A 104710-nucleotide genomic window follows, 5' to 3' on the forward strand; every position below is an offset into this window, starting at 1 on the left:
ATAAAGTTTCCTCAGACATTCACAATTTTAAAAGATTCTAAAATGACATTCCTTTCTTTTTTTTAAAATTGGGTATAATTGTTCTACAATGTTGTGTTAATTTCTGTTGTATAACAAAATGAATCAGCTGTATGTATACATATGTCCCCTCTTTCTTGAGCCTCCTTACTGCCCCCCCCAACCAATCCCACCCCTCTAGGTTAAAATGACATTTCTTAACGTTCACATTTTCTTTTTATTTTCCATTTCCTTTCTTTTTTTCATCCTTTGCAAAGTATTTTGAAGATATGTTCTCCTTCCTTTCTTGAATATATAGTGATTATAATACACAGCCTTGGTGGTCTCTGTGACCCTCTCCTCTCCTGCTTTCCTTGTCACAGAGCAATGGCATCAGGGTTAACTCAAGAGGAGAAAATAGACTTCTTTTTTTTTCTTTTTTATTTATTTTAATTGGAGGCTAATTACTTTACAATATTGTGTGGTTTTTGCCATACATTCACATGAATCAGCCATGGGTGTACATGTGTTCCCCATCCTGACCCTCCCTCCCACCTCCCTCCCCATCCCATCCTTCAGGGTCGCCCCAGTGCACCAGCCCCGAGCACCCTGTCTCATGCATCAAACCTGGACTGGCGATCTATTTCACATATGATAATATACATGTTTCAATGCTATCCTCTCAAATCACCCCACCATCGCCTTCTCCCACTTCATTTCGTACTTTCAAATGAATGAGCAGGCTGTCCTTGGTGGCTCAGACAGTAACGAATCTTCCTGCAATGCAGGACACTCAAGTTCGATCCCTGGGTCAGAATGATCTCCTGGAGGAGGATATGGCAAGCCACTCCAGTATTCTTCTGGGAAATTACATGGACAGTGGATCCTGGTGGGCTACAGTCTCTGGGGTCTCAAAGAGTCAGACACGACTGAGCGACTAAACACTTTCCCTTTCCTTTCCCTACATGATGGCAACAGGGCTATTTTGATGAATTGCTTATTAAAACGCAACATTTGAAATACAGATAAAAGAAAATCGTTTGATGGCAAATTCGCTTTCCTCACTGTGGTTAAGAACATACAATAGCTCAGGCCTGGAGTTAGTGGAAAAATATCCAGTAAGTCTTTCTGATGTCTCAGAGCATCAGCAAACCTTGTAGAATAATCCCTTGAGGAGGTCCCCTTGGTATTTTAGGAGCCATCTCTAGGAGCCAGCCAGCCTCAATAGAATTGTTCTGGGGAATGTTCTTAGACCTTCCAGAGAGATCCTTGTCAGGCTTCTGTTGACAAGCTATTGACCTGAAGGACAGAGGGCAATCTGTTTTCTTGTCCACCACTGGAAATTCCAATATTTTCATAGATTAGGAAGAACGGGTAGTGCCTTCTTTATTCCTTTTGTGATCATATTTATTACTAGGACCTTGAACTTGATGCAAAGTAAGTGAAAACTGCTCTTCTACACCTCTCTACACAGGTAGGTTACTCTGCAGATTTCACTAGAGCCAAACTGCTTTCATCCCCCTTACATATTTTCCATTTTTTAATCTAAACTTACAAATGCAGTCATTGAAAAAAAAAAAAAAAAAACAACAACTAGCCTTTGGGGCTAATGTATTTTTTTTTAATAATGATTTTTTTTTAATGGAACCTACATTGGCCTGACTTCCTTTTGTCTGAATAAAAGCTCTAGCACAGTATAAAAGGGTTGCATGTGCTGAAATGTTGCCCAAGGATATGTGTTATTATTCCTCCCCCCTTGACCAGCAGGGTCTCAGTTCTCTTTCCCTTTCAGCCTTTTGTTTGAACAGATGGGATTGGGGAAGCAAGGGAAAGAAAGCCATTCTGTTCTCATTAACTCTCCCCATACACAAACACAAACCTGGGCTTCTGGGACCTAGAAACAGGATGGCTCCCACTCCATTGCCATTGAGACCTGGTGCGCCGAAATACAAAGAAAGCCTGCCTAAGGACCCACATCACCATTTCAATTGAGATGGCTCACCAGCGAGATTACATTTATATATGTTTTCACAAACACGTTCACAAAAATATGTGCCTACACAACACAGGCAAATTTTACATGTATGGAATAAATCTGTCTTCTGTGTACGCTATCTAGAATATATCTTTTCATGAATTCCTTTATCATATGTAATGACATCCTAAGAATACAAATAACATATTTGTGATGAAAGATACAGATATTCTGTGAACTATAAAATTCTTTTCCCTTTTATCTTCTTTCTATATGATGGAGTTAAAATATATTAAGAATAGTGGGGTTCTTACTATTTCATGCTCTTTTGTTCAGTTGTAACATAAAAAATATTATTAAGGTTTCCAGTTTGGAAGGTCTTATTTATTAAAGCACTTCTGGCCAAGAAAAATGTCACAAGAAATTTTAAAATATGGTCCAAATATTGAAGGCTCTCCCTTTAGAAGTCTTTATAAAAGTATAAAACAATATATATGTTACATTTATACATACACATTTTACATATATGTATATACATGTATGGGCTTCCCTCACAGCTTAGTTGGTAAATCATCTGCCTATAATGCAGGAGACCTGGGTTAGATTCTTGGGTTGGGAAGATCCCTTGGAGAAGGAAATGGCAACCCATTCCAGTACTCTAGCCTGGAGAATCCCATGGACAGAGGAGCCTGGCAGGCTACAGTCCACAGGATCAAGGGTTGGACACAACATGGCAACTAAATCACCACCATATACATGCATATATATATATACACAGGTAGAGTGTGTGTATATATATATATGGTCTGTAATACCTTTCACTTTCCCTCAATATGTATATATATATAGTATATATATGTGCGTATGCATATATACATATGCATATATTTATATATACATACATACATATTGAGGGAAAGAGAAAGGCATTAAAGAACTAGGTAAGGGTGTTTCCCCCTGACGAGCAAATTCTGAGAAGTGCTATCTCTTGTTCTGGATGCTGGATGAGGAATTGGTCTGGCCAAATTGTTAGACGATATTTGCTTTTAAATCTCCGTCTATCCTCATTGCTATGACGAGGGTACTGAGGCAAAGATAAACAGAGCCTGAAAAGATGTCTTCTCATGGTCAGATGCTACCACCTGAGCTTTTGACTCCATGAGCTTCACGTCTCGGGAGGGCAAGGGGAAAAAAACTGTCCAGGAACAGATGTATTCAAATTTCACAGCACAGTCATGCACTCATAATGCAGTCCCAGAGGAATGAGATGCTACATTTATTCTTCTAGGACTTCTAAACGTGTGGTATATGCAAGATAAAAATGCAATGGATAAAACTATAGTGACTGTTAAAAGACAAGTGGGTGTTGGGTGGTTAGGGGGAAGGGGAGATGAATAGGCAGAGAACAGAGGAGTTTTAAGGCAGTTTTTCAGGGCAGAAACTATTCTGTATGACATCATAATGTATGATGTCAAATACATTTGTCAAAACCCATAGAACATACACCACCAAGAGTTAATCCTAATGTAAACTATGGACTTCGGATGATAATGATGTGTCGATGTAGGTTCATGGATTGTAATAAAAGTACCTCTCTGGTAGGGGATGTTGATGGTGGGGAGGTTATGTGTGGGAGGGGGCAGAGGGTACATGGGAAATCTCTGGACCTTCTGCTCTATTTTGCTGTGAACTTCAAACTGCTCTAAAAAATAAAGTCTATTTTTAAAAGAATTTTAAAAGTCTATTTAAAAAAAAAGACCAAAAAAAAAAACAAAAAAACAAAAAAAAAAAACCCAGACCACTATGGCATCTCTCTAGGTAGGATCTCCAAGCACGGGGGAATATTTGTGTCAAAAGACAAAAGTATTTCTAGGTTGTAAACAATCTTTTGTAGGTCTATCAAATGTTTCCTTGGAGTTTGTTATAAACACAAATTTGTCAGGTTTCCTTTTTTTTTTTAACACCTTAGAGAAACTGAAGTGCAAAATGCTCTATGGCTGTGTTTGTGAACAAAAAGAGAAACAGTGAAACCTTTACTCTTTATTAGCAATTGTCAACTCATGAACACAGGATTTCAAAGAGCCTGTCGAAAATAAAACATTTCATCAACTCTCCAGATCACTCAAAATATGCTGACATTTAATATCTTGTTAGGAAGAAAAACACTCATATGTCATAATTATTTCCTGCTATATAGGGGGAAAAAACACAGATTTGGACCTTAACTAGAAAATCTTGGGATATCTTTCAACATTTTTATTTTCAAAATCAGTTTAGATTGACTAGGCTGAGGACAGAGGGAGAGGACTATAAATTGGCCAAACAACAGCAGGGAAAAAAGGGCAGTGATAAAAGGCGGCCAATCCCAAGGGGAGTTGTCTGGCAGGGCCCTGCAGGGGTCAGCTAAGGGTTTAGTCCTGTTTAATATTTTTATTACCAATCTGAAGGGGGAGGGGAGACTGCATAAAAATGAAATCTGCAGATGGTTACTCATTACAGAGGATTTGCAGACCCCAGGAAGAGCAGGGATGAAATTCAGAGGTTCATTGGGAAAGGTGGTTGGAAAAGGACAAAGAAGGCTGGAAAGCAGTGAAACGATGAATCTGAGGGCAGGAACTCTGGTGTGGTGGGTTGAAAGGCATCTCAGGCTGCAGGAATTCTGAAAGTGTCCTGGCGACAGTCGTTAACACAAGCAACCCTTGCTTGTTGGGGAACACACACATCGTTTTAGGAGTTTGGCCTGGCAAAGTAAAAGGCAATGAGATTGTCTTCAGATGACTGCATTTAAACCTAAGAGGACAAAGGGAATTTAAGATCTCTGTCTTCATCATTGCAGGTTCTCCTGCTGAGGGGTGATTTAAGGCGTATGGACGATTGAAAAGATCTGTACGCCATCAAGTCTGTACCATGCTTTGACATGCACAGGCAGCCCCCTGTCCTCAGAGCCTGTCACCATGCATCTTGGCTCTTTAAAGGCACAGTTAGCACAGAACTTTTTCTAGGAAGAGCCCTACTCACCTGTCTGGGCTCCTCTTCCCAATGGCCCACTCATAGCTTGAACGACTGTCCCTGAAACTTCTGCAAGTATTTATTCTGCAACTTCTTCACTCAACAGAGAAGCCATCATCCACTGATCAGACCTTGCTTTTGCTCCGAATCCTCTGGCTTATCACTGCCTCGAGAAAACTGGCCTAGGATTCTGGTTATCTCCCAAACAGCCCATAAGTTACTACCCAATCCCTAGAATCAGACCAACTGGCTTCAAACTGCATAACTCAGAAGTGCCCATTGTTTTAGGCACTTTCAACTATCAAATGGGGATGGTACTAATACCTGCCTTGTAGTGTTGTTCTGAGGGTTAAATGAGATGAACACATATCAAGTGCATACATTGTACCTGGTGCATCCTAAGTGTTCAGCGATATCAGCCCCAACTTTCACTTGACAATTATTCTCAATCCAGCCATAAACTCATTTTATTAAAGGATCTTTTAAAAGTTATCTTCTTTCGATAAACAAGATGGAATATTACTCAGTCATAAAAAGAAGGAAATGATGCCATTGGCAGCAACATGAAAGGATCTAGAGATGAACATACTAAGTGAATTATCAGAGACAGACAAATACCATACAAATACCACATATGTGGAATCTAAAATATGACATGAATGAACATATTTATAAAACAAAAACAGACTCACAGATATAGAGAACAGATTTGTGGTTGCCAAGGTAGCGAGGGAGGGAAGGATTGGGAGTTTGGGATTAGCAGGTGCCAACTATTGTATATAGGATGGATTAAACAACAAGATCCTACTGTATAGCATAGGGAATTACATTCAGTGTCCTGTGATAAACCATAATGGAAAAGAATATGAAAAAGAATATATATATAACTGAGTCACTCTGCTGCAGCAGAAATTAAACACAACTGTAACTCAACTGTATTTTAATGATTGTTTTTCTTTAAATTACCTTCCTTGGTTTATCTATGATGTGTTTTATCTATCAATAATTGATGTATCTATGAGAAATATTTGGTCTATCATATTAAAATGGTATTTCTTACAGACGCTTGATGACCTGCTTTATGTTCAAGCAGGTGGTGATGTTGGTGATCCTGCCTCCCTCACAGCAGATGAGCTTGTCATATAACAAGATCCGTTGATCTCAGACCAATTTCCCAGCCATATTTTCACCCCTCTCCTTCCGCAGGCCCCATCTAGTGTGTCTTCCAAGCACGTGTGATCATTCCCCTTTCTCCACTCATCCCAGACGGGTTACCTACCCATGCTGTTTCTCCACCTCACACCTCACAATTGCATGCCTCTGTGTGTTACAATGTTCTGCCTGTCCTTCCATCAATTCTTTATTTGGGAAAAAAACTCAGCTATTCTCTTTAAGGCCCAATCAAGGTGGCATGTCTTCCATGAAGGCTTCCCCGATCTACTCAGTTCTGTCATTCCCTGAAAAAAGGAATGTCTTCTCCTGGGTCCCCACAATTATAACTTCCCACACTGCATATCTTCATCTCCACCGTGAGAGTTCTTGAGGTCAGAACTGTGTCTTACTTACTCAGCCTACATTACCGGTTCCTCGCACAGAAGTCCTCAATCATCTTTGTGCGTGTTGTGGTCAAGCTTGTAGAATTCATGAATGGGAGGTTGCTCTCGCGAGAAGACACACCACACACACACACACACACACACACACACACACACACACACGCACGCACGCACGCACGCACATACACACACGCACGCACGCACATACACACACCCCAACAGAAAACCAAGGAGTGACTAGGAAAGCAGCAGATCTGCAGCCTGCAGAGAGAGGAGAGTATGGTCTAAACCATTAGGACCTCCTGCCGGAGGGAGAAAGGGAGTGCAAGCAGCTCTGAAATTAACTGTGGAACCGGGAGCCCTTTGCCTCCTGGAATGGGGTCTGGGTCAGCCCCAGAGAAGTGCTGGAAGTAAGACTTCAAAATGCAATTTCACAGTTGGAGCTGCCTCCATCCTCCAGAGCAGCAGCCGGCCGTCTGTCCTGGGACAGGCACACAGACTGTGTAATCAGGCTCAGCTGGTAATCAGGGAGCTGCCAAACAGACGCGAGACGAAATTACCTCCCTATCCCAGACAAAGTGGCCTTCTCGATGAGGGTTAAAACCAGCAATGGTGGAAAAAGACAAAGGAAGGTATGCGGCAGCTGCTACCAAACACTTGGCCAGTGGACAGCTCCCAATCCGTCCCATTACCCATGGACCCTCTAGAGCCAGGGCTGCTTAACGTGGATTGGGCGTTTCAGACCAAAGGTATTCAGTGCCAAAGTTATCATGAGACGACAAAAACCTTGTATGCCCAGTGACAACAAAAGGGGCAGAACCAATTTCCTGTCAACAGTTCTGACATCTGCCAAGGCTGGCCAGGTAAACTCGGTGGGACCACGCGCCTCAGTTTCCCTCTTTATTGACTGAGAGGCAGGAATCCTCACATCCATGCAGACGACAAGAACTTTTTGTGAAAGAAGACTCCATTCTGTTCCTGCATATGTGACCTTGAGGGGCTAGAAGGAACCTTGTAAATTATGGTCAGACCCATACAAGTTCATGAGCTGTGGGATTAAAAAAGTGCTAGAGAAAGGAACGAAAGTCTAGGAAATCAAATAATTTCCCAGGACACAGGCACTTGCGAGGGTCGGGAGAGACAAAAGCCTTCTCCAGTCAATTGATATTTACTAAGACTCTGGGTGCCAGATACATGCTGGGCATGGAGTGTGCAGTGCTGAAAGGAAAAAACAACCAGAAGGTTACCCTTGGCTTCATGAAGTTTACCGTCTGAGGGATAAATAGACATTAAACAAATCAAATGTGAAATTATATCTCTAAGAGCTCTGAAGAAGCAGAGCTATGGGAGTGGCTAGTGGGGGTTTTGTCAGTGAAGGTCACTGAGGAAGCGGCAACTGAACTGACAAGCGGCATTAATTCTCTGAGGGGGGGAAGGATGAAAATTCCTGCTAGAGCAGCATGAGGCGAAAAAAGTCTTCTGCAGTCCCAGGCATTCACTGCCTCAGTTATTGCCTGGTTCACACATTTTATGCTCTAGGTCTACAGTATACCAAGGCCAGGCCACTTTCCACTGACAAGTGAGGTGATGAGGCAGGTGTTCTTTCTGAGTTGGATGATAAACTGCCCCCTCTGCTGGGGGTAGAAGTCAGGTCCAGAGTGTCACTCAGCTGTCTGTCTATCAGGAACCATGTTAAGATGTCGTGATGCAGCTCATGGGTAGCAGACCGTAAGATGGGCAGGACTTGCTCCAGGGGAGGGGTTTCAACAACACAGCGTAGGACTCTGCATCATCCGTATCAGTCAGCTATTCTCACGATAATGCTGAAAAACAAGTCAGCCCAGCGCCCCGTGAGCTGCCACATTGGATTAAAGCTTGTGCTTTAATCTGCAGTTTTTCAGCAGTTCATCTGATCTAGAATGGGCTGCCTGGGAGGCTCTGCTGCGTCAACTCGATGGGGCTCCTGGCTTCAGGTGGGGTTCAGGTCTGTACCGTGTGTCATCCTAGGGTCCAGGCTGCAGAGACAGTGCTACCCAAGGCAGCTTCTTCTCGTGGCTGATCACTGGATGCAGAAGTCACCCATGCAAGCACATTTAAGGACCCTGTTCATGCTGCATCCATTAACATTCCAGTGGTCAAAAAAAAGCCACACGGCCAAGGTCAGTACCAATGGGACAGGGTGTATATTCCATCCACAGTGAAGGGGTAGGGAATGAATATTTGCTGAACAATAATCCAAATTGTTACCCTATCCTTAAGACCAGCGTTTGGTTATCTTAGGATTAGAAACTCAAGCTCTGGAAGCTCACTATTTGTATTGTCTGCTATTATTTCCTTTTTGTTCTCCCTTAGTATTTAGTTAAATTCTTTTTGAAAATGTCAGATTGTCTCAGCTGTGCTGTAAAGAACCAAGGGAAACAATTTTGTTCCCCCTCGAGCCTGACTTTAAATGGAAACTGATGTCCCCTGCGGTGAAAATCCCAAGCGAGAGATGAAGCTCCGGGGAGCGGTTTCTGAGAATTCTTGTTCATAGCCACCCCGCCCCCACCGCACCCCCCAGCCTTTGTCTCTGCTCACTCCTTGGAGGGTTCTGTGGTTTGATATTATAAGGAAACAGATCCTGGCAGCACTCTTGATGTGTCAGACTCCAGTGTGCTGGATGCAGTGTGTGTCATCCTGGACCAAGATGCTTCCAGCTGACTTGCTATCAGCAAGTCTAGCCTCTTTAAGTATCACTGATCATGCTGACAGGGCTCGACACACTAGCTTTCAGGCATGTCTTCATGCCCAGGCAGGCAAGTGAAGTTTACCAGTGCACCCTGGGACCCATCCCTGTGGACAGAAGAGAGCAGCATGCACTGTGGTGGGCAGAATCCACTGTAGCCATATGGCTGTGTCCAGTGGAAGGCTGTTATGGGAAGAAGGGAGAAAGAGGAAGGGGCAGGAAAAACAGCAGACGTCCACTGCACCTGACGTTCACAGCTTTGCTCAGTCTGAGGCCCATGGATGTTCACAGCATTACTGCCCATGATGGCTGCACACAGTCTTCACTCCAGCCAGACTGTACCTTGAAATAACCTAGCGAAAAGTAGGGAGCCTGAAATATACAGATATGGATCATCTAGCTTATTATGTCACTTCGGGAAAGTCACTTAGCTTCTCTGAGTTCAGGGATTCTTATCTATAAAATTGAAGTGAGTGATAGTAATATTAACTGAATGTGTCGGAATTTGTTGGAGCAGCAAACAGGTGGAGATATTTTGGCCGTGAGGCCACTCCCTCAAGCTGTACAATCTCACCAGTTTGGAAGCTGGTTTTAGTCATGAGTCAGAGGAAGGATTAGCCATCCCTTTGCCCTCAGAAGGAGGGGCAAAGGAATGTCTCTGGATGTCACAAACCCAGACCACCCACTGCTAGATACAGTGGCTATTCCTGGAACATTGCTGAGATGATGGCTTAGAGGGGATCGTCCCTGCTGCAAAGCCCCCATGCCTCAGGGTGTCACTGAACAGCTCCAAAAGGACTGGCCCCTGCCCCTGCTCCACTTGGTCACGTGTCCATGCCTCCTTAGGGCTGAGAACTCTGTTGCAGGACACCATCCCACAGGAGCCTGAGCATCTCCACTCCATCGGGCTGGTCACGTGAAAGATGGATGATCAGGGCATCTCAGGCAGTGGGCAGCTCCCACCACAGGACTCAGCAAACACGGCAGGCGGAAAGAGTAATCAGAGGGCCACGTTAAAGCATAACTCTGAGAAAAGCAGAAGAACCACGCAGGCTGTGATAACTCATCCTGGAACAACTAAGGACAGAGTGTCCTTCCCAATTGAAACCCATCCTGTGGCCCACCAGGCAAAGAGACAGAATTGTGAAGAGCAACCAGCTCCACAACCAGGGCTAGTGAAAGTTGCTCAGTCGTGTCCAACTCTTTGTGACCCCATGGACTATATAGTCCATGGAATTCTCCAGGCCAGAATACTGGAGTGAGTAGCTTTTCCCTTCTCCAGGGGATCTTTCCGACCCAGGGATTGAACCCAGGTCTCCTGCATTGCAGGCGGATTCTTTACCAATTGAGCTACCAGGGCTAGAAAGCCAGGCAAAGCCAGTGCTCTTGCACATACAAGGAACAAGTGGGTCACATCCTCTTTGGGTCCTGGGCTCAGGGTTAAGATCACTGCTACTCAAATCACAAATCACAAATCCTAGGGAAGGTCCAGAGAAGGGACCCTCAACCAGTCCATCACGAATTCTGTGTCAGTTTCCACTCAACACTAGAGGCATTTGGGGATCAGACAATTCCTTGCTGCTGAGAGCTGACTTGTGCTTTGAAAGTTTAGTGCATCACTGGCTTCTATCCACTGGGACCAGTAACACCCCAACTCTCTCCCTCGGAGGAGTGACAATTGAAAATGTTTTCTGACATTCTCAAATGTCTCCTGGGTTTTCAAGTCATCTTCTGCTGAGAATCACTGATCTGGACGTCTGGACATAAGCCTCAGAATAACTGCTGTTGTTGTTGTTGTTTGGTCTCTTCAGCGTCCAACTCTTTGTGACCCCATGGGCTGTAGCCCACCAGGCTCTTCTGTTCACGGGATTCTCCAGGCAAGAATACTGGAGTGGGTTGCCATTTCCTTCTTGAGGGAATCTTCCCAATCCAGGGATTGAACCTGTGTCTCCTGCATCGCAGGCAGGTTCTTTACCACTGAACCACAAGGGAAGACCTAGAAGAACAGCTAGCACTTGCAGTAACATTTCTTGAGAGTAAAGCTTGGTGTGAAGTGCAGGGATATCGTACGTGGGTTTACTCACAGCTCTGAAGCCAAAAGCCTTTATTTATATAAAAAAATTGCCCCAAGCACTTCGCAGAGGCTTCCAGTGTAGTGGTTAATTATACATACTTGCAGTGAGAATCCCAGTGCTCCAATCCCAGCTTTATCACTTATGGTTGGGTGACAATGGGCAAGGGACTTCCATCACTTTGTGCCTTGATATCTTTACTTGTAAACTGTGGATAACCACAGGGACAACTTCACAGGGTATCTAAGGATATACATTTGCCGTTGCCAACAAAGTGTTCACAAAGCACTTGGCATGTGGTGTGCCCTAGAGATGACCTACGCTAGCATTTCTCCGCTCAGGGGCTATGATACTGTGCCAACTGTTCAAGGCATGATGGCATTAAGACTCCCTTTTCAATTGTTTTTGTTTTTTATAAGTACCTAAAATAAATACTAATTTAAAATCTTGGCACTTGAAATAAAACTTCTTGGGAGCTTCCAGTTAAATATCAGTATATGCACCCCATAGTGGGGTCAGATAGGTCAGCTCCTGACTCAGACCCTTAGAGTATCCCTCAGCTGCCAGCAGGTGTTGGTGACTGCATGGCTTTCCAGAATCTTTATTCTTAGTCATCATGTCTTCTAATTTGTGCCCATAACACACTACTGTACACAGATAAGAAATACATGGGACACTGGTGCTGAAATACACATTAAGAGGAAGCATGTACATACTAATTAATTCTACGGATGCATCTGGAGGTGATCTCTCTAACTTCCCAAGTATAATTAATCTGATCCAAAATCTTAATTTACATATCCAGACATATCCAAAATTTCTAAACTTGGAATCCAAAAAATATTATTGTAATTATAGTGAATTTGTGTTTTTATTTATTAGGAATAAAGAGACTACTACACCTATGCTGTATTTGTCCCAAAGTACTTATAAAGACCACCCTTATGGCAGAAAGTGAAGAAGAACTAAAGAGCCTCTTGATGAAGGTGAAAGAGGAGAGTGAAAAAGTTGGCTTAAAGCTCAACATTCAGAAAACTAAGATCATGGCATCCGGTCCCATCACTTCATGGCAAATAGATGGGGAAACAGTGGAAACAGTGGCAGACTTTATTTTGGGGGGCTCCAAAATCACCGCAGATGGTGACTGCAGCCATGAAATTAAAAGACGCTTACTCCTTGGAAAGAGTTATGATCAACCTAGACAGCATATTAAAAAGCAAAGACATTATTTTGCCAACAAAGGTCCATCTAGTCAAGGCTATGGTTTTTCCAGTAGTCATGTATGGATGTGAGAACTGGACTATACAGAAAGCTGAGCACTGAAGAATTGATGCTTTTGAACTGTGGTGTTGGAGAGACTCTTGAGAGTCCCTTGGACTGCAAGGAGATCCAACCAGTCCATCCTAAAGGAAATCAACTCTGAATATTCACTGGAAGGACTGATGTTGAAGCTGAAACTCCAATACTTTGGCCACCTGATGCGAAGAGTTGACTCATTTGAAAAGACTCTGATGCTGGGAAAGATTGAGGGAAGGAGGAGAAGGGGACGATAGAGGATGAGATGGTTGGATGGCATCACTGACTCAACAGGCATGAGTTTGAGTAGACTCCGGGAGTTGGTGATGGACAGGCAGGCCTGGTGTGCTGCAGTCCATGGGGTCGCAAAGAGTCGGCCATGACTGAGTGACTGAAATGAACTGAACTGAATTTATAAGGAGCCTACTGCCCACCCAGATGGACACTGTGATTGTTTCCCGCATTCCTCTGACTTTTGACAATGAACCTGAATGTTGTTTGGGTATCCCACCCCTTCCTGACAGCCCATGGCTTTGGGGGAAGCTGATCCCACCAAAGTCACAATGATTCACTATAAGTGAATCCTCTGGACTCCAGTTTTCAGAGGTAGGCATATGACCTAATTTCGTTGTTTTTCTTTAGTTGCTCAGCTACATCCAACTCTTTGTGAGACCCCAAGAACTGCAGTAAACCAGGCTTCCCTGTCTTTCACCATCTCCCAGAGCTTGCTCAAACTCATGTCATTGAGTCAGTGATGCCATCCAACTATCCCATCTTCTGTTGCCCCCTTCTCCTCCTGCCTTCAATCTTTCCCAGCATCAGGGTCTTTCCCAATGAGTTGGATCTTCCCATCAGGTGACCAAAGTATTGGAGTTTCAGCGTCAGCATCAGTCCTTCCAGTGAATATTCAGAGTTGATTTCCTTTAGGATGGACTGGTTGGACCTCCTTGCAGTCTAAGGGACTCTCAAGAGTCTTCTCCAACAGCACAGTTCAAAAGCATCTATACTTCGGTGCTCAGCCTTCTTTATGGTCCAACTCTCATATCCATACACGACTACTGGAAAAACCATAGCTTTGACTAGATGGACCTTGTAGGCAAAGTAATGTCTCTGCTTTTTTAATATGCTATCTAGGTTTGTCATAGCTTTTCTTCCAAGGAGCAAGTGTCTTTTAATTTTATGGCTGCAGTCACCATCCGCAGTGATTTTGGAGCCCCCCAAAATAAAGTCTCTTGCTGTTTCCATTGTTTCTCCATCTATTTGCCATGAAGTTACAGGACCAGATTCCATGATCTTAGTTTTTTGAATCTTGAGTTTTAAGCCAGTTTTTTCACTCTCCTCTTTCACACTCATCAAGAGGCTCTTTAGTTCCTCTTCACTTTCTGTCATAAGGGTGGTGTCATCTGTACATCTGAGGTTATGGATATTTCTCCTGCAATCTTGATTCCAGGTTGTGCTTCATCCAGCCTGGCATTTCGCATGATGTGCTCTGCATAGAAGTTAAATAAGCAGAAGTTAAATAAGAAGTTATATCAACATATAGCCTTGATGTATTCCTTTCCCAATTTGGAACCAGTCTGTTGTTTCATGTCTGGTTCTGACTACTGCTTCTTGACCGACATACAGGTTTCTCAGGTGGCAGGTAAGGTGGTCTGGTATTCTTATCTCTGTAAGAAATTTTCCACAGTTTGTTGTGATCCACATAGTAAAAGGCTTTAGCGTAATCAATGAAGCAAAAGGAGATGTTTTTTCTGGATTTCTCTTGCTTTTTCTATGATTAACAGATGTTGGCAATTTGATCTCTGGTTCCTCTGCCTTTTCTAAATCCAGCTTGAACATTTGGAAGTTCTCGGTTCACGTACTGTTGAAGCCTGCCTTGGAGAATTTTGAGCATTACTTTGCTAGCGTGTGAAATGAGTGCAATTGTGCAGTAATTTGAGCATTCTTTGATTGCCTTTCTTTGGGATTGGAATGAAAACTGACCTTTTCCAGTCCTGTGGCCACTGCTGAGTTTTCCAAGTTTGCTGGCACATTGAGTGCAGCACTTTAACAGCATCATCATCTTTCAGGATTTGAAATAGCTCAATTCCATCACCTCCACTAGCTTTGTTCGTAGTGATGCTTCCTAAGGCCCATTTTCACTTCACATTCTAAGATGTTTGGCTCTAGCTGAGCAATCACACCATCATGATTATCTGGATCATTAAGATCTTTTTTTTAACAGTTTTTCTGTATATTCTTGCCACCTCTTCTTAATATCTTCTGCTTTGCATTTCAGGCAGATTCTTTACCGTCTGAGCCACCAAGGAATTCCCTACCTAATGTTAGCTTAGGAGATTAGAAAAGATGGTGTCTGGTGGTTCTGGGGGCAAAAATACCCACACTCTCTTCCTGGAAGTGGAGGACAAAGCATGACCCCAAGAGTTGTTTTCAGTCATCAATCATCAACAAGGTATAGTCAATAATATGATGAGGATTTAAGACAAGAGAAGATAGAGCAGAGAGAGGAAAACAGAAAAGATCTTGATGACATTGTTACGCAAATGAATTATACCAACCTGACAGCCCTCCCTCCTCCAGTAATACAAGCTAAGCCAGCTTGCCTGGGGCTTTCATTACTTGGATCCTAACAATCTCACTGCTATACGTTTAGCTTTCATAATTATTTAGAAATAAACTAAAAAATAATAAAAACTAAATTTGTTGAGATAAATGCAATCTACAAGAATGACCCACATCATATCATAAAAGAAGTTCTTGTTTAATTTTGCTTATATGATCTATAACTAAATTTCAAATTTCCCAAGGCTTCTGCTTCTGGCCAAAATGGAGTAACAGGGACCAATTTACTCGCCCAACGGAAACAACCAAAAAAAAAAGAAAAAACACCCTAGAAAAACATTTGAAATAACAGTTTTTTAAGACACTGTACTTTGGGCAGCAGAAGAGTGTGATCCCTGAGAGAGAAGAAACGAATCAAGCCCTACAACTGCCCCAGCATACTTCCTGGAGGAGGACTTCCCTGATAGCTCAGTTGGTAAAGAATCCGCCTGCCAAGAATATACAATGGAGAAAAGACAACCTCTTTAACAAGTGGTGCTGGGAAAACTGGTCAACCACTTGTAAAAGAATGAAACTAGAACACTTTCTAACACCATACACAAAAATAAACTCAAAATGGATTAGAGATCTAAATGTAAGACCAGAAACTATAAAACTCCTAGAGGAGAACATAGGCAAAACACTCTCCGACATAAATCACAGCAGGATCCTCTGTGACCCACCTCCCAGAATATTGGAAATAAAAGCAAAAATAAACAAATGGGACCTAATGAAACTTAAAAGCTTTTGCACAACAAAGGAAACTATAAGCAAGGTGAAAAGACAGCCTTCAGAATGAGAGAAAATAATAGCAAATGAAGAAACAGACAAAGGATTAATCTCAAAAATATACAAGCAACTCCTGAAGCTCAATTCCAGAAAAATAAATGACCCAATCAAAAAATGGGCCAAAGAACTAAACAGACATTTCTCCAAAGAAGACATACAGATGGCTAACAAACATGAAAAGATGCTCAACATCACTCATTATCAGAGAAATGCAAATCAAAACCACAATGAGGTACCATTTCACTCCAGTCAGAATGGCTGCTATCCAAAAGTCTACAAGCAATAAATGCTGGAGAGGGTGTGGAGAAAAGGGAACCCTCTTACACTGTTGGTGGGAATGCAAACTAGTACAGCCACTATGGAGAACAGTGTGGAGATTTCTTAAAAAACTGGAAATAGAACTGCCATATGACCCAGCAATCCCACTCCTGGGCATACACACCGAGGAAACCAGATCTGAAAGAGACACGTGCACCCCAATGTTCATCGCAGCACTGTTTACAATAGCCAGGACATGAAAGCAACCTAGATGCCCATCAGCAGACGAATGGATAAGAAAGCTGTGGTACATATACACAATGGAATATTACTCAGCCATTAAAAAGAATATATTTGAATCAGTTCTAATGAGGTGGATGAAACTGGAGCCCATTATACAGAGTGAAGTAGCCAGAAAGAAAAACACCAATACAGTATACTAACACATATATATGGGATTTAGAAAGATGGTAATGATAACCCTATATGCAAAACAGAAAAAGAGACACAGATGTATAGAACAGACTTTTGGACTCTGTGGGAGAAGGCGAGCGGGGGGATGATCTGAGAGAATAGCATTGAAACATGTGTATTATCAATTGTGAAACAGATCGCCAGCCCAGGTTGGATGCATGAGACAGCGTGCTCGGGGCTGGTGCACTGGGATGACCCAGAGGGATGGGATGGGGAGGGAGGTGGGAGGGGGATCAGGATGGGGAACACATGTAAGTCCATGGCTGATTCATGTCAATGTATGGCCAAAACCACTACAGTATTGGAAAGTAATTAGCCTCCAACTAATATAAATAAATGAAAGAAAAAAAAAAAAGAATCTGCCTGCAATGCAGGAGACCTCTGTTTGATTCCTGGGTCAGGCAGATCCCCTGGAGAAGGGATATGCTACTCACTCCAGTATTCTTGGACTTCCCTTGTGGCTCTGCTGGTAGAGAATCTGCCTGCAATGCAGGAGACCTGGGTTTGATCCTTGGGTTGGGAAGATCCTCTGGAGAAGGGAAAGGCTACCCACTCCAGTATTCTGGCCTGGAGAATTCCACGGACTGTGTAGTCCATGGGGTTGCAAAGAATCGGACAAGACTGAGAGACTCTCACTTTCAATTTCCCTGCCTGGAGAGAGCCTCTAAGGGTGGAGCAGAAAGGGGGAAACAAGACAGAGTCCCTGTGTTGAGGGGAAGGAGCTGAGGGTTTAAGGAGACCAAAAAGCTAAAGTTCACAGGTCATAGAACCTGAGTAGAGAGCTGTACAGACAACCATGAAGATGACAGAGGCCCCCGTTCAGTATTGAACAGAATAATGATGAGTGCATGTTATAAGGAATCTACATGAGACTGGGAAAAGAATAATCCAAAAGGGTTAGACTAGATGGAACAGTATCCTCTGTCTTATAGAGTCACTGAGAGGGCCTGTTTTCCCCAGCCAGACTGAAAAACCTCATAATTCATGAGACACTAGGTAGACTGCTCAGAACGGTCTTGTCTCAGCAGTGGAGATAAGTCTTATGCTAATTGCTGTTCTGTTCCTGTAGAGGTGTGGGGCAGGGGAATCTTAAAACTAAAACCAGAATGGATGAAACTTTCTAAACAATTAACTTCCTCACAGAACAGAGTTTAAGAAGATTTACAAAAATTTTTAAATAAAGCACTCAGTGAGGTATTAATTCACAAAGTCTGGCATCCAATCAAATACTATCAGACATTCAAAAAAGCAAGAAAATACGACTCCATACTGATAAGAATAATTGAAACTGACCCAGAACCAAAGCAGTTGTTAGAATTAGCAGACAAGGACATTAGGATAGTTAATACAATTATACCCCACATCTTCACAAATTTAATTCAAGGAAGATAGAAGAAGATCTAAGTCAGATTATTAGAGATAGAAACTATAATGTTTGAGATGAAAAATACACTGGCTGGAATTAACAAAAGATTGTATGTTGAAGAAGAAAAGACTAGTGAACCTGAAGACTTAGCAATAGAAACTATCTAAAATGAAACACAGAGAGGAAAAGAGAATTTTAGAAGATGAAAAGGGCATCCTTGAGCTGTGAGGTAACTCCAAGTGACTCATATGTGTAGGTGGAGTCTTAAGAGGGAGAGGAGACAGAAAAAATACTTGAAAACATAATGGTCAAACATTTAACAAATGTAATGAAAACCATGAACCTGTAGTTCCAAGGAGCCCCAAGCACAGAAACATGAAGAAAACCAAACCACTAAAGACATAGCAGAATCGAATTGCTAAAAATCTATGAAAAAAAAGAAAGTCTTAAAAACAACCATAGGGGAAAAATTCATTTACAAAGGAAAAAAGATAAAGATGACAACAATTGCTTGTAGGGAACAATGCAAGCAAGAAAACAGCAGAACAGGGACTTCCCTGGTGGTATAGTGGAGAGGAATCCTCCCACCCATCCAGGAGACCCGGATTTGATCCCTGGTCCAGAAAGATCCCACATGTTGCAAAGCAACTAAGCCCACACACAACTACTGAAGCCTGTGTGCCTAGAGCCTGTGCTCTGAAACCAGAAAAACCGCCACCATGAGAAGCCCGGGCACCACAACCAGAGAGCAGCCCCTATTCGCTGCAACTAGAGACAAGCCCTCTCAGCAACCAAGACCCACCACAGTCAAAAATAGATAAATAAATGTGTGTACCTGTGCATGCTAAGTTGCTTCAGTCCTGTCTGACTCTTTGCGACCCTACGGACTGTAGCTGGCCAGGCTCAGCTGTCCATGGGACTCGCCAGGTCAGAATACTGGAACGGGTTGCCATGCCCTCCTCCAGAGGATCTTCCAAACCCAGGAATCAATCTGCATCTTTTATGTCTCCTGCACTGGCAGGCAGGTACTTTACCACTAGCACCACCTGGGAAGCCCAAATAAATAAATAAATAAACTTTTTTTTTAAGTGGAAAAAAATTTTTATGTGTCATTTTAATACCATCAAAAATACGAAATAGTACCAGATAAACCTGACAAAAGACACTATGAGACCTGTACACTGCAAACTACAAAAAACTGCCAAAAGAAATCAAAGAAGACCCAAATCTATGGAAAGATATACATCGTTCATGTTTGAGAAAGCTCAATATTGTAAAGATGTAAATCCTCCCCAAACAGGTTTATATAGTAAATACGATCAAAATCTCAACAGACTTTTTTTCTTTTTCTTTAAACTTTATGACCAGATTTTGAACTTCACAAGAAGATGATTAGGGCCTGGACATGTTGGGGAGTGGATGCTGGCACTATTCTACCTATCACATTCTCCACTTGGATATTCTGACATAATCTCTATATCCAGGTGATTTTTGGTTTTGTTTTCCTGTTCTTTTATTGCTTTCCTTGAGAAGTCTATATTTCCCTCCAGTTCCAGGACAAATAAATCTTAACTTTTCCCTTTATTTGCTCTCGTGTACATTTCTTTCTGAACTAAACTTCTCATTTTCTTTCTTCTCTTTTTTTTCCAATTGTTCCTCTTTTCCCTATTGTTAAAAAAAAAAAAGCTGGTTTATTTTTATTTTTGTGTCCTCTAAATTTTCTGTAACCTAAGTTTTTCTATTTTTGTTTTTCCCCCATGGACACAGAGAAGGTTCCCCTCCTTATGCAGAACAGCCTGGCGTCGTGACAAGTCAGAAAGAACAGGGTCCAGATCCGGTCTCTGCTACTTACAAGCTGTACTAATTGGGTAGACTACTTGATCTTGAATCTCAGTTTCCTCAACTGTTAAATGGAAGGAAGAGCACTCAGCTTGATAGAATTTTAAATGAGATGATGTATAAAGTGTAAGGAGCCCAGTGACTCGCTCATGGCAAGCACCGAGACATTAGTTCCCCTCTTGCTTTTCCTCCTATGCACACAGCACAGGAGGTGCCTCGGAGCAGGGCCAAAACTCAGAACCTATCCCCAGGTCACGTTGTGGAGAGTTAGCTCTTGTTTCTGAAGTGATTCCTGGCTCGTCCAAGTGACTTCATGAGCCCCCTGTAAGAGGCATCTAGCTGTGGTTCCAAGTGGTAGAGAAAACAGAGCAAAGAACAAAATCCACCTTTTGGGTTCAACTCCCAGCTCTGCCATCACTAGTGACCTAACCCTGTGCACAAAGAATCCACACACTGCAACAAAGATCCAGCACAGCCCAACTATGAAAAAAAAAGTTAAATTGTGTAAAGTACTTAAAATAAGACCTGGTACAAAGTAAGTGCTTCACATTTATTTAACAAATATTTAATGAGAACTACTATTGGCAAGGCAGGTTTCAAGGAATACCTTGAACAGATGCTGTCCTGGCTCCTAGGAGGTTCAGTCTCTCTGCAGAGAAACAATCCCCAGTGGAAGGGGTGTTTCCAAGGAGAAGTATGGTACAAGGGAAGTGAATGTCAGCCCCTGGTCTACACTCAGGGGTCTCCCTGAGGAAGTGACATTTGTTAAAACGTGGACTGTTATACAGCCTAGCTCTTTTTCAACCAAGCATTGATCTTTTTTCTGTTCGGTTCTATTTAGAAGTTTTCTGGTGCTGGGGAGCCTGATATTCAGAGTCAAGAGGGAAAGGAGGGTCTTGGGGTTGCTGACAGGACTGTTCTGATTTGACCAGAGGAAGCCTGAGGCCATGGAGCACAGGGCTGTAGACTCAGGCGTTTCTGGGATTTTGCCTTCCAGGCCAGCAGGCTGACTCCCCCGCCAGTGGCCCAGCCAAAGGGGAGGGAGGAACGGGCTCAAAGAAAGAAACATGCCATACTCGGCTTTGCCCACTAGGTGGAGTATTTTAGCCAAAGAAGGGGCCTTTGGAGGCAGTGAAGTCCTAGATCTCTCTGCCTTAGGGGAGAGGCAAGCTCGGGCTTGTAAGAGACACGCCCATCAAGCCCTTCTCCGCAGCTTAACAGTCAACAAGCTTCCTCAAACCTATGGCCTGTGCCAAAGTCTCTTCTGGGAAAAGAAGGTACTCCACGGCCGGAACAAATCCTAGATTTTTAGAGCCAGAAAGGGGCCATGGGAGACCAGTGGGTCTGACCATCTTTCCCGCAAATGAGAAATGCGAGGATCGAGAGGTGAGGAGACTCACCAAGGTCGCACAGCCGGGCTGGGCCCTTCCAGACCAAGGTCTCCTGACTTCCGAGCCTCAGCTCTCTCTGAGCTGCCTCCCAGTCATTCAGATAGCTTCCCTGTCCTGTGCACCCTCCCATGTAGGTGTGAGCCCATATAATGACAAAAGAAGTCCAGAGTGAAATCTGATGCTTTCATAGGAGGCAGGCTGTGGATGCAGCGCCCCCTAGTGGTTGAATGCCCGTAGGTCTCAGCGTGGAAGCGTTTGCCACTTCTCCCGGGAAGAAGCTTGCTCTCTGCTTCTCCCCTCCCTGCTGCTCCTAGGTTCCCTCCTTGAAGATGCCTTCCAGAGGGATGGGATGGGGAGGGAGGTGGGAGGGGGGATTGGGATGGCGAACACAGGTAAATCCATGGCTGATTCATGTCAATGTATGGCAAAAACCACTACAATATTGTAAAGTAATTAGCTTCCAACTAATTAAAAAAAAAAAAAAAAGAAGAAGATGCCTTCCTTCACCCTCAGTCCAAACAGGCCACCTCCTACACACTGTTACAGTCTCTCCCTTGTCCTCAGCTGATCTTTAGAGCACATGTCTCTGTTTGAAGTCCAATTTTACGCAGGTACACACACATACACACACACACCCCATACATATGCTGATTATGTATTGTTTGTCTCCCCTCTGGGATGTAAACTCAGTGAGTTCAGATGAACACTGTGTCCCACTCCACTACCCAGTAGAGTGTCTGGTACATAAGAGATGCCCCATAAAATTTTATTAACGTTTACTTAATACATGAGAGATCGTGGCTTCAAATCCTGATTCATCTGTAAAGTGAGCTACGGTGAAGACCCAGTTAAATAATACATGCAAAACTGTCCTGCCACCTGTCAAGGGTAAACAAATGAAAGGGGTGAGGTTAGAGTAAGGGACTCTAGGGAGAGGCCACTCAGAGGGAGGGACTGGAAACTGCCAGCAAAAACAAGGGGCCTACCTCATATATTGTGACAATAATTAGCATATGTTTATATTGACTTGTTTACTTTGCTTTATCCTTTCTTGTTTAAAAACAAAGGCCAAAAATACCTGCTAACAGCACATAAAGACACTCGCACACTTCAGCATAGTCACATAAACTGGGCACTTGTAGGTGACACTCTGACTTGGGTAGCCGTGAAAACTGGAATGAAAAGTTAACCTGCCAGATGCCAGCAGCATGTCAGAAGCACCCCTTGTTTACAAAATAAATACATTAGAGTTGGTGAGCAAGAAGGCAAAGGAAAAATGAAAACAACAAAAGACATCAAGAAAAGATGGCTGGGACATAGAAAGGGTTCAACCAGGCAAACCTAACCCACCAAGAGTGGGACACACATTGAGGCCTCCGCGTCTAGGTGTGGGTGGACAGTGGGAAACCTGATCCCGACAACAGGTGTCAGTGGCCGAGCCATCCTCAGGCTGGGCTTGGAGGCCCCAAACAGAGCCGGGATTTAGGGACAGGAACTCGCCACACTGGGGCTTTTTTTTCTGTTGATACACAGCTGGTCATAAGCCAGACTTGAGGGCTAAGCTGAATTTTTTAAACTTATCCCTTTGCCTTCGTACTTCTCATCAGTTGTAAGTCAGTGCAAAATTCAAAGACTCTGACTTTAAACATCTCCCAGTTTTTTGGTAACATTAAAAATATATATATATTAAGAAAAGTGGAGCAAACTCTAAATAAAGATAAGTCGATGAGATTGAGACAACTGGGAACAGTTTTGGGAAGCTGACCTCGAAAAGACAAGACATACACTGTTTCACACCACAATCTTTTTCCCCCTAAATTTTTTAAAGAAAGCAGAGATCTCATGTGCTTGCCAATGACCTGAAAAGCTAACCACATCTTAGAATGGCTATTCTTGACTCTGTCTTTGAAAGCCTAGCAAAGTGACCATCAGAAAGAACTGAATGCTGTCATGGGTTTCAGTGATGGGTTCCCCAAGGTCCTGGGTTCCCCAAGGTCCTGGCTTCCTGGATGTGAAAGTGTTCTGAAGAAACTCCCATTGGCCTGCCCCTTAGCATCAGGCCCTCTGGCTGCAGTAGAGAAGACTGCTTCCAGTCATGTAGGCCACTGACTTTCTTTTTACCTTCTGACCCCTGCAAAGTTTGTATGGGACAGAGTCCTTGCTATTTCCAAAGCTGATTCTCCAACCAAAAGAAGACAAAAACTCGGCCTAAATCATGAGAGCCATAGACCACTCTGCAGAGTGGAAAGACAAGAGTGGACTGTTGTTTGACAAGAAAAGATGGAGTCTTTTAAGAAAAGAGGTGTCTATGTTGCGATTCATGGGGTCGCAAAGAGTCGGACACGACTGAGTGACTGAACTGAATGAACTGAATGGGGGAATTACCCCATCAGAGTGAAAGCACCCAAGAATACTGGGCTCCGGGGCAGAACTGAACTCTCTGTCTACCCTCTACCAGCAGGCAGTGAGTAACACGATCTCTGACTAGGTGCTGAGCTCCCCAAAACTCAGTTAGCTCCTCTGTGCAAAGACCTTTTAATCACATCTGCCCCAAACACCTGATGGATTCAAGAAGAAGGTAGACAGAAAAGGGTTCACAAACAATTACTATTAGAAACTGACAATAATTATTATAATAACCTACGTTCCACCATCTCCAAGAAAAATGGAGTAATATAACACTGCTGTGTTTGAGCAACTGCTTTGCACCATGTTTTTCCATCTCTGTGTTCCAAGTCTTACAATATAGTTCTAATTATTCCCATTTTACAAGGAGCGGGGGTGGAGGTGATGGATGGAGAACCAGAGAGGGTAAGTGACCCTTCAAAGTCCATTCAGCCATTAAGAAGCAGAGCATGAATTTGAACTCAGACCTGTCTGGCTTCTGGACTCTCTACAGCAGTCTGTCTCTAATGAAGAGGAAAGGGGCAAAAATGATACTTGGGTGTTAATGTTAAAAAAGAAGATGACAGGGATGATAGCGAAAAGCCTAAGAAGGTTTCTGAGGAAGATACTTGAACTTTTACTATATTTAATTTTACAATGGGGCAGGATCTCCTGGTGTCAGCAACGTTAAGCTGTGAGCAGGGGCAGGAGAAGGACTGTGACCCTGGTGGACTGGGGTCTCTGGAGCTCTTTCCATGGAGAAAGGGTGACCCTCGATCTCTTGCTCAGTGACTGGCAGAGCCACAGGGGACACAGAGCAGCAGCCAGCCAGGGGAAGGCAGGTGCAGAACGTCAAGTCCACCTGGGGGTCGGGCTGGTCTCCAGGTCAGTGGTGAGTAGGCGCGGGGACAGGCTGACACCATTCCCTGGGATAATAGACTGATTCAATAGCATCTAAGTGACCCCCTGCACATCCACACATCACAATCCCATGCCTCCCTCCTCTCCTTCTGCCCTCCTCCCTCCAAGTGAATTTCTCTCCTCTGACCTTCCTGGCCTCCTCATTTCATGTGCGCATGTTCCCCTGTCTCCCTCCTGCCTCCTCCCTCCCCACCAGCCTGGCAAACTGTATCAGCGAATCCCTCAACGGGTCCTATCTAACTTTTTTATTCATCGCATGATTTATTTTTAGCCTGAAACAACTGCATCCTAAAAATGGAGTTCCAGATGAGACACGGGCTGGGCAGAGCTATGCAAGCTATCTGGGGCTGGGCGGCCCAGCCTGGCTCCGGTTCCACGCACGCATGGGTGTGAGCCTCTGCTTGCTTTGTCTGAGCCCACGGCTATAGTCAGCAGCCTGCAGAGGTGAAGACAGGGTTCTCGGGCCCAGGGAGGGCCAAGGAGAGAGACCAGATCAGCCTCTCTGCTCCACATGACTCCCACCAAGTCCTCTGAGGCTCCATTCACTTGCCTACCATCAGCGTTTCTGGGAAAGAAAAATTTTGCCCAGATGAAGAGAGCCCACCTGTTTGTGGTGGGGGTCTACCTGCTCTCCTCGTGCAGGGCGGAGGAGGGACTGAACTTCCCCACTTATGATGGCAAGGACCGCGTGGTCAGTCTCACCGAGAAGAACTTCAAGCAGGTTTTGAAGAAATATGACTTGCTCTGTCTCTACTACCACGAGCCCCTATCTTCAGATAAAGTCGTGCAGAAACAGTTCCAGCTGAAAGAAATCGTGCTGGAGGTGAGTGGGAGGGGGCCCTCGGACCACGTTGTCCAAGGAGGCGGGAACTGGCCTGTGATCGGGATGCGGGGACCCCAGGGTGCTGAGAATATATCCTGAAGTCTTGCCCCATTTCAATCTCTTGCAAAACTGGAAATCTTGCAAAGGTGGGATGTGTGAAAAGCAGAGGTGTGTTCAGACTCTTCAGACAGGACAAGTGAGCGGGCTGCACACTGCATTGCTTGTCGTTGTTGTTTAGTTGCTCAGTCCTATCCGACTCCTTTGCGACCCCACGGACTGTAGCCTGCCAGCCTCCTCTGTCCATGGGATTCTCCAGGCAAGATTACTGGAGTGGGTTGCCATTTCCTTCTCCAGGGGATCTTCCTGACCTAGGGATCGAACCCACGTCTTCTGTATTGGCAGGAGGATTCTTTACACTGAGCCACCAGGGAAGTCTGCCCAATGCGTTATAGTCTGTAAAGATGCAAAGTCTATCAGCTGACGGCCCTCTTGATTTCTCAAGGGCAGTGGTTCCAGCCACTGTTTTCCTCAGAGAATGTTAGAGCTATTGTTAAAAGGCCTGAATGACATGAAATTCAGGGTTATGTGCAGGCTTCATTCGGTGTATGAATTTCCTACTCTTTGTTCTTGTAAGTCTGCCCACGATCTTGGGGCAGCAGAAGTCATTTGACCTTGCCTCTGCTCGTGGGTCAGATGGGGAGCACCACTAAGCAATGCTCCTCTCTTGGGACTCGGTATCAGTCGACATCACACACTGGAGATGTGGGAAGATCTTGGCTGCGTGTTCATTACGGGAGCATTTCTTTTTCTCATAAAGTTCTTGGTGTGAGTTCAGGGAAGATGCTGAAGTCAATTCTTATTCTGTCTGCATTACGTGACCTCTTTGTGAAACTGGCACTGGGGCTGGTTCTCTAATCCCATGTGAGTGACCCAGGAACTCCTCCCGTAGCTCCTCCTGGACAGTTTCAGATCAGTTACACTCAGGAGCACCTGGGAGTGCCAAGAATTCTAGTAAGTACCGAGATCGCTTATCAGTCCCCAGGCTTGGCTCAGCCCATGCACCTATTTGCAAAAAGGACTATTGGAGAACTATAGCAGTTTATTAACCAGCCCTATGTGAAAGCTCAGCTCAATCAGGTGCCTTTTTGTTCTTTCTTTTTCTTTCAGTTTTATTGAGACATAACTGACATACATTATAATCAAATACTTTGATGAACAGAATTATCATACAAAACCCATGTGGATTTTAGTTTTCAAAGAAAAAATTGACTATAAGAAAATCCAGGCTTCCCAGGCAGCTCAGTGGTAAAGAATCTGCCTGCCAATGCAGGAGACTTGGGTTTGATCCCTGGGTCAGGAAGATCCCCTGGAGAAGGAAATAGCAACCCACTCCAGTATTCTTGCCTGGGAAACCCCATGGGCAGAGGAACCTGGTGGGCTACAGTCTATGGGGTCACAAAGAGTAGGACATTACTGAGCACATAATAAAATCCAGGAAAAACATCTCAAACACATCAAAATATCTTTGATAATTTAAAAAGTATTGCAGAATCCTGTATCTCTCGATCATCATACATAAATCTATTTTCAGAGGCTCTATATATGGCAGCATGGTCATTACAGAGAGCTCTGGTGGATGAAAAACTAAGCATTTAAAAAATATCACCATGCCCATTATCTTTTTCCTCAGGCTCTATTCTGGGGCCTGAACATGGAAGTTCAGTTCCCTCTGTGAGTTATAAGCAAGGAAAAAGCAGAGACAGTTATTAGGTCTTTGTACTATATATACAGGAAAATCGCAGGCTGGAAAAAGACCAGGACATACAGCACGGCTGCTGCTCAGCCCAAGAAATCCTCACTCACATTGCCGTCTCCATCTCAAACTGCCCTACTCAATTATAGTGAGAATTCTATGGAAAGGTAACTGAAGGTCCCAGGACTCTACCATATATGCTCACCACTGTCAGGTTAGCCTAGAACTCAAAAAGAGTGCCGGTGCAAGCAATGACCCCAATTTCTGATTCCCTGTCACACACACACACACATTCTCCCTCAAAGACAAATTCTGTGTTCCCAAGCAAAATCCTGAGAAGGGACTTTGCCCTGGACTCACCATCCTTCCAGCCACCTTTGATCCAGAAATGCCCAGCAGAGACTGACAAGGTGGAAGTTCAGCACAGGAGGCGGTTTGATGCCCACAGGCTCCTAAATCCTTAGGGAAAGAGATCACAGAACTTGGAGACAGAGATCTGGATTTATATCCTGGCTTTGCCTCTACTGGACACACAACATGGAGCAGGTTATTTAACTTCTCTGCACCCCATTCTCTCATCTATAAACCTGGAAAAATAATAACTGTTGAACAGGCTTATGGGATGATTAATATTAAACAACATTTATTGAATGCTTACTGTGCGCAGGGATTGTTCTAAGCACCTTGTATGTATAGCTGGTTTGAGCCTTATAGTATTTCTCTGATGTAGGTACAGTGGCCATCCCCATCTTCAGATGGGGAAACTGAGGCACAGAGAGGCTAAGTTGCCCAAGGCCATTCAACTAGCGTAGGTGAAGGCAGTTTTAGTCCCTATACTGCCTTACTGCTAGAATCAAATGAGACGATGTACAGGTTGCTGATGGATACCCTCTTCAGGATTGTTTCAAGAGTCTTCCTTAAATAGAGTGCTCAGCCTGTGGGCCTGGGCCTGATGATGCCAGCCATATCAGCAACAGGGTTGAGAAGCACAGAGTCCCAGAGCAGGCACTGCTCACACAAATAGCCAAACCCTGGAGGAGGCTGGGCTGCCTCTGTGAGCCTTGGGGAGGGAAGGGGGGCCTTTGCTGAGATACCAGTCAGGTGCAGGCTGTTCCTCAGAATCCAGGATGAGACTAGTTCCAGGAATCCCAGGAATGGTAAGAGAGGGTGGGTGTGAACCTCTAAATTTTCTTCCTGGTCAAAAAAGTCCACTTTTGTCTTCTTAATTCCCTGGACTCTGAACATACACTAAGGAAAATATCCTGCCAGTTCCAGGGCTGTGTATGTGCAAAATAGGAGGGGAGGAGGCAGTTCCCAGGGTGCATCCACAAGGCAGTGAAATCTCAGCCCGGGGCAGACAGCACAGGAACGGTGGGGTTCCTTTCTTCCGAACAGTTTAGGAAGGTGGGTTCCCATGCTTTCTATCATAGCTCACTGTGACTTGGTGTGTACAGAACATACCTACACAAATGAAACAACAGTTTCACAAGACAACGCATTATTATTTGGGGAGCAGTTGGATCAAAAATTCTTTTGTCTTCTTTCTTATTATTCTTCTCTATACTTCTGTTGTATTTCATTTAAAAAACATATTGATCTCAATCTATTAAATTGATCTCCCTCTCCAATGATGTTGCCACCCCCAAGTTGATAAACCTGGAGAATTTCTAAAGGTTAGAAGGGGAGAAATTAGAAGTTCATAACTCATCGCATAATGGCCATCCCTGACCTAAATGGGTAAAACATCCAAAGAAGAGGGGATATATGTAAACATATAGCTGGTTCTGGAGAAGGAAATGGCAACCCACTCCAGTGTTCTTGCCTGGAGAATCCCAGGGACGGGGGAGCCTGGTGGGCTGCCATCTGTGGGGTCACACAGAGTCGGACAGGACTGAAGCGACTTAGCAGCAGCAGCAGCAGCAGCCTAGCTGATTCACTTTGCTCTACGGAAGAAGCTAACACCATATTGTAAAGCAACTATCCTTGTTGCTGTTACGTCGTTAAGTCAGGGTCTGATTCTTTTGTGACCCCATGGACTGTAGCTTGCCAGGCTCCTCTGTTCAACTATACTCTAATAAAAATTAATTTTAAAAAAAGGCCATCCATTCTGATAAAAACCCAAAGATAATATGGTCAGTGTTTGGTCTGTTCGTTTAAGGACTGACATTGAAATACCTAGAAATAGCCCCATCCACAGGATGAGGAGGTCACTGCCTGACTCGGGGCCTCGAAATGCCCATCAATTAGTCTTACATCTGCCACTTACTTTAGGTTGGGCCTGGGGGTGCACGCTGTGGATGCAGGGAACATGAAACACTCAGGCGGCTCACAGCCTAATGTGGAAATTACAAAGAAATACTAATGGAAAGCCACAGTGCAAGGGAGTCACTATAATAGTAGGGCAACATAAGCTCCTCCGGGAGTACAGAGGAAAGAGGAAGTGCCCTGCTCTCTGGGAGACATGTGGAAGGCATGACAAAGAAGAATTGGTTTGTGAAAATAAATAGAATTTACTAGGCAAAAAAGCAAGGCTGGGGAAGGGAAATCCAGGAGCTAAGATTCTGACAGCCCTGAAATCTTTTCCAACTTGATACCTTTTCCCTAAAATTTGGCCACAAGGGCCTCATTCCTTTAGGTAAAATTTTTATCCCTATTTAGTCAAGCCCTTCTGCAAGAGATACTCTTTTAAGATATTGCCATTCACTTACACCTCCATCTGATCAAGGTTGAGTTCTATGTGAAAGCAGAGTTTGATAAGAGGAAGAGAAGACAGGGACGCATATGAGGCCATTAGAAGCTTAGGGAGAGGGACGTCCCTGGTGTTCCAGTGGCTAAGACTCTACACTGCCAATACAGGTGGCCCAATTTCAATCCCACTATATCCTACATGTCTCAACCGAGAGTCTGCATACTGCAACTAAGATCCATCACAGCCAAATTTAAAAAATTATGAATTTTTTAAAAACCTTAGTCATAGAAAGGGCAAGTAATATGGCACCGGGAGGCCACACTCAAACTCTGGTTTGCATTTGACTGGAATCTACCTCTGGAAGACCCCAGGGTTGGTACAGTGTACATAGCTCTATATAGATGCTCTGTAAATGTTTGTTGAATGAATGTCTGATATGTTAGAGCTCAAAAGAACTTCGAGAACCATCTAGACTGTCCTGAACCCCTCATGTCATAGATGTGGCCTTGCAGTGATGTGATTTACAGATTTGGCAATCCTGACTCTTGGTGGAGCACCTCATCCAAAAAGTAACACACTCTCATGCAGGAGTGTGAGATGACGTGGACAAAGAAAACGCACCCCAAAATAAACATGGCTAGTGTTCTGATAGAGTTCTTTCCAGTATTTTTTTTTCTATGCATAAAAACACACTTTCAAATTAGATGTATACCATTTTTATAGTTTTTTCCTGCTTTTTTCATTTCAGTATATTGTGAGTGCCCTTATGTCACTAAATAGTTTTAAATTCTTGGCAAACATGATGTTAACGTCGGCATATGATTCTACTATATGATCATGCATATTTTTAAAATAATTTTTCTCTTTTTTCCTTTTAATTAAAAAAAAATTATTGGAGTATAGCTGATTTGCAATGTTGTGTTAGTTTAAGGTGCCCTGTGCAAAGTGAATCATTTATACATAAATGTATATCCACTGTTTTTCAGATTCTTTTCCCATATAGGCCATTACAGGATTTCTCTATTTTGGGATACCGGCACAATTTTCAGGGTTTTGAAAATCTTTGCTTATTTATATTTTTATTGTTTTAATGGACATTCTTTGATTTCTAGCTGGATTGAATTCTTCGTGAAATTATTTGACACTTACATTTTTCTCTTATTTTTCTATGCCTTTTCCCCATTTTTTTCTATTGAGATATCAACTCAGATTATAAAGGGGGTTGCAATTTTGTGTGCTAATTCCTTCCTTCAGCTTCAGCAAAGTCAGCAAATGTAGTCATGCCTCACTGGCCAAGCCCTATTAGTACTGCAGGATTCAGAGACTCAAGAGGAGGACACGGGCAATGAATTTGATTCCTCCTTGCTGCTTTGCTGCTGGCTTCTAATTTTGCCTTGAAACAAGTGCTGCTCCTATCATGTTCTATAAATACTGCAGAGAGAGTCCTCCAACATCCGACATCACTGACCTCTCTCGGGTTGAAATGCTTGAGAGGTGGTGTGCTCTAAAATGGGCTTCCAAATCAGAGAGGCCTGGGTCCAATTCCCGAGGAAGAAGTCTGTCTGCATTCAGGTTCCTCACTTGTGATGCATCTGTGTGAGTCCTGTGGGAGCAATTAAACACACCAACCTGTGACCAATATACACATTTACTGGAACTTTCCTCAGGCAAGTGAGTGAGTGTTCCAGAACATGAAAATTCCTACTGTGAATCCATGAATAGAAATATTCATTCATCAGTATTCATTCATCCTTGTTGCTAAGGCAGGCTCGCAGTAACCGTAGCATGAGTGAGTGGATGAATCAGTCACTGAATGGATGGTGAACGAGTGATGCTTTCCACATGGTAAAGAGTAAAAATTCATTTATTTGTTTAGGGTGATGAACTGGCAGCTACTGGCAGGCAACCTGGGGTCCTGAAGCAGAAACAGTTAAATCAGACTGGTAGTTGTCTGCTGGGTTGACCAGATGCCCCTGTCGTTTCTTGGGAGGCCCAGGGCTGCTCTATAGAATTCTTCCTGTTGGGGTTTTCCACTCTTCCTGCTTGAGGAGGTCCCCACTTTAAAGGGGCTGCCATCCCCATACATGACCTGCCCAGGGACTCTCTCCCAGGCCCTCCTGGATATCAAATGCCAGGATCACTACCTCAAAATTATTGGAAATGGCCTGTCTGCCAGCAGTAAGGGTTACTGCTATGACTGATTTTCCACTGCTGGTCAACAGGCTGTGTGTGTGTTCACTTGCTTCAGTCCTGTCCGACTCTGCGATCCCATGGGCTGTAGCCCGCCAGGCTCCTCTGTCTGTGGAATTCTCTAGGCAAGAATACTGGAGTGGGCTGCCATGCCCTCCTCCAGGGGATCTGCCTGACCCAGGGGTCAAAACCACATCTCCTGCATCTCCTACATGCAGACAGATTCTTTACCATTAAGCCACCCAGGACACCCTTGGTGAACAGGCTATTTCCCAGTAATTTTCTTTTTATCTTTTTAAACAAACTTTTTACTGGAGTACAGTTGTTTTACAAGGTTGTGTTATTTTCTGGTGTACAGCAAAGTGAATCAGCTACACATATTCATATACCCCTCTTTCTTAAGGATTTCCTTCCCATTTAGGTCACTACAGAGCACTGAGTGGAGTTCCTTGTGCCATACGGCAGGTTCTCATTAGCTCTATATTTTATACATGGCGTGTGTGTGTGTGTGTGTGTGTGTGTATATATATATATATACATGTCAATCCCAATCTCCCAATTCATCTCATCACTGTTTCCCCTGCTTGGTGTCCACACATTTGTTCTCTACCTCTGTCTTTATTTCTGCTTTGCAATTAGGTTTATCTGTATCATTTTTCTAGATTCCACACGTAAGTGTTAATAAACAACATTTGTTTTTCTCTTTCTGACATTCTTCACTGTGTAAGACTGGCTGTAGGTCCACCCACATCTCTACAAATGGCACATTTTGTTCCTTGGTATGGCTGAGTAATATTCTATTGTATATATACACCATTATCTTCTGTATCCATTCCTCTGTTGATGGACTTTAGGTTGCTTCCATGTCTTGGCTATTGTAAACAGTGCTGTAATAAACACTGGAGTGCATGTGTCTCTTGGAATTATGGTTTTCTCCAAGTATATGCCCAGGACTGGGATTGCTGGAACATATGGTAGTTCTATTTTGAAGGAACCTTCATACTGTTCCCCATAGTGGCTGTATCAATTTACATTCCCAGCAACAGTGTGAGAGGGTTCCCTTTTCTCCACACCCACTCTAGCATTTATTGTTTGTAGATTTTTTTGATGATGGCCATTCTGACCAATGGGAGGTGATAACCTCATTGTAGCTTTGATTCGCATTTCTCTAATAATTAGTAATGTTGAGAATCTTTTTCTGTGCCTCTTGGCCAGTTGTGTCTGTCTTCTTTAGAGAAATGTCTATTTAGGTCTTCTGCCCATTTTTTGATTAGGTTGTCTTTTTTCTTAATTGAGCTGCATGACCTGTTTGTATATTCTGGAGATTAATCCCTTCTCAGTTGCAGATAATTTGTATTTTGTATTTTTTTAATATAGTTTTATTTATTCATTTATTTTTGGCTGTCCTGGGTCTTCGTTGCCTCCAGGGCTATCCTTCGTTGAGGTGTGTGGGCTTCTCATTGTGGTGGCTTCTCTTGTTGCAGAGCACAAGCTCAAGGCAAGCAGGCTTCAGCAGTTGTAGTGTGTGGGCTCAGTCGTTGTGGCTGGCGGGCTCTAGAGCACAGGCTCAGTGGCTGCGGCACACAGGCTTAGCTGTTCTGTGGCATGTGGGATCTTCCCAGGCCAGGGATTGAACTCATGTCTCCTGCATTGGCAGGCGGATTCTTTACCACAGAGCCATCAGGTTGCTGCTGCTAAGTCGCTTCAGTCGTGTCCGACTCTGTGTGACCCCGTAGACGGCAACCAGGCTCTGCTGTCCCTGGGATTCTCCAGGCAAGGACACTGGAGTGGGTTGCCATTGCCTTCTCCGGAGCCATCAGGGAAGCTCCGCAAATTATTTTTAGAGGTGGTTCTAGCACAGATCATCCATTAGGCTCTATGGGAAGGAGAAGACTGGCTCCATAATCTGTGGCAGAACTAAGTGAATCCTGTGCAATGCAGGCCTCTGGGTTCTGCTAAGTGTCTTAATGCCTTGCTCTCAGATTGTCAAGGTCCTCAACAGACTGAGCTCTCTTTTCTATTCAGGTCTCAGTCTCCTAATCAATCTGTGTATCAGTGAGAATATCTTTGGTGAGATGACTGCAGCCTCTTTAGATTCTGTCATGTGTCCAGTGTTGCTGACATGACTCCTGTGCACGACCATCCTCGTGTATCCAACTTCAGATGAGGTCGAAGTACTTAAGCAAAGCAGACAGCGATGTGTCAGGGTAACTGAACTTCTCTTCCATTTACTATTGGATCTGGGCAGGTCACGAATATACATTGCATTTTACTCATCTGAAAAAATCGACTGTGTCCTTTCTACCTTAGTGAATTAAGAGAAGTAAATGAATAAAAATTCCCCGTAAAATTATAAGAAGCTGTACAAGTGTCAGGTGTTATTACTTTGTTATGTTGATTACTACTAGGAAATTGATCTATGTAGAATGCTGAGTGCCTGAAATACAGCTGGTGCTTATCCAATGTTAATTCCCTTCACCTGTCACTTGAAATGCAGCCCATGTTCTTGGCCAGTTGTAGTAGTTCTCAACCTTGGCTGCACGTAGGACTCAACCTAAGGAGTTTTAAAAAATACCTATTTTGTTATTGTTTAGTCGGTCCGTCGTGTCTGACTCTTTGCTACCCCATGGACTGCAGCATGCCAGGCTTCCCTGTCCTTCACCGTTTCCCAGAGCTTGCTCAAACTCATGTCCATTGAGTTGATGATGCCATCCAACCATCTCATCTTCTGTTGCCCCCTTCTCCTCCTGCCCTCAATCTTTCCCAGCATCAGGATCTTTTCCAGTGAGTCAGCTCTTCCCATCAGGTAGCCAAAGTACTGGAGCTTCAGATTCAGCATCAGTCCTTCCAGTGAAAATCCAGGGTTGATTTCCTTTAGGACTGACTGGTTTGATCTCCTTGCAGTCCAAGGGATTCTCAAGAGTCTTCTCCAGTACCACAGGTCAAAAGCATCAATTCTTTGGCTCTCAGCCTTCTTTATGGTCCAACTCTTGCATCTGTATATGACTAGTGGAAAAACCAGAGCTTTGACTGTATGGACTTTTGTCAGCAAAGTAATATCTCTGCTTTGTTTTACACTGTCTAGGTTGTCATAGCTTTTCTTCCAAGGAGCAAGCATCTTTTAATTTCATGGCTGCAGTCACTGTCTGCAGTGATTTTGGAGCCCAAGAAAATAGTCTTTCACTGTTTTCATTTTTTCCCCATCTATTTACTATGAAGTGATGGGATCAGATGCCATGATCTTAGTTTTTTGAATGTTGAGTTTTAAGCTAGCTTTTTCACTTTCCTCTTTCAACTTCATCACAAGGCTCTTTAGTTCCTCTTTGCTTTTTGCCATTAGGGTGGTGTGATCTTTGTATTTGAGGTTATTGAGATTTCTCCCGGAAATCTTGATTCCAGCTTGTGCTTCATCCAGCCTGGCATTTTGCATGATGTACTCTGCATATAATTTAAATAAGTAGGGTGACAATATACAGCCTTGACATATTCCTTCCCCAATTTTGAACCAGTCCATTGTTCCATGCCCAGTTCTAACTGTTGCTTTTTGAACAGCATACAGGTTTCTCAGGAGGAAGATCAGGTGGTCTGGTATTCCGATCTCTTTAGGAATTTTCCACAGTTTGTTGTGATCTGCACAGTCAAAGACTTTAGTGTAGTCTATGAAGCAGAAGTACATGTTTTTCTGGAATTCCCTTGCCTTTCCTATGATCCAACAGCTGTTGGCAGTTTGATCTCTGGTTCCCTGCCTTTTCTAAATCCAGCTTGTACATCTGGAAGTTCTCCATTCACGTACTGTTGAAGCCTGGCTTGAAGGATATTGAAAATTATAGCATGTGAAATGAGTGAAATTATGCACTAGTCTGAACATTCTTTGGGATTGGAATGAAAACTGACCTTCTTCAGTCCTGTGGCCACTGCTGAGTTTTCCCAGTTTGCTGGCATACTGAGTGCAGCTTGTTAACAGCATCATCTTTTAGGATTTAAATAGCTCAGCTGAAATCCTGTCATCTCCACTAGCTTTGTTCATAGTAATGCTTCTGCGTTTTATTCCCCTGCTGCTACTGCTGCTAAGTCTCTTCAGTCGTGTCCAACTCTGTGTGACCCCATAGACGGAGCCCACCAGGCTCCCCTGTCCCTGGGATTCTCCAGGCAAGAACACTGGAGTGGGTTGCCATTTCCTTCTCCAGTGCAAGAAAGTGAAAAGTGAAAGTGAAGTCGCTCAGTCGTGTCCGACTCTTAGTGACCCTATGGACTGCAGCCTACCAGGCTCCTCCATCCATGGGATTTTCCAGGCAAGAGTACTGGAATGGGGTGCCATTGTCTTCTCCGACTTATTCCCCTAGACACTGATTTAATTGGTCATGGGGGAAGGGTTGATATCCAGGTGCTAGCTTCTAAAAGCTCCCTGGGTGATTCTAGTGTGCAGCCAAGTTTGTGGACCACTTGAGGCCTGATGCTCAAAATTTGGTCGGCAGACCACACCAGCAGCAATGGTATCACCTGAATACTTGTTACATTTCAACAGGATCCTTTGGTGATTCATAGGTATGTGAAAGTTTTCAAAGCACCGTACTGGTCTGTTGGATTGTAGAAATTTTCCAGATGCCCAGAATCATATTGCACCTGCTTGACCTTTGGCCTGCTGACTCTCCTAAATGGCAATGGACCTGTCAGCATTCCTCTGATTTGGAGAACTGCTGAGATACTAACTTGGTCTGGGGCTGCGGGGATTCAGGTCTGCTCTGGGACTCAGCCAGATCTCCCAGTCTTCTCCCATGGTCCCCTCACTCACACCATCAGTGATTAATACTTGGACCTCCTTAGAAGGAGAGAATCTGGGCTTGTGTGATGCTTCCCCCTCCTTGAGAGGTTTCCAGAAGAGTTACAGGGGTTTCTAAGGCCAGATCAGAAGGTGCCTTTCTAAGGAATCTTAGGTCAAGGTCCAGGATTTACCCTCAGAAAGAGAGGAAAAGCCTTTATTTGGTTGCCATGTCACATTGCTCTTTTCTCCAAAAGAGATGACAAATTTGAGTACCCTGGAGATATATGAATACGGGACACTAAGATGTTAGCATATTTAACAGGAAAGTACAGGAAAGCTGCTCAGAGCAAACTGATGAGTGTTCTATAATGTAGAACTAAGTTCTGGGCTTGCTTGGTGGATCAGTGGTAAAGAATTTGCCTGACAACGCAGAAGAGTTGGGTTCGATCCCTGGGTTGGGAAGATCCCTGGAGGAGGAAATGGCAACCCACTCCAGTATTCTTGTCTGAAAAATCCCAGGCCACAGTCCATGGGGTCACAAAGAGTCAGACACAAGTGAGTGCACATGTACGCACTCAAGTGTTGTGAACACCCCTATAGAAATATTCATTCTTTCATTTATTTGTCAAATACTCATGCACTGCTTACTTAGAAAGTGCAGATGACATGGTTCCTGATAACTCAGGGGTTGGTCTTTTGTTGATGATAAGAACTCACTTCCTTTAAGTCTATGTTTAAGTGTCACCTTATGAAAGAAGTTATCTTCATGACCACCTCTATTAAATCACACACTCCAAGCACCCCCTTATCCCTTCAACCTTACTTTATTCTTCTCCATAGCTCTTGGCAGACATAGTGCATATTGTTTGAGATGGTTATAGCATGTGGCACTCATAGAGGCAAATACTTTGTTCTTGTCATTGCTGTACCCCAGCACCTAGACCAGAGTCTGACTCAGTGTGGCCTCTCAACAGTGTTTGTTGAAGGAATGTTAAATAAACAGAAGAGGAAGAAGGAGTAGGGAAATCACACTTATTACTACTATGAACTTACTGTAAAACATGTCCAATATGGGTGCTTTACAAACGTCATCCTGTTAAATTCTTAGAACATATTCTCACATTATGTACAAAGAAATGATTCCTCAGAGTTGAGTAGAAATTGCCCAAAGTCACAAAGCTAGAAAATGGCACAGCATGAAACAGGATTTGAATTCACATCTATTTGCTTCCAAACATCGTGTTCCTTTCACGACACCAAGAAATAGCATAAAGGGGTTGCTTGTTTGTAAGCAGTGCCAACTTACAAAAAGACAAGCGTCTCTAATTTGAATTTGGGATTTTTCATTCACATTTGAGCAGTGTTTAATTTCATAGCTGGACTATGTGTTGAACTGAAGTGTGAGTAAAGGGACTAATGTTTAGCACCTACTTGGTATTTAATAAATGTTGGGTAGGTGGGTGGAAGGGTGGGTGGAGAGAAAAGAAAAAGGCAAGGAATTATGGATATATTGCTCATATTAGAAATATATTTCTCTTTGATATCTTTTAAAAATTAAATCAATTTTAAAAAAGAGATTCAGTAGGAAGATGAAAAATTAAACTGAATCTCTCAGATTCAGGGAACTGTTTGTCATACTTGCTTAATCCTGCTGAAATATGGGTAAAACAGATTTTTTTTAAAACCAAGGGACTCTCAGTCCAAAACACATACATGGCATGGACATAAACCTCAGGGCTCTCTAAGGCTGTCATTGCCTTCAAACCTATTTAGCACTGGCGAATGTCCCAGTGGTTGCATTTCTAAACCTCAAGAGAGGAAGGCAAAATGAAATTTCTGGAGGCAAGTGCATCCACAGATGGGTTGATGTGGGAACACTGGGCAGAGAATAGCAACACACACAGGATTCAGGTATTTCTTCCAACTGTTCACTGCCCAAAGATGGCATTCTCCAAACTTGCACCTGCTGCACTCCGAAAACTCAGATGAGGTCAGGTTTATTTTGGTTTGGCTTTGAGAATAAGTCCTCATGTAGAGCCAGAGCTCTCAGAAGATGGATGCCCAGGCTCACTCTTAAATTGCACTTCTCCTAAGAGATGTGTGTTTGCTGTGTACTTCTCAGCAATAAAACCAGAGCCTGGGGTGACATGTGAGAAGACAAGAAATGCTCAAAGTGTGGACTGAGTTGATTACCGTTCAATTCTTTCTTCCATACAGAATTAACAGGGAGATAGAGATTTTACAAAATGGCAAATACACTGTTGATTCAGAAGGTTTTAGACCATTGGAACCTTCTTCTCTCACTCTTCCCACTCCCAACAGCCCTCAATAATATTCAAGCCCAAACAGGATAGCTAGTCATTGTATTCTTGAGGTAGACCTCCTCACAAAGTTGTACATTTTTAAATGGAGACATGCGAGACCATGAAAGTTACTGCATTGAAAGTATTATAAGGACTACTGTAGTGTAAAGCAGTAAAATACAAACAAACAAAATCTGTTTCAGAATCACAACATTTTTCTTTAAAAGCAGCTGCCCTATTTTCTTGCAGTTTTAACTTCACTGCTTGGAGTGGAGTATTTTTGCATAATTATCAGCTCAGCCTTAGAATCTAAGATGATTTGTTCCAAAGAATCTGAAAAAGAATATGTGTGTGTGTGTGTGTGTGTGTGTGTGTGTGTGTATTATATGGGCCTTCCCCAGGGGCTCAGCAGGTAAAGATCCCGACTGCCAATGCAGGAGACATGAGATGTGGGTTTGATCCCTGGTTGAGGAAGATCCCCTGGAGGAAGATATGGCAAGCCACTCCAGTATGCTTGCCTGGAGAATCCCATGGACAGAGGACCCTGGTGGGCTACGGTCCATAGGGTCACAAAGAGTCAGACATGATTGAAGTGACTTAGCACGCATGTGTGTTATATATATATGTGTGTGTGTGTGTGTGTGTGTGTGTGTGTTATATATTATACATCATATACCTGTATAACTGAATCACTTTGCTGCATACCTGAAACTAACACAACACTGTACATCAACTCTACTTCAATTTTAAAAGATAAAAATAAGATATACTGCCAAAAAAAAAAGGTTTTATCAAAAAAGCCAGTCCCCACAAAGTCTGCATCTGTACAACAACACTTCTGAGGTTCCCTCTTCTGTAGACTGGATGTGGTTTGATTCAGATAAGCCATTTCTCTTTGGACAGACACACAGGAACATGGCCAGCGCACCGTCTTGCAGAGTGATGGGCTGGGCAGGCCGCAGCCGCTCCTCGGTGCCCAGAGAGCCTGTTCCAGGAACGTCTGCCTGCTGCCCGGCGCCCCAAGCCAGGCAGGCCTCTCCTCACCATCTGCCGTGTGCTGGGCAGAAAGACGGGCCAGCAGATACTCCTTCACCCGCCTCTACCTTACACAGCCCTGGCTCAGCACCCCAAGACCTTCCTTAGCCTGGCCACACACACCTGACTTCCCTATGAAGGGTCTGAGAGCATTTCCCAAACCCGAAAGAAAAAGTGGATACAACCCATAAACAGCAGCCCACACTACGCCCTGGCAACATGAGATGCACACACTTAGGACAGAAACCCTGTGGGTCTGAGTCTTTGCAGTGTCCAGACCACGGACTGAGTTCTTGAAGGCCGAGCCTCTCCCGTTGTAGAATAAAGACCACTATCCCCTCATCCCAGGGCTCCTCTGAAGAGAAAAGAGGGGTGTGTGTAAAGTGAACAGCCCATGTCTGGTGCTCAGGAAAGAACTATTCTAGAATTTATTATGTGAAAGTACATTGAAAATGAACTCTCAGGTTAGCTGTCTGTGGTATTTGTTGTCATTAGTAGAGTTCATCAAAATAAACACTAGTCAGACATTTTGCAAAGTTTAGCCAAGCAGCAACAGGCTTCTCTTCTGCTTTTTAATGTTCACTACTGGGGAGATGAGGCATAGAGGCCTGTCTGCCATCATTTTACATTTAGAAGGTCTCTCCATTGACTGCAGCCTCCCGCCTTCCCTCCGCTTTTATTTCTCCCTTTTTTCATTAGGAACCTATGGAAGGTATAGTTAGAAAACGGACACTGTCTCCCTGGCTGCAGGAACATGATGGATACTTGGTGGGACTTGTCCAAAGGAGGGGGCTACCAGAGAGTGTGGGCATTTGAGCTCCCAGACTGCTTTCTCACAGGCCCTTGGGAATAGAACTCTGCTGAGAAAAATTGGAAAAGTGCATGGCCTGGCCGCTAGGTCAGTCAAATTCATTTTTTAATGAGAAATCCCACTGCAATAATATTTTTAGTATGAAAAAAACAGAAACCTGGCTCAGGAATAGCCTCCCTTAATCAGTCGTTTTGGACATCACAAATGCTACCCAGGGAGATTGTACTTGTGTGTTAGAGACTGCAGTAAAGCAGTGGTTCTCAGTATGTGAACTTGGGACCCACAGCATGGGTGTCTCCTGGACCCCGTCAGATGTGCAAATTCATGGGGCCCCTCCAAGGCCTCCTGAGTGGGGAATTCCAGGGTGGACACAGCAATCTGTGTTCTTACAAGCCTTCCCCCCAGGTAATACTGATACAGGCTCAGGTTCAAGAACTACTAGCTTAGTGTAATGGGGTTGCCCTGCAGTGAATTTCTAGGGAACAAACATTCATAAGCACTTAAATACATAGTACTCCTACAAGAATTAGATCTCATCCTTTCAGATTAGAAAATTGAGATCAGAGAAGTTGTGACCAGCCCAGAGTCTCACAGCTGATAAGCGGCAGAGCCAGGATTGGGGCCCAGGTCCCTCTGAGGCCCACGTGAAGGGAGTAGAATGTAATCAATGCAAGCTTGGGCCCTGGAGCCAGAGTGTCATGGCTGGAATCCCAGATCACTTGAGCGCTGTGTGGCTCTGGGCAAGTTGGTTAGCCTTTCTGTGCCTCTGTTTCCTCATCTTGAACTTATACTTCATGTGAGTTTTGTGAAGATGATCTCAATGAGATCACTCATATGAGGTGTTGGAGCAGTATCTGGCGTACGGTGAACACTTGATAGATGTTATTTTTATTGTTGTTAAATACTGCTTCTCAATGTGGTGGAGTGGAATGAACACACAGCAGTGACCTTTGGGTCTTTTCCTTGGCTCTGACAAAGGTGATAGTTCAAAAGTGCCAATAAAAACAATCAACACCCCCCCCCCCCCCACCGCCACTTTCCCTCAAGGCTCTTTTAGAAGCCACCAGGTCCAGCCCCAAAAGGCCCCAGTGTTCATCTCATAAAATAGTGGTCCTCCTCCCTCGCCTGCCTCCTGCATGGACACATCACATGCCAAGCCCCCAGCTATACATAGCCCAGGCCTCACCCGAGGGTGGTGGAAAGTGACAGGAGATTACTAGAGATAAACATCAGCTCTCCAGTTTCAGGGGAGGACGCACAGTAGTGGAGTTGCTTGACATGTGGCCAGATGGTATCAGGGATGGTGGGTGAGAAGAGCCACTTGGCTCTTGGCTTACATGGAGAGAGCAGGGTTGCCGCCAGGGTACTTTTAATGGCTGGCCTGAGGGACACTCACTTGGAGCGAAGATCTGTGACATTTCTCCCCATACTTCTCAGACCTTGATTTTTTTTCAGATTCTTGACCATGCAGAAAGTGAGTCCCTTCAGCTCCCTTCAGTAGGTAAGCAGCCCCTTGTCTCTGCTACCTCACCTTCTTCTGACAATGAAGCAAATTAGTCTTTCTCCTCCAGGAGGACAATTCTTGAGAAACGGAACTTTGTTCCTGTTGGTCCCTGGATCAGGGCTGAGATGTCCTACAAAGGGACTGGACTCGGAGGGACACACATCTCACATGCCTGTCGTCTGAGGCCAAAGGGAGCGTGTTCCTTTGCTCAAGCAAACTTCTTGAGCAAGTGATCTACACCTGCTCTACTGCGACCCTGCCACCCACTCATCAGCCTCGCTCTCAGCGCTTTGGCTTCTGGCCCAGCTCCTCTCTAAAGGTCACCCGTGACTTACCATCCTGAAAAGAGAGATCTCAATGGTGGGCCCATCTCCGGGACTCTCTGTAACACTTGATCTGACCACCTGCTTGTTCTCAAGCTTCTTATGACTATGGAGTCCTGGCACTGCATTCCTTGTCCTCCTGCTTCTCCCACACACCTCTCTGCCTCCAAGCAGCCTCCTTTTCTCACCTCCTTCAAGGCAGCCAGTCCGTGACCCTGTGGTTTTCTCATATACTCTCCTTATACCTTCACCTCTCACTTGCAGAGGTCCTTTGAAACCTCTCCCCCACACTCCAGGTTGGCACCTCCAACTACGCCTGGATTTCCATGGCCATGAACTCATTGCACCTAAAGCCAAGCTGAGAAGCTCGTTTGTGATTCTGGTGTGCCCTCCTGACATCTCTGTCCTCCACTCTGTTCCCTGGCTGGAGACCTTGGAATCGTCTGGCCTCCTCCTCTCCTTGGTTCCCCCCACCTTCCCCAATTCTCCAAAACCATAAAATGGTTACCAGTCTGACTGATTCTCAGCCTCTAACTTCATTTCACAGGCTGGTTCATCTGCTGCCTTCGCTGGAGAACTGACATCTCCCACTGAGACTTTAGCAGCAGCCTCCCGACTGGTCGCCTTCCCTTCCACTTTCCTATCTGTCTGGTCTATGCCTTCAGATCAACCCTCCCCAAATTCAAATTAACCATACTGTTCTTCTACTCAAGCGTCTTCCACATCAGAACTGCCGGTCCTAATGTTCAAAGTCCTTCACGCTCTTTCTCTAACATGCCTTGAGCATGCTACTCCTTCCAGCTCCCCTGAGAAGCCCTCTATCTGAGAACAGAGGCCTCTTCCCTTTCACTCACCCTGTGCATTTGCCCCTCCAAACCTTCAAAAACACTTGTGCCATGTTTTTCTTCCTCAGATGTCCATGCAGCTCTCCTCTGCCTATTCAGACACACCTCCCCTCTCAAGGTCTAGCTAGCCTCCCTTCTTTCTTCCATTTATTTATTTAACAAACTAATGTTTTTGTTTTGTTTTTAGCTCTCCTCTCCTCAGGTTCTATACTGGGTGCTGGAGATAGTACACAGAGAAAAACAGGCAGGGACATGGAGCTCACAGGCTCACACACAGATGGTTGACAGACAAATGATCATACATTAAACGTGTACTTATTGATACAAACTGAGAAAGGAGTGTGAATGAAAAGCCTGATGGACAAGGGTAGAAAGAGCAGCCAGTTCAGACCCAGTTCAGAAAGAGCACCAGGGAGTCAGGAAATGCCCTTTGAGCTACTGACATTAATATGTAGACTTCAAGGAGAAATAGGAGTTGAGGGAAGGATCTTCTAGAAAGAGGAAAGAGCACACACAGTAGAGGAGCATGTTGAGTGTCTTTATGTAAATAGATCAAAGCATCCCCACAGGCAGCTGTAGTCCATGCCTGACCCTGGGACTTGGGAGCATAGCTGAACGAGGTATCCCGGGCAAAGACTTCTTGATCCGGGAAAGAATTTGCTGTTTTGAGGAACTGAAAATGATGTGTTAGTAAGAGGCAGAATGGTCCCAAATGAGGCTGGAGAGGCAGCTGGGCCAAACTGTGTAGGGCCTTCGTGGTCATGTTAGGGATTTTTGGAGATTAAATCCATATTCCTCTGCATCACTTTCAAATCTCTGTATGATTGACCTCCCTGCCCATGAACTCTCTTGCTCTGGCTCCATAGCCCTTATTTTCTGTCTTAGTTCTTCAACATCTATCAGCTAATTTTTTTTTTTGTTTTAATTTTTATTTTTAAAACTTATGAAAGTACAATAACATATTTATAGGAGACTTGGAAAATACAGAACAAGGTTACATATAGCTCTGCTATATATTACAATTATTTCTATCAGCTAGTTTTTCATTAGCTTCCTCCCTAATATCATCACAAACTCCTTGACTTGAATGTGTCTTGCACTTTTGTTTCGCATGGAACCTTGATCATAGTAGGTCCTCAATTAATAATTATTGTCTTCTTGCCATCACCATACATTAGGCTTTGGTATTTCTTAATTGGCACATGTTTCAGCTGACCCTTTCAAGCTGTCATCATAGTAAGAAGAAAATATAACATTTATTAAGCACTTCAGTAGAGTTCAGTCGCTCAGTTGTGTCCGACTCTCTGCCACCCCATGAATCGCAGCACGCCAGGCCTCCCTGTCCATCACCAGCTCCCAGAGTCTACCCAAACCCGTGTCCATCGAGTCGGTGATGCCATCCAGCCATCTCATCCTCTGTCATCCCCTTCTCCTCCTGCCCACAATCCCTCCCAGCATCAGGGTCTTTTCCAATGAGTCAACTCTTCGCATGAGGTGGCCAAAGTATTGGAGTTTCAGCTTCAGCATCAGTCCTTCCAATGAACACCCAAGACTGATCTCCTTTAGGATGGACTGGTTGGATCTCCTTGCAGTCCAAGGGACTCTCAAGAGTCTTCTCCAACACCATAGTTCAAAAGCATCAATTTTTCGGCGCTCAGCTTTCCTCACAGTCCAACTCTCACATCCATACATGACCACTGGAAAAACCATAGTCTTGACTAGATGGACTTTTGTTGGCAAGGTAATGTCTCTGCTTTTTAATATGCTATCTAGGTTGGTCATAACTTTTCTTCCAAGGAGTAAGTGTCTTTTAATTTCATGACTGCAATTACCATCTGCAGTGATTTTGGAGCCCCCCAAAAATAAAGTCTGACACTGTTTCCACTGTTTTCCCATCTATTTCCCATGAAGTGATCAGACCAGATGCCATGATCTTAGTTTTCTGAATGTTGAGCTTTAAGCCAACTTTTTCACTCTCCTCTTTCACTTTCATCAAGAGGCTTTTTAGTTCTTCTTCACTTTCTGCCATAAGGGTCGTGTCATCTGCATATCTGAGGTTATTGATATTTCTCCCGGCAATCTTGATTCCAGCTTGTGCTTCTTCCAGCCAGCATTTCTCATGATGTACTCTGCATATAAGTTAAATAAGCGTGGTGACAATATACAGCCTTGACATTCTCCTTTTCCTATTTGGAACCAGTCTGTTGTTCCATGTCCAGTTCTAACCATTGCTTCTTGACCTGCATATAGGTTTCTCAAGAGGCAGGTCAGGTGGTCTGGTATTCCCATCTCTTTCAGAATTTTCCACAGTTTATTGCGATCCACACAGTTGAAGGCTTTGGCATAGTCAATGAAGCAGAAATAGATGTATTTCTGGAGCTCTCTTGCTTTTTCGATGATCCAGCAGATGTTGGCAATTTGATCTCTGGTTCCTCTGCCTTTTCTAAAACCAGCTTGAACATCTGGAAGTTCACGGTTCACATATTGCTGAAGCCTGGCTTGGAGAATTTTGAGCATTACTTGCTAGCGTGTGAGATGAGTGCAATTGTGCGGTAGTTTAAGCATTCTTTGGAATTGCCTTTCTTTGGGATTGGAATGAAAACTGACCTTTTCCAGTCCTGTGACCACTGCTGAGTTTTCCAAATTTGCTGGCATATTGAGTGCAGCACTTTAACAGCATCATCTTTCAGGATTTGGAATAGCTCAACTGGAATTCCATCACCTCCACTAGCTTTGTTTGTAGTGATGCTTTCTAAGGCCCACTTGACTTCACATTCCAGGATGTCTGACTCTAGGTGAGTGATCACACCATCGTGATTATCTGGGTCGTGAAGATCTATTTTGTACAGTTCTTCTGTGTATTCTTGCCACCTCTTCTTAATATATTTGGCTTCTGTTAGGTCCATACCATTTCTGTCCTTTATCAAACCCATCTTTGCATGAAATGTTCCCTTGGTATCTCTAATTTTCTTGAAGAGATCTCTGCTCTTTCCCATTCTGTTATTTTCCTCTATTTCTTTGCACTGATCGCTGAGGAAGGCTTTCTTATCTCTCCTTGCTATTCTTTGGAACTCTGCATTCAAATGGAAATATCTTTCCTTTTCTGCTTTGCTTTCCATTTCTCTTCTTTTCACAGCTATTTGTAAGGCCTCTTCAGACAACCATTTTGCCTTTTTGCATTACTTTTCCACGGGGATGGTCTTGATCCCTGTCTCCTGTACAATGTCACGAAGCTCCGTCCAAAGTTCATCAGGCACTCTATCAGATCTAGTCCCTTAAATCTATTTCTTACTTCCACTGTACAGTCATAAGGGATTTGATTTAGGTCATACCTGAATGGTCTAGTGGTTTTCCCTACTTTCTTCAATTTAAGTCTGAATTTGGCAATAAGGAGTTCATGATCTGAGCCATAGTCAGCTCCTGGTCTTGTTTTTGCTGACTGTATAGAGCTTCTCCTTCTTTGGCTGCAAAGAATATAATCAATCTGATTTCAGCGTTGACCATCTGGTGATGTCCATGTGTAGAGTCTTCTCTTGTGTTGTTGGAAGAGGGTGTTTGCTATGACCAGTGCATTCTCTTGGCAAAACTCTATTAGCCTTTGCCCTGCTGCATTCCGTATTCCAAGGCCAAATTTGCCTGTTACTCCAGGTGTTTCTTGACTTCCTACTTTTGCATTCCAGTCCCCTATAATGAAAAGGACATCTTTTGGGGGTGTTAGTTCTAAAAGGTCTTGTAGGTCTTCATAGAACCATTCAACTTCAGCTTCTTCAGCATTACTGGTTGGGGCATAGACTTGGATTACCGTGATATTGAATGGCTTGCCTTGGAAACGAACAGAGATCATTCTGTCATTTTTGATTTGCATCCAAATACTGCATTTCAGACTCTTTTGTTGACCATGATGGCTGCTCCATTTCTTCTAAGGGATTCCTGCCCACAGTAGTAGATATAATGGTCACCTGAGTTAAATTCACCCATTCCAGTCCATTTTAGTTCGCTGATTCCTAAAATGTCAACATTCACTCTTGGCATCTCCTGTTTGTCCACTTCCAATTTGCCTTGATTCATGGACCTAACATTCCAGGTTCCTATGCAATATTGCTCTTTATAGCATCAGACCTTGCTTCTATCACCAGTCACATCCACAGTTGGGTATGTTTTTGCTTTGGTGCCATCCCTTTATACTTTCTGGAGATATTTCTCCATTGATCTCCAGTAGCATATTGGGCACCTACCGACCTGGGAAGTTCTTCTTTCAATATCCTATCATTTTGCCTTTTCATACTGTTCATGGGGTTCTCAAGGCAAGAATACTGAAGTGGTTTGCCATTCCCTTCTCCAGTGGACCACATTCTGTCAGACCTCTGCACCATGACCCGACCATCTTGGGTGGCCCCACACGGCATGGCTTAGTTTCACTGAGTTAGACAAGACTGTGGTCCTGTGATCAGATTGGCTAGTTTTCTGTGATTATGGTTTTAGTGTGTCTGCCCTCTGATGCCCTCTCGTAACACCTACTGTCTTACTTGGGTTCTCTTGCCTTGGACATAGGGTATCTCTTCACAGCTGCTCCAGCAAGGCGCAGCCGCTGCTCCTTACCTTGGACGAGGGGTATCTATCTCCTCAGGGCTGCCCCTCCTGACCTTGAACGTGTAGTAGCTCCTCTCGGCCCTCCTGCGCCCACGCAGCAGCCGCTCCTTGGAGGTGGGGTAGCTCCTCTCAGCCGCCGCCCCTGACCTGGGACGTGGATTAAGCACTTACTGATGCCAAAAACTGTGTCAAGACATTTACATGCATCATCTCATTTACTCTTCTTCAGAACAGCCTTACGAAACACATATTGGTACTCCCTATACTTTACAGCAAAATCATAGCAAGGACCAAGTCAGGAGTCCAGGTCTCTGATGCCAAGCTGTATACTCTTAACCACAAGGATATATTATCTCTGGGTCATTATTCATTTAAAGATGAGATCTACTTCAACCACATCATTACAGAGGTAACAATAGTATAATAAATACCTATATGATGCAAAATTTAAAAAAGACATACTATAAATATCCACAATTTTCCTGCAGACATGCATATTATTTAATATGATTTTTTTATATAAATTTGTTTCTGTACTCAAAAGAATCAGCAATGGTCAAACAAATCAATGTTTCTAGAACTGCACCCATGCCCAGCGGCTACACATACCAACTGATAAGAGACAACTTCATCCTCTAGGATGGACAGGTGGCAAGACCATTTGAGAAGTAACCAACCAACCAATCAACAAAACAGACAGAGCCAGAAGTCAACACAAGAAAACTGGAGTCTAATCTGCAAACAGCATTCTGGTTTTTTGGAAATTTGGGAGACACATTGACTCTATCTTTTCTCCTCCTGGTGGTTGTAAATTTAATCACTGTGAAGTGAAGTGAAGTGAAAGTGAAAGTCACTCAGTCGTGTCCAACTCTTTGTGACCCCATGGACTATACAGTCCATGGAATTCTCCAGGCCAGAATATTGGAGTGGGTAGCCTTTCCCTTCTCCAGGGGATCTTCTCAAGCCAGGGATCAAACCCAGGTCTCCCGCATTGCAGGCAGATTCTTTACCAGCTGAGCTATGAGGGAAGCATCCCTGTAATTGGTGACAATTTCCTCTTCTCCTTTTGGCTCAAAAATCTCTTAAACTCATGAAGTACCTGGGCCAGTCCATTCATCCAAAGTATGCTGAGTGTCTCTAGGGAGCTTTATGAGATACAAAAGAAGCACAGAATCAGCGTTTTCTTCCTTAGGGAGGAAAGATGCACAATTTAGAACTCTAAGAGAAGACTCTTGAGAGTCCCTTGGACTGCAAGGAGATCCAACCAGTCCATCCTAAAGGAGATCAGTCCTGGGTGTTCATTGGAAGGACTGATGCTGAAGCTGAAACTCCAATACTTTGGCCACCTCATGCGAAGAGTTGACTCATTGGAAAAGACCCTGATGCTGGGAGGGATTGGGGGCAGGAGGAGAAGGGGATGACAGAGGATGAGATGGCTGGATGGCATCACCGACTCAATGGGCATGAGTTTGAGTAAACCCCAGGAGCTGGTGATGGACAGGGAGGCCTGGCGTGCTGCGATTCATGGGGTTGCAGAGAGTCGGACACGACTGAGCCACTGAACTGAACTAAACTGAACTGAATGACTGCAAAATAAATGCCAGAGTGCTGTGTCCCTATAATGGGCTATTGGAATTCACAGAAAGGAGACTGGAGTCAAAGATGAGTCTGGAGCTGGGCTTTGCAGCCAAGGCCAGGCTGGCAGCAACCTGAGAGAGCTCAGTGAGACTGGGCTATGGAAGAATGGAGAATGGAAAATATGAGCTGGAGATATAAGACCAGAGCAATGGTGGAGATTAAGCTAAGTGGGAGAGGCGGACAATGTCTGGCCTGCCCCATCAGCTCAGCAGGGGCTCTTGATCCTGGGCAGAATGGTCGTGTCAGGAGTCAGCCCAGAAGGCCCCAGTTTTTCACCGCACCCTTTCTCCCCCAGCCCAGTCTCATGGCTCTCTCTTGGGTGGCTGCCACCCTTGGCCACCCCTGGCTCAGGCCCAAGAAGGGTGCTTGCTAGGGCTGATGGAGGTGATGACAGAGCTCAAGTGGGCAGGCTTTGGGCCTAATCCGGGTAGGAGGCGAGAGTGACAGGACACCTCGTGGATTGTGCAAAGGGTGCCAAGGAGAAGGTGGACAGGTCTTGGCCAGCACGGGTTCCTGACCCATCTGTGACTGCCAGCGTCTGTCTCTCCATCTGTGCCTAGAACAGTAATGGCTGTGGCTTAAACAGAAAACCATAAAAAAACAGAACTGAGTTTATCTGCGATAGCACCTTCCACTCACATATCTTCAGTTGTCATATATCAATATCTATAAGGTAATGAGAATGTCATGCTTTACAAGCCTAGGCAAGGCACACTTGGCATATACTTAAAAACCAATAAAATGTGGTGGTGTATGCCTAGGAGAGGTTGGAATTAAATTCTCTGTAATTCTCAGAGTTAATCCTGAAACCTCTTACTATTAATAATATTTCTCTCCTACACTTAAGATGAAGCAACCAACAGGGCTGAGCATGGCCCGTGGGTCACAGTTGGAAAACACCACGCCACATCACTTTTGGATGAACTGACAACCATTTATAGCAGTGTTTTCGAGAATGCGGTACAGGATCTGCTGTGTCAGAATCATGGGGTGTGGTGGTGTGGTTTATGAAAATATTTTTTCCTGAGCTCCACCCCAGCTCTATTCTCTACTTTCTGGAGGGAAGGCCAGGAAGCCCCATTTCACCCAGTGCTCTAGGTTTAAGAACCACTGTTAGAGGCTCACACTTTAGGAATAGGGAAACTGTCTAATATCACAAAGCTATCAGGTCTCATCATCATTAATTTTTAATCATAGAAAGGGAGAATTTTAGTTAACGTATTGACAGCACTAAACAGGACAAAGTAGCTTGCACTGAACACCAGAAAACTCAAAAATGATCTTGTCTAATAAACTGAACGCAATAGATTAAAGCCAAGTGACTTCGCAGAAAGACAGGCCTGTTTAAGCATTACAGGGACGCTCAAGATGAGTCATAAGATAAACACTGATGATATCTTTCATCCTAAGCCTTCCCTAGTCTCAGCCAAAATTCAAGAAAGAAGAGAAATCTGTCTGTGGGGTGGAGGCATCATTTGTTACCTGCCCCTCCACCTCCAGTCACCAGAGGGACTGCACAGAGCAGCTCTCTGTGCTTCTGCCCAGTATCCTTGGCCTTAGATGAAAGGAGTGATTAGGAGCTAGAGAGGAAGAAAGAGAACAGAGAGCACAGGAGGTCAAGAAGGGAAGAATGAACAGTCAAATAGAGAAGTTACAGCAGGAGATAGCCCTTTCAACAAATGGTGCTGGAACAGCTGGACACCATTGGTTAAAAATACACACACACACACACAGACACACACACACACACACACACAAAACCCTTAAAACAGATCATGGACTTACACGTAAAATTAAAATTCCAAAACTTCTAGGGAGATCCCTGGCAGTCTAGTGGTCAGGTCTCAGTGCTTTCACTGCCATGGTCCAGGTTCAATCCCTGTCTAGGGAACTAAGATCCCTCAAGCCACGGGAAACAACAACAAAAGAAAATAATAAAACTTTTAGGAAAAAATTAGAAAAAAATTTCAAGATACAGGATTAGGCAAACAGTTCTTAGACTTAACACCAAAAGTATAATCCATAAATGGGAAAACTGATAAATATGACTTCATTAAAATCAAGAACTTTTATTGTTAGAAAGACCTATTAGGAGGATGAAAAGATAAGCTTCAGGGTGGAAAAAATATTTGTACACCACGCATCCAATAAAAGTGAGTGAAGTCACTCAGTCGTGTCCAATTCTTTGCGACCTCATGGACTATAGCCTGCCAGGCTCCTTCGTCCATGGAACTTTCCAGGCAAGGATACTGAAGTGGGTTGCCATTTCCCTCTCCGGGGGACTAATATTTAAAAAGCTCTCAAAACTCAGCTATCAAAAATAATCTATTTGGAAAATAGACAAAAGACATGAACAGGTATTTCATAGAAGAGAGCATACTGATTGTAAGTACATCTAAAAGTATTCATCATCATTAGCCATTAAGGAAATGCATTAAAACCATAATGAGATATCACTACACATCTTATTTTAGATGTCACTTTTTTATTTTAAAAAGTGACAACACCAAATGTTGGCAAAGATGCAGAAGAACTAGATTCCTCATCCCTATGTTGCTATTGGGAGAAGGCAATGGCAACACATTCCAGTACTCTTGCCTGGAAAAGCACATGGAAGGAGGAGCCTGGTGGGCTGTAGTCCAAGGGGTCACTAAGAGTCAGACACAACTAAGCGGCTTCACTTTCACTTTTCACTTTCATGCACTGGAGAAGGCAATGGCAACCCACTCCAGTGTTCTTGCCTTGAGAATCCCAGGGACGGGGGAGCCTGGTGGGCTACCATCTATGGGGTCACACAGAGTCGGACACGACTGAAGCGACTTAGCAGCAGCCCGAATAGCCACTCAAACAGCAGTTTCTTTAAAAATTAAACATGCAATTATGATACAACCCAGCAATTGCACTCCTGAGTATTTTTTCCTAAAGACATTAAGACTAACCTTCACACAAAAACCTGTATATAAATGTTTCCAGCGGCTTTACTCCTAATAGCCCCAAACTTGAAATAGCCCAGATGTTCTCCAGTTGATGGATAATTGAAGAAACTGTGGTACCTCAATAATATGGAAATACTGCCCAGTTATACAAAAGAATGATTTATTAATACACCCAAGAATCTGGATGAATCTCCAGAGAAATATGAGTAAAAAAAAAAACCTCAAATGTTGCATATTTTATGATTCAACTTATATAACATTCTTGAAAAGATTACAGAAAATGGGAACATGTTGTTCAGTCACTAAGTCACGTCCGACTCTTTGTGACCCAGGCTTCCCCATCCTTCACTATCTCCTAGAGTTTGCTCAAACTCATGTCCATTGACTTGGTGATGCCAAGGTTGTGGTTAGGGAGCCAAGCGGTTGCCAAAGTTAGGGAGGGAATGACGGTGGAACCAAGTAGATGTGACTATAAAAGGACAACATGAAGGCTGCTCATTGTTATGGAAGTCTTCTGTATCTTTACTATATAAATACCAATATCCAGTTTTGATATTGTATTATAATTTTGCAAGATGTTACTTTGGGGGCAAATTGGGTAAAATGTATGAGTGATCTCTCTGTACTATTTCTTACAACTGCATATTAATCTGCAATTATCTTTTTTTTAAATTTTAAATAAAGAAATGTAATATTAATATTTCATGATCTTTCTGGGAGCTTCCCCACTCTATTCTATTTTAAGCCTCCATTCAGCCAGATGGCAGGAATTAGATCTCAGTCAATTGAGGGTCTCTCTAATTCCTTATCTCTGGAGGAGGAAATGGCAACCCACTCCAGTATTCTTGCCTGGAGAATCCTATGGACAGAGGAGCCTGGTGGGCTATAGTCAGTCCACAGAGTTGCAAAGAGTCGGATACGACTGAGCGACTGAGCGCTGCTTCCTCATATCTAAGTTTCAGGGAGCTTAACATGATGCCAGGCTCATGCGTGGTGTCGGCAGGTAGCTGGTGTCCACCCAGTCCACCCATCTGTCCAGCTGACACTGTTGCCTCCTCTTCCCCTTTGAGGCTATGAATCCACCCAGGTACTCTGCTAGTTCTTCCTCTCAGCTGGAAGCAGGAAAACTTCAGGGGTCATCTCAGGTCGTTTTACCAGATACCCTCAACGGACATTCCTACTCCTCAAGTCCATGGGGTAGAGGGATTTGAAGACCATCTTGGGTATTGGGGACACAGGTCTCCTTTATTCTAAGGTCCCTCAGCCTATCTGGCATCTCTTGTGACCCTGCCAAGCTCCAGACACCTTAGTAGGAATCTGTTGGTACCGAGTTCTTTCTGTTTCCTTTCTGATTCTGCTCTCTCCCAATTCAAATTTTATCTACCCTGAGGGCAAAAAAGCATATGCAACAATGGATATGGTCTTCCAAATCTGAGATCTGGTCCTCACATTTTTCTCTCCTTGGTTCTCAGAATTCTGCTGAATCATCCTTCTCCTGAGGGTGTAAATATAGAATCTCTACATTGCTTCTTTAATTGGTTACAGAGTAACAGGAAGTATGGAGAGAAATCTTCTTGTCAACATATCAAAATAGTGTCCCATGGTATTTTCTACAGTCTTGCTGCCCTTACTGTCCTTCTCTTTCCCTTCAGCTTGTGGCCCAGGTCCTGGAACATAAAGATATAGGCTTTGTGATGGTGGATGCCAAGAAAGAAGCCAAGCTTGCCAAGAAATTAGGTAAGTGTGATTTTTTTTTTTTAGATATATCATGAAGAAAAAAATGTGTCTTGCGAAAAAAAAAAAGGTACAGTCATTTTTTTTCTTGCGTGATAACTAGACTGTTTTTAAATAAATATAAAATGATCCTGTGCAGCTTAGTCTTAGCTTAGAAGAGTCTCACAAAAAGTAAATACAGGTCTGAATTCAATGATTTCACATTAGACATTTAATATATCTTTGGATCAGTACAAGAAAGAGGGTCTCTTCATGGAAAAATGGACACTAATGGTTCAAACCTTTATTTCCAGCTCTTAGAAAAGGTTAAAAGGCTAGCTTCTTGGCAGAGGATGGGGGAACATAAATTAGGAATTCATGAGTAACATGTATACACTACATAAACAACAAGGACCTACTTATAGCACAGGAAACTATACTCAATGTTTTGTAATAACCTGTATGCGAAAAGAATCTGAAAAATACATGTATGTATAACTGAATCACTTTGCTGTACATCTGAAACTCACACAACATTGTACATCAACTATACATTAATTTTAAAAAAGGGGAGGGGGGCTAACCTCACTGACACAGTGATCTCTTTGAGGGAGATGAAATCTCCTCTTCCATCACCTATTATTTCCTGACCTCTTAGCTGAAGCAGCCAATAAAGGATATCATTAATAGTAGTGACTCTAGGGTCCCAGTTGTTTCTATATTGAAGGCCAAACCCCAGCTGGGCACTGTCACCAAGGATGAAAGGGAGGATTTGGAGGAGGTATGGTTAAATGACTACACAGTGCAAGTTGTAATCTCTTGTGTCAATATGTCATGGTTAAGTGCGAGTGGACTTTAAGATTCTTACACTTCTAATACCAAGGAGAGAGAATACAGGTTACTCCTTGGTTTGCAAACACCCCGCACCTGTACTGACCATTTCACTTTTTCTGCATCACCAGTGAAGGATGGCTAGTATAAGAGAGCAGAAGGTTATAAAACAGGACCTTTAAAGAAAGGTTAATTGGATTGGGAGTAGTAATCACAGAATAAAGAAAAAGATTAGCGGTGGTTCAGTAAACACCTTTAGATATATATGAAAGTTCATTATCTTAGAGAATTTCAAACAACTGCTTCCTATTTTGTTTTCAAGACCAGTTTTTTAAAAAAAGATTTAAATTGTAGGAGACAACATTTAGGTTAGATACAAGGCAGACTCATGACTATAAGTGATAATGCATTATTAAGAATGCCTGGAGTATCTCCTTCCCTGGAGACAAGTTAAGAATTTTTTCCCCTTGTGCAGGGGAGCAAAGCATATTCAACTCTTTACCTCGTCAAAAGTGAGTTGATGAATTCAGTCCAGTGCCTCTTGATTCCCTAGTCTTCCCTCTTCCCACTCTTTCAATGAGAATTTGGGAGAATCTCTAGTAAATATAGTTAGAGGAAAACACTAGTGTTCTAGCAATCTAGAAATTTAGGGAGCACAAGCTCGGCAAGCATTCATAAGAATGAACTGATGGATATTCTCCCAGTGGAGGATGTGATGGGGTTTCAAATGTCTAAATGAACTTGTAAATGACACGGGGCAGGTTCTTTCTGATCATTCAATCCTTGGAGTTTACAGGACAGTTGTATCTTGTAAACCTGCTCCTTGAACTCCATCCCCATTTCCGTTTGCCAGAGTTTGGTCTCTGAACTAATGCAACAATCTCCTAACTGGTGTCAGGCTCAGAGAAAAGTCCAACAGCAGGACACTGCCTGAGGTTCGCCATGCACCCTCTGTGATCAGTCACTGCCCGCCTCAGGGATACCTGGCACGCTCCTCCTTTAGATTTACACATGGAGCTCCGCAGCATGCTAGGGCTTCTTCAGAAGTGCCCTGGGACATGGTGGGCAGTGGGCCAGCCTCCCTTCCCCTAGAGATTCTGCAGAAGAGTTCATCTGGAGAGAGCATCCTCCAGTTAATTGAGAGTTTGAAAACAATTAATCTAAGGAATTAAGGATGCCATGCAGTTGGACCAAGTGCCAGCCTCAGCTATTTAGCATTCCTGGGGGGGAAACGCAGTTCTCGAGTGAGCATTTGTGAAAGTACACAGCTAAGAGCGAGGAGGGCAGGAGACATCACACGCAGAGCGAGGAGGGCGGGAAAGAAGATACAGAACCTGCTCCTGCAGCCTTATCAGCAGACTGGGAAAAGATGTGCACAATTCAGCTACAATAGGCAAGCAAGGCGTTTGCTCTGACTGCAGACTTTTATGGGATGCCCAAGGGGTCCAGACTCCAAGCAAGGTGCTGGGGTCCCAAGAGGACAACAGCCCTACCCTTCTAGAGGGATGGCTGTTGTAGTGAGTACCTGTACATGGGGCTGGGAGCAGATTCATAATGGCAAGGGAGATTGGAGAAGCTCTCCCTTGAAAAATGGGTCGTAAGCTAAGACCCAGAGGAGATGACCAGGATGAGTGACAGTGGTGTTGGTGTAGTGGGAAAGGTCACTCCAGGCCCAAGGAGGACAACTGTACAGAGAATCATGCACTATGGCTTTTCCTTTCTGTCCCCTTCACCTCAGCTCTTGGACAAAAAGCCCGGGGAGATGCACAGGGCTGAAAAGTGAAGTTCTCAAGGGAGCACAGGCCACCCAAGGGCGAATGCAGAGGACAGGGCTGGCACTGGGCTGTGGAAGGGCTTCATGCCAGGCTACAGAGCCAGATGGGCAGTCGGTGTGAAAACTTTCTGATAAGAAGGATGGAGTCAGCAACAGTTTTTGGAAAATTAAAGCAGTGGCAGAGTGGTGATGAGGTTTTTCTTTTAAGCTAAAGTCCAGGTGGAATTGTTGGTTCTTGACTATTTCATTTTGAGCTTCCACTTTGGGAACCCTTCTGAGGTGTGGTTGCAAGGGAACCAATCTTAGGGTTAATGCTAGTTCCATGGAGCCTGACCCCATGTCACCCAGGAAACCTGAGCCAGATCCTGGCCAACAGGATGACTCTTCGTTCATCAGGATGATTTTATTTTGGGAACTCTTTGTTTCTTTTAGGTTTTGTTGAAGAAGGAAGCCTGTATATTCTTAAGGGTGATCGCACAATTGAGTTTGATGGCGAGTTTGCGGCTGACGTCTTGGTGGAGTTTCTCTTGGACGTAAGCTTCTGTGCCCAGTGACCTTGCATGGTGCTGTTTGGGTTCAAATACAGGGGGACGTAAGACCCCAAAGTAACAACAGAAAAGGTAGATAACCTGACCTGGTCTAAGAAAGATTTCTCAAGCCTCACGAAAAAACTAAAGCATGCCTACATCATGACAATATTTATGTCTACTCAGCAGCTGGCCAATAAATCACTTCAGAAACTGTTTTATTAGTGACCACAGGGTCACAAATCAGGACTTTGTAGCAGTAGGATGTTACCTCTCTGAGCAAGTATACACAAACATCCCCAGAATCCCCTTGGCTTTGTTCTAGGGCTTCTGAAGTGGGGTGTAAGGAAGAGAGGAGGATGGTCAGTGGAAGATGGAGGAGGGAGAGGAGTAATAACCTGCTGAGTGACCCTCAGACAGGATAAAGAGAAGCAGGGCTGAGGAGCCCTCCAATACCACATTCGCTCTCAGCCATGGACGGACAACACCCTGGGATCCACGTGCTCAGGCCAATAGAGGAATAGACACTACACAGATATTTTTTCCATAGCTAAACTCACACTTTCAATAGCAACTGTGAAGTCAAGTACTTTTGAACACAGGTGCCTGTGCAGATAAAGGCCATCCATACTGGTGACTCCTTATCTACCAGCTAGAACACAGTGGCCTACTGCCTTTTCCCAACTGCCTCAAAAATTCTGAGAGGGTCAGAAGTAAGCCGAAGGTTACCTCCTATAAAACAGTGCCCATAGACTCTCATCTCACTGACCCATGCTGGCAAGCCCTAAAGAAGGCTGAGGGAGGCAACAGAACAACTCTGGGCCCATGTGACCCTGCCCTGGCTCTGTCAGCTAGGAGGGGGCTTTTAGACGCAAGTACCTTAAATAATGAGCAACATCACTGACAAACGGAAGACCAGGCAGAGGCAGATTTTAGACTTGACCAAATCAGGGCTCTAACTCCGTTTCTTTCTGTAAATCAGGTAATTGTGTTGGCTTTGTCCTCAAGCTGACTGTTCTCAAGTTTTCTGACAACCTAGAGGGGTGGGATGGGATGGGAGGTGAGAGGGAGGTTCAAGACAGAGGGGACATATGTATACTTATGGCTGATACGTGTTGTTGTATGGCAGAAACCAACACAACATGGTAACACAATTATCCTCCAATTAAAAATAAATTTTTAAAAAGGTCCAGCGGCAGGAGCTGATACCTCACATTTCTTCATTCATATCCCATGAGACAGGAAAAGAATCTGGCCTCCATTGCTCTCTTAAAAGAAAAGTAGAACTTTCCCCAGGCCTTCAAGCTGATCTACTCTGGAGGTTCATTGGCCAGAATTGAGTCACATGCTATTCCTGAATCAATAGCTGGCAAGAGAAATGAGGTTGCTCCTAGACCAGTCAGCCTACTCCATGAGTTAAGGCCAGTTCCTCTAAGAAAGGACACAATTTCACCTCACTGGAAAAAGTGAAATGGATCCTGAAGAACTCAGACTAAGTTCACAACTTCCCCCCAAAACACTCTACACATGAGCCTGACTTGCCTACTGGGCAGGAACAGTTCTTTTATTTGAACATCTTTTGTGTTGTTTGTGTGGCATTCCAGCTCATTGAAGACCCAGTGGAGATCATCAATAGCAAACTGGAAGTCCAAGCCTTTGAGCGCATTGAGGACCACATCAAACTCATCGGCTTTTTCAAGAGTGAGGAATCAGAACGTAAGTTGTCTGTCCATCCGAGCCTGTCAGTCTAAAGGCTCCTTTCCCAACAAGATGTGTTAGATTACCCAGAAAGAAGATGAGCCATCAGCACGTACAGGGAGACTCTTCCTTCCACCCTGCGCAATGGGACAAATGAGCAGAACTTATGCAAAACAGGTGGGGGAGCTGAAAGGATGCTGAGGTTGGGCCATGTTCTCTGACCTTGAAGGGGGCTCATCAGTCTTAGACAGATGAGAGAAAAGCCCCTCCTCCATTTTCTCCACCTGCCCATCAACCGGCAGGATTCTCTCCCAACATGGGGCAGAAACGGCTGTCTCCCTGACATTGGCAGCTCCTGTGGTCAGCAGCTAGAGAGCTTCTCAGTCACTTGGACAGCATTTGAGGAAAATCTGGGTAGGGATCAGCTTGGCAACTGCAGCACAATGTGGGAAATTGCTGGTCAACCCCCACTGACCACCAAGACTGCCTGCAACAGCATGGCCACACCCTTGGGTATATTCCCTTTGAAAGCTTTGTGACCAGGTTTTAGGTGGGCAGAGGAACATATTGGAGCATCACGACAACCTACACAGAGGTGACTGGGGTAGTGAGCGGGAACCAGGAAGAGACAGGAAGAGAAGGAACCAGGAAGGCCAACTACTTGAGGACATTTTCTAAAGTGCTTTGGCAGCAAGGGTCCTATGAGTTAAGGCTTTGTCTTGTGTTTGAGCTGTGGAGAGAGAGACAGTGCTAGTAGGAGTGGTAATCATGAAAGAGAATTGGGTAGCATTAGTACATGGGAGGGTGCAAATAAGGGCTGCTTATGACTATTTCTGGAATCTCCAAAATGTTTTGAAATTCTTTGTAAAGCCATTTCTGTATTCCATCTGCCAACTGGCATCCTTAGTCACCTCATCAACAACCCACCTATTTTCTCTCTCTTATGACTCAACTGTCTTCTAATTTGCTACATAAAAGGTGAATAGAGATTCACCCTCCTTAAGGGTGCTTTGATGGGAAGGAGGCTAGCTAAGAACTTTCAACCAAGTTCTTTAGGTGACTTTATTTCAATTTTCACATTCCTATATAGAGGCTGGCTACTCTGGGTTCTCCTCCCACCCCCTTCTACTTTCTCCTCTTCCTTTCATTTTTTTTAATCCTTTTCTGCCTTCCCTGACCCCCTCAATTGTTTCTATCCATTCCCATCCTGTTTCTCTCTCTTCCTCCATTAAGCTCAGGACAGCATAGAGGCTGGGAGGATTGGGATAAAAAGGACATCTTCTGGAGTTTCCCTGATGACCCGGTGGTTACAACTCCATGCTTTCACAGCCAAGGGCCTGGGTTTGATTCCTGGCCAGGGTACTAAGATCCCACAGGCTGCACACTGTGGCCACAAAGAGAGAGAGAGAAAAGCACATCTTCCACTGTCTACCTTCCCCAACCCTAAATGAATAACAATAATTGCTCCATTCAACTAATGTATATCATATTCTAGGGCCTATGCTAGGAGTAGATGCCTTAGTTTCATTCTCACAGCTAGCCTGTAAGGTAGCTACCATTATTATCAGCATTTTAATGATGAGGATATAAAGGGACAGAAAGGTTGAGTGAACTCACCCAGTATCAAACAGCTAGTAATGATGGTAGAGCCAAGATTTACATCCCAGACAGCCCCAGACGGCTGACTTCAAGGCTCAAACAGTGAACCACTGGGCTGTACTTTGAAGACTTCACAGCTGTGTCAGGTCAGGGCACACACGAAACGTGACCATGCTTGTAAGGCACGTAGGGGTAAATTGGAAGAGATCTATTTGGGTTTACAAAAAGAAAGTTTTTTCACTTTCTTAATATAATAATTACAAAATAATAGGAAAGATATCAAATATTACATTGTATAAAACTTCCAAGTAAAATATTTATAGATTTTGAATGAAAATCTTGTGCTTGCTTCTAAGAATACAGCTTTTGATATTGGGTTTTATGGTTGAAATAGCAATATACAGTTCCTGATCAAGGTTTTAAATGATCTTTTCAAATTCTGGATAGTCAGTCTTGACCAGAGACTTTGCTGGCACATGTAGATGGTGGCAAATGACAGGAAAACATCCATTTTTTTTTCTTTGATTGATGAACCATCTTTTCTTGCCATTGAACAGAATTTAGATAATCTAATCTCTAAATTGTCCTTCAAGGATGTGAACATTCTTTCCATCTAACAGATATTGCTCTCCTTTTCAATGACAAATGTAATGTTAATATTTCTTATGATTATCTTAAAAAATTTCAAACCCAGCTAAGATTTTCCATACTACATATTTAAAAATAATAATGAAGCATTTGCTTTGGAATATGCAATTATCACTCTACTGGTCTTACAACTTTTTCTTAAGATTTAAATAATAAAGTTACTAGTGAGCCATTTTAACCTCCTTTCTAAGGTTAAATTTTTGCTTTTAAATTGATAAACTTTGTCAGTACACTGTATATTTCACAGTGTCATTGCAATTTTTAGTTAACTTTTAGAGCCATTTTAACCTCCTTTCTAAGGTTAAATTTTTGCTTTTAAATTGAAAAACTTTGTCAGTACACTGTATATTTCATATTGTCATTACAATATTCAGTTAACTTTATTCAGGAGCTCAGCAAGGTCCAGCATGTTTTGAAGCCAATAATTTATCCTTTGAAGAGCTTTCAAACCAAACATAAATCACAATTTTTTTCAATTCATCTCTTAGCTCATAAATTCTTACTAAAACTCCCCTTGCACAGTGAGCCTGCTTGAGTATGATACAGCAGAGACAAGTCTTCTGAACCTATTTCTTTACCTGGAACTAAGGAGAGAAGCTTGGTGTTGCTAATGGTAAAGAATCTGTCTGCCAATGCAAGAGATGTGTGTTCAATCCCTGAGTCAGGGAGATCCCCTAGAGTAGGAAATGGCAACCCACTGCAGTATTCTTGCCTGGAAAATTCCATAGGCAGAGAAGCCTGGACGGCTCCAGCTCATGGGGCTGCAGAGTCAGACACAGCGGAGCACACACACACAAGAAGAGAAGGGGCTATGGGGTGTGGGTATTATTTGGGTCACTTTTTTAATTAATTAATTTATGTGGCTGCATCAGATCCTAGCTGTGGCACGCAGGATCTTCATCGCATCATGCGAGGTCTTCCATCGTGGTGTCCAGATCCTCCAGTTGTAGCATGTGGGCTCAGTAATTGAGGCTCATGGACTCAGTTGCTCCGCAGCATGTGGGGTCTGGGTTCCCTGACCAGGGGTCAAACTCATGTACCCTGTACTGCAAAGTGGATCCTTAACTACTGGGCCACCAGGGAAGTCCGTGGGGTCACTTTTTAAAATAACAGTCTCTTAAGTGGAATTCATACCAACAGATAAAAGTTTTTTAACAAAGAATTTCTGTGAATAAATACTGCTTGAATCTCAAAATTTTCAGAAAGAACTTAACAACACAGTCTTTACACCTTCTTGTCATTACAGCCTCACCATCAGTTCTGAAGCCATAAAGGCCTACGGTCCTCTTTAATGAATCAACTAATTAAATTATTCCCAATTATTATTTTTGAAAGAAATAATTTTTTAATTTATAAAAACAATAATACATTATGAAAGCCCATCTAGAATCAAATTGGCTAATTGTTAATGTATACAGGCATTAGAAAAAAGAAAGAAGGTAGGAAGATAGAACAGTAGAAAGGGAAGAAGGCAGGCATAAATTTAATAATTCAGAAAATTAAGAAAATCAGTTTTGTCCTCTTTAGAAATACCTAATACCAGATTTTGTTGATAATGTTGATCATGATGATTATTAGCATAATAAACAGCTATCATACATTCCATTGGTGTTAGGAGAAAAAAATAAATTAAATCAAAAGAAAAAACTAAATATTTTACAGAGCCTCACAAACCAAAAAAATCACTGATGATAAACCAACTTGGACTAAAGTAACAATCACACTGAGATGATCCAGTGGGGAAGACAGGGGAGCAGCCTCTCTCTAGCCGTGAGGCTCACTAGTCTTAGGCACAAAATAATTGTTACTGAAACAGAACATTCACTGAGGGAGCCACTGCTTTCAAATATAATATTAACTACTCAAAAATCTGAATGGTTGTAGAAAATATCTGGAGAGATTTATCACTAAAAAATTTTATATCTATCATGCCTCCTGTAACACACCGGTGGCCATCACACACTGGCGGAAAGCATCGTGTTGTTTTACTAGGCATCCCCGTCTCTCTGTTTCCTTCTTGCCTTTCAGAAGAGGCCAAGGTCAATGAGTGGGGAAGCTAGGAGTTGGTGAGGTACCCAGGGAAGCAACTGTTGAGAATCCTGTGTTTTCTGCTGTGTTTTGAGGGTGATTGGTCAAGGAAGCGGAGAAGGCAATGGCACCCCACTCCAGTACTCTTGCCTGGAAAGTTCCATGGATGGAGGACCCTGATAGGCTGCAGTCCATGGGGTCGCTACAAGTCGGACATGACTGAGCAACTTCACTTTCACTTTTCACTTTCTTGCATTGGAGAAGGAAATGGCAACCCACTCCAGTGTTCCTGCCTGGAGAATCCCAGGGTCGGGGGAGCCTGGTGGGCTGCCGTCTATGGGGTCACACAGAGTCGGACATGACTGAAGCGACTTAGCAGGAGCAGCAGCAGGTCAAGGAAGTGTAGTGGCACAGAAGACAAGGGCTTTGCAGATGATCTCAAGCTTTTCTATTGAACAAGAACAACGGAGAGACAGTGGGGAAACTGGAAGGATTTAAAACATAGATAGACTGGAATGGTCTTAGGGCAGAAGGCTGCCTAAGACATTTGGTACCCAATTAGAAAGAATCTGGAAGAACTGGGAGGCTACATCTCCCAGGGAGGTTGGACATGAAGGTCCATCTCCAGTTTGAACATGTAACTATGGATGCTAGTGCTAAGACAGCACGACAAAAACTTACTGAGGGAGATCAGGTAATGGTTAAGAATACCAAACTAAGGAAAAGGTGAAGCTAAAGGGTCAATACCCAGTATGGAAAACTCAGAGTGATAAGGAAGAAAGGTGAGGAAATGCTAAGACACAACTGCAGTAAGCCTGAGGTTAAAAGTTGATGTCCAGGAGCCTGTTCCAGAAGGGGATAGATCAAAGTAACTGCATAGTCAGACTGGGAGGAGCCAGGTAGGACCTGGTCAGCATCAAAACAGTACACAAGGGCGGGAAAAACCTTGGGATCACATGAGATCAAATAGAGCAGAAGACTAGACTGGGTTTCCTAGAAGCCAGCTGCTCTTTGGGTGAGGCTAAAGACTCAACCACAGTTAGAAGCCTTGAAACCACAGTTGAAGCTGGCAAATAATCTTGCTCAACCCTTCTGCATCTTAAAAGGGATATAGACTGGCTCCTCGAGTGAAGAAGGGAGATCCTGGGACACAGCTAAAGGACATTCTTTCTATCAGGACAGGGGTTCCTGGAGGCAAGGAGAGGTTCATCAGGAACAAGAGGTCAGGGAAGGGGGGACCCAGGATTCTGATGGAGCCCACTGCTGCCTTAGATGAAAGTGAAAGTGAAGTCGCTCAGTCATGTCCGACTCTTTGTGAACCCATGGACTTCTCTGTCCATGGGATTTTCCAGACAAGAATACTGGAGTGGGTTGCCATTTTCTTCTCCAGGAGATCTTCCCGACCCAGAGATTGAACCCGTGTCTCCCACATTGTAGGCAGATGCTTTATCATCTGAGCCACCAGGGAAAATGCTGCCTTAGATAGACATAAATAACTCAGGTACGGCTATAACCATTCCACTTTCTGCATTTTCTCACCTTCTCTCTATTCATTCTCCAAATCTCTCACCCACCTTCCTTCCCTCCACCTAATCCTCTAGCCCAGCTCTCAGGTTTTATGATATATTTTCTGACAACCCAACTACTTTTATGAGGAATGAGTTTGTGTAAATTTGCATCAGCTTGTCCAGCTGCTCTTGTAGATTTTCCAACCCCTGTCTTGCCTGGGCTTATGTGCTTTCCTCTATTTTAACAACCACCACACTGCATTGTGGTCCTATGAGGGCCCATAACCCTCCTTGGCTGTGAGCCTTTGAGATCAGTGTACTTGTCTTATTCAACTTGCTGTCCCCTAAGTCAGCATTATTCTTGAAATGTTTTTGATTAAATATTAGAAAATTCTGCCTGCTTCTGGGATTCTAGATAAAGCTTATGCCTCTGACAATGAAGGGATGTGAAATTTCATGAAATGGGAAAAAAAAAAGGTAATCTTATTAAAAATGAATGGCAGGATCATTGATTATAGACTTTAGGATTATAGACTTTAGGCAGAATCATCCACACGAGCACCATTTCCATCACCCTCACATATCAGGCAGGAGTATGAATGTCTTTACCAAGCAGTAACTGCCTAGGTGTAGTAAGGCACAGCATGGCCACACTCACAGGGTCTCATGCTTATATTGAGTCATTTAGCTTCAGTCTGGGGCCAGAATCAAGTCTAATAGTAGTATAGTCACTCAGTCGTGTCTGAGTCTTTGAGCCCCCATGGACTGTAGCCCGTCAGGCTTCTCTGTCCGTGGAATTCTCTAGGAAAGGATACGGGAGTGGGTTGCCATTCCCTTTTCCAGGAGATCTTCCTGACCCAGGAGTCACAAGCAGATTCTTTACCACACTCAAGATGGTAAACAATCTGCCTGCAATGCAGGAGACCAGGGTTCAATCCTTGGGTCAGGAAGATCCCTTGGAGAACGGACTGGCTATCCACTCCAGTAGCCTTGCCTGGAGAATTCTATGGACAGAGAATCAAGCCTGGGCTTGGTTAATTTTAAGCCTTCCTCTCAAGGGATCAGAATGAAAAAAGAAAACTTAAAAGAAAGAAAGAAAAACTAAGATTTACCCAAAGAAGTACTCCTGCTAGGAAATTTAAAATTCTCCTGTGATGTCACTTTTGATTGAGTTGCTTTGCATACTAAGTGGGTTTTCGTCTTGCTTAGAGCTCACTTATACAGCAGGATGCATTCTCTTTAGAGGGTGCACTTATAACTAGCAGTTGAGTTTGAGAGAAAAAACTTCCTTTGGTTTTTCTCTCTCTTGTCTTCTCTTGGTTTCACCCAATTTCCTAAAACACATAAAAGTGCGATGAAAAGTTCCTTTCTAGGGGACTTCCCTAGTGATCCAGTGGCTAAGAGTCCACCGGCCAATGCAGGGGACATAGCCACATGCCACGGAGCAGCTAAGCCTGTGTGCCACAACTACTGAAGCCTGTGAGGCCTAGAGCCTGAGCTCTGCGACAAGAGAACCCGAAACGAGAAGCTTCATACTGCAGCGAAGACTAGCCCCCATTTGCTGCAAAAGGAGAAGGCCAGAGAGCAGCCACAAAGACTCAGCGCAAACATAAAAAATAAGAGATCCTTTTCAGGATAGTTGAACAACAGTCCACTCAAATTCCTTGGGATTTAAAATTGTATCAAATGCTTCATCTAAATAATATCTATCAATTAACTATCCAATCAGAATTAATTGGCTTCCCACTTTCTCTAGATTGTTTAAAAAGAGAAATTTCTGATGCAATGTGAATCTTGAAAATGTCTCTCCCTTTTATCTTTTTCCTCTTAGATTACAAGGCTTTTGAAGAGGCAGCTGAACACTTCCAGCCTTATATCAAATTTTTTGCTACTTTTGACAAAGGCGTAAGTACCTAAGAAACCTCAGTTTAAACACTTTAAAGCTTGAACTTCCCACCACTTTTCCTTCTCTTTTAGCAACATTAACACTCCTCCATCCATTAATACATTTGCCAGAAGTGTTAGAAATATGGCATTAAATTACCATTGAATAAGAAACGAGTACAACAATTATTAATTCAGAGGATGTATTTCTGAAAATACACAATAAAAAGAGATGAACCACTCTTTATCACCTTCAACACTAAGAATCGGAAGTATATGAGCCTAGATGTGCCGGGTCACTGGTCACTGCTTCCTTTTTGTTTAGGGCCATCCTCTCCTTTCCTGGGGTTGTATACGTCCCCTCCACTGGGCAAGGATAGGGGATGCATTGGGGAGGAGCACAGACCATCTAAAGCCCTGGTGCTTCAGAAAGTTACCCATTTCTACTCCTCAGGAGATGCCATTGGTGTACTCATTTATAATTCAATGGATCTATATTTTCTGCATGTGGCAAGCGCTTTTTTAAGGCAAAGAACTGCAGAGATATAGGGACCTTGAATCAGTCGGTGGGTAATTTATTTGGGACCTAGTATGGTTGGAGTACTCTGCTCTTGCTCCGGTTATTACTAAAAGGGCTATTTATGGTTTTCTGTGTGTTGGGCACAATTTGGTATATTGCATCTATACTGTTTCTAATCCTTTAAACAACTCTGAAAAGTAAAAATACCATTTCCCAGATGAGAAAAAAGATTCAGAAAGGTTAAGTAGTATCCAAGGTCTCCAGCAAATTAGTAGTAGTGCTGAGATCACAGTTTAGGACAATCTGTACCTAAAATCCATGCCCTTTCTTCTGTACCGCACCATTAAGTAGGAGACTCTGTATCTGCTCTTGAGATTCAGGGTGTACACCCACACATTCAGATTCACACATCTGCACAATACACACATAACACATACATAACACACACAACATGCATATAACCACACACAACACACCAGTACATACACTCACACAACATACAAGCACAACACATACCTCCTCACACAGTCACACTCACACCCACACAAATGTAACACTAAGAAACTCACATCCATACACCACACACACACGTACACCCCAAAGTAAAAGCTCTAAATCGCAATATTTACTAGAACAAATAAACTAGGACAAAGTTCTGGCGTCGTGATCAAATTCAAGTGCCAAAAGTTAAAAGCAAAAAAGGTAAAAGTTACTCCCAGTGAGGAGTGAGGCCTTGATGAACAGTGTTCATGGGCATTGCTACCATGCGAGGAGTTCAAGTTTTCTGTAAAAAACAAGAGGAAGCCTGTAAGTGCTGGAGCCGGGAAGGAGTATGATGAAAAGAGACTGCATTAACTCTATATACATAGCCACTTCTATGGGTATGACCCCAGTCTGCAAGCCTATAACCCAGAAGAGAGCTCTATAATCTAAGTAATACAATCCAAACCTGAAGAACGCTTACCCTAATTGTGTGGATTAGAGTTGGGAGAGAGCTGGAACAAGAATATCCAAAGGAATAATAAGTATCATTTATTAAGTACTTTTCATGTGTCAGGCTTTGTGCTAAGAGCTTTGCACAGGTTTTCTCATTTAATCCTCTCAACACCCCTGTATAAGAGGGGTTAGGATTCTCAATCCATGGAAGGCGAAACCAAGGCACAGAGAGACAAAATAGATCTGCTCATGGTCACATAGCTAGTAGGTCAGCCTGACTCCAAAGTCAAATGCTCTGTCCTCCTGCTCTCAAGAGAAAGAAATAATACATGTCAACGCTTAGCTGCCATCTGGCACACAGTAGACATTCAGGGAGTGTGAGCCAGTACTGTTGTTAAGAAGAGGCAGTCATCTAAGCTCAGGTGAAGGGAGACTGGGAGGCGGTAATAGAAGGGGAGGCCCAGAGGAGCATAAAGGAAATTCATCACTGCCGCTTGGTTATGATGGGCTGGGAGGGAACACGGCAGCTCCTGGGTAAGAATTCATCTGAAGGAAGACAGAGTCAGACAGATAAGCTTGGCCAAGCAAGAAGGCCTCAGTTCCTAGAAGGCTGGTCCAATGCTGAACTCAGGGTAGTGTCTGGTTTTAGATGTGCCTTCCAGCCCAACCATATGTGGCCCATGAAGGTGAGGTCAGGCTATAACTAAAAACTCACAGGGCTCTTCACTAAAAACTCTGAAAGACACTGAGTCGCAAGTGCCCCTGTTCATGTAGCCTTGTGGGATTTTATGACATTTATAAAGAGACACACTCTCTACCTCTACATAGAACACAGAAGGAAGAGCTGTGGCACTGGGCGGTCTCGATCATGCCATAAGGTACTTAAGAATATATAGTCATCAGTTGCAGAGTGGGGGAAACGGTAGGGTCCAGGAGGCATGGCTGTCCCCAGTCCAAGCCCCATTGGTGCCCAGCAGGGGATGCTAGAGCAGAAGTGGGCGGAAGAACCTGTAAGTGAGACACACCACCATAGGGAATGCCAGAGGGACCTGGAAAAGGAAGGGCTTTATAGAGGTTTGAAGTCAGGAGAGGCAAGGGTCCAGGAAACCCTAATACAGTCCCAAAGATGAAAAACCAACTGGCAGAGGTTGAGATGACAAGGGGACCTGGCCACGGCTGAGATGGAGAGAAAGACAAGGGAAGACACACAAACGGCTTAAGATTCCAACTCTGCTTCGGGACAGTAAAGACTGTAAAGCTACTCAAAACACTAGGAAATCTAGGAAGAAGAATCTGTAGAGGAACATAAGACAGGGTGCTGAGCTCTGATTTCTACAAGTTGAGAAGACATTCAACTGCAAGGATCTTTCGTTTATTTATTCATCCACTCACCTAGCAAGCATTTATTGAGGCCCTTTTATGTGCCAGACTCTCTTCCAGATGCCAGGCGCACAACATTGAGCAAATCAGATTTCTGTCCTTGTAGGATTTAGAGTTTAGTATGTGTTGTGGGAAGGAGAAGATGGGAAGACAGAAAATAAGTAAACAAACCAATAAATATATTATGTTAAATACATTATATGAGTTGGAGAACTGTAATGAGGATGAGATATCAGGGCTGCTGATGTAGATTTGGGAGTTTACCAGTTTCCAACCACTGTCAGTGTTGGTAGGCCCCAAGGAGCTTTTAAAAACATTGGTTCGTGGAAGTCACACCTGGAAATTTGGGGGTTTTCTTAGCATTATGGCCAGGCCCAGAAATATGCATTTTCTAAGAGCTTCCTGGGAGATTTTAGCCGGCACACAGGTTTGGGACCAGCACTGATCAATGGATCTTGATCCTGTATCAAGCCACACAAGGGCCCAACCTGCCTGAAGCAAATGGAGCAAGAGTCAGAGGACTGAGGACAGTGTCCTGTCTATGGCACCTCACAGCCTGAAAATGTCAGTTCTAATTATCTCACGCCATCTCCCACTGACCTGTTCTTTTCTTGGAGTAAACAGTGAGAAGCAAAATCATTTGTTTGAACCATATTGGGTCAAAAGAAGCTGTGATTCTCTAAACAAAGTTGACAGAGAAGACAGATGTTGAGAAGACCTAAATTCATTGAGTTGGTTTCATCTGCAACAACCAAAATGGCTTCCTAACTTGTGGAAAAACATGTTATCAAAATTTACACACGTGCAAATGTCAGAAGAATGGCCATTGTACTTTGTAATCTTCTTGCCTTGGCAAACTCCATTCCAGCTAATTATTTTTTTTAAAAAAGGACAAATGAATTCATGATTGAATCTCTTCAGATTTTAATAGTAAAATCCATTCTTATTTAATTGTACCATCCATGAAACAGGTCTGGGTCCCTTGGATATAGTCGGCCCCACTAAATATTCATTGAAGAATCAATCAGTGCCTCAGTAAGTCAAGCCTCCTTCAGTATTTACCATCCAAGATACAATTAAAAGGAAAAGGAAGGAATTGTCTGAGATTCAAGATGAGGAAATTCTATGGTAGTGATGGGGATATAGGGAATGCGCCTATATAGGGGATATAGGCCTCTAGAAAATTCTGCTCAGAGTGCCCAAGATACAAACATCATAATCCAACTTCACATTCATGGTCTTAACACTGCACATCCTTACACACACACACTCACACACACAGGTGCATCTCCACTGTTTACCTTAATGGAGGGTGTGATGAGTTGCTTCTCACTTTCAGGAAGCCTTCATTCTGGTAGACTGATCTGCGGATGAGTTGATGAGAACATGTTACAAGAGGAATAAGGAAATATCTCCCTACACCATGCACAGTGCCAATCTGATATTTAAAGGAATATAAATTTCTTTCTGTACAATGTCAAGGAAAAGGTAATTTGGAAGGAAATTAAATGGAAAGTTGGAATTGGGGCAAATTGGCAGTTCAGAACACTCTGCTTGACCAATTCATCCTCAAATTGTGCCTCAAGCTCATCATTTGTAAAATAAGTATAATAGTAGCTCTGACCTTGTACAATCCAAGTGGAGATTCATAAAGTAATCAACTTAAAACACTTTGCAACAGTAACTGGCACACAGCAAGCACTCCATGTGTTTGCTATGATTCATTTTTGTTCATCTGGTCACCTCCTACAAACAGTTTCCTGGTTCCTAAGAAATGTAGTAGGTGAACTCAGAAAACCAGAATCCAATGTCATTTTCAAGCTCATTCTGCGAGGGCCCAGCTTTGTGAAGAACTGTGTGCAAACCCACCCCATGGTTGTACAGTTGCTCTTTCCTCCCCTTTCCCCTAACCACACTCCCCACCCCATCATCCACACCATCCCCACACCATAGAAGAGGGAAAAAAGAGAAAACCCCACACCTTTTTGTCCCTTAAAGCAAAATCAACCTCACCATTAAATCTCTTTGACAGACTTCGGCTCTTAACACAGATGTTTTTGTTAGATCTTGAGTAGCGCGTGGGTGTTGCTTTCCCTTAAATCCTTAAAGAATGTCTTTTTGGAATACAGTGACCCGGAATTAATAGCAAGTGATGACAAAAGCCATAGGGATACCAGTGCTGGCTCAGAATGGACCTCCTTGTGTAACAGCTTATGTAACACCCGGTTCCTCCCCCTCCCCAGTTAGTCATGGCTGCCCCGGGCCTCTGCACCGTTGGTTACCACCACAGGGCGTCAGCTCTTAGGCAATTCCTCTTTAGTTTCAAGGGAACCACTGTTCATCCCTGTACTTTCTGGGACCACAGCTCTGAACTCGAAAAGAATGGCATTTGGTTTTCTACAGAGCGTTGCACATTCCAAGCCTCTCGAATCATTTCACAAAAGGAGATGTGAGCTCAGCAGCTCTGCCGGTGAACACAGCAACCATTCTGCCCTGACCAGACTGCATAGCCATGTTAATCAAGAGAGCACACAGCTCCCAGCCTATAGGCTGGCTCCCCATGCTTTCTATTGGACACAGGGTGAGCTCGCTTGCTGGGTACCCTCCCAGCATTAGCACTGAAAATCTGAATCCTGGGAAACCCCTCCACCCTGGACAAACCAGGATGGCAGGTCACCTGCTGACAGGTAACCAACCAGGCAGTTCCCAGAACCTCAGAAACCATCAGACACACCCAGGACGGAGAGACAGCCCTCAGGCTAATGCTTCAATCGAAATAGCAATTACAGTTTATGAGCTGATCGGGGACAGACTAACAGGTTGGCCCCTGATTCTGAGTACCTGTGTGCTTTACATGGTTTCCATCAACTGCCTGGTCTATCAAAATCAGTTCAATTAAATCCATGCATCCCAGGACACTGAACATGATCTGCTGACATTTGCTTCCGCCCTGGCAAACACAGTTCAGGGATGGTGAGTATGGAATTAAATTTCCCACCTTCCATTCTGACTGCTCTCTGGCCCTGACTGGATCTCATCTGCCAGAGAGGATTTTTCCTCTCTATCTACCCTTTGATCACAAAAGGAGGTGGGTCCAGCCAGGCCTAGGTGCTGAGTTCCTGTCATTTCAACATTTAAGTTAAAACCACACATACACTCCCATGTCTTTTGCAGAGAACACACACACTTGTAGCTGGACGACCCATTGCTCCTCTAGGCTACTGTTCAACGAAACTATTGTCTTGCTTCTAATTGTTACAGGTTGCAAAGAAATTGTCCTTGAAGATGAATGAGGTTGACTTCTACGAGCCATTTATGGACGAGCCCATTGCCATCCCTGACAAACCCTACACAGAAGCGGAGCTCGTGGAGTTTGTGAAAGAGCACCAGAGGTGCCCCAGATGGCATGCAGAGAGTGGGAGCAGGGGTGATCCAGGGCCTGGGGGGATGCAGACAAGCCTCTCAGTCCCACCATTTCAGACCCCCAAGAGCAACCTGGAGTTAGCACCCCAGCAGAACTGAACTCAGCAGTGTGGCTTTGTTGGTCATTGATCAGTGGCTAAATTTTCTGAATATGGGTTTACCTTTGCAAACAAAGTTAGACCACCTCCCCGCAGTGAAGAAATCACCTCCTACAGTAAGATGTCACAAGTGAAATTCCACAATGATAATGATAGTGATTTAATGTTAGCATCCTAAAGTATGATGCCAGATGCTTTGGGAAGCTATTTTACCTAATCTTCAACATTATGGGGGATATAGCAAATTATATCCTAATTTTACAGATCAAGGAATTGGTTTCAGGGTAGTTAAGTAATGAAGCCAAGGGTGAACATTTTGTGCATAGAACTTCTGGGAGAGGAATATTTGATACCATTAGCACTAGCATGGATCAGCATACTTTTTTTGTAAGGGGCCAGAAAATAAATATTGCAGGCTTTGTGGGCCAGATGGTCTGTGCTGCAAGCACTCAATTCCGCCGTTGTAGTGAGCAAACAGTCATGGGCCATATGTAAACAAATGTGTGTGGCTGTGTCCCAACAGAAGTTTATTTATAAAAACAGGAGCCATTGGCTGGACTGGATCCACCAGCTGTATGTAGTCTGCTAACCTCGGCTCTTAAGGGAGAGACAATACCAGAACATGAACATGGTGGTGCGTTTACCACCTCATCCACCCACCCTCCCCTCCTCATGGTCACATAGGATCACTGAACGTGGAGCATCATGACTCCATCACGGGGTCGCCTTGGTCCCCACAAGGAAGCAGCATTCGGATGAATAAATACCAACAAGGCTAAGAGTATTTGCCAACATTGAAAAAGAAGTAAAACTATGAGCAAAAGATAGATCCAACCGGCTCCTCCAAACATCCCTCAAGGGCTTCTGATGGATCACCCTGGTGATAACACTACTGTGGCTCTGGGCTGTTTCCTCTCCTGGGTCTCCTGAATCTGGGCCTGCTCAGGGTTCTCAGGAATGTCCCCTGTCAGTGAGGAGGGAAAGGGCTTCCTGGCCTGGGCATAAGCTGACTCCGTTCCCTGTGACCCATTATCTGTGATAGACTTTATAATCTTGGGCTCAAACGGGCCTGTGAAAAGGCTTTAGGCTCAGCTGTGTGTGACACAACAGAGTCCATCTGCTCTGTTCCCTTAAGAGAGAAAACAAGTATGTAGAACTTGGGGAAGTGAACCAACATCTCATCCTACATTTCACTGTGCTGGGGCTTTGGTGTCAGCTGAGATAATCTCTATTCAAGGAAGCTTATCTTTTGTTCTTTTCCCAGACCCACTCTACGTCGCCTGCGCCCAGAAGATATGTTTGAAACATGGGTAAGAAAGTGGCAAACTCTTTCTGCCTTGTGGAGATGAGTACATTCCCCAGGAGGAGTACCCATTTGAGTTCCAAACCTCAAACCAAGTCTTACTTGCCTGGAGTGGATGTCTGGGGTGGTGGAGAATTTGACATGTTGACAGCATCACACTGGGTTACAACTCTGTTCCCCTGGGCTGGCCATTAGGCAAAATTACTCTATCTCTGAGCTCATTTCCTAGTGTGACTACTGGCTTTCATTCACTGGCCACCAGAAACCCAAGGTCACAGGTAGAAGAAGCTCAGACCATGCATTTCAGACTTGGGCTCAAGTTCAGAATCTGCCACCTATTAGCTTTGTATCCTACCTTAAATCACGTGGCCTTTCTGAGCTTTAGCTCCTGCATCTAAAATCAGGCTTATTGTAGGGACGAAAGGTATGAAGAACCCAGACACAGTAGGTACTCCATTAGTGCGTGGTAGCTGGTTTTGTAAATATCAACTCAAGGCACTGAAAAGTGCCAAGTCAGATTGTCCCTGAAGTCTATGTCACAGACAGTATGTCAGGTGGGTTAGCATTATAAAGAGGGCCTTGAAGATACACACCCCCACCCCACCCCAGCTTTATAGAAAATTCAGTAAACAGTAACAACTGAAGTCTGTGAAGCTTTTATCAAAGCATTTCATGTGCCCTTTTACTTGGATCTCTCAACAGTTCTGGAAAGTGATATAGAGCAAGTATTATTTTAGTTTCCTAGAGAAACTGACAATCACACAGATTAAATCAACCACTCAAAGATATATAACTAATAAGCATTAGATCTGGGGACTTAAATTTAGACCACCTGGAACCAAATCTCTTGTTTTCTCCAGTGTATATCCTAGAGTGGACCATGTCCCCGTAAGGCAACATTTTGGTGGAGAGGGAGAGAAGGGTTGGTGGTAGGGAGAAGGAGATTAACATGGAAGCATGTGTTTACTAATTCTCTAATTCCGAGTCTAAAGTGACAGATGAACAGAATCATGGAGTAACTTGACACTCTCTGTTTTACTGGCATGTAACGTCTTTGGATATCTGAAGGTAAAACAAACGTTTCACACCAAAGGCAAATAATTCAGTCTGGAGAAGTGGACTATTTAAGAGCAACACAGCACAATAGAAACATCTTTTCCTAACATTTAAACTTTTCAAAAATTTAACATCTAAGAGGTCTTGTTATTGGATTTTAAAATAACAAAAAGGATATAACAATGCTTTAAAAATAATATTCTTTTTTAAAAATATTCTCATCTTTCACTTAAAACAATTTCAGACTTATAAAAAACAGTGCAACAAATTCCATGACCTCTTTACCCAGATTCCCCAAACGTTAACGTTTGGCTTTATCACATTCTCTTGATACAGAATTTTTCTGAACTGTTTGAGAGTAAATAGCAGACCCAATTCCCTTTTGCTCCTAAACACTTCAGAAGTTGTATAAAAACAAGAACTTTCTCTTACATAATCAATGTGTGCATGTATGCAAAATCGCTTCGGTTGTATCCAACTCTTTGCAACCCTATGGACCTTAGCCCACCAGGTTTCCTCTGTCCATGGGATTCTCCAGGCACAAATACTGGAGTGGGCTGCCATGCCCTTCTCAGGGAATCTTCCCAACCTAGGAATCAAACCAGAGTCTCTTGCGTCTCCTGTATTGGCAGGCAGGTTCTTTACTACTAGTACCACCTGGGATGCCCACATAATCACAGTATGCTTATCCAAATCAGGAAGTTAATACTAATACAATTCCACATTTAAATTTACCAGTCGTCACTAATATCCTTTATAGCAAGAGAAAACATTTGTTTTTTCCTGGCGCAGGATCCAAACTTTGATCCAAGGCTTGTGTTTGACTGTTATGTCTTTTTAGTTGCCTTTAATCTGAAATAGGTTATTGGTATGTCTTTGTCTTTCATGAGACAAAGTACCATTTCAAATTGAGAGTGATTATTACTGTTCTGTTCAGCTATGCCTTTATCTTTAATTCTTATTTTGTTCATTCTTAAGAGATAAGTATCTAGGCCCCTGGAAGGGAAACACTGAAAAATTGTAGAACCCTTCTCTCAGGCCTTTCCTCACTGACAGAGCAGTATCACACCCAAAACCACACCATCATTGTAGGACAGTCCTGCCCCCTCCTTCTGATCATGGACACCTCTCAAATCACCCCCCTGCACACTGCTCTGAAGAAATGTTCTCTCTCCCATATCAGAGGTAGATATTCAGAAAGGAGGTTTGCCATCTGGCTTCACTGGAACCCATTCTCTACTTCCTTTTCACTTAATGAATAAGCTATAGCTTTTGCTATACTACAAAATAAAAGTGATGGCTCACACTTTCCACATTAGTATATATTCAGTTGCTTTCTAATTGGAAAAGGGCTGTGTATTGAATTCAACCAGGCAGAGAAAAGGACAACCAGAGGGGTTTAGTCCTTTCCAACACCCCATCATGGAATATCCATACGACATCCCCAGAAGCCCTAGCCAGCCCTTCATCCAAGTCTCCAACTAGGGAGAGAGGGCAGGACAGGCCACCCAGGGTTATCTTCGCATCCTGAAAGAGGAGCAGAAATCAGACAGTCAGAAGGACCTTGGGGAAGCCACTCGGTCCCTATCCCATCCACATGTACCCATTTTCAGGGCCTACTTGGCCACAGCAACTTACACCGCACAGGCTGGGGAAAGTGACCAATTGATGAACTTCAGAATCTTGATCTTCAACACCCACTTGCTTAGACATTGCAAAAGATTTAAATAAAATAGAAAAACTAGGTACGGCTAAAGCAACCATTGACTGGCTTCTCTCCCCAATTGTACAGGTTTTTACAGCAGCAAACCACAGAAATATGTAAATTATTATTCCCAAAATACTGGTATCTAGCAATATTTGCTGTGTGTAAATCAGACAGCTATTTATTTATTTACTTAGAATAGTCAAACAATGTCCAGACTCAATGCTGACTTGTCCCTCTGCTTTGAGACTCCACCTCCCCACCGGCCCTCCACCCTGGCCAGTTGTCAGCCACAGTCCTTAGCAAAGCCCACAGAAATTGGACTCAGCGGTTCTTTCTGAAAGAATCTTCCCTTGATTGCAATAGGAAAGTCGTTCCCAGAGGGGGCCAGAGATCTGCTCCAGTGAGCCCCTACATCACTGATTGCCCCTTAGGGAATCTGACAGTTGTAACTATTTTTCTTCTCTTTGCATCTCTTCATTCAACATGAGAGCAAACATTCAACAGAGACAGGAAGGAAACAGAGTTACATATGAACAATGGTAATATCTGATTGGTGGGTAACTGATGTTTTACTTCTCCTTGGTATCTCTAATATTTGCTAATTTTCTTCAAGAGGTATGTAAGGTTTTTATCACTATACTCTTTTTTTTTTTTCAGTGTTTACATTATTTTAATCATGCAATTATTACTGAGAACTGAGCCATGTATTACATAGCAATTATTTTTCCTTTTCTGCACCAATTTCTTATATTCCTTGGAGTTGAAAGGTTGTCTTTTTAATTTGTTTCAGATTCTTTGTACTTATCATGAGCAGTACCCCAAGTCCCACCAGGAGTCTGAACTGTCTCTCTCTGTGCTCAGTTTTGCATTCATGAACCATGTTCTGTCACCTTCTGTCTGCTCTTGCAGGGCCATCTTGGAAGTCCCTTCATTATCACCCCAGAATTTCCCTTCCCCTCTGTCTGGGATTGGGTCCCATTTCCTGCAGCCTATGGCTTCTTCTTTTATTTATTTTTTATTTATTTATTTTTTAAATCTTTTTTTTTTTATTAGTTGGAGGCCAATCACTTCACAACAAGTACCACGCAAATTCTCCAGCAACGCAGGAACATAGCCCTGAACATCAACATACACTATACTCTTTTTTTTAAAAAAAAAATTCAACAGACATTAAGCGGAACCTATTACATTGTGCTAATCACGTATTAAAAATAAGCATTGCTGTCCTGTCCTTAGGAATTCAGGGTTGAGTAGATGAAACAGTCCCAATAATAATAGAACACCAGCCCAGTATGTTTGCTGCTATGACAGAGGTACATACAACATGCTAGCAAATCTACACTAAGGTAGTCATCAAAGTAACTCCCAAATTTCCATTTCTTTGAGGGATCTGGTGCTCAGACACTTGGCCTAAAAGCCCCTCCTTGGCCTCTTTCAACTTAAGTAAGAGCCACTGACCAGCATTTGCAACATCTTCTGCAAAGCCTGTGGAGAGACAACAGACTAGCAGAGCCCATTCTCTCTCTTGTTGGTAATGGCAGAGAGGAAAATTTTTCCTCTACCCTCTTAGGTCTATTTCTTAGGGCCTGCAAATTAAACTGGTAAAAGACAGATTGGGAAAAGGAAAAAACACAGATTTAATTAGCTATTCACGCAAGGGAGAAACATGACTCAAGGAGGGACTTATACACCATCTTAATGGGGAATGGGGGTAGGGTGGGGGGCAGAGGAGCACTTCTGGGAGAACAAAATGACTTTTTTTGAATGATAAATGGACCTTTAGGAGAATAGATGGCAGATACGATAATTTTGTGATAATGTCTGTCTGAGTGATGACAACCACGTTCTTGGGAAGGCTCTGCTTTTAGGCAGATAAAGGATTTCAGGAATTCAGATGCCTTCAGCCAAAACAGTTTTATGTCACAGTGGCCTATTTGGGACCCCGTCATTGAGAAAGAAAAGGAATGGACTTTGGGGTCAGACAGAGCTGGCTTGAATCCCAGTTATGTCATGTACCATCTCCATGGCTTTGGTAAGTCACTCAATTCTTGAAGCATTAAATAGGAATCAGACTTTGAGATTCAGAAATAATGTATTTACAAAGTACCGATACATTGTGTGGCAAGTGGCAAATATTATTGTTGCCATTTTCACCATCATTATTATTTTAAGCCATAATCCCTTCCCTCAGAGAGCCTGCCACTGAGTTGAGAGAGATTTGTGCAATTAAAAAGGTTATTTTCAAGGCAATGTGATGACTAACTGTGTGATCTGCACAGCAAAGGCTGTGGGGTTCAGAGAACGCCCCTGGGGTGTTCTCAGGCCGGTGGATGGTCAGCTTGGCTCTTCCCCCACCTTGCACATTGGATTCACACTGAGTAACCCTGATTTACTGGCCTGACCATGGATTCTTGCTCTGTGAGCTTATTACTGAAGATACCTGGCACTGAGAAGCAACTGCCTTTTGCAGGTATTCAATACAGGTTTGTGTGCTGAATCTTTGCGATCCATAAAGAAAGAGGCTCTTTCTCTGGGTTATGGTTCTTTATCCAGGGGCCATCTCAGCCCCTGGGGAGTGACAGCCATATTAAGAACAGCTTCTTAGCAAATTAACATGGATTCTTAATTCTTAAACTAATTTCCAAATGCAGTGTAGAAGGGGACACAGAAATGAAGCCTTCTTCCTAGAGTTAACACTGCTTACTTCCAACTGATGACAAGAGACAGAGACACAGGGTAGCCTAATGAGCACTGATCAGGATATTCTGTCTGGCGGTAATAGCAAATGTAAAACAGTGAAAGCTCAGACTCCCCTTCTGGTTGCCGTCAGATTTGTGTAATAAACCTGTACTCACATATGCATGCACACACATATCTGTAAAATTCAATTCCCCAGAGTCTGACCATGGCAGTGCCCACTCTCTTGTTTTTAATAATAATATTTTCCATTTAATCTCTCTTAGACCATTTGGAGGTTTTTGTCCATTCCAAATTCAAAGGGGAAAAAAATTAGCATTTAGATAGGATTGCACCAGCATTAAAATCAACTGAAATGGAAACAGAGATCATGAGAGGTTTGAGATGCCTGGGGTTTTTTTTTTTCCCTAGGATGATTCTAATATGACATTCGGGGCACCCAGTGAATCCCTCTGCTGGTGTCAGTGACAATCATATTCACTTAGATTTGTCCCTGGTACCTCATTCTCACACAGCTTCCTCTCCAGGTCTCCTGAGGCTCACATTTCTCGTAAGAGGGGCCCCTCCAAGCTCCTGCTTCTCCTTCTGCAGGAATAATCAGTGCAGAGGAGACACAAAGTGCATATATAATCCTTTCTGCTCAGGACATAGAAACATGAGATGCACTTGGTTGCCCATGGATTTGAAACACTCTCTCTAGATTCTCTACCCCATCCCAGCCTCCACACATACTTTTACTGTCACACCCTAAACTTTCCCTAAGTCTAAATTCCAGAGTTCTCCTGCAGCTGCCCACTCTCAGGATCTATCCTGCTTTGGCAAGCAGAAAGGACCCCAAGGAAACAACTTGGAGGTCACACCCAGCAAAGCGTCCCCTACTGACCACACAGGTTCTGCTTCTTCAATGAGAGACGTCTGTAACAAAAGCACTTAGATTCTTGTGTGAACAAAACAGACCCACATCCTCACTTATCTCATAGAGTCTTGTCTGCTACCTGTTTGAGGACAGTTTCGGGATCTGTTAGCAGCATTTGCAAGTTTCTATAATCTGGTATATCGCTGATTATATTTGCTGGCGGTGAATTCTTGAAACAGACTGACACACGCACTCACGGAGCTGTGTCCAGAATGCTTTGTGGCTCTCAGAGCTCCTGGTGAACCAAACTCACATTCTTCCTCATTTTGCCTTTTACTGCTGCTCTCCTGGATCCTCCAGCCCACGGGAGTGAGGCCCTTTTCATGCTAATGTCTGTGTGTGGTTGGTGTTTTCCTGTGTTGCAAACCCATTGATTAAACTCCACACAGTCTTCCCTGCGGCTCATCGGTATTCCCTTTCTGAATGTGTGCCCCTGCGTCCACCCCACTCCACCGCCTCCCATTTCCATTCCAGCCTCTGAGTCTGTCCGGGACTCACTCCCTGGTATCTTTCCACCCAAGACAGTAACTTTGATTCTTCTCTCCCACAGGAAGATGATTTGAACGGAATCCATATTGTGGCCTTTGCGGAGAGGAGTGACCCAGGTAGGAACCCTACCCCTGTCCCCACTCTTATACATCTTAGACCAAAACTGACCTCTCTCCTTCGTTATCCCTCACCCTCTCATGCGTCATTTCCGGTATTCCGCAACCGCAAGGTATCGAGCGCCCCCTGGTGGTAGCCTATTAGGTATGACTCCACATTCAAGTATGCACACAGCTAAGAGAGTATGACCCTGGAGAAGGAAATGGCAACCCACTCCAGTATTCTTGCCTGGACAATCCCATGGACAGAGGAGCCTGGCAGGCTACAGTCCATGGGGTCGCAAAGAACCGGACACTACTGAGCGACTAAACACAGCAAAGGGATTATGCACCTCCTTCTGCCTAGCTGCCTGTCTATTAAGAAGCACAAAGGACTGAGGGGGAGGATATTAAAACATCCTAGCTTTAAGGATGTGTATGTGTATGTGGGGGCTGTGCTTAGTCGCTCAGTCGTGTCCAACTCTGTGACCCCAAAGACTGTAGCCCACCAGGCTTCTCTGTCCATGGGAATTCTCCAGGCAAGAATACTGGAGTGGTTTGCCATGCCCTCCTCCAGGGGATCTTCCCAACCCAGAGATCGAACCCTGGTCTCCTGCACTGTTGGCAGATTCTTTAACATCTGAGCCACCAGCAAAGCCCAAGAATACTGGAGTGGGTAGCCTATCCCTTCTCCAGGGGATCTTCCCGGCCCAGGAATAGAACCAGGGTCTCCGGCATTGCAGGAAGATTCTTTACCAGCTGAGCTACCAGGGAAGCCCCTGTGTATAGGGGGAGGGAGGTGAACTTTTGTTCACATTTAAACTTCATTTACCAATGTTGTGATCTAGCCTATGTGAATTACAACCCCACCTTAAAATAACAACTGTGTATCCTTTGGTCTGCAAAATATTGTCTATGCTTGGGAAACTTCATAGAAAATATTCTGCCAAATAATGAGAACTGGGCAAAACAAGCAGCTTGTTTCTAAAGTACAAAATGACCCTATAAATGGGTGTTAACCTGGTCAAGTTTTTTCTGGTCTCACTCTTTTTAACACCAGTGGAGAGTGAAGTGCAGGAAAAACTAATTTTGCAGGTGGTAAAATTCTGTATTCCTTCAGCAGTGCTCTGTGAATAAAGTTTCTCAAAGGGAAGGGTAAGCGGTGATTCTGAAGTATGTTTTGGAAGACCTGGGACAATCTAGAACGCAACCAGAGAAGGCAGGGAACTTCCGTTAGGATGGCTAAGCAGCCAGGCTTTGGGCTATGAGGTACCTGGGCAGGGTTTCCCAACCTGACTGACAACGCCACCAACTCACCTGGGACTGACTGAAACAAGCTCTGAGCCACGTGCTGATGCCCTGTGGGGTTTGGGAACCGCTCTTCCGGGTAAGACACATTTGTATAGTATTTGCCTCAGCCTCTCATATATATTCATTCATAGAGACATAAGGAAGTAGAGGGTCAGAGAAGTTCAACAAACTGCCAAAGGGCTAGTGGGAGGCAACAAAGAGGGGACAGTTGTCCCATTCATCAATATATACCTGGTTCTTGTCCGTGCCTTGACACAGAGTAGGTGCTTCATAAGTACCTGTGGGCAGATGATTAGATATGCTGATGACTGAGACCGAGCCCAACTCTTCACTGTCTGACCAGCATTTTGTTTGTTTGTTTGGTAAAACACTATCAGCCTCCACAGTTTCTTACAAACTGAAACCCAAATGTTTTTCTCATGCAATCTTTAAAATTGAGGTATAATCCACATACCATAAAATACATCGTTCTTTAAATATTTATGTCTTTGGCTACCCTAGGTCTTAGTTGTGACATGCAAACTCTTAGTGGCAGCATGTGGGATCTAGTTCCCTGACCGGGGACGGAACCCACCCTCTGCACTGGGAGCACTGAGTCTTAGCCACTGGGCCACCATGGAAGTCCCTAAGGCTCACCTTTTCTAAGTGCAATTCAGCAGTTTTACTATATTCACAAAGTTGTGCAAACCTCACCACTATCTAATTCCAGAACACTTTCATCATCTCAGAAAAATCTCATCTCAATTAGCAGCCACTCCTATTCCCTTTTCCTCCACCCGCTGGCAACAACTCAATGTACTTTCTGTCTCTGTGGATTTGACTGTTCTGGATAGTTCATGTAAATGAAATCATGTAATATGTAGCCTTTTGTACCTAGCATCTTTCACTTACCATAATGTTTTCCATATTCATCTGTGTGTGGTATGTATCAATAATTCATTCCTTTTTAGGGTCAAATAATATTCCTTTGTATGAAAAACAAATTTATGCTCCAAATTATCTGAAAACTTCCTCCCCCTTTTTTTCATTAATTTTTTGGAATGTTCACCGATGTCCCAGTTTTCCCATCATTGACTTGCAGATTTGGGAAAACTCTTCAAGAAAACGTAATCTGTGTCCAAAAAAAATATCAATACGTTTCCAGCTTTTTCCCACAATTCTGGCTACCCCCAGCCCCTGGAGAAGAAGATAGCAAAGAAGCCAGTTGCCCAAGGTTTACAAGCTATAATCAAACAGAATGGGATCCCTGGTGTTGTGCGAACAGAGATGAAATGGCCATCAGCAGCAGCCTGCTGGCGAGACTCCAGGGGGCTTCCTTCCCCACCCCCTGCCCCCCTCCCAAGATTGTGGGGAGGCCTGTCTGGCTCTCTGGAACAATGGAACAAAGAGGCCTTGGAGAAGTTGCAGGAACCTGTTTGACCGAGATTGCTGCTGTAATGAATCAAGCTCCTGAAACTACTTCCACCTCCTCCCTGCGCAAATATCCCTGGGCCCGAAGCCGTGTCTTGCCCCACAGGAGCCCATGCTGGGGCTTGTTACTGGGAAGCTGGAAGAAACGCTGGGGGTGGAGGTGGGGGAGGGAGGACGAGCTCACAGCATCTTTCCTCAGGGAGGGGGTGGAGGCACTAGCCTGCTCAGGGCTGGGAAAGAGAAAGGCTGTTCCGTGAAAGTCCCTGACTAGTCAGTCATTACTGCAGGTCACTGATGTGTAACCAGGGCAGGGGGGCCTGATTGCAGGACTAGGAATTTCATTCCTACCCAGACAGTACTTCCTGGTATACCTTGCTCTTGCTAACAAGCTCTGCGTGGCCCACTGTACCAACCAAACCCCTACCCACTCAACAGAGAAAATAATACAGCTCTCTTAAAGAGCTAAGAGTCTGGAGGAAGTGTGCTGTGAGCTTTATGGAGGTGGTCCTATTTGGTCCTTAAAGCTACCCTGTGATGTATGCATGGTGATGATCCTCCCGGCATCAGATAAGAAAAGTGATTCTTAAGGGTTAAATGACTTGCCCAAATCACTTGCTGTATTCAAGCCAAGATTCAAATTCTGGCAGGCTTTCTTGACCTCTGACCACATAGTGATTCTGATGAAGATGAGGATGATGGTGACTTATTGTATTCTTAGATGAAGTAACCCCATGTGAGAGGTACTACTTTTATTCCCATTTTACAACTGATGAAGCTGAGGAGGCCCAGAGCAGCTGATTGGCTGGGGAGCCCTGGGGCTGGAATCAAACTGAGCGCTGACTGGGTGCCAAGCCCCGCCCCGAACCACAAAGCCCCGCCCCTCAGAATGACGACCCTGTGGCGTCTGAGTGACCGTTTAGCCTGCCCTCCTTCCTCTCCGCTGTCCTTCACCACCCTCTGCACCTCCAACATTTGAAAAAACCCAAAGAAGTTCCGTGAAGCACTCAAGATGGCACGGTTAGAGGCAGTGCAGGCACAGGAGCTTAGATTTCTGGTGGCTCCTTTGGGCACTGTCCACCCGACCACACGACCTCCCTGGGGTCGCCCGAGCCAGCTGCAGGCTCTGAGCAAGGCATGGGGGAGGTGGGAGCCAAGAGAGCAAGACAAAGAAGTGGGGGTGAGGAGAAAGGAGCCACCTGGAAGCTTGAGAGCCCGATCAATGAAGAGAAGTCAAACTTCCTCCCCACTGATGCTACCAGATTTGCAATCTACGATTATTCGGCGGCAGCAGTAACACAGGTCTCTCCGAGTGACCTGGCCTCTCAAGGACTCTCCCAGCGGTTCTGACAGCCCCAGTAGAGGGCTTGTGTTCAGGGGCTGCAGACCCTGCCTGCTCTCTGGCCCTGAGCACAACTGCTGGATCTCTTCTGCGGTGAGCTCTCCTCCCTGTTGCGACTGCAGGCAGGCCTGGCTGGAAAGGACCTTTACAGCTCTCTGGTCTTGCCCAGAGCCCTGTGGTGCTGCCCGGCTTCCTCTTCCACAGCCTCCTCTCAGCTCTTGCGCTCAGAATGCAGCCAGATCTACTATTTGACACGTGTGAAAATGAACCATCTCCCCTGCCGCCCCCAGAGGTGTCTGCATCAGCCTGACATCTTCTTTAGAGCACTGGATGAAAGGGTCACAAAGTGGCATTTCTACGTGAGCTCATGCTGGATAGATATCCTCCAAGGGCACCGGGGACATTAGCACTAACAAGCTGGAGATGCACTGAGGCTGCTGTCTGAGCATATGGAATACAACCAGTGAGGGGCCCCGAGTGCAAGAGCCCAAGCCCTTGTTCCAACTGAGTTTCAACAGCCTTAGGTTCTTGTAAAATGTCTTTGACACTAGTTGCCTCAAATAGGAACACTGACTGCTTAATTGAGCTTCCAAATTCAAATTTGATCAAATTTAAAATGCAGTTCTTGTTAAATATAGTCCCAAGCACTTAAACATCTGCACATTTCATCTTCACGGCAGGCCTGTGCTTATAGGTAGTCATCGTTGTTCAGTCACTAAACCATGTGTCTGACTCTTTGCGACCCCATGGACTGTAGCCCACCAGGCTCCTCTGTCCAAGGAATTTCCCTGGCAAGACTACTGGAGTGGGTTGCCATTTCCTTCTCCAGGGGATCTTCCCAACCCAGGGATTGAACTCCTGTCTCCTGCATTGCAGGCGGATTCTTTACCACTGAGCCACCAGGGAAGCCCTTGTAAGCAAGAGGTACTGTCATTATCATCTTCCCTGATATGCAGTTAGGGAAACAAAGGTATGGAGAAGTTAAGTAGCATCCCTCAGTCACGTGACTAATCAGTGGTAGAACTGGGGTTCCAACCCAGGCAGTCCAGCCTCAAGTCCTGGACTGTAACCTCCACCTCTGCTCCTGTATCGTTTGCCTTTCCCACCAGTTCCAGGACCCAAGAGCCTGAGCTTCCCAGACAGCACTAGTACTAAAGGACCCACCTGCCAATGCAGGAGACATAAGAGATGAGGGTTCGATCCCTGGGTCTGGAAGATCCTCTGGAGAAGGGCATGGCAACCCACTCTAGTATTCTTGCCTGGGAAATCCCCTGGAGAGAGGAGCCTGACAGACTAGAGTTGCAAAGAGGCGGACATGACTGAAGTGACTTAGTATGCATGCACATACGCAAGAGCTGGGAGACAGAGAAGGGAGCGCTGTGGTAAGGAGTGATGGGGTGTTCTAACGTCTCAGGGGCCAGCTCAGGACTGCAGGGCCCATATCATGTCCCCCATCTCTCTCTAACAGGTGACTGAGTGACACCTTGTCAGGGACGTGCTCTCAACTTTGTCTCCCACGGCTCCCAAAGGGCCCAGGTTCAGATGCCATGCGGCTGCTTAGGTACTGAGTGGGCCTTTCTGAAAGGAGACCTCTCAGGTGACTGCCCTCCACACCTTTGTGTCCCAGCATCTGGCCCTGGGTCTGATACATGTGGGCACACAGAATATACCCACCCAATGACACCAGGAGCCCTCCTAGTAACGAAGGATAAACATAGTGAAGAATACTTGACATGAATTAAATGCTGATGGAGTGGGAAAGAAAGAAGACAGGGAAAATCTTTGCAGTCTCTTCTGCAAGTGCCTGGCATGATAACAATAGTATCATTATTATCAACAAGCCCCCAAGGTCATGGGGGAGCTTTTTTCTCCATTGTCAGTTGAGGAGATAGAAGCCCCAGAGAGGTTAAGTGGCCTGTGCAGGGTCTTCTAAGTCTAGACACAACCTGCAAGCCACATGATGCCTGCTTATCTGTGGCACCTCCCTCAGAAGCAATAGTCACAGGACTTGGCCATCCAGCCCGGTTCCCCAAGCCTAGGCCTGTCTCCAGGAGTGAGACTCCGAGTCCCATAACTGCACCTGGGGTAGCAGTGTGGGGGCGGCGGGGGTGTCTCTCAGTGTATTTATGGGATGAGTGCCGCCAGCCCCTGAGGATGGGTCAGGAGGACAGTGTGAGGGCCTGGTGGGCAGCGTGCAGAGGGCCTGGACCTGTTACTGCGGGGCCCTTGCTGGGTCTGAGACACACGTGTGTCTGCCAGACAGGCCCTGGCTTCTGGCATGGTTGAGACTGGCCTGGAACTGGTCCCCCAGGGCTTGTGCAGCCTCATTCCCACCAGGCCCTCCCTGACTGGGAAGGAGGAAAGCATAATCATCATCCTCTCCTCCCACAAAGATGTGATTCCCAGAGGCCTCCTGCTCGCCGTGGGAAACCTGGCTCAGCCTGAGCCCTCCGCTCTGGGTCGTGGGATCTCAGGGTCCAGCCTCGTCTGGCACAGAAGGAATCAGAGCTCTCACTGCACTGGGCTCAGTCATGTCCTACTCTTTGTGACCCCATGGACTGTAGCCCAGCAGGCTCCTCTGTCCATGGGGTTTCCCAGGCAAGAATACTGGAGTGGGTTTCCATTTCCTCCTCCAGGGGGTCTTCCCGATCCAGGGATCAAACCTGCATCTAGTTTATTGGGTTATTTATTTATTTATTTTTAATTGAAGGATAATTGCTTTATAATATTGGTTTGGTTTCTGCCATACATCAACATGAATTAGCCATGGGTGTACATATGTCCGGGGTTTCCCAGATGGCGCTAGTGGTAAAGAACCCACCTGCCAATGCAGGAGATGTAAGAGATGAGGGTTGGATCCTGGGTTGGGAAGATTCCCCTGGAGAAGGAAATGGCAGTCCACTCCAGTATTCTTGCCTGGAGAATCCCATGGACAGAGGAGCCTGGCGGGCTACAGTCCATGGGGTTGTAAAGAGTTGCACACGACTGAAGCGACTTAGCCCGCACATACGTGTGTACATATGTCATCTGTTACAGGGCCCCAGTTTGAGTTTCCTGAGTCAGACAGCAAATTTCCATTGGCTGCCTATTTTACATGGGCTTCGCTGGTAGCTCAGACAGTAGGTAAAGAGTCTGCCTGCAATGCAGGAGACTGGGTTCACTCCCTGGGTCAGAAAGATACCCTGGAGAAGGGAATGGCAACCCACTCCAGTATTCTTGCCTGGAGAATCCCATGGACAGAGGAACGTGCTGGGCTACCGTCCATGGGGTTGCAAGGAGTTGGACCCGACTGAGCAACTAACATACACACATATGTATTTTACATATGGTAGTGTTTATGCTTCCATGCTACTCTCTCCATTCGTCTCACCCTCTCTGTCCTCCCCCTCGCCTGTGTCCATAAGTCTGATCTCTATGTCTGCATCTCCATTGCTTGCATTCTTTAGCACTGGCCCCTCTTCTTTATTTGGATCCAGCTCTGAGATTCCAGGCACACTCAGGGAAATCACTGACAGCCAACTGAACAGGCTGTGGCTCAGCTGCAGGCTAGAAAGAGGGGAACGGGCCCATGACTCCTGGTGAGAGGGAGGCAAAGGCCAGCAAAGGCCAGCCCATCAGCCCCCAGGCCCACCCTTGTGTCTCCCGCTGTCCATGCCCTCGCTTCCCTCCCGTGGATGCTTTCACTCCTGGTGCTCGAGTCTCAAGCACAGACTTGAGCAAAAAGATCCAGCAGTTTGGGTCAGTGTGTGGAGACCACACGCTGTGAGCTGTGGAAACAGAACCCGAGGTGTAGACCAGAGACCTGAGTTAGAATCCTGGCTCTGCCACTTGCTGGTGTGAGATGCTGGGCAAGTCAGGGACTCTCCCTGTGTCTGAATTTCATCCTCTTTAAAATGGAGATAATAACATCTTCCTACCCTCCATCAGGACTACATACAAAGATTAAATGCAGAAGTACTTAATAGCCAGTAGCCAGTAAACGCTCGAGAAATACTGGTAAAACCAAGGTTGGGCAACATGATCACAGGCTTCCTGCACGTAAAGAACAATGCCCTGTGTGCATAAAGGAAGAAGTTGGTAGATGGACTTCTTGAGAAAAAAGGAAATTTCAGTTTGATGAAAGAAAACAACTTTTGGCTGTCTGGGTTATTGATTCTGTACTAGACCTTTAGGGAGGCCAGAGGGTCTCAGCGCTGGAAATATTCAAGAGAGAAGACAGACAAATGTTCTGGGTGGAGCCTGCCTGGATATGTGGAATGTTTGGGAATCCCTTCTGGCTTTGAGAATGGCGGCTTCTCCAACTAATGACCACAGAGAATAGCTCTCTACTTTCAATGGTGAAATAACTGCTAGTGTACAAATCTCAAAATAATAATATTTCCTCATTTTTCTTAATCTACCCTTTAAAAAAGAATTACAGGCTGTTCTTTTTGAGAAATACATGGTCACAATCTTAAAAGGCCTCAAAGCTGGGTATATCATTGATAAGAAAATGGTCATTAATTTCAAACTCATTCATTCATTGGTATAGTTGTGACTGTGAGCTAGTCTTGTGCTTAACATTGAATTACAAAAGTGAAATATGGCTCCCAACACTTGCCTTCCTGGTCAAAAAGGGAGGGTCCACAGTGGATGTGTCCCTTTTCCAGGATACCTGTTTTACAAAGAAACAGAAGTGGTCCCTAAGTAGAAACTGAACTTGTAAGTTACAATTTTAGTGACTGAAGACATATGAGGCCAGTGTGGCTGTCTTACTTCTGCTTTCACAGATGAATGAGAATTCATTCCAACAAGGATTCAAGGCTGGGGGTTAACAGAGGTAAACAGGGCTTGCGAGCCTTGGATCAGGAATATCAAAATTAGCTTAATGACTTTAAAACAAAGTAAGTAAGCCTTGCTTTAATCCTGTACTGAGGCAAGGTTCTCACAGTCATACCAGCTGCTATAGCCACCCCTGCAGCCTTCAATCACTGAATCAGCAACAGCGACCAGAAGGAATCACTCTACGATATACCACCTCCTGGTGTAATTGCATAGGAAAATGTCTTCTCTGCCACACGGGGCCAAAACTGTATCTAGCCCACCCTTGTGCCCAGATCCTTGCACTTAAGACATATGCATTGGATAAACAGATGAATGGCCAGGTTCCTTGTATTCAGGCAGAAGAGTGTCTGAGAATTTCAGAAGAATAATAGCTAAGCCTTACTTTGTGTCAGGCACCATCTAAGTGTTATAGACACTAACTCATTTAACTAACATTCAGTCCACAAAATCGGTACTATTGTTATCATCCCCCTTTTACAGACGAGAAACCAAGACATTAAATGACTTGCCCTAAGTCACACTCCAAACGGCAGACCCAGGATTTGGACCATTTGCCCCAAGTGTCCACATGTTTAAGAATCAAGCTGGGCTGACTCCCTGAAGAACAGGTTCTGTTCTTGGAAATATTCAGGGATGCAGAGGGAGTAGGCCCTTTACAGAATACATCATCCGGGATGTAAAAAACTGCCCTTGACTCTGGATGAAACATTCCAACATTAATGGCAACTCATTTATTAATTTATTGAGGCATGTTTTTTGAGCTTTCCTTGCTCCTCCATAGGCACAAAGAATATTCTCCTCACAAAAAAATGTTCTGTATTCTTAAAAACAAGCATTAAACCACAATTTTGACTTATCCTGTTTATGTAAAAACTCCAGATCATTTGATTTTTCTTGCAGGATCCAATTTTTGTTCCTTCAATCTTTCTATCTCCAAACCTGCTCTGAAACAGAAATGTCCCTGTATGTACATTCCTATTTATAAATCGTGATATGTGGGTTTTCCATCCGAAACAAGCAGCGCCATCTCGTGCGTTCGGCTTCTGTTCAGATCTCTGTCCTCTACACTCGTACCTAGACCTGCGTCTGCCTTCCCTTACGTCAGTCAGTCTTTTGTACCTCAGCTTTACTTTCTACATGAATTCCTGACTGTATTGTTGAATTTCATCCTCTTTGTGAATTTCTGATTTGTCACATGTGATCCTCACTTTCCAGAGTGCTGGCAGCCGCACCTTATTTGTAGCCATCCATCTCTCGTCGGCTGCTGAAAGTGGTGACTGATGCTCTTGAGGAAAACCCCCGGTGCAGTCTGTGTATTTGATGATACATAAACCCACAGCTAACCCAGATGGCACCATAGTTCCCTGTCCTGCGACAGCGACATGCCCAGAGAAGGCAGACGCATGGTGTCCAGGTAGCAGCAGCCAATGGCACTCCGGAGAGACTTTCTCAGCCACACCTACGGGCTGCCGGAGGAATAGCCCCACCTCCACTCCCACCCTTACAGTGATAGATGATAAACTCTGAAGCACAAAACCCCATCCATCTCTGTCAAACAATCTAATTTGTCATATAATTCAGAGGATAGATGGAAAAATCACCCACACCACCCAGATCTCTGCAGGATAGGGCTGCAGGCCATAAAGACCCTCTTCTTTGCTGGAGGTAGTTCTGCCTTCCAGGTAACAAGGGCTGAGGGGTCCACTCTGAATCTTTATTATGATTTAGCCACACTTAAAGAGACTACACCGGCTCAAAGCAGAGCTGCTAAGAATAGTGTGCATTTTCCCTAGAGTGTATTAGGGATGAGGAAGTGAAGGGAAAAACCTTTCTCAAGAGGCCCCAGGTAGCCAAACAAAGGCTAGGGTGCCTGGAGAGAGGAGAGGCGTGTTCAGCAGAGGCTGCAGAGAGGGGTTCAAAATTGACTGGTGGTGGTAGTCGCTCAGTCGTGTCCAGCTCTTTGTGACCCCATGGACTACAGCCCACCAGGCTCCTCTGTCCTTGAAATTCTCCAGGGAAGAATACTGGAGGGGATAGCCATTTTCTTCTCCAGGGAGTCTTTCTGACCCAGGGATGGAATCCCTGTCTCCCTCATTGCAGGCAGATTTTTCACTAAGCCACAGGGAAGCCAAATTGACTGGATGCCATAGATTTCTTTTCCAGTATGTGGTTCACCCAGGCATGGGGACAGGTCTTCCTTATATCTGTGTGCGTGTTAGTTACTCAGTCGTATCTGACTCTTTGCAACCCCATGGACTGTATAGCCTGCCAGGCTCCTCTGTCCATGGAATTCTCCAGGCAAGAACACTGGAGTGGATTGCCATTTCCTTCTCTAGAGTATCTTCCCAACCCAGGAGTGAACCCGGGTCTCATGCATTGCAGGCAGATGCTTTACCGTCTGAGCTACTAGTCATCACTTGTCCCCTTCATCCCAATTGCTGGGCCTCTTCAGATCCATCTCTCCTCAACCTCATCTGTGTCCCCCCAGAGAACTCAGCGAGGGCTCCTAACAGTCTTCTTTGTCCTAGGGCTCTTGCACCGGAGGGTTCACCAAGAGACTCCGAGGTCTTTCCATTTTCCTGAGTTTTATTCTAAAACAAACCATGAGTCCCCTATACTCTGGGATTCCCGGAAACCATGGAGCTTTTATATGTGGATACATGGGCGTGCTTTTTCTAGCACTTGGACTTGTACACACAAACACATACACACTGGTACAGAGCTTATTCTCAGGGACTTGTTACAACCTAAACTCTTTCTTACTGATTGGGAGTCGGGGAGAGAGATGGTGAAGGTTTAGGTTATGCTTTCTCTTAATAAACATTTCTTTTTTTCTTACTAAACAAACTTTTTGTTTATGACATAAAGTTTTTCTTTCTCAGTTCTTCAAGGTTTAGGCTTTCTGTGCTCTTGAAGCCATCAGCTTGTCTTAATGAGGCTTGTATCTGCTTTTCATATGAATCATCCTTCCCCTGGGGCGGGGGAGGGGGGGCAATGAATGCTGTAAATTGAATAAGAAGAGGGCAGAGCTCTCAAGGAAATAGTGAGAGGGAGGAAGGGAACCCCATTCACTAACTCAGAGCTTTGACACCAACTGTAGTAAAGAACCTACCTGCCAATGCAGGTAGATGTAAGCGATGCGGGTTTGATCCTGGGTCAAAAACATCCCCTGGAAGAGGGCACAGCAACTCACTGCAGTATTCTTGCCTGGAGAATCCCATGGACCGAGGAGCCTGGCAGGCTGCAGTGTAGGGTCACACAGAGTCAGACGCTCTGAAGCGACTTGGCATGCACACATCAATCAGAAGCCCACTTAGTTTGAAAGTTTTAGGAACTTGTAGAAAACTAAGAATGCAGGCTCAAAGTTCTTGGTCAACAGAGTGAATGTTCTGGGGAGCTCTGAGGGATAACAAATTATCCGTTTTAAGAGATGGCGCAGAGCGCTGAGCACCAGACTGGAGTTTCTCTGTTCTGGGGTTGCAGTTTCTGACTCTTCGGCTGGTCAGTTTTTACAGGCAATTTAGCAAGTGGAATTTAGCTTTGAGTTACAACCAGGCACTTCCCTGTGAAACATTTAATTTCTTTAGTCAAGATGTTTACCGTTTCCTTTGAATAAGCTGCTTTGTGTCTGGAGTTCTCATCTGGCTCATTTTGTAGAATAATCCTGGAATTGAGGGTATGCGCCAAATAACCTAAGGAACCCTCATGGAAAAGCAGCACTCTGCTTTCCCTCTTAGAAACCATGCATGCGCAGAGCTTACTCAACCTTCTTGCATCCTGCTTCAGATGGCTATGAGTTCCTGGAGATCCTGAAGCAGGTTGCCCGGGACAACACAGACAACCCAGACCTGAGCATCGTATGGATCGACCCGGACGACTTTCCTCTGGTGAGTGACTCAGACTGGGACCTCGTCCTTGGTCACCGTCACAGTCTCATGTTTGTGTTTAGCGGGAGAACTGGATGCACAAAGGAGGAGGTAAAATAGGAGGGGCACTTGTAGAAGCCCAGTGGCTGCCTCTACCCAATGTGAAGATCTTGGCCCCTGGGACAGCACTGAACTTAAGGCCTGGTGCCCACACTGACCTGGTAAGACTTACTGTTCTCACTCCCTGGAGGCCTGAGTTCCTCTGGGGCCCACTTAAGTGTGGGTGAAATTCTTCTGCCAACGGTTCCATAGCTGCCTACCACTCCTTGCTCTAACCGCTTTCATTTTCTGAGGGGGACCATCACTCTGGGGCAACCCGAGTTTCTAAGTAATAAACCTTCAGAGATGAACATTCTGCATGGAGTTAAGAACAACTTCTGGGAAGGCAGGGACCCTGTCTGTCTTGTTCATCATGCTCTCCTAGCATAATATCTAGCACCTGTTGAATGTGTAAGGCCCTTAAACTCTTGCTGGGTCAATGATCAAAGCCTCGATTATGCTTTATTTTAAAGAGAATAAGCAATTTGTAGCAATATGTGAGCCCAGTGGTAATGAATATAGCTCATATACTCTATTATATGCCCAGAACTATGGTAAATTCTTTACATGCATCATCTCATCTAATCCTCTCAACAACCCTGTGAAGTACAGACCATTGTAATACCTATCTTACGGGATGACAACTGGAGAGGTTTAAGCTGTAAGTGGTAGATGTGATCTTCTAACCTAGGTCTATGTGATGCCAAAGCTTGGTCTATTAGTCAATAGACTTTAGGTTGAGCTAAATGCTGATACTCAATACTAGCTATCATTAGGATATAAATGATAAGGACTCCCCTGGTGGTCCAGTGGTTAAGATGCCACACTTCCACTGCAGGGGCTACGGTTCCATCCCTGGCGGGGGACCAAAGATCCCACATGCTTTTCGGTGAGACAAAAAATAGGAAAAAAAAAAGAATATAAATGATCTCTATCTTCTTCCAGGAATTATCATTTGTTGCATAGGTCACAATTGATCAATCTATGATTAAATATACAAAAATGAAGGGTGTCAGTGATCTCAGGGGTCCTGGAACCCAATCCTACATAGAGGATGAGTGAATCGAAGGCAGAGAATTCCATGTCACCTAAGGCCAATGTCATAATTCCGGGCAACCATAACAAAGTCATGATGCTTATAAGATGCTGTATATTGTAGTTTTATTTGTTTAGCCGTTACCTGATTTTAGTTCTCATTTACCTGGACTATTTTGTTTTGCAAGCTCACAGATGGTCTGCTTTTCTCCTGACCTGCTCTATGTTTGCCTTGCTTTTTGCAAATAAGAAATCTTCAGACTTCTGATTTCCAAGTTCTTGACTATCCTCTAGTCCCCATCAGACCATATATTTGTTTGGAAGACTTTCTACCACTGAATATCTCCATTTTCTTAACCCATGGCCCCTTACTCGTTGAGTTCTGCCTCAGTCAGATATTAGTCCACATGAACCCAAGTCTGTCTGAATGGAGAAGTCTTCTTCTTTCTTGCATGCCCACTTAGAGCTGGTGGGCACTTACACTTACACCACTGCTTTCCTAGACATCTCACGAGCAAACAGGCTCAAGGTAAGGGGTTTTTAAGTGAGATATTGTGGAGGGGAATTGCTCCTTCACCACACATAAACTATAAAAGAACCACAGGGAATTTGGGAAACAACTTTGGACCATCTCTGTAATATTCTTCCTTCCAGCTATAGAAGCTTTTATATTACATGCTTTCATAGTTTGTGTTATGACATCTTTTTTCCATGCTTATTTAAAGTGCTGAATGCCAAGTCTTCATTTTCCTCCATGCCCACAGCTGTTTTGGAGACCTTTAACCAATGGTGACCTCATTACTGTGATGGGATGGCAGGTGGGTCCAGCCACAAAAAGTGGCTTGAACAGGGGATGATGCTTGCTGTCTAATTTTATTTTTTGTTGCTACAGCTTGTTGCCTATTGGGAAAAGACTTTCAAGATTGACCTCTTCAAGCCACAGATTGGGGTGGTGAATGTGACAGATGTGAGTATACCTCATGAAAGCTTGCTCAAATAACTTCCACCTGCCCTGGTTTCTGCCACACAGCCCAGACTGTGAGATCCTGTATAGGAGTCCAGCCCCTCATGAAATGAGCAGGACCCTTGGCCTTGCTTTAGAAAGCTTTAGCTCAGGAGACTTGCCAACATGGACCGATCCTAGTCTGAGTCAGGGGTGGGGTCAGGGCAACCAAAAATACTTTTGCTTTTCACCTTATATCCTACCATTCTCTTTTTAAACTGTTTTAATGTAAGCAGAATTTTAATCATTATTAGTGATTTAAAAAAGTGAAAAAGTGAAAGTTGCTCAGTCATGTCTGACTCTTTGTGACCCCATGGACCATATATCGTCCATGGAATTCTCTAGGCCAGAATACTGGAGTGTGTAGCCTTTCCCTTCTCCAGGGGATCTTTCCAACTCAGGGATTGAACCCAGGTCTCCCACATTGTGGGCGGATTCTTTACCAGCTGAGCCATAAGGGAAGCCCAAGAATACTGGAGTGGGTAGCCTTTCCCTTCTCCAGGGGATCTTCCCGACCCAGGAATCGAACTGGGGTCTCCTGCATTGCAGGCAGATTCTTTACCAATTGAGCTATCAGGGAAGCCCAGTAATTTGAAAATTAGTTTACAAAATAATAAATGTAGAATTTCCCAGGTAACTGAACATCCACCAAGAGAGTGAAATGACATTGCTAAAGAATGAAAAAAGAAGAACATTGCTAACTGGCTATATAAACGAACAGTGGAGGGATTCCCTGGTGGTCCAGTGGTTAAGACTCTGAGCTCCCAATGGAGGGAGCATGGGTTCGATCCCTGGTTGGGGAACTAAGATCCCACATGCTGTGTGTCTAATAAATAAAATAAAACAATGTAAAAAAATTTAAAAAAACAGTGAAATATATATATTATATATAATGCAATGGAATATAGATTTCCTTTTATATTGCACGAACAGGATACTATGCGTACCATTTGCTACTAAGCATTTCTGTTTAATGGGCTTCCCAGGTGGTGCAGTGGTAAAGAATCGCTTGCCTGTGCAGGACATGGGTTCGATCCCTGGGTCGGGAAGGTCCCGTGTGCACATATTCCTCATAAGTGTAAGTGACCTGGGGTTCACTCAGCACAGTCGCTTGGAAGCCTCTGGCCTGGCTGATCCTTTGTGCACTCACTCTCACACTCATTCTGTCTCTGGATGCAGGCTGACAGTGTGTGGATGGACATTCCAGATGATGATGACCTGCCCACAGCTGAGGAGCTGGAAGACTGGATTGAGGATGTGCTTTCTGGGAAGATAAACACGGAGGATGATGACAATGATGATGAAGAGGATGAAGACGACGACAATGACGATGATAATTCTGATGAAGAGGACAATGATGACAGTGATGACGATGATGAATAGCCTCCAACTCCAGACGAGTTTCACGAAGACATAACCACAGCTACCCACTGCCATGCAGACAGGCAAAGTGGCAGCGAGCAGCCCCGGCCCTCGTCCAGCCAGTTCCTTTCCTTTTATCGACACCTCTTTCCCCACTTCTTTCTCATCAGATGTGCAACTCGGCAAATGCCTTCCTAAATCCAGCAGTCCCACTCACTCAGCAAGGACAGTGGGGAATTATTGCCATGTTGGCTGTCTTGACTGTTATGAAAAAGCTTTCATTCATTGTCAGATCATCAGTGGCCACGGCAGTGCCCGAATCTGGTTGTCTAGAGAGAGCAATTCCCTAACACCTCGGCTCAAGTTTACTTGTTTCACTATGATGGTAGCAGAATGGACAGCTTGCTAAGTCACAAGCATGGTGTGACCTTACAACCAGAGCCCAGGGAAGACACACAGTCCATTTAGCCCCTGTGCCTAGAATATTAGTTAGGATCCCTCCTCAAGCCGAGAGGATCCCTCTTAGGGAAGGCTCAGTCTTGGAAATAGGTTTTGTAAATCAGCTTCTCTTGGTTCTATTAAACTTATTATTTTAGGTGTAGATCTGATCATTATGAACTCAGATCCAAGCCTTTGGATGGCTATTGAGAGGTTTTGAAAAACATGCATACTGATGTCACCATCATTTCTAGTATATTAGGATATTGGGATGGGAGGTTGATTTGCTCTCTGAACTTCCCTGTAGATGACCTTCTTGCAGATACACACAGGGGTCGGGAGAGCTAGAAGGATTAAATGTTTTAATTCTTTCTGATGTCTTTAGGTCTCTGATGGGTTCAGCTGGCGTCCTAGCTTGAGCTGGGATCCTGATATCCCTCTGTCTTGTCGCTGCTAGTCAGCCTTCCCATTCAGAGTCCAAGTTGGTTTTTCCAGAGGGCAATTCACTCTCCACTGATCAGTGCTCCCACAGCTGAACAGGACAACAGTCATTAGGATTCATAATGATGCTCTGAGGCACTGAAAAAATCCCCAAGTGCCTTTCAAACTATCTAGAAGTTATATTGTGCTCTATAGTTTTAGCATTGGGTGTGCATTCTAATGTTCTAATTTATTTTCTCAGTCTTTTAACACATGTGTAAGACACTGCAAATTCTTTGAAAATAGGACGATCCTTTTATGGAATAGCAGCTAACTAACTGTCATTAAAGTTTTATTTTGAAAGTACTGAGATTATCTTGAAAATCCTCTCTTGATTTTTTGTTTTTCTGCTCATTCTCTCCCCTCTGGGCTCCTGTTCTTCCTCTCTATTCCTTCTCAGTTTTCCTTTCTTCTTTCTGTTCCTTTGCCTACCCTTTAAATGTCAGTCTTCCACAGTATCTCTCGGCTCTCACCTTCTTCCAAGGTATCCAAGCTATCATCCATGCCCATCAGCTAATAACTTCCCAGTCTGGGTCTCTAACCTTGACCTCTCGCCTTGGTTTTAGACTCACTCATTCAACTGCTGCTGGACATCTTGGTTTGGATATTGTACAAGTGCTTCAAACAACATCACAAGACCAAAACTCACTACCCTCTCCCTTAAACGCATCCTCCCCTTCATGAAGTTCAAATGACTAATATCAGCATCTGTCCAATTGCCTGTGTGGTCTCAAGGGGAGCCCTTCCCCTCTGCTCCCATGGCAGGTTGTACACACCCCAAATCCTGGCACTTATCATTTAACATGTAACACATATTTGCACATCTGTTCTTTTATTAACTCATACGTAGGCTCCTTGGAGACAAGAGATTTATTTACCATTGTATCCCCAACGCTTAGCACTTTGCTCAGCACAATGTAGACACTCATTTATTGAACTGATGGGTGAATAATTATCGGCACTGTTGGATCACAGTGCTTCCAAGGCCTCCTTATTTTTTCTCTCTGCCTCACAAAGCAAGGCAGACACTTCCCAAGCTGGGCTATGTAGCTATCCAGAGAGACTCAAATAAGTTCTGGGAGAGGTGAATTTATAAAGTGATCTTTGAAGCTAATCTTTCAAATAGCCAAGAAATGTGTTCTGTCATCAGAGTGGTTTATTTCCCAACCCAGGAAAATTCCCTGGTTCTCAGAGGCCTGACTAATATGCATTAAGTTTAAATCATGCCATGCTGCTCCTGTTTTAGAAGCACTGAGTGTTAAGCTAGTAATATCTGTAAGTAGTAGCACTGTTTTGTTATTTGTCTAAAACTTTTCCAGCTATTTATTGAATATTTGGTATGTGCTCAGAGCACTATGCTATATGCTTTGAATGTATTTCCCCATTTAATCCTTAAAAAGATCTTATATGAGTTTTGTTATTTTTCCCATTTTAGATGGGAAAACTGAGTGAGGCACAGAGGCTTCAAGTAATTTTCCCAGAGTCACACAAATACTTTAAAGGAATGTAAACATAACCCCATTTTTATACTTAAAGATTTAAACTAAATTTAATTCTTTAAATTACGCAATCAAAGGATTCCATTTCTTTTACTCAGATGGTATCTCAAGATGGACTCAAGGGAATTTCTTTTAATCCTTTTTATTGTTTAAGCCAAGATGTCTTTCTCCCTTTCATTCTGGAAGCAAGTAATCAATTTGCAGTGCTAGTAATGTTGCCTAATTAGAACTGTGTGATATGACCTTCCTGCTAGGAAAGCCAAAAAAAAAAAAAATTGCATTATCAAGAATGAACATTTAAATGTATTTCTTTAGAATATCATATCATAATTGAAATGAGTTTGTCTTTTCTGTAACAAGGTTGTGTACTGTCCAGGCCCTAGCTTGTATCCCCCAGGAAGCCCAGTCTATCAATGATATGACCAGTCAGAGGCCATTATCAAATAACTTTTGATCAACACTCCCTGGTTGATATCCCCTCAAGTGCTGGCGGGTCTCGTGGCCTATCCTCGAACTTCCCACTCTCACCACGTCTCCTCAAGTCTGTTCAGTGTCAGAATCATGTCTGAGTTTTAGAAAACACAGATGACTGTCACCGGCCCAGACCTACTGACATACCATCTCCAGACCCAGGCCTGACCCTCTGCTGGGGACAAATGCAAGTCAACACCGACCGCTGCTCTTCCTGCTGCTCTTCCCACTCCCCCAGTCACCTCGTCCAGCCCCTAGCATCCAACACCACCTGTCTCTAGCCAGGCTTCTTCTGGGTCCCAAGCCCCTCACTCCAGCCATCTTCCCTGGACAGCATCACCTGGATGTCCCTAGGCACCTCAGACCAACACAGTTTTGGGATTTTAAGGGGATGCCCTTAAAAAGTAGCTCTCTTGAGACTTCCCTGGTGGTCCAGTGGCTAAGACTCTGAGCTCCCAATGCAGGGGGCCTGGGTTCTCTCCCTGGTCAGAGAACTAGATCCTGCATGCCTCAAGTAAACTCCAGCACAGTAATTAAAAAAAAAAGTAGCTTTTCCTGAGATCTGAACCAACTGAGAAAGTAGGTCCAAAAGTCAGCAGGATACCACCCTGATTACAGAGAAGCAGTAATTTGGAGACTAGAGATTAGGTAAATGGGCTTCCCAGTTTCCTGTCTCCAAGTTCAAGTCATCTGAGGGAATCAGGTGTGCAGAGAGGACCACTGCCCTCAAGGGTCATGGATGGAGAGGCAGGAGAAATGGACTGGATCCTTCCCCCAACACACACATTAACTTCATCCTAAGAAACGTAGACAAATGGCTGCCACCCGCTAACCAGGTAACTCACTCCATCTCAGTACCGGAATAAGGGCTGGGCAAAGGGCCAGCAGTGTTTGGGGAAAGTCCTTCACAGAAGCACAGGAATGGGGAAGAGGTATCGCCCTCCGACAATCTCCCAGCCAGAAATCTTAGAACCATTTCGCTGTCTTTTATTCCCACATCCAACAGGAAGCAAGTCCTGTCCTCTTCTCTTCACTTGCTCTTACTGTATAATTAAGGCTTTACAGTCTCAGCTGGGTGACAGCAAGGTTCTGACTGCCCTCCCATCTCCAGTCCCGCACACTGCAATCAAGGGTTTTTTTGAAAATGAAAAACTGATCGCATCACATACATGCTTAAAATTCTTCATTGTGCTTTAATCGCTCAGTCATGTCTGACTCTGCGACCCTGTGGACTGTAGCCTGCCAGCCTCCCTGTCCATGGGATTTCCCAAGCAAGAATACTGGAATGAATTTCCATTTCCTTCTCCAGGGAATCTTTCCAACCCAGGGATTGAACCCATATCTCTTGTGTGTCCTGCATTGCAGGTGGATTCTTTACCCTCTGAGTCATCAGGGAAGTGGTGTTCTATTCCCAAGTGTTTAAACACTTTGTGTTTTTGAAGATTAAAAGGACAAAGAGCAAGTATTGATCAGAAAGTTGTCTGATGGCCAATTGTGGAGTCTAGGCTGTGGGGCATGAGGTTGGGGAGGAAAATATGAGGTAGCACCTGTAAAATTAAACCTCCTTGAAGAGTCTCTCCTCCACAAGAGAAAAGCAAAGTCTGAGTAGAGCTGATGCTGGTGATATCTGGGCTCAGGGATGGAAGAGCACTGGTCTCGCTGGGGTGATTGCTGCTACAAACATGGAGTACCATCTTGGAAGGATGGCATCCAAATGCCTCACTTAGATTATAACATCCCGTTGTTACTTCAGCAGAAGTCAGATCAGTACCACCGCCAGTGAACTGGGGGGTCAGGACTAGCCTTGTCTTTGGGTTAAAACCAATTTCCTTTGTAGGACATGGAGGTCTATGCAAACTGTCTCTTGTCTACCTTACCCAGCCTTACTTCTCATGGCACCTCCCAACTGTCTACCCCTCTACTCTGGACATGAGTTTAAGCAAACTCCAGGAGATAGTGAAGGACAGGGAAACCTGGCATGCTGCAATTCATGAGGGTCACAAAGAGTTGGACAGGACTTAGTGACTAAAGAGCTACTCTCAGAAATTGGCCAAAGCTGCTTGGCTGTTTAACACCTCAAAGCCTTGGCTCATGTTCCATCTACCAGGATGCCTGTCCTTCCCCACCTGTGCCTGCCTAGCAAACTCCCATAGAGATACACTCTATGACTCTTCTCCAGTCATGTCCCAGGCAAATTGGCCACTTCCTCTGCTTAGTCCTCACAGCACCCTGTGGCGGTCTTTGGCAGAATCTGCAACTTACTGTATTTAAGTGCATGCCCCTCCCCCCATTAGTCTGAGAGTGATCTTAGGGAGAAGATTTTGGCTGATTCTGTTCTAACCTCAGGGTCTAAGTTCTGATTGGTACTTAATAAATAGTGTTTGACTGAATAATCTGCTAAACCCTATGCAAAGCTAATTTAACAGCTATTAGTACCATTAAGAATGTGCTAGTGATTCTTGAAAGTCAGTCTCATTCCAAGTTTTTGGCAACAATGTCATCTGTTTAGATTTGCTTAGGGTAGCCAATTGCTGAAGAAATAGGAACACTATCTCCTTGACTCAGTACGATTTCCAATGGGGGATATTCTCTTCCCTTGGGTTAGCAAAGTCTCCCAGGAATATACTCATCATGGTGGGAAGCAAAGCAGTGTGGAGATGACAGCAGAAGTCCCAGGCTCCATTCTTTGAAAATGGGATAACCACAGCCACCTAAATGTCAAATGCATTTATTTTAATACATCCGCAGACCCAAATGGTAGAGAGACGAATTAAAGACCACTTTCAAGATAACCTGGTATTGTATCAATCTGGATTCTTTAGAGCAGTGATGACTAGACTTCTTAATGTCAGCCCTAGAACCCCACAAAATGCCAATAATTGCCCTTACAATAGTCATAAATGATTAGGTTACACCCGGTAGTCTTAGCATTGAGTGTGTGCCATGTTCCCATTCATTCATTCACTCATTACAATATTCAGTCAATGGACCCTTAAAACTGATTACCACATGCAGATCACAGGAGGCAAAACTGAGTGGGCAAGACGGGAGAGCTGAGCAAGGAACTAGAAAAGGAAAAATGTTTAAAGCCCCCATGTCAGTTCTAAATACATCATCATTTTGTCTAAAACCAGATGAATTCTCAGAACTGCAGAAACACATTCAGGTGTAAATACAAAGAACATAAACACGGTTTTGATTGTCCAAGTCAACATTAGCCTGTATAACTAGAAGATGCTACATGACACGGATAAGGGCATTACCATGTCTCTCTGGTGCAGGGATACTCCCCAGACCCACACACTACTCGTGGACCTTGTCTCTGGTATTGGGAAAGCTTGCAGTGGCTGCAGCTGGTCCCATCCTGATAATCCTCTCTCCACTTCCGTAATCCTGTGGTTTGTCACCTAACATCCTCAAAGCTCTTCCAAAATTCTGTTATCTTTATCATGGGCAATGAAAGAAAAAGAGTCTTTGGTTTATGTTTGTTACACACTTTTAATCTTTTCTTGAGTAGGTTTTGCTTGTGTAGGTGTAAATTGTGTCCATCTTGGCTGATGGCACAGAGCCAGAGTTTATCAATAATCTATACAGTGAGTATCTTCACATCAATTGCTTAGTCTGATCTTTGTCTATGCAACAGGTAAGAATTTGATTGTGTGCTACAGGTACTCAATACTAAGGATAGCTGAGTGTAGCAGAAGGCAAGCTCCAATACTTCTTTGTCAAATAATCAAGTTCCCTTTAAGTAGACCTACTGAAAATAAGTCAATAATTTAAACTGAATTAGCAAGCCACTCACAAAGACAATCTAACATTCACCTTTCTCACAAATCCAGGGTCTGACATTTTCCTCCCTCCTTACCTGACTTGAAGATCTTTTTTC

At 44.2% G+C, this 104710-nt stretch overlaps 1 protein-coding gene across 1 annotated transcript; it reads left to right on the forward strand.

Moving 5' to 3' along the window:
- The first annotated feature begins 25228 nt into the window (after positions 1–25228).
- On the forward strand, positions 25229–99166 carry CASQ2 (calsequestrin 2). Its single transcript, XM_061121074.1, has 11 exons — positions 25229–25477; positions 54509–54593; positions 57607–57707; positions 59306–59417; positions 67014–67087; positions 73164–73294; positions 74688–74733; positions 81654–81708; positions 94358–94458; positions 96464–96538; positions 97754–99166. The coding sequence occupies exons 1-11, from the start codon at positions 25244–25246 to the stop codon at positions 97955–97957; spliced, it is 1218 nt and encodes a 405-aa protein (XP_060977057.1). The 5' UTR covers positions 25229–25243; the 3' UTR covers positions 97958–99166.
- The last annotated feature ends 5544 nt before the right edge of the window (positions 99167–104710 follow it).

This window comes from Dama dama, chromosome 20, assembly GCF_033118175.1.
Source record: "Dama dama isolate Ldn47 chromosome 20, ASM3311817v1, whole genome shotgun sequence".
NCBI lineage: Eukaryota > Metazoa > Chordata > Mammalia > Artiodactyla > Cervidae > Dama > Dama dama.

What these genes read in the sequence shown, in the direction of transcription:
- CASQ2 (XM_061121074.1), top strand. Translation starts at nt 25,244, where the DNA reads ATGAAGAGAGCCCACCTGTTTGTGGTGGGGGTCTACCTGCTCTCCTCG. An exon ending in CAAGAGTGAGGAATCAGAAC is followed by an intron (nt 59,418 to 67,013) that starts GTAAGTTGTCTG and finishes TTTTCCTCTTAG; the next exon opens with ATTACAAGGCTTTTGAAGAG. An exon ending in ACCCGGACGACTTTCCTCTG is followed by an intron (nt 94,459 to 96,463) that starts GTGAGTGACTCA and finishes TTGTTGCTACAG; the next exon opens with CTTGTTGCCTATTGGGAAAA.